Source organism: Salvia miltiorrhiza, chromosome 6, assembly GCF_028751815.1.
Source record: "Salvia miltiorrhiza cultivar Shanhuang (shh) chromosome 6, IMPLAD_Smil_shh, whole genome shotgun sequence".
Taxonomy (NCBI): Eukaryota; Viridiplantae; Streptophyta; class Magnoliopsida; order Lamiales; family Lamiaceae; genus Salvia; species Salvia miltiorrhiza.
The window spans coordinates 34,579,508-34,706,154 of NC_080392.1; the positions used below are offsets into that span (position 1 = coordinate 34,579,508).

The window sequence follows — 126,647 nt, forward strand, 5'->3', positions numbered from 1 at the left end:
GCGTCGAAAGCATGCCACGTCCAAATGCTTGCATACTCATCGGGACAGAAGAGGGAAAGAGTGACAGAGGGATCAGATACACGGAAGAGGGGAAAGGTGGGCGAGGTGCATGCCTTAGCAGAGGAACGCCAAGAGTTGGCGGATTTATTAAAAGACAGAGATAGCACAGAAAAAACCGCGCTGGTGTCCACCAGTGATGTTTGCAACATGATCGAATTGTTTCCAGGAAAAGAGGGTTTCCAGACAAAGATCGGGTCTGCCATAAGTGATCAGGTCAGAGAGGAACTCATTGGTTGTCTCCGAAGAAATGCAGACGTGTTTGCATTCAGTACCACCGACTTAAAGGGAATTGACAGGAAGTTGGCAGAGCATTGCCTCAACGTGGACCCTAAGGTGAAGCCGGTAAAGCAGAGAACAAGGAATTTTGGGGCAGAGAAGGACGCGGCAATAAGGGAACAGGTCTACGGATTGTTGGAAGCAGGGCACATTGTGGAAGTGCAATACCCGGAGTGGATTTCAAATGCGGTGATGGTACCCAAGAAAACAAACACCTGGAGGATGTGTGTGGATTTCAGAGATCTAAATGCTGCTTGCCCAAAGGACCATTATCCTCTGTCGAGGATCGATCAGCTGGTGGATACCACTTCAGGGTGTGCTTTATTGTCCATGATGGATGCATACCAGGGATATCATCAAGTCAGGATGAATAAGGGAGACATTGCCAAAACGGCATTTTCCGTCTGTTGCGGGGTGTATGGATGGAGAAGTATGCCTTTTGGCTTAAAAAATGCGGGAGCTACATATCAGCGGATGATGGAGAAAATTTTCAAAGAACAACTGGCCAAGAACATTTCGGTATACGTGGATGATATGCTTGTACGGAGTGTCAGAGCAGAGGATCATGTTTCTGATCTGGAGGAAATCTTCACGGTGGTCAGAGATCATCGGCTTATGCTGAATCCAGCGAAATGCACCTTTGGAGTCACAACAGGGAAGTTTTTGGGATATAAGGTCACGCCTGCAGGGATTGAGGTTAATGCAGAAAAGGTCAAAGCTATTATGGAAATGACACCGCCCAGAGGAATCAAGGAAGTACAAACTCTGAATGGGCGCATCACTGCTCTGAGCAGATTCATATCACGTTCGGCAGACCGCAGCATGCCGTTTTTCAAAGTACTGAGGAAGGGAACTAAGTTTCTGTGGACAGAGGAATGCAGAGCGGCATTTGAGGATCTTAAAGTGTATCTAGCCAAGCTACCGACTCTGACCAAGCCGGTCCCGGGGGAAACATTGTATCTGTATATAGCGGTGGGGGAGGATGCGATCAGCTCTGTGCTTATCAGAGAAGAGGGAAGTCACCAGAAGCCTATCTATTTTGTCAGCAGAATCATACAAAGGCCTGAGCAAAATTACACAGAAATTGAGAAGGCTGCTCTGACAGTCATGGTCACGGCCAGAAAGTTGAGGCCATATTTTCTTTTGCACCGAGTGGTAGTACGCACGTCTCTACCCTTCAAACAAGTTTTGGGGCGCCCGGATTTGTCGGGAAGAATGGTTAAATGGGCTGTGGAGTTAGGGGAGTATGATGTAGAGTATGAGCCGAGAACAGCGATCAAGGCGCAAGCGTTGGCAGACTTCATATAAGAAACAACTCGTCGTCCTGTACCAGAGTTTTGGGTGGCCTTTGTGGATGGATCCGTAACGAAAGAGGGATGTGGGATCGGGGTTTATATCACTTCACCGGGTTATGGAACATACCAGTTCGCCATCAAATTCACTTGCCGATTGTCCAACAATGAAGCGGAGTATGAGGCCGTGGTCAGAGGGGCTCATATCCTGTCAGAGCTCAAAGCCGAGTGTGTCATCATAAAGACAGACTCCCAATTGTTTGCCCAACAGTTTTCAGGGACTTATAGCATCAAGGATCAGCGGATGAGAGCGTACCATTCCAAAATCAGTGAAATGAAAGAAAAGTTTATGGAATTCAGGATCGAGCAAATTGCCAGAGAGGAAAATACGAAGGCGGACTTATTGGCGCGCATGGCTAGTGCGGTGGAACAATCTTGGAATGATGAAATTATTTTACTCTGTGATACCAGAGAGATGGAGACTTCACAGGTTTTCTCGGTAGAAATCAGGGACGATTGGCGAGCTCCGATTATACACTTTCTGAAGACAGGGGAACGGCTAAACAGAAAATCCAATCAGAGGGTTCGCTATGAGAATTACTGCTTAATCAACGATCAACTCTTCAAACGATCCTTTACTCAGCCCTTGCTAAAATGCTTATCTCCAGAAGAGGCTAATTTTGCTTTGAAAGAAATTCATGCAGGTTGTTGTGGTGGGCATACGGGATTTCGGGATCTTGTACGCAAAATTATCCGGGCCGGGTTCTACTGGCCTCACATCAACAAGGAAGCCAGAGAATTCGTCCGCAAGTGCGAAGCTTGCCAGAGACATGCTGGGCGAATCAATGTACCAGGGGAGCCTATGGGTGTTATGTACGCGGCATGTCCGTTTGACAAATGGGGCATTGATATAGTCGGGAAGTTGCCTACAGCACCGGGAGGAAAATGCTTTCTTATCGTGGCAGTAGATTATTTTTCTAAATGGGTTGAGGCTGAGGCTGTGGGCAAGATCGATGAAGTGACAGTGGAACGTTTCATTTGGAGGAACATCTGTTGCAGATTCGGGGTACCGAGAATCATTGTGTCTGACAATGGGACTCAGTTTACAGGGCAGAGGATAGCAGATTTCTGTGATCGAATGGACATCACTCAGCGTTTCGTCTCAGTGGCTCATCCACAAGCCAATGGCCAAGTAGAGTTAGCCAACAGAACAATCTGTGAAGGGATTAAAAAGAGGTTGAATCAGAGCAGAGGGAAATGGGTGGAAGAGTTAGACACCGTTCTCTGGGCCTACCGAACTAGCCCAAAGACAGCAACGGGCGAAGCACCTTTCACGCTGGTATACGGATCCAATGCAGTGATACCAGCGGAGGCCAGACTGGAATCATACCGCATCATCACCTATGATACGGAGCATAACGCCGATCTTCGAAGAACTGAGCTCGACCTTGTGGAAGCACAGCGGGAAGAAGCTCAAATCAGAGCAGCAAAGTATAAGAGTGTCATTAAAGCAGGGTACGACAAGAGGGTCAGAGCACGGAAGCTGGTTAAGGGCGATTTGGTACTAAAAAGAGCCGACGCATTAAAGGCAGTGGGCAAGTTTGAAGCAAATTGGGAAGGACCATTCATCATTACAGAAGTCTTGGGTGGCGGAGCGTACACATTGTTGGATTCAGACGGCAGAGCTCTCCCCAGGCCATGGAATATAAACACGCTCAAAAAGTTCTATGTATAACTGCTACTTAGCAGGAGTAATCACTTGTAGACCGGATACTCTTTTTCCCCACATGAGTTTTAACGAGGTCCGGGGCCATAATATCAATAAAACAGATATGTGGTTCTAGGGAATTCCCTGATGTTGTGTTCATTTATTTCAATTATTGCTTTCTTACATTACATATGCTATTTAACATGTTCATGCAGAGCATTGCACATGTCACCAGAGGGGGGAGTAGGGTGTATACCCGTAGTTCCCAATTTTCAAATTCAAAATACAAAACTGCTTTTTAGCAGGTCAAGGGAGAAACAAATACAAACTGCTTCTTAGCAGGTCAAAGGAAACAACAAACACAAAACCACTTTTCAGTAGGTCAAAAGGGAAAAGCAAACATCAGGGATCGGCGATTTTTCTTCCATGCGCCAACACTCCAGGTTCTTCCGCTCCGTTGGAACATCCCCACTTCTCAGATCTACTCCAGATCTACCCCATGCCTGCAGAATACCAAGAAAAACAACAAGTCAAAATGCCAAAAGGAAAGAATACGGAGGAAAAGACCAACCAACGTCCAGATCTCGGGAAACCGGTAATAATGCTCTCAAATACGGGAAGTCCGCTCCTTACAACCACAAAGCTAGAGATCTGCACTGGGAGCACAGAGGGAAAAGCAAAGCCTTCAAGGATGTGAATGTTCTGAAGGGAACTTCCCATACTTGAGTGCCTTATAACCAAGCTAGGGACGATACAGGGAAGGAGCTTTCTTCAGGAACCCTGGAGATAAAACCCTCAGGCGGGGGAGAGTCCTGCCTTTTCAGCCTCCAACACTGAGTACTTTCTTAGCAGGACTCACTCCCCCGACTGAGGGCGTTACAACCAAGATAAGAAGGCATCTTGAGCCAAAAAGACGGGAGATCTAGGGTTTGAGAGGAGAGCAGTTTGGGGCGGCGGAAAGGAAATAAGGGATTCTGAGCTAGGTCATGAAGGATGGAGGGGTATATATAGAGACGGTATTGGGCCTAAGAAAGGGGCCAAGGGGTAATGGGCTCACGCGAGTTTATGGGTCGGTGATGGAACAAGAAGTAATTGGGCCAACATGTTCATAACAGAGTATTGCACATGTCACCAGAGGGGGGAGTAGGGTGTATACCCGTAATCCCCAATTTTTAAATTCAAAAATGGTCTCGCAGCAGGTCAAGGGGAAAAGCAGAGGAATCATCCTGCAAATCAGAGGGAAGCACTCGTAAGCCGCAAAAGTTGGTTGTGCCATCCGGGCCTTCCATGCTCCGCGCAGAGGGAGGGAAGTTATCGTAAGCCGCGAAAGTTGGTTGTGCCATCCGGGCCTTCCATGCTCCGCGCAGAGGGTTACCACTTAATCGTAAGCCGCGAAAGTTGGTCGTGCCATCCGGGCCTTCCATGCTCCGCGCAGAGGTTGCACATAATCGTAAGCCACGAAAGTTGGTTGCACCCCCCCGGGTCCTCCATGCTCCGTGCAGAGGTTGCACTTAACCGTAAGCCACGGAAGTTGGTTGCACCCCCCGGGTTTTCCATGCTCCGTGCAGGGAGTTACTACTTAATCGTAAGCCGTGAAAGTTGGTCGTGTCATCCGGGCCTTCCATGCTCCGCGCAGAGGTTGCACATAATCGTAAGCCACGAAAGTTGGTTGCACCCCCCCGGGTCCTCCATGCTCCGTGCAGAGGTTGCACTTAACCGTAAGCCACGGAAGTTGGTTGCACCCCCCGGGTTTTCCATGCTCCATGCAGGAGGTTACTACTTAATCGTAAGCCGCGAAAGTTGGTCGTGCCATCCGGGCCTTCCATGCTCCGCGCAGAGGTTGCACATAATCGTAAGCTACGAAAGTTGGTTGCACCCCCCCGGGTCCTCCATGCTCCGTGCAGAGGTTGCACTTAACCGTAAGCCACGGAAGTTGGTCGCACCCCCCGGGTTTTCCATGCTCCGTGCAGGGGGTTACTATTTAATCGTAAGCCGCGAAAGTTGGTTGCACCCCCCGGGTCTTCCATGCTCCGCGCAGAGGGTTACTATTTAATCGTAAGCCGCGAAAGTTGGTCGTGCCATCCGGGCCTTCCATGCTCCGCGCAGAGGGTTACTATTTAATCGTAAGCCGCGAAAGTTGGTCGTGCCATCCGGGCCTTCCATGCTCCGCGCAGAGGGTTACCATTTAATCGTAAGCCGCGAAAGTTGGTCGTGCCATCCGGGCCTTCCATGCTCCGCGCAGAGGGTTACTATTTAATCGTAAGCCGCGAAAGTTGGTCGTGCCATCCGGGCCTTCCATGCTCCGCGCAGAGGGTTACTATTTAATCGTAAGCCGCGAAAGTTGGTTGCACCCCCCGGGTCTTCCATGCTCCGCGCAGAGGGTTACTATTTAATCGTAAGCCGCGAAAGTTGGTCGTGCCATCCGGGCCTTCCATGCTCCGCGCAGAGGGTTACTATTTAATCGTAAGCCGCGAAAGTTGGTCGTGCCATCCGGGCCTTCCATGCTCCGCGCAGAGGGTTACTATTTAATCGTAAGCCGCGAAAGTTGGTTGCACCCCCCGGGTCTTCCATGCTCCGCGCAGAGGGTTAATATTTAATCGTAAGCCGCGAAAGTTGGTTGCACCCCGCGGGTCCTCCATGCTCCGCGCAGAGGGTTACTATTTAATCGTAAGCCGCGAAAGTTGGTTGCACCCCCCGGGTCTTCCATGCTCCGCGCAGAGTGCTCAAGCTTGGATGGGAAGCAGCAAAGGAGTGCTTGGATGGGAAACAGGAAAGGAGCGCTTGGATGAAAAGTAATTACGAAATCTCTGGCAGAGAAGTCAACCAAATCCTCGTAAGAGGAGGCGGTGAGATCCCTATCAGAGAAATCAACCAAATCCTCGTAAGAGGAGGCGGCGAAATCTCTGGCAGAGAAGTCAACCAAATCCTCGCAAGAGAAGGCGGTGAAGTCCTTACTAGAAGAGTCAGCAAAATCCTCGCCAGAGGATTCGTCAAGATCCTCGCCAGAGGAATCACCAAAATCCTCACCAAAGGAGTCTGCCAAATCCTTGCCAGGGGAGTCTACTAAAGTCCTCGCCAGAGGAATCAGCGGAACCCCCAAAGCCGAAAGCAGAGAAATCTCGAATGAGAAAATCAAAGAAACATCGACAATAACCATGACGAGCCAAACCAAGCCAAATACAAATCCAACATGAACGAGCAACAAAACAACACAAAGAACAAAGAGAGAAAAGCAACGCAAGTAGGGAAGAAATTTCATAAAAACATGCCAAGGAGGCACAGCTGTACATCCAAAAACGAGAAGTAAGTACTAAGTTTGTACAAATTTAAGAGTTACAAAAATTTCCTTTGATAAAGTCAGGGGAGAAATGGGAAACATCAAGAGAGGGGAGCATAGGAATCTTCAGCAGGAGTAGAGGAAGCAGGAACAGAGGCAGAGGAGACCAGAGAAGGGGCACCACCCGTAGGGATCTGGCCAAAAGCAGCTCCCTCTGTAAACACTGGCAGCATGCCAGCTTCCTTCACCTCGGGGAGACGGACTCCCAAATCCAGCAGTTTCACAGCTTCTTGTACAAACGTTTTCTCATCTCGATACATGGTAAAAAGCTGATCCATTGCAGAAGAGGAGGAAGCGGAATCTTCAAAAACAGAGGCCGCCAAATCAGAGAGCAGAGGAGGCACCACGCCGTACTGAGAAAATTTTCGGGTGCTTTTGTTAGTGGGATCCCGCAGCCGGTTCACAAAGCCCGCCAGGGAAGCAGAGAAAGCAGGCATATACATTGGAGCGGAGGGCAATGAAGCAGACCCAACCCCAAAGGCGAAATAGGGAATGGCCCTCTCCAGCACTGGATACCACCATTCTAGTTTCCCCGGAGAATTCGCAGGGATCCCCATCAGCTTATTTATTTCCTCATCATTGAGGTTCTCCATCAAGGCATGCAGATCCAGGGTAGCGAGCTGTTCCGAGGTCGCCCCCGCCATCTCTAACGCCTTGGAGGCAGACTGCTGTATCACATAGGCAAAGAGGGGTCCGAAGTCCTCCAGGTACTCTTGAGTCTGCTTGAAGGCCGCCAAGGTGCCCTCCAGCATCAACCCCAGAAAGTGTTGACCCTGCGGAGACAAGAAATACTCCAGGCGTTGATCTCGAGCTCCCAAGACATAGGCACGGTTCTGCGCCTCCACGAGCATCTTCTTCCAACCACGCCGGGTCTCCTTGTAGGCTTCTTCATATCCCGCCTTAAACCTGGCCAGGTTTTCATGGCTTTCCTTGGTCGTCCTTGTCAGTTCAGAAACTAGGGAGGACTTCTCCACCTCTGCTTGGGACAACTGAGCCTTCAGCTCAGCAATCTCCGCTTCAGCCTTACTCAAACGCGCCACCACCCCGGCCACGTCGTCATCACGCTTAGCGATATCCGCTTGTTCCTTCTCTCTCTCTTTTTCTGACATGTCGTAGTCATGGATGCACTTAACAGCCCCCCACATCCGAGCCTCCACCTGCGAGAAAACAAAATGGGTTCCGACAGAACAATAAAAAGGTTAGTAACTTCGTTTTCTCTATAATAAAAGTATAAGAAGCAGGGTACCTGAAGAGCCAACTGGCACAGCTGAGTAGCTAAAGCCCCTCAGGTCAGCTTTTCCACTTTCTCCTGGTCCTTTGAGTGGACACGAGCTATCAAGGCATCAATCAACTCCTGCCCCGACAAACTCGAAATCGGCCCAGGAACAACATCCTCTGGTTCGTCAGCAGAGGGCACCACAGCTTTGCCCTTGCCCTTTCCCCCGGCAGAAGGGGGAACCTTAGAACCACCAGCAGACTTCTTCGCTGGCCCCTTGCCCTTTTCCATTGCAGACGAAAGGACCTTCGAACCACCAGCAGACTTCTTCGATGGTTCTTGAGACTTGCCGGCCTTCTTCAGGCTCTCTTGCTTCTCCTTCTCACCTACGGAAATCAGAGAACCTCTCTTCCTCTTCTTTGAAAGCTCGGTGAGGGTGACACCCGGGATCGAATCAGGCGAGGGAATTTCATCGGTAATGTCCACAATCTGGACATCTTCTTCACCGGCACCAGATTTATCACCAGTACTGGGGCGTCCACGCCTGTGAACAAGGCTACCCGCATCAACCTCCTCGGCATCAAATGTGCGGGAGACTCCCATATTTCCCTCTGGGACCTCTATCACAGGGGGAATGATGACCAGCTCGGCCCCAGCTGGTTGTTCTGAGGGAGCGGTTCGGGAAGCAGAATCCCCCGAGCCATGCTCCCCACTGGGAACAGGAGAAGCAACGATAGGCAAATTGTCCCCGCATTTCTTTCTCCAAGACATGTCTGCAAATCAAAATTCCACATCTTTAAAATCAGGGTAACAAAAGTTAATGTATTTTCTAATTCATATTCTTTACCTATTGATTTCTTGGGATATAGGGGAAACAGGCCATTGTATGCCAGAGCCGAATTGTTCTCAGCAAGGTATTTACAGTCTAAGGGCTGGGCTTTGTTCATAGCATTCAGATGGGCTATGACCCCCAAGTCAGAGATCGAGGGGGCTTCTAGGGAGGCTGGTCTATAAGTAGTCCGAGGATTATGCCATTCTAGTTCCCGAACATGATAATCACGCCAGGTGCCGAGAAGGGTGCGCACATAACAATAATAGCTCAAAAAGCCGCCATCAGAAGAATTTAGAGAGGAAAGAAAAGAAGTAGGATATCTTCGAAGACCCGCAAAGCTATACAAGGGATTGCCCTGCATACGAAGAGATTGGGTCTGACAGAACAGTTTGGCGGTGTCCTTAACACCGTGGGCTCGGCAAAGGATATGGAAGGCGTATAGTCTTCGGATGGCAGAGGGAGCGACTTGAAAAAAAGGGATACGAAAATGGTTGCAGACATCAACCAGAAGGGTAGGAGGAGGAAGCCTTAGGCCAGCGTCTATTTGGGCTTGCCAGATGACTATTACCCTGGGGTGGCGAAGGCTCTCGGGAGGTGTTGAACCTTTAGAGAAGGCCTCGAATTTTAAACCTTCGGGGTGTCGACATTTGCTCTCCAATTTCTTAACCGCCGCGACGCCAAGGAGGGATTCAGGAACACGCTTTGGGGGTTGGGGGGTCTTCTTACCCCTTTTCTTAGGCTGAGAAGAACTGGGGACAGTTTGAGAGTCATAAGAGGCAGAGGGGGAAGGGAAGTTATCAAGATCCTGGAGTTGGGGAGAGGAAGATGAAGAAGTTCGGGAAGAAGGAGAAGGCGAACGCGAGGGTTGAGGAGCGGAAGTGGAGGCCATCATCGGAAATGTCAATCCTAGGGTTTCTAGCACGCTCAGTCAGAGCACCAATAATTACACCACTACGCTACAACTAATCACAAGAATTGGGAGAGGAGGGTATGCGAATTACCTAGGTCAAATAAGGTTTGACTGTAAATACCGGAGCGGAAGGGTCGTTGAAGGTACGCCGGAACAGGAGGGAGAATCGCCGGAATTTGTAGATGAAGGAGTTCGAGAAAATCGGAGAAGAAGAATAGTGAAAAACGGGAGTTCGAATCGACTAAGTAAAAATGTACGCGGGCAACTACCAACATACGGGATGGACGACACGTGCCCTATGGAAATGAATCAACGGCTGAAAATCCCTACGGGGAGGCGAAAGGTTGCAAAGGTTAAAAAGTAACCTCGGGGTACGGGAAAAGCACTGTAGATCGGGCAGGCATTTAATGCAGGTGACATCATCCACGCGGGCGAATCCTCTGACTAGTTGCACTATGCTAGAGTGAACTAGCCAGACCAGGGGTGGGAGTAACAAAAACACCAAAGAGGATCAAGGAAAATAGCCTAGTGTTGGTCTTCACAATACTCCATTGGTTGAACGCGAAGAATATACGGTTCAACCAGACTAGAGGGGGGAGTGGTTGATGAGGAGTAATATGTGCAGAATAGGGAAAGGATACAGATCAGAGGAATCGACCTCATCAGTGGGACGAATATGACAAAATAAGTATACCCATCAGAGAAACCATCCTCACCAGAGGAGTCAAGCTGGTCAGAAGAATCATTCTTACCAGAGAAATTTCACCCACCAGAGAAGTCATCTTCGTCAGAGAAATCTACGCCACCAGAGAAATCACTCTTCGTCAGAGAAGTCTACGTCGCCAGAGAAGTCATCTTCGTCAGAGAAGTCATCTCCGTTGACGGAGTCACCAGAAATGCGGGAAACCTCCCGCGTAAAGACGGAATTCCTGATATGCCCTTCGATCACGCCAAATGCATGCGCTAGCACCGATTTTACTATTTTACCCTTCCATACACTCTATAAATAGAGCATGAGCTCGTGTCTTGTATTTACGCTATCATTCACTTTTGAATACAACAGTTATATTTTTCTCTCGTGCTCAATTCTCCGATCGTTACTTTGCTCTTTCCGATCATCCACACTAGGTATAGCTTACATTTTTCACTTGGTAGTTTAGGTGTTGGTTCCGTGAAATACCACACTCCCACAAGTTAGTATTTTGATCATTCTCCAATCTATCAAACTATGGACGAGATGATGTTTACAATTCAATTATAGTCTTTCAAACTCTATATGAAATGATGCTCATAAGTCAGTTATGGTCTTATGAGTATTTTGGCTCAAAACAATATGATGGTCACAAATTAGATGTGGTTTGTCATGTTCTAAACAAAATGATGTTCATAACTTGATTATGGCTTTTGAAACTTTAAATAAGATAATTCTTAGCACTCATCTCCAATCTTTCAAGTTCCAAATCAGTGATGCTTAGAACTCAGCTGTGGTCTATCAAACTATAGACGAGATGATGCTCACAAATCAGTTATGGCCTTTCAAGCTCCACACGAGATGATGCTCACAAGTCAGTTACGGTCTTTCAAGCTCCACACGAGATGATTCTCACAACTCTGTTATGGTCTTACGAGCTCCAAATGAGATGATGCTTACAAGTCAAGTTTTATCTTTTCAAGTTGCATATGAGATGATACTCATAAGCAAAATCTCATATAACAAGCTTCAGATAAGATAATGATTAAAGTTCGACGTACAAAAGTCAAATGTGATATTTCAAGCTATAGACAAGATAATGCTCAAAAGTTTTGTAAGATTCGAATGAGATGATGTTCATATATAAAATGTGATCTTAAATTTTGTCTATCAATTTATATAAATTACACTCCTATAAAATTAGTAAATCTTTCCTGTATACGATTAACAAAAAATACGATGTGTCAATCCTTCATTATATTTTATGTCAAATAAAGCTAAATCTTTTTCTTATTACTTTCCTAAAATCTCCAACCTCACATCAACTTTTTATGAAATTTTCATCAAATAAAAATTTATATAAAAATGCAATCTATTTTAACTTTCAACAAAAAAACTAACATATAAGGGTGCGTTTACTTTGATGGATGAATTTATCCATGAAAAAAGATGGATAATTTATGTCTTTAAATGTCTCATTTATTCTCCCACATTTTACACAAAAGATCAGTTCACTATTTTTCCTTCCTTATTTTCACTTCAAGGATGGATAATATAATCTCTCCATTTTCGGTGTGATAATGTTATCCATCTTTGAAGTGAAAATAATGAAGAAAAAATGATGCGCTTATCTTTTATGTAAAACGTGGGAAAAGAAAAGAGATATTTAAAGACATAAATTTTTGTTATCTATTCTTTTCCATTGATAAATTTATCCATCAAAGTAAACGTATTCTAACAAGCAAAAATGCTTGAACTGTACCAGCAATTTGTTTTGATCAAATAAAATTAAAATTTAAAAATAATTTATATAAAGATCATTTTATATGCTATAATAAAAAAATAATATACAATAATAATAAAAAATAATGTACAATAATAATTATAATATAAAGTGGTTTCCCGTCGAATTTCGACGGGTTACGCACTAGTTTTGTAAGAAGTGAAGCAAAAACAGAGCCATGTTTTCCACTTTCACTTATTGGGACGAACACAATCAAAATTGAGATTTCTTCTAATTGCTAGTATTGGCTCACTCTTATTAATTATTTTGATTAAACAGTTGACCTCACTCTTAATTACATAGAGGAGTTACTTTCACAAATGCCCCGAATAGACAACTCCATTTAATTTCTAATACATCGCAAATACTACAGCTTTTATGGATTGTTAATTTGGCTTGCAAGAAGCAGATTCCTCTTATCTATTGTTCCGTAAATAATCAGGAAACTGAAATTTTGAAACCCTAATATCATCACAAACTAGCAAACACACGAACGAAATCGCAAATTCGGAAAATACCAGAATAATGAGTGCAATAGACAAGTATGGAGGAGCGAATCGCCGGTCACACTACCTCAAAAATGGATGCCTGAAACAAATCGACAATTTCCTACGTCTTCCATGGTGAGTTGAGAGAATCGCCAAAGAAATGGATGCTAGATTTGGGGATGGAAATAGCGAGAAATCTGGGGGTTTTGTGGTAGGACAAAATTGTCAAATTGTAGATGTGTTAAGGGCAAAATTGGAAGATCAAGAAAATAGATATTATGGAAAAATTTTATCACATCTATAAGTCATGATAATATTATCATGATTTGGGATGAAAATGTGGGAAAAATGGCTGCTCAAGAAAATTTTCCCTCCCGCCCGAGGAAAGTTTACTAACAAAAAGAATACATAAAAAAAATGAAAAATGAGGGAAATTATTTGTTTTTCACCATTTTTCCACAAAGAGAACGGAGCCTTTGTTGAAAGTTCATACTCAAGAAAACCATGTGTGTTTTGATACATCACTTCTTTTCTATATATGAAAATGGAATTTCAATTTCAGCTCTATCCTTTTTTTATGAAGCTCGGACTATGGATTACGATTTATTTTCTCCACTACTTGCACTTTGTTTCAATTTCAACATTATCCATTGTTAATAGGTGAGTGATCGAGTAAAGCCGAATACTATCTTGTTCAAATTTGATTCGTTTATTATCGAATTGAATAATTTTCTGCTTAAGAATTCGTTCAAGCTTAAATTAATCAGCATAAACTCTTTAAATTGAAATTATTTTATTCATAATAACATAATATATTCATTCTTTTTAAGTAACAAAATTTGTCAGAGATTTGTAGAAATATAAATTGTATCTAATTAATAATTTTATATTTTTAAGTTAAATTATTTAACGAGTTTACTTATATAATCAATTTATTGAGATGAACACTGCGATTTCTTTACCCTCCTAATCATTAATCACACGACCTAAAAAAATTATTCAAACAAAAGATATCGATTTTTGATAAATTAAAAAATTACATCTTGTAAACCTTACATCCCAAAGGATTGAGGAGCAGGATTTTAAGTAAGAATTTCAGAGTGTTGTTGATCACTGAGAAGATTATTGGGAGGAGAGAGTGTCAATTCTTTCCCCAGTGGGAGAGGAAGCCCAGAATCCAAGTTCAAAAATTTCCACCACTGAAGCAAGCGGCTTTTTTCGAATCATGGCGGAGGCGCCGCAGCCGATGACCCATCAATTAATGTGGAATTCCGGCGAGGAGTCATCGTCATCGGCAGCTACGCTGCTGGTTCGGCATCTCCCGGAGGCCATTCCTCACGATACTCTTACCCGACTCTTTTCTCACTACGGCGCCTCTTCTGTCCGCCCCTTTTCTCATGGACGGTGGGTTGCCTTTCTGTGTATTCTCTTCAGCTTAGCATTCAATCTATTGGTGGTTGAATGCTTCTCGCTCTATTTTGTATCGCAATTTGAAATTGATGCTGTTTTCGCTCTTCTTCTCCTTTTATTTTAGTTTGCAAACTCTCTTTTGGGATTTTTATTTACTTTTCAACTCAAAACTGTGCATCATTCTTGTGCGTAGGGTGAAAAATTGCGCTTTTGTTGATTTCAAGGATGGAATGTCAGCATACCAAGCCCAGAAGCAGCTACATGGGTATTTCATAATTCATAATCATCTCATTAATTTCGGCTAGTGTGATTCATATCCCAAATTGTATTTATTGGTCTCAGGTTACGATTTCTTGGTAAAGTCATGTCTGTAGAGAGAGCTAGTAAAGTTGTTGAGGGGACTAAGCAACAAGATAATGAAAGAGAGGTTAGGAAGGATGCTTCCTCTATGGTGAAAGATGCTTCTGCTCCTAGCCATCACTATACCGGGAGTATTTCACATGCTAGCGAACCAATTGCACAAAAACTCGGTATCGAATATCCATTTCCACCCCACCTTGAGTATGTTTTACTCTCTGTGCTTTTGGGAGTTATGGTTTTTGTCCTTTTTCATATTGATTCTGCCGTTCTTTCTTCAACTTCTAGCTGAATTCTGTTTTCATATTTTAGGACTATATAGTCTGGCTTTGTTTGCATGCCTCTAATTTCTGGAAGGTGTTTGGTTTGCTTGAAGCAGTCTTTACTGAATATGCCATCCATGTCTTTGTAGCAGCCTACAGCCTACTGACTAGTTCAAACAACCAATTTCTGATACAGATATGCATATCCACCACCTGACGGTAACATCCTCACAAACATTGTAAATGCTCTTATTGCAGTTCCCCGATTTTACACTCAGGTCGGTGTAATTTTTTGCCTCTCTATCTCTCTCATGTACAGCACCAGATATTTATAACATCTTCTTTTCTATATATTCCGGAATACAGGTTTTACATTTGATGAACAAAATGAATATTCCCGCTCCATTCCGGAAGGCATTACCTACTCCACCTCTTCCAGAATTTCCATCAGCACCACCACCTCCTCCTCCACCACCCATGGAGTCTAACATGGAATATTTGTCTAGTAGTGAGTCAGAAATGGAGTCTTCAGATGAGGTGATCCTATGGCTATTGCTTTTACCTCGTATACTCATCTTCTTAGTACAGGGTCATAACTGAAAGTTCAACTCAAGGACATTGTCCTGTTATGAGGTCTCCTCTGTGTGAGTAGACTAGAGAGTGAATTTTGATTGAGAATCGATAGACAAGTATATGCATTATATAATTATTTTTAATAACTACATTTTGGTTTTAATGCATTTTTATGCTTTCTGAACTTGGGATGTCTGCTGACCTGTTCTCTGCCAACTTTTTACTATTTAGACTTCTTTAGGCAATGTTTTTAGCAGTCTGTGGTGTAACATGCAAATTATTTAATCCTTCACATATGGTTTAGGAAGTCGGACGAGAGGCTAGACCTAATCGAAAGCGTGCCAGGCGACAAGCAATTGTTGGACCTGCTGTTGACAAGGATGTGGCTCATGAGGCTGTTGGATTGAAAGAAGTTGCATTAGTTCCCAAGGAGAAGCCTATAATAAAAAAGAAAAACCCTGTGTTGCAGGTTGCAACTTGCAACCATTGATCTCTGGTATAATGTATTCGAGACTTATTCCCCTTTGCAAAGGCTTATATTGTAGTGGTTTTAACATGCTTGGCAGATAAGAATAACACAGAAGCAGAATCAACCTGAGCTACAGGAATATGACTCTGCAAAGGAGTTGCAAGAACCAATCCCTGAATCTTCTGCTCGGGAAACTTTTGCAACTTTAGAGGAACTAAATAGTGGAAAATTGCCTCCAGAGGAAATCTTGTCACTCCCAAAATTTAAGGTATTATATCCTTCATTACTTTCCTTCTACTGTCTTACTTCTCCAGAACCGTACAGGCCATCAAATCTATCTCTACGACGAATCCTAAAATCTTTTAGAAAAATGGCTACATGAATGCAATATGCAAAGGACTTTTTTATATAATCCTGCAAAAAGTCTGAACTGTTTGTGGAGACTGGAGGAATAAATAGGTTATATGTGCTTGTGCTTTGCCAGTATTACCAATAATTGTTCATTGGGTAGTTCAAATTGCACGTGAACGAGCACTTGCTTTCTCATACTTGACATCTATTGACTCCAATGAACAGAATTATACTGCTGGTGATCCTACTCCTGTGTTGTACATCAAGAACTTGGCCAAAGATGTGGTTGTTGATGACTTCTACTTTATATTTGGTTAGTTTAGTCTGTCTCCTTGCTCCTTTCATTATACTTCCGTAATAGCAGTGACACTATTCTGTGCTCAACAACTCTATCCATAAACGTGAGTCAATACATGTCTTTTCTCCTCAAGCAGTTACTGCAGTTTGAACTCACTCTGTTGCAGGATCATTTTTCGGGAGCGTTGATGCTGCCAAGTCCAATCTTATTGTGAAGTTAATGCAGGTGAGATATATTAGTGAATACATACAAATACAAGATCTCACTCTCCTATGCATTTACATGCATCTGAATTGAAAGTGGTGTTGTTTTAGGAAGGAAGAATGAGGGGCCAAGCTTTCATCACATTCCCAACAGTCGAGCTTGCTCGAAATGCTCTGGTATGTTTTCCCGGCATTGCTTCCTTTCTTCTGTGATTTGGTTTTACGCATACTGAGCCGTGACTGGGGGAAAGTGCAGAGCGCGGTAAATGGTTACGTATTTAAAGGAAAGGCAGTGGTGATTCAATTTGGGAGGAGTCCGGCCGCTGCTGCTAAACTCAGCTAGTGTTTGGGTTTGGTTTTTGTAGTTGATAGTTTGAATTTGGATTGAGCATAGCAGTTTTTGTTACTAGCTATGTATATATAGATTGATTGTCTGCAATGAACAGTATTTGATCTTCTCAATCTGCATTTTTATGTTTTGTTTTGGGATAATTGCCCCTAAATACATTACATTTCCTTATTTTCTAAAATTGCACGCTACCTTTAAAATCCGCCTCATAATACATAATCTTTTTTTTTTGAAATTGTACATGGTTAGCCAACCACCAAACGTGAAAATGACGTGGACGTTGGAAACGTCACATATACATCCCGAAAATAAAAATTAAAAATTAAAAATTAATTGATGTGGCAGTCATGTAGAAAATTACACTTTTTTACCCTATTAAATTCTAATTTTTCATATTTTAGGCCAAACCCACTTATTTCCCTAAATTTAAAATCCGCCACATCAGATTACACAATTCAATCATGGGAATTGCCTCTCCTCATCTTGTTCGTGTGCTGGAGTCGTGCCAAAGGAACGAGCCTCTGCAAATGAACTCTGATGTGCCGTCGAACCCAGATTAGGGCAGATTGAAGTGGAACGAGCCTCTCCCCGTCGCAGAATTGAAGTGTAATCTCAGTTAGAGAAGTTTAGGGCAATTTCCACAATTGAATTGTGTAATTTGATGTGGGCAGATTTTAAATTTAGGGAAACAAGTGGGTTTGATCTAAAATGTGAAAAATTAGAATTTAATAGGAACCAAAAAAGTGTAATTTCCTGCATGGCTGCCACATCAAATTTTTTTTTTCGGCGTGTATATGTGGCGTTTCTGGCGTCCACATCATTTTCACGTTTGGTGGTTGGCTGACCATGTGCAATTTCAAAAAAAAATGTTATGTATTATGAGGCGGATTTTAAAGGTAATGTGTAATTCCAGAAAATGGGGAAAGATAATGTATTTAGGGGCAATTACCCCTTTTGTTTTTGTTTCAAGGATGTGCCTTTTTTTTTTGAAAATTTAGAAAACGTAATATATTTACTTCAGTTTGTCAGTTCTATAAGGGGTGCATTTACTTTGAAGATAAATTTATCATGAGAAATAAGAGGAATAACAAAAATATTTCTTTTTTTTTCATATTTTATACAAAAGAGAAATTTGTTATTTTTCCGTTCTTATTTTCACTTTAATGAGCAAAAATGGAGGGATACTATTATCCCTCTTTGAAGTGAAAAAAGAAAGAAAAAATGGTGAACTTATTTTTTGTATAAAATATGAGAAAAAAATGAGATATTTAAATACATAATTTTTTATTTTTTTTTTAGACAAAATGCATAAATTTTTATTCTCCCTTCTTTTTCCATCATAAACTTATTCATCAAAGTAAACATACCCTTGTTGGGGATAGATTCAACAACTACGGATAAGGACGTCGGGGTCGTCCGGTACGATGGCCACTAGCAACCTGAAACACGAACAATGTTAGAGCCCTTCTTAGAGCACCGGTGGGAGTGTCGATGGAAGGGCCTCCGACGCTCAAGTCAGTAAACAATATTAAGAAATATCATATTGAAAGTAAAAGAAAGAGTAAATCGGGTTGATCTGGTCGACAAGGTTGAAGGGCGATTGAGCAATGAGCTGGGGCCGTCGGGTCGTCCCGGCTGATCTGGTCATCGGAAAACCTAAGGTTGAAAGCATGGAGACATAACAGTGCGAGTGGGGAAAGAAGGTGGAGATAACATGTTGAAGTGTGAATTATTGGATGCGTCTATTGACCTAATTGATCTTTATTTATATCGTGATAGCCTGACGGCTAGGGTTTTACTGACACGTCTTCCTCAATCCTAGTTATTCCGATATTTGTGAAGTCGATATCCCTAATTAGTTTCTGTCTTCTTCCTCAAATCGCTGCCCTCTCTAGAATTTGGGTCGATGAGCCTTAATGATCTTGCATTCGGAATTGACCTGATGACCTAGCATGTGGGCCAATTTAATTGAAATTAATTTGACCTTTTTAATTGAACTAGCTAATGGGCCACAAATATTTATTAAAATAGTTATACGAAATTTGCCCACTACAACCCTAACAAATAAAGTTAATCATATATAATATTTATTATTATTAATTCAATTATTATTAAGCAAAGTGATAATTTAGAGGGATTGACACAAAAATATATTTGTCAAGTGAAGTTAGTTTTCACTTGCCACTTTGCCAGCTAGTCGAGATCAAATAATTAACAATTAGCTTTATTTAAATTTTCAATTTTACTGAAATGGAAGATTTTTTGTTGGGCAAATGGTTTTTAATACCCACTTCTATAATACATCTATCAAATATACCCACCTATATAAAACATCTATGAAAAATACCCACTTCATAGTGAAATACCATTCCTACCCTTATACTATATCTCTCTTAATACTTTATCTTATACATTAATCCGCGCTTTCAAAATTGGTATCAGAGCGGGTTTTTATAGAGGAATTATATTATATTTAATTTATTTTATAATTAACCTATATGGGAGGAGACTCCATTAGAATTTGAATGGATTCGGACGAGTGTCCGAGATGTCTTGTATATAGGATATCTTTCCAATATTTGGAAAGAGAGACTAATCGCCTACTAGGCGAATTATGATGGTATTGGCGATCCCTTATGATCATATTACCGAGGACGAGGAGACTGTTCGTGAGAATATTACGAACGTCCAGGGATATCTTGATGCCCTACTGGAGAATGCCGAAGCCAAATCGGCAAACAGACGAGCCAGAGTCAACCTCATCAATTACATAATTGATGGAACCGAAGGACAAAGCAGGAGTAGCTTATCTAAGCTACCAAAAGATCGAGCCAAACTCTTCCGACAACGTCAACTTGCGGGAGATCCAGAGAACGGTGGAATACTATGGCATCAAGCTATACAATCTACCGGTGGAGATAAAGCAGATATCACTCAAACAAGAGGAAATCTTAAACCTCTTGCATGATATCCAGAAAATAGTGGAGGACATCGAACGACGAAAACCATGTTCCAGAAAAATTCGGAATAAATGGTCCAAAGACCCGACGTATCCACTACCACTTGATGCAGCACCCAAAGAGTTGCGGCCAGAGGACATAATCCGAATCGTGAAAGGGAAACAACATGAATAACCTTGATCGAATCGGATTAGAAGATCTACAAGAGTTAGCAGAATCATTTGCTAACTTAAATATGGTGGATCTAAAGATGAACCAAGAAGGAGAGGTGCCCAAAACGGAGCATCCACAAGCAGAGTCGTCTAAAAGAGATGGGGCTCAAGAAGATTCGAGCCAATATCAATGAACCAGACGACGCCGGCCTCAGATGCGGGATACTCCTGTAGGAAAGGCCACACTTGAACCAATCCATCCCTATGGATTGATTCTCAACCTCGATGAAGCCAGTTTCAAAGATTGGGAAGGTCTCATCGATGAATGGGCTTCAGCAATGAAGATCGTGATTGCCACGATAGAATATGACAAAGAAGAATTTGTCAAAATCTTCGAGGCAAGTTTTGCCGGAATGGCAAAACAATTCTGGGATAAAGCGGCAACAAATGAGAAGAATGAGTTGTTCACCAAAACATCAGTCTCTGAAATCCTTGAATTGGCCACCCAACAGATTAAGATCCATTTTCTTGGAATGGGTTTTTTCGAAGGATCAGCAGAGGAGAAGCGCAAAAAATATCGACAGGCACTTTACAATCTGAGATTGGCTGTGCTAGAGCTAAAAGCTCTCGATGAATTTCTGCGCATGTACGCCCTACATGTCCATATGGGGGTCGTTGATGATCAGACTGCCAAGGACCTCTTTTTCACAAAGTTTTCGAATCCATGGAGGGGGATGCTCATCAACGAGTACGTATCACCGGGAGAATATCCACTTGATAGTGCATCAAGAAGGATGTTATATGTCCACAGGAAGCTGTCCGAATGGTGCCAAAAGGCGGCGGACCAGAGAAATCTCAAGAAATTGAGAAGACTCAATAAAAGATCTCCATTGATGTGCGCCAACATTGATCTTCCAACAGAGATTGGAGCTGAGTTGCTGTATCAACGGAAGAGCAGAAAGAAACATAGGTACCAACCCTATGAAAGAAGATCAAGGAGAAGTTCTTGGAAGCCAAGAACTATGTGGACCAAACAGAAGGCACGCTCCTACAAATCAGGCCAACGGAGCAGACCATCAAGGAGCCGGTTCTCATCCCAAAAAGAATCTCGGCGAGAAAAACTTTCAGGCGTACCCAAGCCAAAACAAATGAAAGTTTCAAAGATTGCAACTGCTGGACGTGCGGTGCAAAGGGGCATATTTCTACCAATTGCCCAAATAACGAGAAAAGAGGGGTAAGAAAATTCAAATCCACACCGGATATCGAAGACGCTCTCTATCACCAGGAATTGATACCTGTGTATCAGTTTGAAGATATATCCTCTGACGAGAGTATATACGAATAGGAAGAAGTCTTTAGCTCTGAAGATTTGAATTTGACCGATGGATCAACCGGAGACGAGTCAGACTAAAGAAGAGAACGAGGTTTTCCACACTCAGAAGGAGGATCAGAAAGGATTTACCAGCCATTTTCTGATTCCACAAGAAGAGGTGGTGAAGAAGCTCGTGAAAAAACTCAAGAAGAAAACCGAGGAGGTACAAACATACCAAGGGTTTTCAAGCGGGAGAATGAATCAAGTTCTACACAGCTTGAGTCCATTCAAAAGGAGGCATCATGTCTATTTCGGCGTTACCAGTCGAGAATTGGCGCTTCCAATCGAGATTACAAGCAACCAGGTGGAGATCCAACTTGTTCCAGCTGAAGATATACGGCGGGATCTCACAAAAATGAAGCCAGAAGTCGCCAGTACGATGAAATGGATTCATATTGGAGCAATTCAGTTGGTAATCAAATCTGCCCTGTCACCTGGAACAGATATACCGATTGATGTTGCACTCTGCGACAAGAGGATCAGGGATGCAAAATATGCAATTCTGGGAGCTTTCTCAGGCAATCTTTATGCCAAGAAAATTATAACCGAGTTATATCCACAAATCGCTTATAATCTACAGGATTCATCCTTCAGCCGAGCTCTGACACTCTATCAGGACTACAAGAGGAAGGATCTTATGACGGGAGGAAATAGGCCATACTCGCTTACATATCAAGTATCGTATGCCCTATCGAATTCCCACCACACAGAATTATTTCTGGGAAAGGAATTTATTGAGATACCAGAAATATTCAAAGAAGTAGCCAAGGCAGTCAATCCGAACCGAGTGGAAATTCCCCAGATTAGGGAAATCGATATCGAAGTAGGAGACAAGCAGGTGCTAAACCACGATCAAAGTCTCAGATTGGGAGCACCAAGGCTATCATTCCACGGAAATAGGCTAACGTCAGGGCCTATAACAAGGAGTTTTTCTCATTCCTATGAGAGAAGAGCGATTCAGGAAACACCAGCTCCAGACATGAGAGTTAATAGGGGTGAGCAAAAAATCCGAAACCGAATAACCGAACCGATCCAAACCGAAAATTTAAAATATGGTTCGGTTTTTCGGTTCGGTTCTATTTTTTTTCATAAAATTTCGGTTTTTCGGTTCGGTTCGGTTCGGATTTTTTAAAACCGAACAAAACCGAAAAACCGAATTATATTTATAATATATATATAAATATATATATATATATATAATATTTTAATTATAATTTTATAATATCTAACTTCTAATATTTTTTAATTTTATAGTTTTTTTTTTTGGAATTTTTGGTTTTTTTTCCGAAAATTTCGGTTTTTTCGGTTTTTTTTCGAAAATTTCGGTTTTCTTCGGATTAATTCGGTTTTTTCGGTTCGGTTCGGTTTTAATTATAAAAATTTCGGTTAATTCGGTTCGGTTTGTTCGGTTAATTCGGTTCGGTTCGGTTTTTTTTTAAACCGAACTAAAATATGGTTTGGTTTGATTTTAGCAAAAACCGAACCATATAACCGAATGCTCACCCCTAAGAGTTAAGCTCAAATGTCCCGAAGGATGGAGAAGAGTTTCCACAAGATTTGATACAACCAACAAGAAAACACAGTTTTCTTGCGACACGTTGTATTATTTGGCGAATCCAGAGAGCAACCGATATATCGGAATACTGAAGGTCGGCGGTTTTGAAATCCAAGTCGAAGGCCAAGCCGGACAAGAAGCTGATGTCCTAATCTTAGGACGCAATTTCCTTGACAGATATACACCATGGTCATGGAAAGAAAGAGGAATGGAGATCACAATCGGCAACAAAAAAGTGATGATCCAATGACAAGTCCATTCTCGATTTACATCTCGGTAGGGATGTTATACGAGGAATTCAAAGCAGAATATTTTGCTGCTTACGTGGATTCAGGAGGAGGAATTTGCACAGCAAAACGAGGAGTTTTCCCAGAAGGAGTCGAAGAAAAACTACCTCGAATTGCAGGACGCGATTTCTCCAATAAGATTTTGCTCCTATCAAAAGGAGTAAAACAGACAGAAATATTGATCGGTCGAGCTGGACAAACACCTTGGTACAAGGTCAAGACTCCACCAATCTATTTCCATGATACCGGAGCAGATATATTATTCGAAAATAATTTTCTGCAAACCTTCAAGCGATACACACAAGACAATGAGGCAAGGAGGCTAGTGTTCACAACCAATTGTGACCACAAGATCATTGTGCAAAGGCTCGAAGGAGCTTTTAATCGCTCGATGCCATTAAAATTCCGCAGCAAGCGTGGTGATGATGGCAGACTCCGGAGACCACAAATGAAGGATCAACGGAGATTCAGTGATGTTCTGCTCAAATGCAGAATTGAGGGATTCCCAGACCTCTCCAAGGAGGAAATACAAATCCTCAAAGTCTCCTTGATATCACATAAAGATATTAAGGAAGAAGAACAGGTGTCCATAGCTGACGTCAAAAGGAGGATCCAGAAGTGTTACCACGAGAATCCTTTGGCATGGTGGGACAAGAACCAGCTCGAAGCTTCCTTGAAAGTTAAAACTGGAAAGGAGCATGAGTTCGTAAGGTTCAGACCTATCCTGATGAAACACTCAAGATCAACATGATATGAGGAGTATAATCAAGGAGCACCTTGATTTGAAGCTGATCGAACAAGGAAGATCACCCTACAGCAGTCCAGGATTTCTGGTGAGAAATCATGGGGAGATCAAGCGAGGAAAGCCAAGATTGGTCATTAATTACAAAGGGATTAATGATATTCTTGAGTTTGACGGATATTTCATCCCGAGCAGAGAACACCTTATCAACTGCATCAGACGTGCAAAGGTATTCTCAAAGTTCGATTGCAAATCAGGATTTTACCAGATTCGCATGGAGGAAGGGAGTAAGAAGTTTACACTCCACAAGGACATTATGTCTGGAATGTCATGCCAATGGGGTTAGCCAACGCGCCTCAGATATTCCAAAGAAAGATGGATAATCTCTTCAAGGATTATTCTTCGTTTATGTTTGTTTATATTGATGACATTCTTATTGCATCAAAGAACATTCATGAACATGTCAGACATCTGGAGATCTTTGCGGATGTTTGTCAACAAGAAGGATTAGTGCTGTCTGAAAATAAGGCAGTCATAGCCACCCAGAAGATGGAGTTTCTGGGGATTGAGATCGATGAATCTGGAATAATTCTACAATACCATATTGTGGAAAATGTCCAGAATTTCCCGGAGGATCTCAAGGAAAAGAAGCAGCTCCAAAACTTTCTCGGAGTTGTTAACTTTGCAGGAATGTTTATTAAGAATCTTGCAGAGCAAAGGAAAATCTTCAGTCCACTACTGAAGAAAGATGTTCCATTCATATGGAAGGATGAGCATCGGGAGGGTATGAAGAAGTTGAACGAGATTTGCAAAAATCTCCCAAAACTTTCAATACCACAAGACGAGGATGACCTGGTCCTCTACACCGACGCGAGTGATTTCTGGTGGGCAGCCGTGCTCACAAAGATCACCCCTTATGGAGAAGAACCATGCAGATACTGTAGCGGTCTCTTTTCCGACAGTGAAGCTGTGCGATGGCACATCAACGAGAAGGAGTTCTATGCAGTTAGAAAGGCGTTTAAAAAATGGTCGTTGTTTCTACTTGCAAAGAAATTTATTTTGAAAGTCAATAACAATAATGTTAAGGCTTTCTTAACCAAGAAAATAGAATCTAAACCTGAAAAGGCTAGATTACTTAGATGGCAAGCTTAATGTCAATATTATGATTTTGATATTGTCATTTTGAAATCTGATGAAAATGTCCTTGCAGATTTCTTAACAAGGGATGGAGCCAACTGAGGTTGACACCATCATGGATAACCAGAGGCAGCTCCTGGAAAACCTGGAGATGCTACAACAAGAATGGCAAGAGTACTTACTCCATGCCAAACAAGCGGGAAGGATACAATCGGATGATGAATCCAAAGTGTCTAACCGTATACGAGAATGTCTCAAAAAGATGATAAGTTTTAATGAGGCAACCCACAAGCCGCTCCTGCGCAGGATCATGGCCCCCATGATCGAAGCAGGCATTACCGTACCGGCCGGATTACCGGTAGCAGGGGATTCAAGTACCCCTAGCACAAGTTCTGAGGCTAAGGTGTCAAAACTGGATCCTCGAGAAAAAGATGTTGCTAAGGCTTCACTGCCCGAACCAATATGTCAACCCTCCACCTCTGGGGTAAAAGAGGGAGAGATCAGTCTTAGGCCAATGACAGGCAAATCTAAGATTGATATTAATATTATTGAAATATCTCATGTTTGGCAGATGTACCAGTCCAGATGGGAGAAGATCAATACCAGAAAAGGTATCAATCTGAGATACAGCCGAGTTGATGTTAAAGGAAAATATCCTCGTGTTTGGATGACCACCGGAGCCAATCCTCAGGAGGTCAAGGAATGGTATGAATTTGGGGCACTAGCCTCAGTTTATACTATATCACTAGCATTCAGCGAAATCAAGGGTCTACCAAGGTGGATCCAAGAAACAGTCTATGATGCTTGGTCGAACAATCCGTCTCTAAACAGAGGAGACGTTCTGGTGTTATATTTTCTCAGTGCAGCTCCAGAACTAGCAGGCTAAGGGAATCATGAAGCTTTTCATTTCATTAAGCTTCGGAGACCCGACACGGAGGCCTTAAACAGAATTAAGGCACCAGATCACCAGATCTCCATCGTCACCACTTTTACAGAGGATCAAATCTCCACAAGACGTGCATGGGGACTATGGGTCTGTCTCACGGAGATGGACAAAGTAAAGTACCAATTCAAGTTCTCTCATAATGCAGGACTTGGATCGTTCCTGTTAAATACTATGACAGGGAAAACCACGAGCTTCGCGAAGAAGGCCTTCGAAGAAAAAAGGCACTCTCTGGCGCAACAAGGTGGCGGGAAGCAAAGAAACCTGTCACAAGTTCTGCAACATGGCCCATCTAGGCCATTAGATAGATCATATCTGCGCGGAATGTCCCACGCAGAAGGAACCGGAGTTCGGAAAGGGCTTCTTCCCAAAGCCTAACAAGAAGAAGTTCCGGTCCGACGAATATGAGGAGCACAAGACTCCACATGAATGAGCACCGCGGGCACCAAAAAAGTAAAGGGCCCGACAAAGAAAATGGAGTCATGTGACTCAGGACAGGAGGACCACCCACTAAAAGAAAAACGACGAAAGTGGGTGGATAATAATGCGGACCAACTACCCACTGATCAAGGTGGGTAATTCTACAGGAGTTCCACTCATCAAAAGAAGACAAATGATGGTGGAAAAGTTGCAGGCCCCTCACAGCATTATCAGCTGAAGTATGGGACCAAGAAAGCACCACTCACCGAAAGCAGGAAACAAAGCTGAGTGGAAGAAAAAGTAGCTGGACCTCACCAACCATTATCACAAAAGATAAAAGGAAGGTGCAGCCCCATGTGAAGGCACTAACTGGTGTCGGCAATCATGGCCGACAAAAGAAGGTAGCCGTCACTATCTAAGTTAGCTGGCCACGAAGAAAGAATCCGAGGCCAACCACCAAGCAATTATAGAGGGTCTCAAACCTCTATATAAACCCGAGCTCTGGAGAGGAAGAGATCATCGAAAAATTCACAACTCTTTCACACACCACACTCTCTCTCTAGAAAATTATCTTTGTAATTTTAAATTTATGTTTTCAAAGTTTTTCATTTTTTAGTTTTAGTTTTTTTTAATTTTATGTATACAAGTATTAGCTACCAATGAGTAGCTAAACAAGTTTGTCTCCTCACTGATGGAGAATTTTATGAAATAAATTAAGTATTTTATAATTACTCTATAAACGTTTTGTTTTCGCTCAACTTTCCGGTTTAGTAGAAAATTTTCTTTTCATTTATCAACAAAGTATTAGACGTCGAAACACAGTGAAGGAGGAAGGTTGCAACCATCTCTTGCGAGTGCGTGGTTGGACGAAGCCTGGAGGGCAGAAGGTCCGTAAAACGCGACGAGAACTGACTCCTGAAGGTGACCATTCGGCGAAAGGTATAATGTTGATTTATGTTTTGAATTATTTTCGAAGTGTTACGGAAGCATGTTGGGCCTGATAAGTCTTCATAGACTATTTCTAATTTGAACATGGAATTGTATTATGATGAATATGTAGAGGATTTGTTAAATGGTAGTTTTGGCATTAATTATGAGTTGGATATGGTTGATATATGTTTTGTGAAAGTGGATATTTTTGATAGATAAGTTATGGAGGTGTGTATTTTAAATTTTGACCATTTTTTGTTTTCCAAGAAAAAAAGGAAATTGAAATTTTAGAAAGGCCTTAAACCGAAAAAACAATAAGAAAAATGAAACTAGAGATTGAACCGTCGCGGTGAGATATGGGCGTCGGAACTTCAACAGCGACGATTGCCGGCGAGAGAAAGAGAGATGAGAAATTATGAAATTGGATTATTGCAGTGGCTAAATAAAAATAGTGTGAGTGCACTGCAGGCGGCACTTGAGCGAGTCGAGCAATGGAACAAGCGAAAATGGTGGCCAAAGCTGTGCTCCGAAACTCCGACAATCCGCAGCTGGCATGGCTTCTCTTCAAGCGCACCCTCGCCAGCAATATTAAAGATTGCTCCTTTTCCCAGCACACACTCTCTCTCATCGTCCCCATTCTCATCCGCGCCCACATGTTCTCTCAAGTCGACTATCTCCACCGCCATCTCCTCCTCTTCCCCACGCCGCCGCATCATGCTTTGTATTCCTTCGTCAAGATGTTGGCCGAGGCTGGCCGTGTTCAGCAGGCCTTTTCTCAGTTTCAGTCTCTTCGGGCCCGTTTGGCCCGAGCACCGCCCTCCATTCTCCTCTACAATTTGTTAATTCGAGCTTCGATTAAACAAAATTGCCCTAATTACGTATCCTGGCTCTATAAAGATATAATCTTTTCCAAGGTCAAGCTCCAAACTTATACTTTTAATCTCTTGATTGGAACCTTGTGCGACGCGGGTCGTTTGGAGGATGCCCGCCACTTGTTTGATAGAATGCCGGATAGAGATTGTCAGCCTAATGAGTACACTTTCGGAATTTTGGCACGTGGGTATTGTCGAGATGGGCTCGTTGATAAAGGTTTGGAGCTTCTGGATTTGATGAAGACGATGGCTTTGGTCCCCACTGCAGTGATATACAATACGTTCATTTCAGGGTTTTGTAAAGAGGGTAAAGATGATGAAGCTGAGAGATTGGTGGAGAGGATGAAAGAGGATGGCTTGTCTCCAAATGTTGTTACCTTTAACACTAGGATATCTGCTCTCTGCAAAGCTGGGAAGATTTTGGAGGCGTCTAGGATATTCAGGGATATGCAGACGAGCGAGTTGGGATTGCCAATGCCTAATGCTGTGACATATAACTTGATGTTGGATGGCTTTTACAGGGAAGGGATGTCAGCAGAAGCAGAAGCTCTAGTTATATCTATGAAAAGAGATGCTATTTTCTCGAGCGTGGAGAGTTATAACATATGGCTGTTGGGTTTGGTGAGAACTAGCAAACTGTTTGAGGCTCAAGCAGTTCTTAAAGGGATGGTTAATGATGGAGTGCAACCAAATGCATACTCATACAACATTTTAATTAACGGCTTATGTAAAAATGGCATGCTTGCAGATGCAAGGAGAGTTGTTAGTTTGATGATAACTGGAGGAGTTTCCCCTGATGTAACTACTTATAGCGCGTTGCTCCAGGGGTATTGCAGGAAAGGAAGGAACGTTGAGGCCAATAAAATTCTAAATGAGATGATTAGAGCTGGATGTTCCCCAAATGCTTACACTTACAATATACTGCTACACAGCCTGTGGAGAGAAGGTAGAACAGCAGAAGCGGAGAGGTTAATGCAGAAGATGAATGAACGAGGCGATGGATTGGATACTGTGAGCTGCAATATTGTGATTGATGGTTTGTGTAGAAGTGGAAATGTTGATAAAGCAGTTGAAATTGCGAGTGAGATGTGGACTCATGGAAGTGCTGCTCTTGGTAACTTAGGAAACTCATACATAGGCCTAGTAGATGAAAATAGGAAGAAATGCTTGCCTGACTTGATTACATATTCGACAATCATAAAAGGATTGTGCAGGGATGGACGGCTAGAGGAAGCTAAAAAGAAGTTTACAGAGATGTTGGGGAGAAACTTGTATCCCGATTCAACTGTCTATGATATTTTCCTATATAACTTGTGTAAGAGAGGCAAGATATCATCTGCATTTCAGGTTCTCAAAGACATGGAGAGAAAAGGTTGCAACAAGACATTGCGCACTTACAATTGCCTAATATTTGGGCTTGGTGTTGCAAATCAAATATATGAGATGTTTGGCCAGTTGGATGAGATGAAGGAGAGAGGTGTTTCTCCAAATGTTAGCACTTACAATATTATTCTTAATTCTCTATGCGAGGGACAAAGAAGCGAAGAAGCTGCTTTCATTTTAGATGAGATGCTGCAGAAAGGAGTAACACCTAATTTGAATTCTTACAAATCGTTAATCAAAACCTTCTGCAGGACTGGGGAGTTCAGACCAGCACAAGATGTGTTTGAGATTGCAATCAGTGTGTGTGGTCACAAGGAAGTACTTTATACTTTGATGTTCAATGAGTTGCTTCTTGGAGGGGAAATCTTGGAAGCTAAGCAATTATTTGAGGCTGCAATAGAAAGATGCTTTGACTTGGGCAGTTTTTCTTACAAAGATCTCATTGACAAACTATGCGTCAATGAGAAGTTTGATCATGCTCATGATATTCTTAAGAAAATGGTGCAGCGTGGTTGTAGATTTGATCCTGCATTGTTCATGCCTGTGATTGATTATTTACTCAGCAAGGGAAATAAACATGAGGTTAATGAACTGACAGAAAGAATGCTTGCAATGGGTTCCAACGTTGAGGTTAAAACTATGGTTCACAAAGATGACAAACAGTTAAATCATGGCAGACAACATAAAGACAGTGGCAGTGATTGGCAAACTATTCTGCACAGGTATGAATGTCAAACTGGCATTGTAACTTCTTTGTATACTCTTCTCTGGAATTCCTGTTTATTGAAGTACTTGGCTCTTGGGGTGTCACTTACTGTTTTTCATATTTTCTATTTTCGCACGCATTTCACTTACTGTTTACATTCAGTATCTGTTACATTTTCTAGTGGCATCTCAACGTCATTTTTCTACCCGGTCTTTTTGACAGAGATGATGGAAGTACTATGGCGTTGAAAACTTTGAAGCGGGTGCAGAAAGGCTGGGGTCACAGTAACTTATCACTAGCCCAGAAGAATGGCTTCCTCGATGATTTGAATGCTCCTTTTTAAATGTCTTGATACTTGAGGTCCATTGTTATTTATCTCGGCTGAACCACAATCAAGCATAGAGATGATCACCATACATCTCTCCTCAATTGGCTCTGCTTGCGGCTCTAACCAGGTATAATCACAGTGGAGAATTATGAAACTTTACTTAGAGCGCTTAAAAACCGCAATCACCATGTGATGGTTATCTAATTTAAAGAGACAATCTTTCTCTGCAGTGCGTGTTAATAGTCAAAGACCATTGTCTGGAACAGGACAATCATTTTCAGGTGATAACCCACAATGGTGTTTTAAGGAAGATGATAAATGTCTCAAGTCTCAACAAATGCCTTGAGATTCATTTGAGGAAACATTTGCAAATTTTGATATTGTTCGGGCAAAGCTTGAGACGGAGCTGAGAGAGCCATCTATGCATCAAGCAAGCTTCATCGTCAGAAGATCTCCTTCGCCAGTATGTCAGTAGGAAGGTATACTCGTTGTTTGGAATGGAACCCCGCTGTTGTCCTTATCTGCTTGGAAGGTTCAGCACGATTACTATTCTTCTATCCTTTCCGTAGCTGTAAAAAAGTAAAGAGATGTTGACAGTTTGATGATGTTTCCTTCCAGTTGCATTTTTACCAGGATGGATCTAATTAGGAAAAAAAAGCAAGAATTCCTAATATATACCAGATTTTTGTTTCTATATTTGATAGCAAAGTTGGCCTATCTATCTCAGGCTCCCAGCAGCAGATTGTTACTTTGGTATTACTTTGTGTAGTATTTATTTTGTTCTGGATGAGAAAAAGAAAGAAGCATGGACTTGTATTTTATGCAGAAATAACATGGAAAGGAAAAACAACAGAATGTGCAGAGGCTTCAAATAAATCCTTGAGAAACTCTTTGTACATATTATGGTACACAAGTAACAATTGCACTGCTTAAGAAAGAAATATTGTACGAAGACACAGTCATGTCACTCTGAGATAGCGAATATCTAGCATCGCTATCTCACTTAACTAGTCTACAGAATACTAAGATGGCCATGAAATAGTTGCCATTCTGTATGCATTCCTACTATTACAGCCTGTTACACCCATTCTCGTTCGTTGTCTGACATTCTTATTCATGGTAAGAAAAACTTCAGAAGGGGCCATTACTACCAAATGAGCTTCCAAGACTAGGATGATAATAGGCTTGATTTAGAGAGAGTCTAATTGTTCTGCTCTTCAACGATGTGTGTATATCCTTACATTCTTCAAGATCAGCATCGCAGGTTAAGAGCACCCATTCAGAGTCATCATCCAGATATTTAAGATCAACTCTGCTGCCATTGTCTATGTTGAAACGCCTCAACACCTCTTGCTGCAACTCTCTGAATCCCCAGTGTGGTTGCAGAGTGAGACGAATCTTCTCCTCGCCCAAAGCAGCTTTTACTCTAAAATAGCCCACATCTTGAGCCTTGCTGCTAGTTTTTGGCACAGGTGGAGCCTCATTTGAGGCATGGTCACTGAAAATCTTCTGGCTGTATGATCGAACGAGAAGCTTTGTATCCTCTTGGCTTAACTGATGTAATTCTGCATCACTCCGTGCTCTTTTGAGCATCCCTTCATTCTGTTGTGCTGATAAGGCATCTCCGCTGCTTGAGCCGTTGACTGGGAGGGACGACTGCTTCACCCCAGTAGAACAGCAGTAACTCGAACTGGAACTGTGGCTGCCAGAGGAAGTAGTTGCAGGACTTAACAAAGTACCCTCGGGCTGATTGTTTCCTTGTTGCAGCTCACCACCCACTGTCGATGTTGGTAAGTGGCTCGTTTCTGGTGCATTTGGAGAGCTGAGCTCTGGAAAGTTGTTGTAGAACGAACTCAGCTGAATGGACCCCTCGGTGCCCTGGACTGAGTCTATCACAAGTTGAAGTTTCCTCAATGAATGGCCAACTTTCTTGATCTTCCGAGAAGGCCATCGAGTTATCCCATGCTGCCTGCATATCCTTTTCAAGGTGGTTGGGCACACTGCATCATTATAACAAACTTTAGTGAGATGGAACAGATATTTAAGATTATCGTGATGCATATTTATTAGAGATTGCTAGTAACTCATCACCTCCAATGTTCTTGGCAGCATCTTTTAGGCTCCCAGCAAAATATTGCCTGAGTACTTGCAAACTAATATTCTTCTCAGTCTTTGTTCTTCTCTTTTCTGTGCTTATTTTAGCACCAGCTGGAAGAGGTCCACTCGAAAAGAAGAAGCTTCCACTGCCATCTTTCGATCCAGAGTCCTGCTCCAGAAAAGCTGGCGCACCCGACTTATCCCACTGGGTCGTCACGTTGAACTCTCCCGGTTCCTCCTTCTCATAACCCGAAGCAACAGCAACTCTTTTGCCCTTGAGCTGGGGGTCCATCATTTGTGTAATCCAGGATGAAGGTGCTTCTTTCGAGTCTAACCTTGGCCGTTTTCCATCATCCGATCTGCCGGATAAAATACTGCATGTTTCTCTAGCTGATGTTTCCCGAGCCAACTCCTGATCTGTTACTACACGCAAGCTGTGGCAAGTTCGTTCCACTACAGATGATAATGAGTCGAGCATCTGTCTCTGATCTTCGGGTTCTCTGCAGTTTATGGGCAAGAAGAACTCGAGAACGAAATCAGCAGCCCCTGTGTACGTACTCCTGAGCCGTATTGCTACAGCAGCGTGCAACCTAAACACCCGGGCGTGATGCGCTAAGGGATATTCTGTTTTGCTAAACTCCGTGATGTCCGGCGAGAAACAAGGCTGATTTGTCAGGAAAGCTTTCCCGGCAATGCCTTCACCTTTGAGCAAGTGATACTCAGAGCAGGCCTCATGGAAGCCTGCAACCTCTTCTTCAGCAACGTAGCAGGCGGAGTCCAGTGTCGAAACACAATGTGTGTAGTTCTCATCCGAGTGCCGGCAACCCCCTTTGCCTTGTTGAACGCATGGAGCCCATGTCTGTGCCAACGGCAACCTATGTGTGTCGCATACGCATCTCAACACGTTCCTGATCTCCATCAGCACGGATTGGTACGACTCGTTGCAGTCCTGGTATGATCACTGATTCTGTATTAGGAATGCATTTTTTGTTTTTTAATTCATTTTTTCTGTTTATATATGGAAAAATAGTTCATCTAATACCTCTATATTGGGTGGACCTTGTTGCAATATATCTGAACTCTTCAAATCAACAGCCTGCAGTCAGAGAGAGCAAATTTATGATTCTGCATGGTAGATAGATAGAAGAGAGAATAGTAACACAAAGCAAAGCAATGCATCACCTCTAGAGCTTTGCAGACATTCTCAAGTTCGGGGCGATAATTGACCTTGAGACTGGTGGTGACGATTTCAACCACACCCAAGCACTTGCCGCTACCTCGTTCAAAAACTGGAAGCGCGAGTGATCCTCTGACATCACACTGCTGGGCATGATTCTTGCGCGGGTACTCCTCTCGTTTGAAGTACTGAACATCCGGAGTCCAATCAGGCAACTTCTTCAAGAAGACGCGACCGGGCAAGCCAGTGGACTCCTTGGAGTCCTCATCTGCTGCAAAGTGGTAATTCCGGGAAACGTCCCTATACTCTGCAAGGTTCTTGCAGTTTGGATTGAGCGAAAAGGGTTGGTTATTAGTTGTGAGGACTTGTTTGCCCCCTCTCTTGACAGGAACCCAGATTTGAACGAGGACATCGCTCTCCCTTATGGAATCCTTGAGGTGGTTGACAGCCTGCACCAGCTTCTTCCTCACCGAGACAGAGCGGGTCGGGTTCCTGCTTGGCGCCACCCACACCCTCTTGCTCACTTCAGTCTCTTCAAACAGGAAATCAGTGGATTGGCCCAGAGAAACCGAAGGGATGGAGGCTCCATTCCCGTCCATTCCTGGGAAGGTAAAAGGTGGGTTGGGTTTTTGTGTGGTCTCTGAACAAGGAAACAAGAAAGAAGGGTTCAAATCAGTTGCAGCAGGCTGCCAGAAGTTGGATTCATCACTAGTCTGTAACCAGAATCCATCATACAAGAGATCATCCATGGTAGAGAAATCAAGATTGGTGGTGGTGTCTCTGTCTTCCAACATGGTTTTAGGTTTGAAGGAAGCATCATCTCCCATGATCAGGAATCCTCAGACCTCCTCCATGCTTCCAGAACAATCCAGAAGAGGAACTTCCTCGTCCTCCAGAAACCGACTGTCACAAACATCATCAGTAAAAATTTCTTTGCAACTGCAAGCAGAAATGCATTTCAGAATTGCTTTGTGTTTTATTCATGAGTTAAAAGGAAGAAAAGATGTGTACTCACAGTGAGTGTGCGGCGCAGAGCAGAGCAACAGGAGAAGATGATGAATTAATGAATCTTTTTGGGGTTAATACTTAACAGTACAACCATAGGTTTGTGTGTTGGAGTATCCTCCAAAAAACTAACAGAAAACTCTGTTTCTTGAATTTGTTTGTAGCTCAAAAAATGACGCCAAAATGCAAATTGCAATGAGAGGTCGGCCGAATGTGGGGAAGAATCTCTTTTATGCAAACGCTACGCCTTTGGACCCCACGATTACGACTCTCTCTCTCTCTACGATTATTACCTCCATTCACATAAAATAAAATGTCTGAGTAGGATTCCAAATTTTTTCGCTAATTAGTTCATATGATTCCATGACTACTTGTAAATACTAGCAAATACCATAACTTTACGATATTATTGGAAAAAACATTGAAATATCATGTACTCCCTCCGTCCCAAAAGAAATGTTCTGTTTTCCTTTTTGGGCTGTTCCAAACGAAATGTCTTGTTTCCTTTTTTGGCAATACACACTCTCTCTATACTTAATATTTAAATAATTTCCACCAACTCACTTTATCTACTTTATACACATTTCTTAATCTCCGTGCCAAAAAAAAATAGAACATTTCATTTGGGACAGAGGGAGTACTAATTTACATAAATATTCAGAGTGATGTTATTGAAAGAAAATAAAAAGTTCAAAAATTGTGACATTTGTCTGTATTTTTTTTCTTTTTTTCTGAAAGCGGCTAAAAGTGGCTGAAAGAGGCTTGGCTGGACAATAGCTTCACATAATATTATTGCAAAAATAATAGTACTACATCCGTCCACAAAAAATAATCTCTTTTTGTTATTTTGGGAAGTTCACAAAAATTAATCTTTTTTCATTTTTGAAAACTTTTTATTACATGGTGGGTCCATTTTTCAACTCATGAATATAATTAATTATTATTATTAACACTACCTTTAAAGTGAGATTTTTTCTCCACTTACTATAAACTAAACCATTTTCATTAAAACACGTATTGTCCATTTCTAAGACTATTTTTGGTATTTTTGGTGGATGGAGGGAGTATTTGAAATATTTTGAATATGAAAAAGATTTTCTGGTGACTGAATGGAACAACGAAAAAGGAAGATTCTTATTTTTATTTTATATTTTTAATAAATTACATAAGTAAATAAAAAAATTTAAAGATCATGCTACGAATAACTCTAATCCAAAAGACATTAACTACTTATCGTTACAAATATTCTTATTTCTTAGTTTTTACTCTCAGCCTGTAATTAGGACCAAGTCACTACCGTTGACTTTGAGATTCTATTACAAAGTTTGAACTCACTCCCTTACTACTTCATCTGCTCATGCATACACTATACATACACAACACAATTTATCTTCTTCTTCCTCTCTCTCTCTCTCTTTCTAATTTTAATTTTATAGTATATATTATTGCTGGTGCTTAAAGTGTAAAGTAGTGATGTAAGCCTGCAACTTGCGACCCCCATATTCTTTAAATAGTATCTACATATCATTATCGGACACCATACATATACATATGAAAAGATTCTATATTTATTTATTTATTTATATTTGTTCATCCATCACCCATCCAAATTTGTGGTCCCCTCACTTCATCTTGGTCATCTAATCTAATTTACTTGCAAATTATTTAATACTCCCTCTATTTTATTAGTAGTGTCCCGTTATTTTTGGATACAGAGATTAAAAAGTGTGTAAAAAATAGATAAATTGAATTGGTGAAAATTATTTAATTATTAAATATAAAGAGAAAATATATTACCAAAAAAATAATGAGACATTACTATTAGCACGGCTCAAAAAGAAAAATAAGACACTAATATTGAGACGGAGGGAGTACTTCATTTACATGTATATATTTCTATTCACAAAATAGTTTGTAATTCTATACTCCTTCCATCTCACATTTAATAGTTTTCAACGAAATTTGAATTCAAAATCATGAAAGTACAAATACTTTATATATTAAATATAATATATTCCTAATTTTTATATTAAATAAGATTTTTATTTAAACTACTTTTTTCTTTGGAGAATATTTGATTGAACTTGTAACTCTTTAAAATAATGTATAAGTTGTTCAGAAGTTTTTGGTAAAATAAAAGGCTACAAAAATTAAGTCCAACACCTTATAAACTTCCTCCAAAATAAATTTCTCAACTCAAACTTATTTTTTAATAATCTTATAAGCAATAATCTTTTTACAAATATAATCCCGCTGTACTTTGTTATGTTCATCATATACCTTTCTAATTTTTTCTCTCTAATCATGATTTTCTCTCTCTAACTTATAAGCTTAATTAATTATTAATTCTAGTACTTTGATATCTTAAAACACAAAATCTCCTGTACAGGGTGTATAATACACTCGGATTGATCCGTACCCAAATCCTGACTCGCATGCTAATTCAAACCCGCATCCTGACCCAAATTGTGTAAATGAAACTATTCAGTTATACAAATGACACTGCTTATAATTGACACTATTCAATTATATAAATGACACTGTAACATTTTAAAATGTTATACTGTCATTTTCAATCTTATAGTGTTATTTAAAATATTATAATGTCATTTACAATCTTATAATGTCAATTACAGGAAGTGTCATTTATATTTTTTAATAGTGTCATTTACAATGTTATAGTGTAATTTATATAAGGGTTAAGGTGCAGATAGGCCCCTCAAGTGGAGGCCCTTAGAGCGTTTCAGTCCCCTTACTAACTGTGTGTGCAAATTAGCCTCCGAACTCAAAAAACGGTGCAGATCGGCCCCTCTGACTTAACATCGTTATGGGCCGTTAGTCAAGTGGGCGATCTGCACCGTTTTTTCGGAGTTCAGGGGCTAATCTACACCTTTTAACTTTTTAATTAATTCATCTCTCTCGCTCAAAATTTGATCGTCGTTGTCGCTGATTCAAGCTCCGGCGAGGCCGGCGGAGGGCGTCGCCCCTTTCTTTCTCTCTTGGGCCCTAAACCTCGGAGCTCGCTCGCCTAGCTTTTCTCAATAAGGAGTCGCCTCTTTCTCTCAAATCCGGCGAAATCCGGTGATAAAGGCCGACGATGCCCGTCGCCATCTACACTGTCGGCGCGCTGTTGAAGAAGGACGCTTTCAAATCAGAGACCATGGCCAACATGATCTCGATACGATCACCGCCTACAGCGAGGCGAAGTTCGATTCGTTGGGGGTGATTCTGCAATTGGAGGCGGTGACATTCGAGGGAGAATTCGAGTTTCCATTTCGATTATGTGATTTTCGGGAGCAATGATGCCGATTTGGAATTCCCGATTTGGGGCTTGGGAACTTGATTTCGTGATTTTCCTCATCTGATGGCGATTGACGCCGGAAAAGTTGGTCGGAGAAGATGAGATGTGATTTTTTTTTAATGAACGGTGTGCAGATTAGCCCCCAAACTCCAAAAAGAGAAAAGGTGCAGATTAGCCCCTGAACTCCAAAAAAACGGTGCAGATCGCCCCCTCTAACTAACGGCCCATAACGGTGTTAAGTCAGAGGGGGCGATCTGCACCATTTTTTTGAGTTCGAGGGCCAATCTGCACACATAGTTAGTAAGAGGACTGAAATGCTCTAAGGGCCTTCACTTGAGGGGCCTATCTGCACCTTAACCCTTTATATAATAGTGTCAATTACAGGCAATGTTATTTGTATAATCGAATAGTAGTGTCATTTACACGATTTGAGTGAGGATGCGGGTCAAGATTTAGGTATGGGTTAACTCGGCACCTCATGTTATAAACTCGTGAGATATCAAGTCTTATACGTATCTAATCCAGCTGCTTTTGAGTTGTTAGTTGTACGTAACCCTAATTACCCTTCCACTAATCTTGGCCCTTCCATTCTATTAATTATATGACCAAACTCAAAATATGACGCAAAAAATCCCCCAAATACTATAATGCTAATGAATCTGAATTCATCATTTTCTTGAGTTCCACCAATCATGTGGAATCTCTGTGTGGTTTAATTAGTTAATTTGGTTTTTAGGTTAAAACGGCTCTCAAAATCGTGGAGGGCCACTGCCTTTATTCACATTCTTGATCTACTCGCCGCATCTCATCTGCAAACTTGCCCTCAAATCCTAATTAATTAATCCTAACTATGCATAATGTTAATCTTGGTTAAAGAAAGATGATGTATCACAGAGAGAGAAGAACTCCTAATTAATTATTAGCATAGTGGAATCCTTGTGAGTCCAGTCCATGATTCCATTAATTCACCAACAAAATCAAATTAAAATTAATTACAGAGATCGAGATTAATTAGAGAGAGAGAGGGGGTGGGTTCTTGGGTGGTTGTGTCCAATCAGGTGTGCTTCAGCTAGTCCAGCAGGCCCACGCTTGTTGCCTGCGGGGAAACACCAAACCCTAATACGTCATTACTCACTAATTGTTAATTAACATTATTTTAATTATACAATCTGACTAATCCACCCCACCTTCACTATCACCAAGCACCATTTCGTCACCCACCTTTTTTTTAATAAATACACCACGAAACCACCCACGCAAAACATTACGGTATACTATAATAATTTCAAGTTTTTTTTTTCTCTCCTCCTTAAAATAGTGTCAAAAAAACATTAATTGTACTTGCTAAGAATATTTCCATAAAAGTTTGATTATCACTTTCTATAATTCTAAGTATCAACATATATATATGCTCAAGTTTAGGGCTATCTAATTGGTTATCGGGTTTTGGATAATCCGTTAACCGAACCGAAATTTCCGGGTTTGGGTATCCAATAACCGAATTTTTTGGGTATCGGTTCGATTTCGGGTATCATTTTTAGAAAAATTTCGGATATCGATTAACCTAATAACCGTAACGGGTTAACCGAAATAACCGAAAATTATTTAATAAATTATTTAATATATATATATATTATATATTTTAATTATTAATTCATTAATTTATTTATTTTTTATTTAAAAATCGAGTCTTAGCTAAAATAAAATTATGATATGTTTAAAGTTTAAGAATAAGCTTTAGTCTAGTGGATAAGTTGCTTTGTGTATTTTATAGAGACTAAGATTCAAATCTTCTATCAAACAAATTATTTGAATTTTAATTTTTTAAAATTGGTATTTCGGATACCCAAATAACCGAATCGGGTAACCGAAGCGGTTATTGGGTAACCGAACACCTAAAACGGTTCGGGAACGGTTAGTAAAATATGACAATTTCGGGTTCGGGTAATGAAAAATTTGGGTATGGGTAACCGCGCGAATTCGAACCGATCGACAGCCCTACTCAAGTTTAACCCCTTCGAGGAGGACATCAAAACGATGAATTTCTCTATATTTTTTTAGAATTTCAAGTCCAAGAATTCAATCTTCAACCATAATAAAAATCAAATTATTTAATTATAGTAGTAGCTTAGTTGAACAGCTCTTTCGATAGTAAATTATTCAATAATATATTAAAGTAAGAGGAAAAATAAAGCAAGAGGGCATCACGATTGATGGATACTAGAAATTAAAATCGAGTGGTATTGGAAAGTACGACACAAAAGTAAGCTTAGATAATTGGAAGATTAACAATTTTTTAAACAAGTTGGATTAGTCATTGATAATGATGCACACCATTACTAATTATTTAACGCCTCATTGTTTGACTACATCTTGGTTATGGTTAGTTTGCCCCTCCTTTTCATGTGCTTATGTCAGAATTCAGCTGTATGTATGTAAGTTAAACATTAATTATATTATTAACTATTACTAATTAAAATTAAAATGGTTAAGAAAACATGAATACATAGTGTAAATTTATAGGAATATATGTGGATAATAGATTCCAATTATGAGATTTGAAACACAACTTGTACCTCCACTTGGTATCTGGTATTGGATCCTTGTCAACAACAATCACCCAATTGTATATGCTTTCTGTTGTCATCAACGTTGTGGTTTCATTGGGCCAAACATTTGCAGCCTCTGTCTCAATGCAGAGGAAAATATTGATCATCTTTTTTGGGATTGCAACTTTGCTAAGCATTTATGGGGTTTTCTTTTCTCATGGTTTGAGATGGAGGTACCGTTTTTTCATGATATTGGCAGTATCATTATCTTTGCTATGAATTATAATGCAAGTGCGCAGGTGACAAGCCTTTGGCGTGTGGGTGTCGTTACAATTCTTTGGGGTCTCTGGTACTCTCGTAACCAATGGATTTTCCAAAATGTTGTGGCCTCACCTCATGCTATGATGAAGCTTCTTAAGATTTCCTTTTTGGAGGCTGCGAGCAATTTTAAATTAGGAAGCATGGCGAACTCGGTGTTTGAGCTCGGGATCCTTCGTCGCCTTGGTGTTGCAGGCAATCCGCGCCCTGCTCCGGTCACCATTGATGTTGGCTGGAATCTTCCTCCTCCTTCTTGGCTAAAAGCCAATATCGACGGGTCCATTCGGGGTAATCCTCCGGTGATGCATGCGGGAGGTGTGGTCAGAAATGCCTTTAATTCGGTGGTGGCGTCCTTTCACTTTTCGGCAGGGGCCGGTTTTGCCTTTGAGGCGGAACTTTTTGCTTTTATTATCATTCTTGAGAGGGCTGCTGCTCATCAATGGTATAACCTTTGGATTGAATCTGATTCGACATACGTCGTTAATGTCTTCAATAATCGTGAGGTTCCGGTCCCGTGGCGTTTCCAGAGCAGATGGCGGGCGGCGCTTCAAGGTGTGGAGCAGTACAACCTCCGTTGCTCTCATAACTACCGGGAAGGTAACCGCGTTGCTGATTACCTCGCTTCCTCTCTTTCGCAGGAAGGGTTTTGGCTTCATTCTATTCCTGAGATTGCTCAGCTGGTTTTCGATGATGTACATTCTTCCTTTGTTCGCATGGTGCGATAGCTTGTCCTGGGTGGGTTGTTCGGTGCTTGGTAGGAACCGGGGAGATTTGGGGGTGATGGTACGGCCGGAACTTGCGAAGTCTCCTCAACTCAGTTTCCACAGCACCGTGTTTCTTTCATGTTTTCTTTCTTTTTCTTTGTATCTAGACGGGTACTCTTTTTCCTCGTTCTGATGTTTTAATGAGGCCCAACCCTGGTCTTCTCTTTGGGTTTTTTTGGTTCCGCTTTCTATAATAAAATTTCAATTCAGCTGTTGTCATCATCTCCCACAATTTTAATTTTATTTTTATGATTCGTCATTTTCTAATAGTTGTAATTGTAGACTTTACTTATTTAGCTTTTCTCTTCGATTTCTTCTACTCTTCTGCATTAATATAATATAAGGCGTGTGTGAAATATCGGTTTTATACTAGCTGGGCCTTTTCTTATCGTACGTGTTCATATTCTGATTTATTTAATTTTAGCTCTCAAAATACATAGCGTGTATTAGTGATATGTAAATGTGTAAGTGGTGTAGATTAAGTTAGTCTACTATATATGTATGATCAATTTGGTAATAAATTTGATAATTTGTGTGAGAGAGAATCAGTGTATATGACCGGATTCCAAGTGATTATATGAATTTGCGTGTAAATACTAGATTAGCACTAGTCATTGATGCAAGATGATGGTGATCATCGTCACCAAAAATTGGATTAAACTAAAATCCAAGAATAGTAAACGTTTTAGGTGAGATAATCTGGATGTATTGAATTATACGTGGAGTTAATAAAGTCAAACCTCAATTATTTAGACGGTGGTGATGATGACGACGATAATGATAATATTCACTAATCGTTATATTAAACAAATATTCCCATATATAAAGTCAATTATTAGATACTTTGTAAGGATCATTGATACAGATCCAATATTGATAATCGCTTTGGTATATACGTTAAGATTCTTGGCCTAATTTTTTATGTGACAAAAATGGGCACCGATTATCCAGAGTCAATGAACCTTATCTGATGTGGATACAATCATACAAGTATCATCCAAATCATATACATATATATTTATGTGTGTGTGTGTAGCCATAAATAGTAGTACTACAGTATAATATTAATTAAAAATATAAAAAGGATGATGTTGAACGAGCCCTACACCGTAATTCCTTAGCATACACAGTTGTAGCATATATATAAGTCAGGATTCTAAAACTATTACAAAATATATACTATATTTGCATATATATTCATGAGATTTTAATACATAGGACTTGTGGCCTCCTCATACCTAGCTAGCTAAGTCAAATGAATAATAAAAACAATTAAACGATGTGCAAGGCAATAAGTCAACTAGCAATTATACTTCCAAAAAGAAGAAGAAAAGAAAACACAAAACACACACACGCACACGATACAAGTATTTTCTAGGAATTTGATTTTGGGCTGATGTTGACATGACATATTGACTGACAAGTTCCAATCTTCATTTTTATGAGATGAACATTCCACAGTAGAGGTGACAACACTACAATTTTGGTCCAAGAATTTGGAGCATTTAGACAGCTAAATCAACATAAATTTGTTTATTTGTAAGCATAATACTAATAGACAATGGAAAGTGCTATTCATGTAGCACAGAGCTAAATCTATTTGAAGTATCCCCAAATGCAAGTGTGCTCCTCATTGCACTTTCTGTACCAAGATATATACATACTACAGATCTACAAGCACATCAGTTTGTATTGGTATTACTAAAAGGGAGCAAACCTTGCTTTGTTTGGCAAATTTTCACTTGTGTAACTGCTCCGGTAGATTAGAGGGTGTACAGACATTCTTTCCATATTTACCCAAGACATCAACGAACCAGGCTCGTTGCATCTCTTTTGCTGAAGCACAAAAAGGAAATAAAATGTATATTAATGCTCTCTACCTTCAACCTAACTGGTTTTGAAAGACAGAGGGAACCAACAACTAAAACCTGCATATTGGATCTAATTAGATGACAGAAAAAGCACAAGCACAAAGAAGTTGCACTTCATATCCACAAAAAATGATGCGGAAAACATCTATGAGATCCTAGAAGGCATAGGAAGGCGGTCAAAGTACTCTGCTATCTTTTATTACTATGGTTTCAGTAGTATGTTATACAATATCATAGATGCTTATAGATTGATAATAGGGATGATGTTACCTGTTTCATTTTCATTTCTTGAAAATGAGTCCTCGGCACGCAGGGCCTCCTACATTAATCATATTTTTCTGTTTATACAAAGTCTGGGCCGCATGCAGTGTTACAGATTGGACAGCTTCATGTGTAACTTTTCAGATAAGCAGATAAATCATAGAACACAATTCCCTCAGGAGACTCCTTAAGCTAACTGCTATCTCATGTAAGGCCGCTGCCTCCTGATGAAAGGAGTGCCATAGTTTATTTCATACTATTTGTAGTTTGCAACTACCAACTTTATAGGGAAAAACTCAAATTGTGCCAAGATCATCTTTATTGTCCTTTTAGGTTTTGTCATCATTACTAATTTACTATTAATTAGAAAAGGAAAAGAACACTATTCTGTGAAAACTGTAATCAGTTGAACTGTCCATGTGGAAGCATGCAAGCAAAGTCTATATAGTCTAGGATTCATCAGAAAGAAGGGTGATATTCACTAGGTCAACAATTAACACCTACATCTAAGAAGAAGAAGAAACAAAAGTAAAATCAAGTTATACTAAAAGCAAAGTAAAAATTTCCATGTAACACATGATTACCTTCATCCAACGAAAGCTTAATTGATCGTTTCTCAAGTTCGACTGCATGTCTGCTTAGCTCAACAGATGAAAGCGATCGAAGCACTGAAAATTTGAACTAAGAGGTCAGTACTTTAAATATTAGAACATGTACAGATTGCAGATATTACAATATGCAGAGACATACTTTGAACATATTCGTATTGATCTGATTGATCCAACGTTTTCAACAAACTCTGCAAGTGGCTGTATTGTTCTTCCCAGATATTAACACTCGCCATTTTTGGATCTTCTGGAGAAGGTTTTATACAGTTAACATCACCGTGTTTAATATTCTCTGGTGATGATATATTACTAGAAACTCCAAGAGAAGGAGAAATTGAGCGTCTTGTAGATGAGAAACTCGGGGAAGAAGCCCTAGGAAGTGGTGCAGCATCTGATACACACATCACTGGCTCATTCTTCCCTGTGAGCTGTTGAGTTGTGTCATCCTGGTTAACAGATTTCTTAGTATCAGGATAATTGGCAGCATTAAGTTGAGTATCAGAAAGATTGCTCTTTGCTAACTCGAGTTCAGGTTTTCTGCGCACATAGACAATGTGCCCGCTTCCACCATTAATTTTTGGAGGGCTCCGTATGGGCCTTTTGGTTCCAGAAATCTTGACAGATTCACCAACACTTTCACTAGTCTCCACAGGGAACTGGCTTCCAATAGATTTAGACACGGCCATTGGGCTTTCATTACGGGAACCAAGCAGTTCTGTTCTCTTTGTGGCTATAGAGATGGAAAGTTGCTTATCAGGATTCGACAGACCAGATTCAGCATGAGCAAGCCCGTATTCAGTAAATGTAGAATCTTTTGTTTGTTGAACCATCAGAATCTCAATCTTATATATTAAATGAAATCCTGATATATGATGTCACAATGGAAAGAATTAGGAATAGGGAACTTGTATGAGAAAAAGAAATGACAAAAAACACCACCTAGACATATAGGATGCCAGTCATCAAAAGTTGGAACCAGTAACAGAATGTTGGTTCCCCTCAGCACATTCAGATATGGTGAAGATTTACAAACAAGAAAAGTTTGCGAATAATCTAGTTAAAGGAGTGAGGTTGGACACTACAACTAATTATTCTCCGCCACAAGATAAATATTAGGCATAGAAGCAATCAAAGTTATTGTCTTTCCACAAATCATATCTGCCTCATAGCACACGAGTTAAAAGGGCTCAGTGAAAATCACAAGGTGACAATGAGAAAGCATTCAGCCCTTGTTTTCTGAAATTCATTACAAAATCATTCATCTTTCTTCTTCCACGAAATTAAATGCCATTTCTGCTTAGTTTATCCACTAAAACCATTGTTCTTCTGTATGTCGCAGCCATCCCATCATTCATGATTCCAACCAATTGAACTAAAACTCCAGAACCATTCCATTTCAAGAGCTTAACCTAAAAAGGAAGACCTTACATGAGCTGATCAATTTGATCAAACCCTAATCAAACACAAAGTGATCAGAATCAAACTACGGCACTACCCTACCCACCACTCGTCCAACTCTTATCGTAGCCATTTAAACATCAACCCGAGCAGCAAAAGATAAGAATTCGAAGCACATGACGGAATGCGAAAGAAATAAAACTTAATTTGGAAGGGGAGGCGATGAAATTCTTACACCCAGGCGAAAATTCAGCAGCTGATCACAAAAATAGCACGCGGAGTAAGAGTTGCGCAAATGATTGGGAAATTTGAAGAGGCGAAGACGAGAATAAGATTGCAGATACTAGCGGTGCACAATCGTATTACTTGAGGCTGACGGCATAGCCCCTGCGTAGCCACAGATTCATCCGCGGACACACAAAAATACAGAGAGAGAGAGAGAGAGACTTTGGTAATAAACAAAAAAAAAAAAGCAGTTTGGCGGAGAAGTGTTGAATGCGCGCAATCTCTGCAGCGGTTTTCTCCACAGTTTCTTTCTTTCATCTCTTCAACTTCAGCTTTAAAACACGTTTTTTATTCATAATATTTCGTGTTGTTCCATTAAATCAAAATGCCTTGTTATTCACATCAAAATCAAAATTGTGTAGAATCGCGAGTTGCCAAATCATTTGTGGGAGGAGAAGAAAAAATTGACGACCAAAACGGCAACGTTTGGAGCAACACAATTGAGAAAGTAAAGCAGCACACAATACTTGTACAAACATAAACATAAAGTGCAATGTTATAAATGAAAAGAAGAGAAAGTGTTTAGAAGTAATACAAGATGTCAAGAGGAACATAATTCTTTAAGTATGTATGTACACAGGCACAAATCAATATTACTATGATGGTAGAAATCTCCCATGGCGACAGAGCATAAAAGCCCCAACACAAAAGTGAGTTGTATTTTTATTCTCACGCTCAATTGCTCATGTGGTCTCTCATGTAAATATGCCTGTAACCAAACTCGACTAGTTTCTTTTACTTTCCTTTGCGTCCAAAAAATTGTACACAATTTGTCCACACTATTGCCCGAGGTTTCCTAGGAGGCGTTCGACAGCTGCGTGCACGTTTCCTGAAGTGGCGCGGAGAGCTCTGATGTTCTCTTGAGTGTCGAAGAAGCCCATCTCTTGTAGCTGCGATAGCTGAGTTGCATACAGTTCTTCTGGGGGCACTGAGGAGCAACAAACAGTTACATTATCAGAGTGGCCCAGGTCGGGACAGGAGAAAAGAAAATAAGTAAATTCGGATCAAAGTTCAGAGAGTTCAACCGTCAGGGGCATTAGGAACAGCGAAGCCACCAGCTCCGAGCCCACCAAACATATTCATCAGCATGTCCAAACCCATATTGTTTTGTGGTCCTGCACCCATGAATAAAGAGACAAACAAGGTTGTGGCATCGGAACTTATATTGTACACAAGGAGAGATAAAGAAGTGATCACCGAGTTTAGATTAAACAAAAGTGTCCAATTACAGGATTAGGTTGCTTTCATACCTCTATTTTGATTAGTCTGGTCTCCTTCACTGCAAAAAGGGATTCAATAGGTTATAATAATGCCTTAAAAAGAAAAAGTTGTGTCCAGGTTAGGAAGGTAAACTGATGAATAAAGCTAATGATCAGGGAGGGTATTCAGAAGTTGGGCTGTGACGTAATTTTAGATAGCTTTAACCAGCTGATTAAGTTCACTTTCTTCAGATTCAGGAACAAAAACCATTAACAATAAAAACCAAGCAACACATCATCTTTTATTAGTGATTCCTTCAGAGTGGATGTCTTGTGTCAAAAGGGAAATAAAAAAATTTCTGACTCACGGGGTTGACTGCTGCCGAGTAAGTTGTTGCTGCAAAGCCATCATTTGCTGCAAATAAGGAAAAAGAGAATGGATTATCATCAGAGTTAAAAGAAGGATGTATTACTAAACAGCTTAGAATCAAAATTTATAGAAATAGAACAAATCCAAAGCATAATCTTCCAAAATCAAAGTATAGTGATTGGAATTGAACAATGAACTAGCACGCTAGCCACCATAAATAGTCAATTATCAAGGAGAAATGGAGGTTAGCCCACCACCCACTTAAGTTGAATAAAATTTTACAAAGGAAACAACCAAGATTATAGCTTATGAAATCCTGAACGCAACCAAATCATCAGTTTTTTGTTAATATGCTGACAGTAGTTAATAGCATTTTCATGTGATTGGGTCACCCTGGACTATACACCAATCACATGGCAAGTGTAAATTGACTCACCATGCAATTGGTATGGGCCAAAATGGTTTGAGCTAATACTCTACTTAATATAACTCATTGTCTTATTAGATATATTAAATTATAGGAGTACATATATTAGTGACACTGACAATTAATAAGCAAACACATTCGACTTTAATAATTTGATTTGGTATGCAAGAATATATATCCAAACCACCTTGCTGTGTATAAAGTTTACTGTTACCTTATTTTGTTTTAAGCAGAAATTAATCAAAATACGGCCACAGTTTCAAGCCAGACTTAACCATTTCAGTCATCAACTAGACCAAACACGACAAATCCATAAGAACAGAAACTCCTGAGATTTTCACTGTTCCATGATGCCATCAAGTACAAAAACGCCCACTTCTCATATTACATCAAAAAACCCAGACAAGAAAAAGCCATGCTACAGAGAACTTGAGCGCAAAAATAATGTGGATATACCTGCATCATATCAGATGAGGTCAACTGTCGAAGAAGTTCAGGGTTTTGCATCATTTCTCTTAATTGAGGGTTCATGTCAAGCATGCTGCGGAGTTGAGGGTTCAGGCCCATGAGCTGCAATAAAATTGTAATTCCAGTAAAAATAAACCCAGAATAAGATTACTCAATCAATGTGCTGCAACTATTGTAGTACTTGTTCCATGTACTGAGGGTTGGAAAGCAAGCTCTGCATCATCTGTGCCACAGCCGGATTTTGCAACAACTGACCGAATGCAGCAGGATCACCCATGCCTGTACGCTCTAAATCAGGAAGACCGAGTCCTCCCAGTCCGGTAATTGGAGGTGGCCTCACATCACCAGTTGGATTAGTTCTGGTAGTATTGGTTGTTTGAGAACCTCCTAAAACAACAGATTCAGAAACTCAGGTAGACACACATCAGTAATATATATTTATATGTGCAGATACTAATCAGTACAAGAAAATCAAGATACATACGCAAAAGAAGGGACTTTGATACCAAAAGAAGATATGATTAGTTAAATTAATCAAACAAGCAAATTGCAAAAGTGTTTTTTTAAGGGGAGGGGGTGTACAAAATAGATTAATAAGAAAATAAAGAACCTAAGGAGTTCTAGGGGTCAAGGATTCAGATAAGATGTATAAATAAATTACCCCCCCAGATTCTTGTTAAGTGTCATCTTGAAGCTTGAATCTTTTTGCAGATAAAATGAAGTTTTAGATATTGCTTACAACACCACTGTCAAATATTCAACCAAGGCTTTAACAAATTAAATAAGTCTGTCTTACCAGTATTGCTCCATGGATTGGGAAGTGGATTAACATTTGGAACAGCTGTTCCTGTTTCAGTTGCAGTTGTTGAATTAGCTCCCCCTCTAGTTTGTACACCCCCTTGGTTCCCCAGGAGAGCTGCAAATGGATTTGACCCAGCATCAGTTGCAGCATTACCACCAATGGTTGTTGCATTCAGGAAGGGTTCTTGGACATTTTCGTACATGCGCCTGAGCATGTTGAATCCCTCAGGAGACGATTCAATGTTGCTCATTGCCCTGTCAGTGTTCCGCATCATTTCACGCATTAGCTCAGGGTTCCTTGCCGCTTCTAATGTTTGCCGAAGGACACTAGGATCGTTCAGAATGTGAGCAAGTTCAGGGTTCCGATCAATTATCTCGCGCATTTGAGGGTTACTCATAATTAGGCTGCGCATAATCTCAGGGTTGTTCATTAAGCTCTGAATGGCAGGCATGTTCATTATGTCCCTCATCATGTTAGGATTCTGAGTTAGTTGTTGCTGCACCTGTTCAAACTCCGGAAGTCCAGCTCCAAATAATCCAGATGCCCCAGTCCCACCTAGTCCACCTAAGCCAAGTCCTGGAAACAAGGATGCACCTGTACCAGCCACCCCAGTGCCCCCGGGATTAGGGCCACCACCTTGTGTGGCAGCAGGAGTTGTGTTGGTGTTCCCAGCACCAGTAGGAACAGGAGCAGGAGAAGATGTAGCAGCTGGTGCAGAACCACGAACCATGTGAATAGTGTGATCTGCCTGCAAACCTATTCAAGAGTAGGAACAAGCCCATACTTAGATGGCAGTGGCCAAGATCCATCAAGTACTAAAATTCATGAAATTGAAAAGGCAATGGACTATTATTTATGACATGACACCCCCATCATACGTCATCATTTCAGCGAAACAATAAGAAGTCAGCCAATCCCAAAAGTTTGAACAACCATTAGTGAAAGTTGCATCATATGCAATATTTGAACATGCCTAAGATAGAGTTCAGAAGATTAGGATATATTGTTCCGGTGATGGTGTAGAGTATGAAGAAAGGAATTCACCAACATATATGTATGCAATTCACAAGTCAGTGACCCCATCCTCTTCATTCCACCACGTCATTCAAATTAGTAGAGAACTAAGGTGATGTGAAGATGCAGTGGAAGTACAAATCGGAAGTGACAAGATTATGACGAGATCTCATATTAAAATCATAGCACAGATGATGTGATAAGATTTCTGACATATGCATAGTGTCTCCATACCACCATGCCCCCATCCCTTACAATCTTTAAATGTGTGTTGATTTTCTGGAATTATAATAAGCCATGTGGAAAATGCTGCATCATTGAGAAGCTGGCAGGTGTCTCTAGAAATCCTAACTTACTACAGACTTTTGTTAGTTGTTATGCGAAAGAAAGCTAGAGCATTAGAGGCATTGGTCCAAAAAAGACTACAGGATCCGGGTACAAATATGAACATAATTGAGAGTGTATATTCCCCTCAAGGAATATTAGGTGAAACACTAAGGGCGTGTTTGGTTCTGTGTTTTACAACATATTAGTTAAGTTAATACAGAGTAGTAAAGAGTTTGGTATTCTATAACACTTATGCGGACGGCCCTGCGATATGTGAAGGCCTCGAGCTAAAAATCCGGATTACGCGGGATAATTAATATCGCCTCCCCCCTCGGATTACGCAGGATAATTAATACGGCCCTGAAATTGTGTCCATTTTTAAGCTTATCTAACCTAGAAATATGGATACCAAACGAAAATCATGATTAATTAACCATAATAGCAAACAACCAACCAATATTAGTAACACATATTTATCCACGCTAATATTCTAGTTTACTAACTATACTGACTAATCCCTTACCCAAAACCAAACACGTCCTAAGAATATGCTTATAAATTAATTTACAGTATGGGTATAACAGAGCTCCTCATGCCAATACAATCTTCCAGAGGTTCGTGTTTAAGTTTAACTAACAATATCCCTTATCTGAGTGCCTCTGATCAGGCTTCACCACAAAAATATGTAACATTAAGTGTTAAACACAATTCACAGAAAAATGGCTTCATGAAATCTCTTCCGTTGCTACACTTCCACGTGTTAATTTACCATCAACTAAGTTAGCAATACCTGATTATTTTCTACCATTATCTTACCCAATATACGGATTTTTCCTTTAAGCTCATTATTCTTTCAATAATTATAGTTGTTGTTTCCTTAATTACTCTACCAGATACAATTTCCTTTTCCAACAGTCTAAAGTATTGGAGAAAAAAAATCCTAAAGACGCATTCAGCATTCAATTGACAGAAGTTACCCGATCGAACATAAACAATAGTTTAGAAACTGAATCAACATAACAAACCGCACCAAAAACGAGAAATCACACAAAACCAATCATCCACATACTTGTTTAATCAAACATCAAACACATCAGACCGCCCAATAATATTAAATAAAACCTAGCAGAATTCAAAGGGGATTAGTATACCATAGCTGACTAGGGTTTGGTCGTCCTTCAAGATCCGGCCTTTGTAGATCAACCGCTGTTGTTCAGCTGGCACATCGCAATTCTGCGCCAAAACACCTTTGAATTCCGCCACCGTCGATTCGAGGCTCGTTTTCACCGAAAATTTAGAGCCGTTTGAGCATCGGATGTTTACGTTCACCTCCTCAATCGCCGCAACCCCCGCGCTGGAGTCCGCCTCCGCAGCCATTTTTTGCGGTTTAATTTATTTTCGTCGTCGATGAAATCAATCAAAAACCCTAACACTAAATCGAAACAAATCAGAGCCTAGAGTCCTGTCTTGTGTTGAAATGCAGGGAAGTAATTAATAGAGAAAGCGAAGTAAATAGGATTTGAGAATAAAATAAAATAAACAGATTATAAGGAGGAAAAAAAATGGGGAAATGGGGTGAAAATGGAGATTAGAGAAGTATAGGGGTCGAATTGGGAATTGTAAGATTCTAGAGGTGGAGAGTAAATCGCATTTTAATGAAGGCTAAAAGCGTTAGGTTTAGTTTTGACCTAGACCAATTATGCAAAAATTATAATGTAAAGTGCTGATTTGTAATTAGTTTTTTCAAGGATATACTTTGATTTTTGCACAAGAAAAGATAAATTATTAATTCTTTATCCAAATTTACAAATACCATTGGTTGAAAATGTTGTCAAATTGGAAAAGGAACAAACTTCAAAACAAGGGAAAGAATCTTTACATCATTTGTGCTTGTTAATGAGTTTATTGAAATCACTCGAAATTCAATTCTCGTATCTTCATTTTTTATTTTATTAGAATAATATAACAAAAGTAAAAGAAAATCAATTTCCAGTGCTTAAAGTACTTTTCTAAAAAAAGTTTGTATATTCTTGAATATTAAAAAAGAAGCAAGAAAATAAAAAATAAAAAAAGCTTTTCCGAGAAATCAATTGATGGATTGTTATGCGGTTGACTGAGAGAGGCTGAAGACCGGTATCTCGCCGCCGTGGCCGGAGGAGAAGAATTAAGCAGTCATGGAGAATCGGGAAATTCTGCGAGAGTGGTTTGATCGTGTTGACTCGCAGAAAACCGGAAATATAACTGCTGCTCAGCTCAAGGTTCAGTTTATTTTTCCCCCCTTGTTATTTGTGGATATAATGAAGCAATCAGCTATAATGGGGTAAGGATTTTGTGTTATTGGTTTATTGTTGATGATCAGAGTGCTTTGGCAGTCGGAAACCTTCAATTCCCTCTATCAGTTGTTCAGCAAATGATCAGGTGCGTGGGTAGCTCTAGTAAAGGAATTGGAAAAATTGCTAGGTTAGATTTTTGACATTGTGTGCTGTGCAATTTTAGGATGTATGATTTCGACAGTAATGGAACTATGAGCTTTGAAGGTGTGTTCTTCTCCCTTAATCTCCATCTAGCAATTTTACAACGTAAAATTGTATCCACGTTTAGTCGAGAATGGGCAATATCTTATCATTATTTTTTTTGTTTTCCAGAATTTTTTGAACTTAACAAGTTCCTTCTGAAGGTCAGTACGTTCTACTACATAACAAGTTCCTCTTTTTTCTTCCAAGCTTTTAGAACCCCAACTTGTGTGCTTTTCATGTTTCTTATCAGTTGTATGCTTTCACTGTGGGGAGTAAGCCTCCATGAGTGTGATTATATTCCATGCAAAAGAATAAAGAAAAGCTGTAACTTGATATATTAGTTGTTTGCAACTTCAGTAAGGTCTTTGGCCTTCCAGTCATTTACCCGTATTTGTGATTCTTAGTTGTGATTTATGTTAAAAAGCTGTGGAATCACATCATAACTGCATCGATGTTGTGATAATAATGAGGCCTTTTTTTGATTTTAAATATGCAAGGAAATCATTTCTCAGCTAACAAGAGAAAAGACTGATCTTATGCTCATTGCATAACTTGCCTCGTGTTTGCTTTGCTTGCAGGTGCAACAGGCATATTCAAGCTTGGAGAGGTGATTTGTTGTCACAGTTTGACTTAGACTATGCAGCCCTATCTAGTAGAATGACATGGTTTCAAATTGATCTGGAACGTTAGCTCTCGCGTAGAGTACATTTGGTTTGCTCAATTGCCCGGACTGGAATAGCTTTAGATGTATGCATGATCAATATTAACTTTGGATGCTTATTGCTTACCTCTGACAAATTTTAAATACTTTGCTTCTTTTTTAACCGCTTACTGAGTGAAACCTTTAAAATTGATTGATGCCCTTCTGCATTTCTTGTAGATGTAGAGAGCTACGATTAAATTTTTATTTTTCATTGACCTGATGTCGCTGGCTATGATTGGAATAATCTCTTCTTGATATATTGATTGTCGTATCAGATTATTTGAGGTTCTGATACGCTTCATGTTTGCATTTTCTATTTTCTATATGTTTTAAGCAATACTTGTAAACACATCACTGGGAGTCAGCACCTGAAAGTATGTGTCTTAATTAAGGAAAATCATACAACCTTGCATTTAATTGTTTGCCTCGGTTGTTGGTTGCGATTAATGTGGCTATAATAGACAAAAACTATGGTAATTTATGCTATTTTCTCTTCTCGTTGGAGTAGGGGGCGTGGATTTCTTGTTCCAGATGAAGCATACGAGGTATGTAAACATGAATTAGTTGTGAACTTTTAACTATTGCAATTTCAAGATGCTCATTGTTTTCCTTAAAGGACTTGTCAGTGCATTTTTGTTATACTATCTCTTGTAACTCCAGGCTTTGGTGAAAATTGGTTTTTCTCTCGACTCCCCTGCTTTTTACACTGTTTGTGAGGTAAAGATGCGAAGTAGAATAAACATATGCTTCAGTTTACATAACTTACAACAAGATGATAGAGACTAATATGTCCCGGCTCCGTATTCTTTCAGAGCTTTGATCAAACGAAGAGTGGCAAACTCAGACTTGATGATTTCATATCCATTTGTATATTTGTACAGTCGACCAGGTAAAGAAACTATGATATTGAAGAACAGAGCTGAGAAGCGCTGATCATTTCTTTCCTCATTTTGATTACATTAACCATTTGAATGGTTCAATTGAAGCCATTTCCTTCTTCTCTCTCTATTTCAACATGAAAACCATATTATTTCAATCAGATTCTCAATTATATGAAAGGTCATTGATTCGTGCTGTTTCACCCCGTCCTAAGTTGAAGTGTACATTTTAGATACTGCAAATGCTAGTTGCGGTGATGAGATTTTATATGTTTCCAGGAACCTGTTTAATTCGTTTGATACGAGCAAGCAAGGCAGGGTGACTCTCGATTTCAACCAATTCGTTTACTGCAGTAAGTATTGTAACTCTGTCTTACATCTTAATTTTCGTTTCCCTGCTCGTTCCCTCGAATTGGCTAGAAGATGATATCTTAATTTGCCTTTCATGATCAAAATCTTGAGCTCCTCTATAATGAAAATTTCAATACTTCCTTTTGGTTTCTGTCCAGCTTCAAATTGCAGAATATGATCATGAAGCCCCCCCACAATCTTCATCGTCTGGATTATGTGATGCAAACATATTGTTGAATTATGTGATGTAAAGATATGGATGTTTTTATTTTGTAAGAAACATATAAAAGGGTTGGCCACGGGGGATGTATTTGCGGTATGCATGGTGATGACGTATGAGCAGATCTACAGCATGGAACTAAATGGATCCACAACTAACTAATTGATTGTGAAATATTGAATTATGGATGATGAGCTAAGATGGGGCCTTTCTTCTTCATCTTTATCATAAATCATTCCACAAAAGATACTAATTTTCAGCAAAGGAAAAAAGATAAAGAAAACAAGCTGGGCCTACAACGGTTGGTGCAGTGGAGTGGGTGTGAGCCTGTAATCGAACACCACAAGCTCAAATCTCTCTCACCGTTGGTTCTTTTATAAAATCGAGTTCGTTGCTAGGATTTATCCTTGTGACGACGACTTAACTCGTCACAAGTGATAAAGAAATAAACAAGATCGGATGAGGCGAGGCGGGGCGGGGGAGAGAGTGCATGTGAAGACGCGTCATGTTTGTCCACACCCCAAAACGCGTGGCCCAACTGCCTTCAATTCCAACCATCACTACATTCCCTTCTGTTTTCTTCTTTCCTTTTTTTGATTTTTTTTTTCACCTGCGGAATAGGGAAAATAAATAAATAAATGAATAACCTGAAATTCCACCCTTAAATTCCGCAATCACGTAAAGCAAATAAAAATAATAAAGAAACAAAGAAAAATCTTGGAGCACTCCCCTGCACTAGTAAAGTGCTCAATCATGGCTTTTTTGCATTGGAAATTCTGCTAGCAAGTGGTTGGTGCTAGCTAGATATTCCTGCATTCTTTCTTAGAGAGAGAGAGAGAGAGTCTATGGAGTCCATGGAGGGGGAAGGAAATGGGGTTGAGGTAGTGGGAGAAATGGTGGAGACGATAGAGAAAGTGGGGAAGTATACTGATTTCAGAAGAACGCAGAGGAAAGAGTGTATGAACTTGGTGAGAAGGCTGAAGCTGCTGACGCCGCTGCTCGAAGAGATTAGGGAGCTTCATACCTCTGTTTCAGCAGACGCATTAAATCACTTGGTTGATTTGAACAAGGCCTTGTTGGCTTCAAAGAAGCTGCTCAAGACCTGCAACTCCGGCAGCAAGATTTTTCTTGTTAGGCCCCTCCATCTCTTCTCTTTTCTCTAGCTTACTCTCTCTCTCTCTCTCTTCTCTGATTGCTCTGTGTTTACTTGTTTTCAAGGCCCTGGAGAGCGACGCTGTGATGAGCAGATTTCATCAAGTCTACGACAAGATTAACCAGGCGCTCAACGGCGTACCTTATGAGAAGCTTGGCATCTCAGAAGAGGTTAAAGAGCAGGTACTTCCGCTCCTCTTCTTGTCACTTTAACTCAAGAAGAAAACACTTGCATATCTAGTAATGTAATCTATATGTATGGTTTTGTTTCAATCTGTGCTTATATACCGACATCCTCAGGTCGAGCTAATGCATATGCAACTTAAGCGAGCTAAAAGGAGGACAGAAACACAGGATATGGAGCTGGCAATGGACATGATGGTCGTTTTCACTAGAAACGACGAGCGAAATGCAGATGATGCTATAATAGAAAAACTAGCAAAGAAGCTGGAGCTGCATACCGCCGCAGAGCTCAAAGCAGAGAGTGTGGCCGTGAGGAAGCTCGTGAAGGCGAAGGGAAAGAATGCCACTCAGCAAGTTGTGGATCTTCTGGCAAAATTCAAGCAAATATCTGGAGTTGATGAAAATAGTGTTCTTGATGAGCCTGCATTAGTTAGATGCCTAGAAAAGAGCAAATCTTTGTTAATACCACATGAATTTCTCTGTCCAATCAGCTTGGAAATCATGGCAGATCCTGTTATAATTGCCACTGGACAGGTAATCTTCATGGTACATTTCTTTGAAAGAATTACCGATGTTTTTGCTTCATTTTCCTGCTGCCAATTTGTGCAGACCTACGAACGAGACAGCATACAGAAGTGGCTGAATTCGGGCCACAGAACATGCCCGAAGACGGGGCAGAAGTTGAATCACTCGACGGTTGCTCCGAACTTTGCCCTCCGCAATCTTATCCAACAATGGTGTGAGAAGAACAACTATGACTTGCCCAAGAAGGAAGTTTGTGATGACCCTGATATAGCGTCGTCTCCACTTGCCGAGGAGATATCTTCATTGATCCAGAGTCTGTATTCGTCATATGTGGACGTGCAGAGACATGCGATTATCAGGATTCGCATGCTGTCTAAAGAGTCTCCAGACAGTAGGATCTTGATTGCCAACAGTGGTGGGATTCCCCCGTTGGTTTGTCTCTTATCCTGCACGGATTCTGAAACACAGCAACACATCGTCACTGCTCTGTTGAACCTATCACTGGATGAGGCGAACAAACGGCTTATAGCTAGAGAAGGAGCCATACCTGCGATTATCCAAGTCTTGAGGAATGGAACAGAAGAGGCTAAGGAGAATTCTGCAGCGGCATTGTTCAGTTTGTCAATCCTTGAAGAGAACAAAGTTCTAGTCGGCTGCTCCAATGGAATCCCGCCTCTCGTAGATCTCCTGCAAAATGGGACGAACAGAGGGAAAAAGGATGCTGCAACTGCACTTTTTAGCTTGGTGCTAAATCAAGCTAATAGATCAAGAGCAGTCAAGGCAGGTTTAATACCACCACTGCTGCATCTGCTTGAAGACAAGACTTTGGATATGATTGATGAAGCCCTCTCGATTTTACTTCTCATCGCATCACACACTGAAGGAAGAAACGAGATTGGACGCCTGTCCTTTGTGCGGACGCTGGTAGAAATAGTACGAGATGGGACTCCAAAAAACAAGGAATGTGCCACAGCTGTGATACTCGAGCTAGGATCAAACAACTCATCTTGTCTGCTGGCAGCGCTGCAATACGGTGTTTACGACTATTTGATAGAGATTACAAGATCTGGAACAACAAGAGCACAGAGAAAAGCCAATTCACTGTTGCATCTGATGAAGAAGAATGAGCACATACCTCACATTCCCAGGAAATAGAGGTTCTTGTTAGTTTCATCCCTGTCGCAAGTGCCTTATTTTTTCGACACGAGCATGTCCTCTGAAAATGAAGTGTTGATGAATACAAGCAAATATTTTCAGGAGAAAGATGAAGCTCAGAAAAAAGGTTCATTTTTCACTTCAACAACGGATAATGTATACAAGTCATAGCATATTGCTTTACTAACTTTAACATTATTAGTTCTCAAATTGACATGCTAACGAGTTTATTGCAACTCCTAATAAATGGAAGATCAATAATGCCAGATGGAAGTCATCATCTATACTAATCTACGAAGTTCTGCGGTGTCGAGAGAAAACTGTCGGTGCTGTGAGAGAACAGAGGGGACTCGGATAGCCTTTATTCTTGAGATTAAGTCATTTCCCTCTCTCCTTCCATCTTCCTTAGCTGCATTCATGATCGTCTGCAAAATCTGCAGCGGATCGCCATGGCTGACTATTAGCACCGTGCACCTACCACAGAGAAAACATCATGCTCATGTTAATGATTCAAGGATACACAAATATTCAGAAATTTTCTTACTCTAAAAGAACTACTCCAAAAGACGCTGTAAGAGTAGAAAAGTGGGGATGAATACCCTTCGAACTCTGACTCCATCAGTGCCAACGCGCTCGTGAGCCTGGTGACAACATCAGCAACACTTTCTCCACCTTCCGGCTGCAAAAAGGGATCTTTTGCGTCCAAGGCCCAAATTTCAGAGTACTGCAGTTGAAAATAGATAAAGATGTTGTTTGTTTAACTCATTAGCTCCGTGCTAACTGTAAGAGAAACACACTAGTAATGAAATCAGCTTTGAGATTGCATTTATGAGTGTTACAACTAACCAAGTCAAATTTCTTACTTTATCATGAGACTTCAGCTCGAATGAAGAACCAAAGAAGCGCTCTCGTAAATCATGTATTGCCTGTACAACGAATAAATTAAATAACAGTAAGACCTTGAGGCATGGGAATATATGAAGGGAAACAAGAACTCCTACCACAAAATTCCTATATCCAGAAGGGAATACTTAGACAGTTACGCCCTACAACATAAGACCAATGTTAACCAGTCAAAAGGAAGAAGAGAAAAGAAGAAAATTGGCTTTTCTCCTACAATACACCTTTACACTATATTACAGCGAGTTACAGCTTAAGAATCAAACAAAATCAATCAGCTACTTCACAAGAGCAACTATATATCCACATAATGTGACGAACTTCAGTTTCGAGAATTTCCTGCAACCATGTTTTTCGCCTCAGGAAATTGGGGGCAAATGCCACACAGATCAGGTTCCTTCCCGGCAGTTGAAATGATAAATTACCTTGCACTGTGGGCCTTCAAGTGGAATATCTAAAACAGAAGCAACCACTTTTGCAGTGTGGGTAGTCCTAGAAAACGGTGAATAGCAGATGCGGACATTTTTCAGGTCAATGTTGTTTTCTCTCAGTGCCTGCATCGACAATTGAGGCGTTACAATTTGAAAAGGATCCATCATTCCACTTGAGTGAGTATATTGCATACAGATACAGTAACTGGCATGGAGGAATAATTAGCTGAGACTAAGAGATAAAATACTCAGCAGAAGTTCATAAACAGGTACTGTTTTGGGTAACACAATTCAAAATCAAAGAACTAGAGACAAGGTCACTAAATTACGAGGTGTTTCTTCAAGAATACACCTATACATTACATAGTAACCCTAAAACAAATATCAAAACATCGGTGATGTTACCTATTGCCTATTGGCAGATTATGCTGTTGTAGAGATGAACATAAATTATTCTAGCTTAATTTTACATCGTAGTCAACTAAAAACATGATCTAATAAACGCCAAAGAAGCAAAAAAGACTGCATCTCGACAATACTAATTAATTTTGTGATTATCACCACACAAAAAATGGAAAGGATTCTTCAATGAATAGATGAAGAAGATTTAATGCCTTGAGGAATAATTCTCCAGCTACACGAGCCTGATCAACTCCATCTGAAGCCAGTTGATACTCTTCAAGAACACCATTTTCCTGCCACACGCACACGTAATCAGATAAAATGAGAATCAGCAGAGCAGCATTCGATAAATACACGAATAATTAACGAACCAGAGATGAAACAATGAGACCCTTTTGATTTGGAATGCTTTTGCCGTGCCTAAGAATCCAATAGCTGTTCCTTAGAAACGATTCATACCCACTCCCCATCAGCGCGCACACACACACTCTCGCACTATAATTGCAGAGTCGTTACTCCACCAGTTGTTGGAGTTGAGCTGTGGATGCAGTTTTGGAGCATTAAATATTGTTCTTTTAAGCGTAGCATCACATCATGCTTGGAAAACTTTCTAGCTACTACTATGTTAATTGTTTAATTTTATTATTCGAGATAATTATAATTTTTCTTTATTTAAAAAAAATGCTCCAAATGAATCGAATCATCAATCTATTGATCGAATGAGAAACATCTTATCAATTGAGATTGTGTTTTATTATTGATTATAGGGTTAAATATCAATTTCACCCCTAACGTGTAGATCCTTATTACGTCTAACATCCTATGGGCAGGGGTGTGTCAACTAACGTGTAGATCCTTATTACGTCTAACATCTTATGGGCAGGGGTGTGTCAACTAAGCCCCTGAAGTACCTAATTTCCTCAAATTAGCCCATCTGTCTTAACGGAGAGTTAACACCGTTAACTATTTTTATTTTATTTTATTCGGTGGGCCCCACTGCGTCAGGCAATGGTGTTAAGGGAACGGAGATGGCGGCGGTCCTTGCGGGTTGTTCCCGCTTGACAGAGCGAGAGGGAGAAGCAAATGCAACGGTGCTGTTGTGGTCACCGCGGCGGCACGGTTACTACTGTTGTCGTCGGCGTGGCTGCTCACCGCGAGTAGAAGGAGGGGAGGCGAGATAGAGTCGGCAGCTGTGGCGGCCTTTCGCCGTCAACCGTCCAGCCGAGAGGAGAGAAATGAGGGGGTGGATTTAGAGATTTCAGAATTTGGGGATTTTCTTTTTTAGATAGAGAGAGACGCGAGAGTAAGGAGAGTGAGGCGCGGCGTTGGAGGAAGATGGAGGTGGTCGACGGCATCAGTAGCCGACGGATTTGAAAATGAGGCGGCTGCGAGGGAGATATGTGAGGGAGAGGGAGGACCGATGCATTTAGAGAGAGAGTGAGATGTTTGGTGGCGACCGGCTGCTGTGGGGGAGAAGGATGAAGGGGTGGATTAGGTTTCCGGCGTGTTTCAGGCGAGCTTGGAGAAGAAGAAGGTATGAGTCCCACTTCCAATAGAATAAAAAAATTAAAAAAATTAAAATAGTTAACGGTGTTAATTCTCCGTTAGGGCAGATGGGTTAATTGGAGGAAATTAGGTACTTCAGGGGCTTAGTTGATGTACCTCTGCCCATAGGATTTTAGACGTAATAAGAGCCAACACGTTAGGGGTGAAATCGATACTTAACTCTTGATTATAATTTATAAGTCTATTGCAAAATATCAATTTAATTTGTATATATTTTGAACCTTGAGAGATTGTTTTTATGACCGCTTAAAATTTACAATGCTACAATTACACAAAGTTTGTGGCAGTAATTGTTCTTTATTGAACTTACACTTGAAATGATTATCAATCACCATGAAACAAAATCTAATATACTTATTCTACACAGTAATAGTCCATCGTCATTTGACCACCAACATTATCGAAATCACGTCTGAAAAATTGTCAATAACAGTGTCAAGTTTGCGGCCAGTTTTCAGTAGTTCTAAAACAAAATTCATTCAATTGATATTTGAGCTTTGTCAGTTATGTTAAGGCAAAAAAAATTGACATTTACCCCACAAATTTGATTGAGTAACGAGGATGAATTTTGTCGGAAAAAGAGAGAAGAGTCATTGTTCATGTCAGTGCAACAATACCAATTTTTAGGCTATTCCAACTGTATCATATATAATATGATGGGCTACATACAGTTGAAAATATCATTCATTGTATTCTACATAAGACTTTGATTTCATGGTGATCTTACATCGCTATAAGTGTAATTTCGATAAATAACAATTATTGTCTCAACTATGACGTGATCGTGACATTTCAGGTATTGATCAAATCATAATTAGTCAATTTCTCAAAATTCATGACGTTAAAAAAGTGTAAATATTATTTTAAATCTCAAAATATTTTTCGCGTTATCAATTATATCATAAAACTCTCGAAAATATTATTTTAAACCTTGAACTATCGATTTTATATCAATTGTTCCCTCCATCCAATTTTCAGTTTCAAAAAATTGTGTGACTCGTCAAATGTTACAGTATATTTAAAATTATTGTTTTTTAACTTGCGTTTCACAATGACTTCGTTTTGTGTCTTACTAATTGAAAATTCTTGAAGAATAATTGTAATTTTTTCAATTCGTGATGTGCAAAATTACGTTGTTTTGTGTTATGTAAGTTAAAAAGAAAATAACTCTAAATAGACCTCGACATCAGGCGAGACACGTTGATTTTTTTAAAGCCAAAAAGTAGACATAAGGTACAATTGATACAAAATCGATAGTTCAAAATTTTAAAAACCATTTTCGATAATATTTAATACAATTAATAGTGCGGAAAAAATTGAGATTTACTCCCTCCGTCCACGATTTAATGTCTCACTTTGGTGTGGGCATGGAGACTAAGAAAGCTGAAAAATGTGATGTAGATAAAATATAAGGGTAGTTGACTAAAGTGATAAAGGTATTGTGAGTGGGTCCACTAGTGATAAAGTGTAGTAAATATAGAATATAAAAATGATAAAGGTGTTTTAAGGTGGGTTCATTATTGGCAAAACGTAGTAAATATAGAAAAAAGAAGAAGAGTAAAAAGTACAAAAAACAGAATATGGCTTTAATTTATGGACAAAATTGTAAAAGCAAGTAGGGCTTTAAACTGTGGATGGAGGGAGTAGTATTTATCTTGAAAAAAATTAAAATTAAGCTACAAACTTAAATTCCTGGAAAATTAAAACTATAAACTATAATTAATCCCTTTTTTAAACCATAATTAACCCTTTCCATTAACATCTTGAATTGAATTTGTACTCCATCCGTCCCACGAATATTGATACATTTGGTTTCGGCACAGGAATTAAGGAGTTGCAGATTAGTGGTTTAAGCGTGTAGTTAATAAAGTATAAAAGTAATAAAATAGGGGAGAGAAGGTAATAAAAGTGATAAAGTATGAGAGATTCGTGGAACGACCCAAAAAAAACTTATCAAAATTCATGGGAACGAGGGAGTACTTTTTTAGATAGGAATGAGAATTGGATTTGCAAGTGAATGTGTCACAAATTCTAAAGGGTTAAATAATTTTAATACCCACTTCCATAATATATCTATCAAATCTACCCACCATTATAAAACATCTATGAAAAATACCCACTTCATAGTGAAATATCATTCTTACCCTTATACTATATCTCTCTTTATACTTCATCTTATACATTAATCCGCGCTTCTAAATTGGTATCAGAGCGGGTTTTTATTGAGGAATTATATTATATTTAATTTAATTTATAATTAACCTATGTGGGAGGAGACTCCATTAAAAATTATGGATCCGGACGATTGTCCGAGATGTATGGTATACATGAATTCTCTCCAACATTTTGAGAGAGAAACCACTCGTCTACTAGACGAGCTAAACTGGAACAATCGAGTCCTCGTGACGAATATTCGACGAGGAGAAAATGTAGAAATTATTCGTGATATTATCACGAGTATCAGATCTTACCATGACCACCTACTGGAAATCGCCGAGACCAGAGCGGCGATTGAACAAACCAGAGTCGATATTCATCTATCTCACGACTGATGGAACAAAAGGACAAAGCTGGAGCTGTCTACTCAAAGTACCAGCCTATCATGCCAGATTCTTCCGTAAATATTTAATTACGGAAAATTCAAAAGACGGTGGAATACTATGGCAATAAGCTATATGATATACCACTGGAGATGAGCCGGATATCAATCAAACAAGAGGAAATCTTGATCCTCTTGCGAGATATCAAAGAAAAAGTAGAAAAGATCGAAAGGCGAAAACCGTGTTCCGAAAAAATTCAAAATTCATGGTCCAAAGATTAGACGTATCCTCTACCGCTTGATGCAGCACCCAAAAAGTTGCAGACAGAAGAAATAGCCCGATTCTTGAGAGGGAAAAATCATGAATAACCTCGAAAGAATCGGACTAGAAAATCTACAAGAGTTAGCTGAATCATTTGCTAATTTGAATATGGTAGATCTAAAAATGAACCAAGGAGGTTTCGAACCCAAGGTCGAAATTCCACCACAAGGAGATCCACCTACTACTTCTAGGAGGGCTGAAGTTCGTGACGAAGCAGGCAGCCTCCAACGGACCAGAAGACGTCGCAAACTACAGAAAACCCTTGTAGGAAAGGCCACACTCGAGTCAATCCATCCATATGGGTTAGTTCTCAATATTGACGAGGCAAGCTTCAAAAATTGGGAATCACTCATTGATGAATGGGCATCGGCAATGAAGATCGTGGTTGCCACAGTAGAATATGATATAAACAAATTTATCAAAATCTTTGAGGCAAGTTTTGCTGGAACGACAAAACAGTTTTGGGACAACATCAAAACCCACGAGAAGATTGAGTTGTTTGCCAAAGAATCTCCATGGGAAATTCTTGAAAAGGCAACAGAATATTTCAAAGTTCACTTTCTTGGAATGAGATTCTTTGAAGGTGCGGGAGAAGAAAAGTGAATCAAATACCAACAAGCACTCTATAGCTTGAGATTGGTTGTACTGGAGCCAAAAGCTCTCGATGAATTTCTACGCTTATATGCCTTATATACACATATGGGGCTGGTTGATGATCAGATCGCTATGGATCTCTTCTTTCTGAAGTTTCCAAGTCCATGGAGGGAAATGTTCATCAACGATTACAAGTCACCTGGAGCATTCCCTCTTGATAGTACATCAAGAAGACTGTCCTATGTCCATAAGAAGCTGTCAGAATGGTGCCAGCAGGTCCAGAGGAATCTCAAGAAATTGAGAAGAATCCAAAAAGGAACTCCTTTGATTTGCGACAATATTGACCTACCAACAGAAATTGGTGGGGAATTATTATATCAAAAAAGGAAAACGAAGAAAAATAGGTTCCAACCCTATGAAAGAGAATCAAGAACAAGGCGAGGTTCTTGGAAATCTAGAACTATGTGGTCTAAGAAAAAAGCCCGATCTTATAAGTCAGGCCAACGGAGCGGACCATCGAGGGGTGGGTTTTCATCTAAAAAATGAACCCCGACAAGAAAAACTTTCAGGCGAACCCAAGCCAAAACAAATGAAAGTTTCAAAGATTGCAATTGCTGGACGTGCGGGGCAAAGGGGCATATTTCTACCAACTGCCCCGACAACGAGAAAAGAGGGATGAAAGAGATTCGAATCCACACCAGATATCAAAAATGCCATCAACAATCAAGAACTGATGCATGTGTATTGGTTCGAAGATATATCTTCCGATGAGAGTATATATAAGCATGAATAAGTCTTTAGTCCTGAAGATTCGGATATGACTGATGGATCATCCGGAGACGAGTCGGACTAAGGAGGACGAGGTTATCCACTTTCAAAAGGATGATCAGGAGGGATATACCAGTCATTCCCTGATCCCGCAGGAAAAGGTGGTAGAAAAACTCGTGACAAAAATCAAGAACAAAACCATGGATATACAAACATTCCAAGGGTTTTCAAGAGGAAGATTGGATCAAGTTCTACAAAGCTTGAGTCCATTCAAAAGGAAGCATCATGTCTTCTTCGGCACAACGAGTCGGGAGTTGGCGCTTCCAATAGAAATAACGAACAACCAAGTAGAGATCCAATTAATTCCAGCCGAAGATGTGCAGAGGGATCTCTCAAAAATGAAGCTAGAAGTCGCTAGAACGATGAAATGGATTCATATTGGAGCAATCCAATTGGTAATCAAGTCAACACTTTCACCAGGGACAGATACACCAATCGATATTGCAATTTGTGACAAGAGGATTACAAATCCAAAAGATGCAGTGCTAGGAGCCTTCTCAGGCAATCTCTACGCCAAGAAGATTGTAACCGAATTATACCCACAAATCGCTTATAATCTTCAAGATTCAGCCTTCAGTCGAGCCCTGACACTCTACCAGGACTACAAGAGGAAAGATCTATTAACGGGAGAAAATAGGCAGTACTCGATTACATATCAAGTATCATATGCCCTATCAAATTCCCACCACACGGATTTATTTCTGGGGAAGAATTTTATTGAAGTCCCAGAAGTATTCAAAGAGGTAGCCAAAGCAATTAGCCCCGATCGAGTTGAAATTCCCAAAATAAGGGAAATTGACATCCAAGTGGAGATAAGCAGGTGCTGAAACATAATCAAAGTCTCAGATTGGGAGCGCCGAGGCTATCGTTCCAAGGAGATAGGCTGACCTCAAGGCCTTTAGAAAAAAAAATTCTCTCATTCCTACGAGAGAAAGGCGATCCAGGAAATACCAGCTCAAGGCATAAGAGTGAAACTCAAATGCCCCGAAGGATGGAGAAGTGTTTCCACCAAGTTTGATACAACCGAAAGAAAAAATCAGTTTCCTTGCAACACGTTGTACTATTTGGCAAATCCAGAAAGCAATCGATATATCGGACTTCTAGAGATTGAAGGCTTTGAGATCTAAGTCAAAGGCAAAGCCGGACAAGAAGCTGACGTCCTGATCTTAGGACGAAATTTCCTTGACAATTATCAACCATGGACAAGAAAAGCAAGCGGGGTGGAGATCACAATCACCGAAAAGAGGTTGCTGATCCAATGACGAGTCCATTCTCGATCTACATCTCTGTGGAGATGTTATACGAGAAGTTCAAAGAAGAATATTTTGCTGTTTATATTGATTTAGGAGCAGGAATCTGTACATCAAAACGAAGAGTCTTTCCAACAGAAGTGGAAGAAGAACTGCCTCGAATTGCTCAAAGAAGATTTTGCTCTTATCAAAGGGAGTAAAATAGACAGAAATATTGATCGGCGGAGTTGGACAAACACCTTGGTACAAGGTTAAGACTCCACCCATCTATTTTCATGATACATGAGCAGATATCCTGTTCGGAAATAATTTTCTGCAAACCTTCAAAACGTATACACAAGATAATGAAGCCAGAAGGTTTGTGCTCACAACCAATTGTGACTACAAAATCATTGTGTAAAGGCTCGAATGAGCTTTTAATCGCTCGATGCCAGTCAAATTCTGCAGCAAGCGTGGTGATGATGATGGCAGACTCCGGAGACCACAAATGAAGGATCAACGGAGATTCAGAGATGTTCTGCTTAAATGCAGAGTCGAGGGATTTCCAAATCTCTCCGAGGAAGAAACATAAATCCTCAAAGTGTCTTTAATATCACACAAAGATATTAGAGAAGAAGAACAAGTGTCCATAGCCGACGTCAAGAGGAGAATCCAGAAGTGTTATCACGATGATCCTTTAGCATGGTGGGACAAGAACCAGCTCAAAGCTACATTGAAAGTTAAAACTGGAAAGGAGCATGAGTTCGTAAGGTTCAGACCCATCCTGATGAACACTCAAGATCAGCAGGATATGAGGAGCATAATCAAAGAACACCTTGATTTAAAGTTGATCGAACCAGGAAACTCGCCTTACAGCAGTCCTGGATTTCTGGTGAGAAATCATGGGGAGATCAAACGAGAAAAACCAAGATTGGTCATTAATTACAAAGGGATTAATGACATTCTTGAGTTCGATGGATATTTCATCCTGAGCAGAGAATACCTTATCAACTGCATCAGAAGTGCAAAGGTATTCTCAAAGTTTGATTGCAAATCGGGGTTTTACCAGATTCGCATGGAGGAAGGGAGTAAGAAGTTCACGGCCTTCTCAACTCCACAAGGACATTATGTCTGGAATGTCATGTCAACGGGGCTAGCCAACGCACCTCAGATATTCCAAAGGAAGATGGATAATCTTTTTAAGGATTATTCTTCATTCATGTTTGTTTATATTGATGATATTCTTATTGCATCAAAAGACATTCATGAACATGCCAGGCATCTGGAAATCTTTGCGGAGGTTTGTCAACAAGAAGGATTTGTGTTGTCTGAAAAGAAGGCAGTCGTGGCAACCCAGGAGATGGAATTTCTGGGAATCGAGATCGATGAGTCTGGGATAATTCTACAAGATCATATTGTGGAAAAGGCCCAGAAATTCCCAAAATATCTCAAAGAGAAGAAGCAGCTCCAAAGCTTTATGAGAGTTGTTAACTTTGCAGGGATGTTCATCAGAAACCTTGCAGAGCATAGAAAAATATCCAGTCTTCTACTGAAGAAAGATGTTCCATTCGTATGGAAGGAAAAACATCGCGAGGGTATGAAAAAGCTAAAAGAGATTTGCAAAAATCTCCCAAAGCTTTCAATACCACAAGATGAGGACGAACTAGTTCTATACACCGACGCGAGTGATTTCTGGTGGGCAGCCGTGCTCACTAAAATCACCCCATATGGAGATGAACCATGCAGATACTGTAGCTGTCTCTTTTTCGATAGTGAGGCTGTGCGATGGCACATCAACGAGAAGGAGTTCTATGCAGTTAGAAAGGCGTTTAAAAAATGGCCGTTATTTCTACTTGCTAAAAAATTTGTCTTGAAAATCGATAACACTAACGTTAAAGCTTTCTTAACCAAGAAAATTGAATCTAAACCTGAAAATGCTAGATTACTAAGATGGCAGGCTGAATGTCAATATTATGATTTCGATATTGTCATTTTGAAATCTGATGATAATGTTCTTGCAGATTTCCTAACAAGGGATGGAGCCAACTGAGGTTGACGCCATCATTATAAACCAGAGGCAACTCCAGGATAACATGGAGATGCTACAACAGGAATGACAAGAGTGCGTACTCCATGCCAAACAAGCTGGAAGGATGCAGTCGGCTGATGAAGCCAAAGTCTCTGACCGTATACAAGAATGCCTTAAGAAGATGATAAATCTTCATAAAGCAACCCAAAGACCGCTCCTGCGCGGAATCATGGAACCTTTGATTAAAGCAGGCATTACCGTACCGGCCGGATTACCGGTAGCAGGGGATTCAAGTACCCCTTGCACAAGTCCTGAGGCTAAGGTTTCAAAACTGGATCCTCAAGGAAAAAATGTTGCTAAGGAATCACTTCCTAAACCAACATGTCAACCATCCACCTCTGGGAAAAAGAGGGAGAGATTAGTCTTAGGCTGGTGACTGGCAAATCTGAGGCTGATACTAATTTTGTTGAAATGTCTCCTTCTTGGCAGCTGTACCAGAGCAGATGGGAGAAACTCAACACGAGGAAGGGCATTAATCCGGGAAATTGCCAGGTTGATGTCGGAGAAAAATATCCGCGGGTATGGATGACCACCGGTGCCCATCCACAAGATGTTAAGGAATGGTATGAGTTTGGAGCTCTGGCTTTGGTCTATACCATATCACCAGCATTCACCAAAATTAAGGGTCTACCAAGATGGATCCAAGAAACGGTGTATGAAGCCTGGGCAAATAATGAGTCCCTCAAACGAGAGGATGTTTTGGAGCTATACTTTTTCAGTGCAGCACCAGAAATTACAGGGAAGGGGAACCATGAAGCTTTCCATTTCATAAAGCTTCGAAGACCCGACAACCAGGCCTTGAACCGAATCAAGGCCTCTGATTATCAATCCTCAATCGTCGCTACATACAATGAGGATCAAATCTCCACCAAACGAGCATGGGGATTATGGGTCTGTCTCACAGATATGGACAAAGTCAAGTCCAGATTTAAGTTCTTCCAAAATTCAAGTCTACGATTGTTCCTGTTAAACACTATGACCAGAACCACCACCAAATTTGCCGAAAAGGCCTTTGAAGAAAAAAGGCTAATACTTTGACAAAATAAGATCGCGGGGAGCAAGGAGACCCGTCGCAAGTTCTGTAACATGGCTCACTTGGGACATTGGAGCGAGCATATCTGCGCGGAATGTCCAACGCAGAAGGAACCGGAGTTCGAAAAGGGTTTCCTCCCGAAACCTGACCGAAGAAGATTCCGGTCTGATGAACTTGAGGAGCACAAAAATCCACGTGGACGAGCACCTCGGGCACCAAAAAAGTAAGATACCCGACAGAGAAAAGGGAGTCATGTGACTCACAACAGGAATCCCACTCACCAAAAAAAAAACGATAAAAATGAGTGGGTCATCATACAGGCGGACAACTCACCAAAAGCAGACGACATAAGTGAGTGGAGGATAAAAGAAGCCGGCCCCTACCAGCATTATCACAAGATAACAAAGAAAGGGTCCAGCCCCATGTGAGGGCACTAACAAGTGTCGGCAATCATGGCCGACAAAAGAAAATGGCTATCACATTCAACACAAGCTGGCCACTCAGAAAAAGAATCCAAGGCCAATCACCAAGAAAAATAGAGGGTATCAGACCTCTATATAAACCAAGCTCTGGAGAGGAAGAGATCATCGAAAATCATCACAACTTCACACAACACACACTCTCTCTAGAAATCTATCTCTGTAATATTTATTTTTTAGTTTTCAAAAAATTTAGTTTTAAAGTTTTAGTTCTTTTATTTTATGTACACAAGTATTAAGCTACTAATGAGTAGCTAAGCAAGTTGTCTCCTTTCAGAGAGAATTTTTATGAAATAAATTAAATCTTTTATAATTCCTCTTGAAACGCTTTGTTTTTGCTCAACTTTTCGGTTAGTAGAAAATTTTCTTTCATTTTCCAACAAAATATTATACGTCGGAACTTAGTGAATGAGGAAGGTTGCAACCATCCCTTGCGAGCGCGTGGTTGGACGGAGCCTTGGGGGCAGACGGGCCGTAAAACGCAACAAGTACTGACTCCTGAAGAAGACCATTCGACTACATGTATAATGTTGGTTTATGTTCAGATTAATTTTGAATTGTTACGGAAGCATGTTGGGCCGGATAAGTCTTCACCGACTATTTTCGATTTGAACATGAAATTGTATTATGATGAATTACTAGAGGATTTGTTAAAGGATGATTTTGTCATTAATTGTGAATTGGGTAGGTTTGATATATATTTTTAGGGCTGGGAATCGGGTCGGGTTCGGGTACCCTACCCGAAAAAATCGGGTACCCGAACCCGAAAATTGACCAAAACCCACACCCGATCCCGAACCCGATTCTGAAATCGGGTACCCTAATACCCGAGTCGGGTATCCGATTCGGGTATTCGGGTACCCGAAATACCCGATACTTTTTACAAAAGCAGCAGCAAATTCGATGACCAAATTCATACACCAAATCGGACCAAATTCATACACCAAATCGAATATTTCGATGACCAAATTCATACAGAAAAGCTGACCAAATTCGATGACCAAATTCATACACAAAATCAGACCAAATTCATACACAAAATCAGACCAAATTCGATGACCAAATTCGATAACACATACAGATCTGTATTTAAAAAAAAAAAAAAAGAATAAGAAGAAGAAGAAGAGGAAGAAGAAGAAGACGGGCGGCGAGGGGCGCCGCTGGGTCGGGGCGGGGCGGCGAGGGCTCACGTTATGCTCGTAGTTGGAGAAGGCTCGCGGCGGTCCGGCGGGTAGGTGGAGAAGGCTCGCGGCGAGAGAGAGAGTTGAATAGAGAGAGAATTGAGAATCTGAGAGAGAGAGTTGAATAGAGAGAGAATAGAGAGAGAATTGAGAATCTGAGAGAGAGAATTGAATAGGCGAGAGAATTGAGAGAGAGAGAATAGAGAGAGAGAGAGAGTTGAATAGTCAATTAACTTTAAATAATACTCCCTCCGTCCCATTAAAGTTGGCCATATTTGTTTCGGCACAGAGATTAAGAAATTGAGTGTTATATGTTTTAATAGAGTGTGACCTACAATTGTTGACCAAATTAGTGAGTAATTGTTGACTTAATTAAAGTAATTTTGGCATTTTTAGAAAGTGGCCTACAATTGTTGATCAAATTAGTGAGTGATTGTTGACTTAATTAAAGTAAACTTTTGCCATTTTTAGAAAGTGGCCAACTTTAGTGGGACACCCAAAATAGAAATGTGGCCAACTTTAATGGGACGGAAGGAGTATAATTGATTAAATAAAATATATATATAATAATAATAAAAAATTCGGGTATTCGGGTATACCCGATACCCGATCGGGTATACCCGATACCCGATTTTTAGACCACCCTAATACCCGAACCCGACCCGATACCCTAATTTTTCGGGTATCGGGTACCCTATACCCGATTTTTTCGGGTCGGGTAGTCGGGTACCCGATACCCGATACCCTATCTTCCCACCCCTATATATTTTATTAAAGTGGATATTTTTGATAGATAAGGTATAGAGGTGGGTATTTTAAATTTTGACCCAATTCTAAAACCCACCAAATAATAAGCCCAGTATTAAATATGATGGGCCTGCTAAACCCACAGTACAACTTGAGATGGAAGACGTACAACTTGTAACTCCCTAAGCAAAAAAAAGACACAAAATTCAGATCTCTCTCTCCCCTCTCTCTAATCGCTCCAAGCTGCGAAAATACAGAAAAATTACTCCGCAGAAATGGCGCTAAATCTCCGGCAGAAGCAAACCGGTAAATCTTCGCTCCGTTCATCTCTCCTACTATTTCAGAATTCAATTTGCTTAATCTCGTTTGCTGAATTTGGCAGAGTGCATCATTAAGATGCTGAATCTGAACCAGGCTGTCGGCACCGTCGGCGGAACGGCGAACGAGGAGGTCTACAAGATCCTGATCTACGACAGATTCTGCCAGGATATACTCTCTCCGTTGATCCACGTCAAGGATTTGCGGAAGCACGGAATCACGCTATATTTCCTCGTCGATAAGGATCGGAATCCCGTCCACGACGTCCCCGCCGTCTACTTCCTCCAGCCGACACATCAGAACGTGCAGCGCATCGTCGCCGACGCCTCCAGAGCGCTTTATGACTCCTTCCACCTCAACTTCTCCTCCTCCATACCCCGGCCGCTCCTCGAGGACCTCGCAACCGGTACTATTTTCCTCTCACATTTCTATTCGATTTTATTTCATAACTTCTATTAACTGTTGTTAGGTTAGTTGAAAATTTTTGTTAGAAAAATGTGAATTTTTGTCCTGTAAGATGATAGGTCTATGAATTAGATGATCTGATCTAATGCGGCTGAATGCGAATTCTGATTTTGGTTTCTCGTTCTGCTTATAGTGATAACTATCGCAGTTAATTTCAGTTTATATCTGCATTAAGGGATCTTCGTAGTTGGTAGGGTGGAAGTCCTAGTTCATATTGCTTGGATCCGAAGCAAGGCCTGATGTTTAGTTTGGCTTTCTACTTTTTTGGTTTAAGGAACAATGAATTCCGATTCGATTCAACGGATCTCCAAGGTGCATGATCAGTATCTGGAATTCGTGACTCTGGAAGATAACTTATTCTCACTTGCCAATAAGAATTGCTATGTTCAGTTGAATGATCCATCTGCTGGAGATAAAGAGATTGAGGAAATTATTGAAAAGATTGTTGGAGGATTATTCTGTGTTTTGGCGACCCTTGCAGTTGTGCCCATTATTAGGTGTCCCCGTGGAGGTCCAGCTGAGATGGTAGCTTCCTTGCTGGATCAGAGATTGCGCGACCATTTGCTGGCAAAGAACAATTTGTTTACTGAGGGTGGCAACTTCACCAGTTCATTTCAGAGACCGATTTTGTGTCTGTTTGACAGGAATTTTGAGCTATCCGTGGCTATACAACACGATTTTAGGTATAAGCCGCTTGTTCATGATGTGCTTGGTTTGAGGTTGAATAGATTGAATGTGAAAGTAGAGAAAGGAGGGATGAAATCGTATGAATTGGATCGCACTGACCCATTTTGGACAGCAAATGGGTCGCTGGAATTTCCAAGAGTTGCTGAGGAAATTGATGCACAGTTGAATAAGTACAAGAAAGATGTCGAAGAGGTGAATAGGCGGACTGGTGGTGATGAAGCTCAGTTTGATGGGACAGATCTAATTGGCAACACAAAACATCTCATGAATGCAGTTAATTCTCTGCCTGAATTGACTGAGAGGAAGCAAGTGATTGATAAGCATACTAACATTGCTACTGCGTTGTTGGGTGAGATCAAGGGGAGGACTCTTAATGAATTTGCTGAGAAGGAGAGCGAAATGATGGTCAGAGGTGGGATTGATCGTAACGAACTTCTTGCTGTGCTCAAGGGCAAAGGGGACAAGATGGACAAGTTACGATTTGCTATCATGTTTCTTATTTCAACAGAAACCATCCCATCTTCAGAAATTGAAGCGGTGGAAACAACGCTTAGGGAAGCTGAGGTTGATACTAGTGCATTTCAGTATGTGAAGAAGATAAAATCATTGAATGTCTCCCTAGCATCAGCTAACTCTGCAAGCAGGGGAAACATTGTTGATTGGGCAGAAAAACTCTACGGGCAGTCAATCGGTGCTGTAACTGCTGGTATGAAAAACTTGCTGTCCAACGATCATCAATTGGCACTAACCCGAACAGTTGATGCATTAATGGAGGGGAAACCTAACCCTGACATTGACTCGTATCTTGTGTTTGATCCCCGCGCCCCAAAGTCATCCATGGGCTCAAGCGGCAGCCACATGAAAGGACCGTTTAAAGAAGCTATAGCATTCATGGTTGGTGGTGGAAACTATGTGGAGTACATGAGCTTGCAAGAGCTCGTTCATCGCCAGCAACCTCCTAAGCATGTCATCTACGGAACCACCGAGATCCTCACAGGAGACGAGTTTGTGGAGCAGCTGGCAGTGCTAGGGCGGAAAATGGGTTTAGGAAGTGCTCCACCTATCACTGGCAGCTCAAATAGGTAAATGTGTTTGTACACCATACTTTTTTGCAGTGGTTGCTTCTTTAAATGGATATATATTGTGCATATATTTGAAGATATGCATTCGACTTGATGAATCCGTGGAAATTGCTGTGTTGTTTAAACCTGTGTATCAATGTTCAATTCTCATGATTAGGGTATCATGTTGTTTTTCCTAATTTGCTTCACAGTTGTTGCACATGGACTTCCATCTTGTACCAAATTATCCCTCTCTTTCATTTTTCTATTTTTTTTTAATTATATCCAAATGTTGAATTTCTAATTTGAGCCTTGTCAATCTCATGTTTTTCATTCGAATTGAAACACTTTGTTCAATACAATTGAATTTCGACTTTTTTTTAATCTTGAAATGAAATTACAAGTTATAACAATAATGTACGATACAATCATAATAATATTAAATTTGATCAAATGGCCATAACAAGAAGACAGACATGATAAACAGACCCAACAAAGACAACAAAAACTCAGTATCAAGTGATGTATTAAACACAAAAATTTGGGTATAATTGGGTGTATCGTACAACTGAGTTGACCCATACTCAGAATAGTCTCATTTACACGGTTAGAGTTAAGATGCAGGTTTAAAACATAGTACGAGTTAGGGTCTGAGTGCAGGTGCGCTTCGATTGTACAGTACGATACATTTCAACATACTATAGTAAAACCTCATCTCATATTAAATTAGTAAAGCTTAATAATTGACACATGAAAGTAAGAAAATATACAAAGACATTATTAATAATTTTAGGGTTAAATAGCTGAAAAATATACGAACTATCATGAAATTTGCATATTACACACCACCTTTAAAATTAACTCCAGAATACATCACTTTTTAATTTAGTTGTAAATTGCACACGGCGAAAATTCCGGTAGCTCTTAAGTTTGACCGGCGATGACGTGGACTGTATTAACATTACATGGCATTACTCGTGGCTTTTTTTACACGTGGGCAAAACAACGTCGTTTTGATATTTTGAATTTCCTATAAAAAAAAAGAAAAGGAAATCCTGAAATCCCAGAAAATTCCACCGCCTTCTTCTTGCTCTAGGCGGTCCGCCGCGCCGCCGTCACCATTTTCAGAATCCGGCGAGCCAACACCGGCCTCCCCTTCCGATTCAAAAGCTGAGTAACATGACTCTCTGATATCCTAACCAAGTTGCTTTCTCCTAAAAAATTGCAAAAATAAAAAAAATTGAATTCGAAACACAACCACAACTACAACCACCGCTTGGATCTGTCAGCAATCCACAATCACCGCCCCTTCTAAGATCTGCCCCTTCGAAACACCAAGGCGTCATCTCCTCGCCCCGTTAGGCTACACCGCTCCGCCCCTTCTCAGTTCCGATAGATAAGGGGCGCCGCTTCTTCCTCCGGTCACCACCGCGTCCTCTTCCTCAAAATCGTCGTCGCTGTCATTCTTCTGTTTCAGCAGGCACCGTCGTGGTGGGCAGTGCACTTCCAAGGACGGCTCCGTCCTCAGTGCACTTCGGATCTAGGGTTTCCGCAGCAAAAACTCCATTTTCTTGTTAAATCCGGCTCAAGACACCGCTCAAGACATAAGAGTCATCAGTCTCAAATCCGACTGCAAGACCAGCGCCGCCATGGAAGCCTTCGTCACCAAGCTCTTCGCCACCATCTCCACCGCCAAGGCCGCCTACGCCGAGCTCCAAATGGCCCAGTTCCCCTACAATGCTGACGCCATCCAGTGCGCCGACCTCAAAGCCCCGTGTGTCGTCGACCAGCTCAAAGCCCTCTCCGACCTCAAATACACTTACTTGAAGAAACAGATCGATTCCTCGCCGCGAAGAATTTACCCCTTTCCTCTTTTTTCCCTTTTTGTTTTTTTTCGTTTTGAATGCCGGTGAGTCCACGTCTGAAAATTCTAGGAGCCACGTCAACACCGATCAAGGTGGTGGTCAACGCGTGTACAATTTACAACTAAATTAAAAAATGATGTATTCTGGAGCTAATTTTAAAGGTGATATGTAATATGCAAATCACGGGATAATTCGTATATTTTATGGCCATTAACCCATAATTTTAATAGCCAATACACATGGTTTAACAATTGGTTTACGTAATTAAATTGAGGGAGATATAGATATTAATTGCATTGATCAATAATTCAATAATAGAATTATGCACACCACTTATAATAGAAAAAGATCACTTACCCCTTTGAGCTAGTCTCATGGCCATGATCAATGTTTGAATTAAAATTCCTAGAATTAATTTACTAGCCAAAACTCAAAAGGGGAAAATAGTAATAAAAGTGAAGTGCAGGGACCAGGCTGCAAAAAGCAAAAATAGTCTCCGGAAATTCCCGTTTCGTTATATTCCTTTTTATTTTACCCGCTCTTTCCTACTTCACTTTTCCATGAAACTCCATCTCCACCTCCGCCACCTCAATAACACGATCCAACCCTAATTCCACTCTCAATTTCCGATTTCCCCTCCATTCCGATCGATCAACATGTCCCGGCGCGCGCTCCCGATCGTCAGGGATCTCCTCTCCGCCCGATCCGCGACGGCGACGCGATCCGTCACCTACATGCCCCGCCCCGGCGACGGATCCCCCCGCCCCGTCACTCTGATCCCGGGCGACGGCGTCGGCCCGCTCGTCACCGGCGCGGTCGAACAGGTCATGGAGGCGATGCACGCTCCCGTGTATTTCGAGAAGTTCGACGTGCAAGGCGACATGAAGAGCGTGCCGCTGGAGGTGCTCGAATCGATTAAGAAGAATAAGGTGTGCCTGAAAGGAGGATTGCGGACTCCGGTGGGCGGAGGGGTCAACTCGCTGAATATGATTCTGAGGAAGGAGCTCGATCTCTATGCCTCGCTCGTCCACTGCTTTAATCTCCCCGGCCTCCCCACGCGGCACGACAACGTTGATATCGTCGTGATCCGGGAGAACACTGAGGGCGAGTATTCCGGTCTCGAGCATGAGGTTATTCCCGGTGTAGTTGAAAGCCTTAAGGTATTTATGCCCCTCGTATTTGTGTACGTGTGAGTGTGTGTTGGCTCTATCATCCGTGCACTTTTTTCAGTTGTGGAATTGTTTTTCTTTAAGATACACTAGTTCTTTGGAAGTGTTAGTATAAGCTATTCTTTTAGCTTAAAGGAATGCATGGAATAATGATGAAATTAGAGGACCTAATATTTATCATCATCATCATTATGTAATTCGCCAGAAGGAAAAAGTAGAGTAACTGGACGATCTTATAAGTTTTAGATGGTTGAGTTTCATAGTAGGAATTAGAATCGTGTAACTGATCATATAGTCTTGGGATCAATGTTGATCTTTAAGAATTGAAACTAAGTGACCATGTAAGGAAGACATGAAGCTCTGGTTTGAAACTTAGTTTAGACAACCTGTTCTTGGATTATGTTGTTTATAGCTGGAATAAAAAGTATTCAACCACAGAGGTCTGACAAGGTCATAAGTAACATTATAATGGTGTGAATAGCGCTGTTCTGTTTGATATAAGTCATACAAGAAGCTGGTCAGGGCATGGACAGTTATGCTTTCCTTTTATCATGGCTAGGGACTCCATCCTTTTATATGCAAAATATTTATTTTCCTTAAAACTTTTTTACTTGACCCTTTTGTCACCATCTAACCCCTATTGGATTGCTACACTGTCCTTGTGCATTATTACAACTTAGATTGTCCATTTTCTTCTTGATATATTGCAAATTGTTGGACTATGTGGGAAATGAGCTGGTATATCTATTTCTTACTTTGCCCATTGCTAGGTGATAACAAAGTTCTGTTCGGAACGAATTGCAAAATATGCTTTCGAGTATGCCTATCTCAACAACCGGAAGAAAGTGACAGCTGTACACAAAGCTAATATCATGAAACTTGCTGATGGTCTATTTTTAGAATCCTGTCGTGAAGTCGCTAGCCACTATCCTGGTATTCAGTACAATGAGATGATCGTGGATAACTGCTCAATGCAACTTGTTTCCAAGCCAGAGCAATTTGATGTGATGGTAAGTGAGTAAAGTAATTTGGTTCTGTTCCTTTTCCTCTGTGCTGCAAGTTGGGTGGAGGTGCATGTGGGTTTCCACAGTTGGCCTTAAAACGTATACCGCCTACAGCTCATCACTGAGAAAATTTACATATTTCAGGTAACTCCAAACCTTTATGGGAATCTGGTTGCAAATACGGCTGCTGGTATAGCAGGCGGTACCGGTTTCATGCCTGGAGGTATACTCGAACACTTTTTCCCATTTCAAATAAAAGGATTGCATCACATTCAAGCTCATGAGAACTTTATTCACCGAGAATTTGCTTTTCTGATAAGAATGTAGCTATGGTGGAGTCATAGTGTGTTTCTTCCACGCTGTTTAATATATGACAAATCTTGTGATTTCAGGTAATGTGGGCGCTGATCATGCGATTTTCGAGCAAGGTGCTTCTGCAGGTAATGTAGGTAATGACAAATTACTGGTGCAAAAGAAGGCTAACCCGGTGGCTCTGCTTCTTTCATCGGCTATGATGCTAAGACACCTGCAATTTCCTTCATTTGCGGACCGATTAGAGACTGCAGTGAAGCGCGTAATAGAAGAAGGTAAATATCGAACCAAAGATCTTGGAGGAGACAGTACCACCCAGGAAGTTGTGGATGCTGTCCTTGCAAATCTGGATTGACTGGCATTTCTTGTAGTTATTTTGATTTTCCTATTTCATAGTTGAGTTTCATTGTTCCAAGGCTAATAATGATAAGAGGATCTTCTTGATTGATAGGGCAAAAGTTGAAATTTTGCATTTGGTAGAGAGCCGTTTGATATCCCAATAATGAAATTTTCATTTAGTCCAACTTTGCTTATCATGAGAATTTTACTTTTGTTTCATTTGGTGAGCCCACAAATCGTGTTGATTTGTAAATCTAACATCATGTGATCTCTTGAATAATAGGAAGAAAGAAGAAAACCAATGGACTATATTTATCTTAACCATGTATTAATAGTCAAAAGATTATTTACTTATGCGTTCAAGAATAGACACTATACAGTTTCCAGAAAAGGGAAACTGTATCAAGAAAAAAAAAACTGCATCAAACTAATTGCAACATCTTGTGATTTAGAAGCAGTTCCTACTCGTGCGAGTTCTGACAACGTAGCGAACCTCATCCAAGCCTTCACCCTCGACTCTCCAAACAATGGGGTCGATGGAAGTAGTTCAATCAACGGGACCTCACCCGGGTTCAGGATGTCGTTCTGTCAAGTCCGACTCTTCTTCCATGGCTCCACGACTTGTAGAGGCTGCAGAATCCTCAAACATCCTTTCCTTGTCGAATTCTCATCATACGAGCTGAAAGTCGAACAAGATTTCAGAATTCACAACCAACAAACGACAGATTGTCATTGAAATTTTTGCTTCATTACTATTTTCCTTGTATACAAAACAAAAACCCTACCTTGACTTTGTTAAGATCAGTGTGAAGGAACCACCACGGGCCACTACGTTGTGATAATCTGAAAACAACGAAATACAAATAAATCAGATTCAAAACAATACTAGTAAAGATAACTGTTATACTCCGATTGACAAAAGAAGGTGCGCAATTACCTGATGAATCCGGCAGCCGTTCGTAGTGCCATTAAGAGAGTCAGACCGAACCAAACACCGGGAAGGCCAACCGCCCTAGGAGCATATAGCAAAACCATAGAAGATATTGCACCAGACAGCATCTACAAATTGAAAACTAGATATATCAATGCTTTATGTTGTGACTAAGAAGATCAAGGATTTAACAGATTCTTATCTACCATTGAGATTGCAGCGAAACGGAAATCTGAGACACCGTAATAGAGACCATCGAAGATAAAAGCTAGAGCATTTATAGGTTGGCTGGCACAGACAAACTGCAAAATTACATGAAACCAAGTTAGGAATATCATTCCTAGGTAATCGAAACAAAACTAACTTCTCGTGCATACTTACCAGAACGCCAGTTCTAACGACCCTCAAGACTTCGACATCCTTGGTGAATATTGGAGCCAACGAACTAAAAGAAAACCCCAGTATTACAGCCAAGGAAACACCAGTAACAAGACCAATCTGCAAAAACATAAGGGAATATGAATCGTGACTAAGAAGAACGATAACCTTGTTCAGAATAAAATGCAACAGAAAGAATCTCGACAAAGTACCTTCAATACGAACTGAGTGACATCCTTCACGTTAGCATAATCTTTTTTGGATATATAACTGGCAACCAAGGCCTGAGGAAAGCCAAAATTTGAGACCAAACTAAGTCGTATGAAGCATAGTATCAAACAATCCCATAAATCAATCTATCCAAAAACTATCAAGTATTTTCACGACGAGAAATCAATGATATAAAGTAAGTAAAACAACATAAGCCCATGAAAAGAAAATGCAAGAAGAAAAGAAAGAGAGGATCACCTGAGCTGCTGCTCCAAATGCATCAGTAAGTAGTGATACAGCAAGCCAAACTTGAGAGCAAATTTGATGAGCAGACATAGCTACGGGTCCCAGACGAGCCGCCATGGATGTACCAAGTGTCATCGTCAGAAGAACAGCAAGAGTCCTCCCAATTAGAAAACCACCTAACCCCCTAAGACTCGTCAGATATCATATACCGATAAACTCAAATACAAAATACAGAATACGAGTAATAATAGATGTTGGCAAGGAACTCCTATATTGTTGCCATAATCTTACTGTCTGTTTTGACATGGATGTACCAAGGTTCCTAAATCTTATGTATATAAACAGCAAAATAGCTCCAAAGGTAACTGGAGAAGAGACATGCTTATGGCCATTATAAGTAATTCTCATATATACAAAAAGAAACACGAATGACATTCCAGAGAAAGGAAGGAAGAGTACTCAAAGAAAATATAGTGACCTTGGCTTACCTGATTTCAGATAATTACCAAACTGCAATTCTCCAAGCTTTGGAGGCAATAATACTGCTCTCTTGTTGAGATTCCATATCATTGAGAAGGTGACAATGTATCTGCCACGATTACCGATTCATTAAAACAGAATGATCAAGTAAGACCAAGTCCTAGAACCTCAAATCAACGTAATAAAAGCCAGGGAGAAGCTTAAACGAATACATACTGAGAGATAACGGTGGAAATCGCAGCTCCATTGACACCCAACCGAAAATAATACATAAACAAAGGGAAGAGGAATATAGCCGTAAAATTTCCAAATCCTGCAGACCAAAGTTCCAATGTTTTTTAGCAGAAGACACATAACCGCGTGTAAGTATGATTTATCAGATGTAAATAGATAACATAAACAATATAAACAGCGATTGAATTGCTCAGTCAGGAATTCAACGAAAATGTAAGAAACATCTTTTTGTCATTCAGAGAAACCTTGTTTCTTTTTTTACCTAAACAGTATACAGGCGTCGTTGTATCCTTGAAGCCACGAAAAATGCCTTGAAGGGCCAAAGAAACAACAAAAGCAGGAGCACCTAGGGCCCTCAGGATAAGAAACCGCTGTGCAGGAGCACGCATTGGAGAAGCCTGCAACAACAATGTCAACAATAATGCGCAACTTTGGAGCTACCATGAACGGAAATGGTTCGCATGATTCACAATAAGGCAAACAGCAAAAGAAGCATACCGGTGATATGCCCATCAAACTGAGAAGAGGTCCAGACCCCAAAACAAGGGCCGTAGCTTCAAAGATGCCAATGCCAACAGCTAAAAACAAAGCTGTCGACACTGAAGATAGCTGCATCTTTGCTACTGCATAATTGGAACATCCAACATTGCTAAGGTTCTACATACATGACTATAAACAAAAATTATTTGTGCTTGATCATATCTACCTGAGGTAGAAGGTTTGCTTGCATTCTTTGCGATATCTTCGGCCACAAAAGAAGTAGCAACGCTGAGGAGGGGAATATTGAAAAGCTTCGAGATTATGTTGAAGAGTGATATGGAGACTCCAGCAGAACCCAACTCCACGGCACCTGAATAAGAGCAATGTGCAAGGGGCAAAGAAATGAAAATTAAAAATTTCAGAAAAACAATAAGAGGGAGAGACAAAGAAGAAAGGAAGGAAAGGAAAACAAAAAATCCGGTTTTCAATTTCAAGTTTATCATCGGCTAAGAAATAATGAAAATTTCTGATTTTCGCTACTAAGGACTTCATTCGTGAGAGGGTACAAGTTTTCAGCTTTTTGACTAGGTAAAATAATAAACAAAGAATACAACTACTATCTCCTGGAAAAATACTAACAGAAATTCATGAATAGATCCGAAACACCATAGGTAACTAACTGTAAGTCACTGAACCAAATCAAAGGATAATGACAACAAATGGAGAATTAAAATGCTTTCTAAATATGGGGATGTAATTAATTCTCTCCCTTCAGCAATCCACGCAAAAAGAAGAAATGAAGACTACAGCCTGCAAGTGAAGTAAAATGGTCGAACATCTCTTATGGTATGAGTTCCGCCTGCCCACTGATTGTTGATCATAAGATTTAAATAAGCCATAAGAAAGAGTTCATGTATATTATGGGGCTATACTACTCCTATAATCAACTTTCTATGTGATAAAATGCAAGCACCTCCAGGCGTATCAAAAGTAAATACAAAGACTAGATGAAGAAAATAGAACTAAAGTAATACTAGCAAAGTAAGCCAGAGTTCAAAAATTGATTTCAAAACAAAACTAGTCAATCTTACCCAAACGGCCAATATATGCAGTCTCCAACAGTTGCACGATTGGATCAATTGCCTGTCCACCAATTGCTGGTAAAGACAACATTACAAGCTCACGCCTAACATTGTTTGCACGGTTATCACTAGGAGCTGCACTCTCGCCACCAATTTCACTTATTTGAGAAGAAACGGCCCCATTTAATTTACTGCTAACAAGGACAATTCATCCGAGTTATAACTATTCAACGTGAGAAGCTACCTCGCTGGCGTAGAAAGATTACATCTGCACTACATGTAAGACATAGCACGCATATACTACAATCCACTAATGCTAACATGTCTTATATCTTACAGAAACAAGTCATTTAGTCGCAAACAAACACGTAGAGACTCTTGGTCTGATCCTGCAGCAGCACACCTATCTTCAAGAAAGAATCTTTTGACACAAAAAAAATTCATTTTACACTGCTCGAAACTACTTATTGCCCTCTCCATGATTTTTTTAGCTCAAACATCAAAATCACGCACAATGATCAAATACACAGCAGACACCCAACAATTAAACACAAAAGATCATGTTTTCATAATCAAACATGGCATTAAACAAAAAAGATAGTCATACTTAGGCCCTCCATTTTGGGATTCTTGTTTAAGAGCAACAGTATCCTCCACATCATCAGACTCCACACTGCAATCCGGACTTAACTGACAATTCAATCTTGGAAAAACTGCTGTCTTCCTCTGTCGAATAATTGGACATGGCAACAACAATTTTGCCCTGTCCAAACACAGAGGGAGTGCGGCGGCGCGGCCACCATCAAAGCTTCTCCTTTTCCCCAGCAAACACCGAAACCCTTTATAGTTTGGCGCGAGAGAACACAATCTGTTACTTTCGCAAGAAACCGCGGTGCCACCGGCGAGTTGCGCCGCCGCCATGTCCGCCCCTCTACACCTCCTTTCCCAATGCACTCGAATTCTTCTTCTGACAAAGAAAGAAAAAACAACATGAGAAAACAACTAATTCCTTATGTATCCCGAGTCTGTGATATTTCCGAAATCAAGAAAGATGACAAAAACAATAAAAGGCGGTTCTTTTTCTAATCTTTGTTATCCAATTAACTGCGGTGTAAGAAAAGAAAGGTTTGAGAGCATAGCAAGAAGAAAATATACAGACGCAGAATTCTTAAGATGGCTTAAATTATTCGATGGAGTCCGAGGTTTCTGCCCTACCACCACGCCGACAATTTTCCTATGACTATTGGTGATGGTACTGCTGTCGGAACACGGGCTAATATTGTCGATGCCACCTTCTTCATTTCAATCCCACTTTTTCTTTTTCTTTTTTCTAATAAAAATCTAATCTTGATCAGTCGGCCCACTATAAAATATTACTCTCTCCGTCCCACTCCAAATGTCACATTTTTTTTTTTGGATTATCTCATTCTAAATGTTTTATTTTCTTTTTTAGCAATACACTCTCTCTATACTTAATATTTAAACCATTTCTACCAACCCACTTTATTTATTTTATACACATTTCTTAATCTCCGCGCCCAAAAGAAAAAAGACATTTGAAGCGGGAGGGAATACTAGTATTATTTCCAAATCGATGGGGTATGAATAAATTTCTCCAAGACTCTAACCATACACATACGCTTCTCTCGTTTTTATGTACTAAAAAAAGAGAGGGTTTTATAGCATAGAAACAGAACATTTAAAACCTTTCACACGTGTTTTGATTAGTTCTATCCATATACCTAAATGATTATTGAAGTCCATACCTGAATAATATCAAGAAAATATTTTTCAAAAAAAATAATATCAAGAAAATAGGGACATTATATAGTAGTACTACAACATAACCAAACGAGGACAATCAGCCTCACATTACAAATTACTCAATTTCTTATTTCCTAATGTTTCCTGTCCAAATCAAATTTGCAATATACAAATCCGCGCAACTTATTTCTCCAACAACTGCACTGAAAATCCTCAAGAACGGCTCAGACAAGAAGCACACAAAGCATGAAAATCATGAGTCCATTCCATCTCCAACCTTGCCACAAGCTCGTTGCAGACGATCCGGGGCTTGGAGGAGCTGAAAGATCACAAAGAATTAATATGTTTGTTAGTAGAAATATGAATGATACGAGAATAGAATATGCTTCAAGATTGAACGCCTACCGGGGCAAGTTGACACCGTGTCCACCATTGTCTGTATCGTTCGATTGTAACCGGCGTAGGAACAGGTGGTGGCATTGCAACCGGAAGTTGTTGTGTTTCCAAGCAAGAAATTCGCTGAACCCTCGCATGGGATTAGAGGACACGATGAATTGATGCCAGCAGGTTCACATTGTAACCTGAGGCCAAATGTAGCAAGGAACAAGGTCAAGAATCAGACAAGCGGCTATGGAAAGTTTAGTGAGAGATCTCTTCTCCACTTACATAGTGTTCATTGCAGTATTACACTTGCACTTCACACAAGTATTAGCAGTGACCACGTAGGCATTGCTTGGAACGAGCAACGGGTAGTCCAACGAGCTGTTGGTTACCATCGAAGAACAAGCTGTATGAGAGGACACAGAGAGTCAGAAACTATACAGGAGATGCTTCATAATGCACATGACTAATTCAGTAGAGCTAAGGTGCCATCAAAATCCAGAAAGAAACCAGCATGATTCCAGCAGATAAGCAGCAATTCCATGAATTTTCATAAGGCGTTATCCCACAATAAGTTAAAGCTAGCAAATCTTGAAGGAGATAATGATGTTTGCATACTTATCACTGTAAAAAATCAATCTTTTCTTTGAGAGAAAACGACTATTTTGAGCAATATCATATCATATTCATGATAAAAGAAAATTGTAAGAGCAAAGAAAAAAGGAAATCTTTAAAACATCATTGACCAAAAACTGACAAACGAGTAGATAAAAATTCAATCTTTGCAATGCCTTTTTGTCAAACATGAACCCCACGTCCCACCAATAACAATTAAGTGATTCTTTCACATTCTGTGCGCAAAGTTTAGATTTTTAATGGATAAAGTCATAAAGATAGTTAATCCAACTGGCCAAGAGATTTAAAAAGTGCAGATTTTGGAAAAAGTAAACCCTCAATTAGGCAATAAATAAATTTAAATTAATCATTAAGTATGAAACTGATTATACCTCTTAAAGGAACATCAATAATGTCTTCAGCCTTGAGGTCTTGAGGGCCGGTGAGATTATTGAGCTGCATCAGCGTCTCCTGAGACACGTTATACTGCTGAGCAATCCCCTCAATGGAGCTCCCCGCCGCCACCTCGTGGCCGTAGTGAACCACCGCCGCCCCGTCGACGGCGTCGCAGCTGCAGGGCATCGGAATCGTCAGGTTCTGGCCCACCAAGATGACGTCAGGATTCTCGATGTTGTTGGCGGCCACTATCTCTGCGACGGTGACGATGTTGGAGAAGACGTCCGCCGCGATGTGGTAGAGCCCGTCGCCGGACACCACCGTGTAGACGGGGCGGCCGTTGGAGACGCCGGTGCCGTTGCGGCAGATGCAGGGGAAGGGGATCCTCACCGTCTGCTTCGCTTCGACGGGGGTTCTTCCGGTGGAGTTGAGGGTGAAGTTGTTGGCGCCGAGGATGGAGCGGAGGTGCGGCACCGTGAAGAGGGACTGGATGGCGCCGAGGGTGGTGCGGTTGGGGGACACGTAGTCGACCACGGCGTCGCAGGTGGCGCCGCCGGAGGTGCAGCGGAAGGTTTTCGCGGAGGCGGGGGAGATGGAGATGGAGATGAGGGTGATGATGAAGAGGAGTGGTGTTACTGTTAGCTTGGTGGGAGAGGCCATTTTTTTGTGGGATTGAACAAGTTGGAATGTTGGGGAGCTTCTTTAGAAGAGGTGGGAAATCGAGAATATTTACAGTGGTGGAGGATAGAGATGGGAGTGGAATGGTGGAGCCGCCGACGAAACTTCTGTTGTTTTGACTCCAAAAATTCCAATTTTTATGGTCAACAATATTGTCGCATTCACTATTTCTCTATTTGAACTCTGCACTTGTTACTTGTTAGTCATAGCTTAGAATTTATAATTAAAAATTGTAAAAATAACTTTATATTTTTATATGTTTTAGCCAATTGGAACTATTGATTGCGGTGAAGCATGCGATTTACGAAGGTGAGCTTCATGAGGCGATGTTTCTGGGGATTGACTTTTAGTTGGAAAATGATTTTGATTATGTGATGTTGTTTTCCAACTCTTTTTTTTTTTTTTTGATAAAATTACATTATTTTTTTTGGTCAGGAAAAAGAGGATGATATTATTGCTCGGTACCAGAGGTACCAAAGGGAGAGAAGTACAACATAAAAAAAACAGGAGAAAGAAAAACAGCAGGGACAGAAGGGAAGAACATCTGTAAGAGGGAACTCAAGATCTACCGAAAATATTTGGGTTCCTCAGCCATGAGTGGAAATCCGAGGACGGGATCTCCATCTTATAAACTTTTGTCCAGCTCCAAAGTCTCTGTTTAATATCAAACACCATTTTATCTTTATTCCAAGAGCCCTTGGTCGAAAATGCACTCATTTCTAATTTTCCATAAACTCCACCTAGTGGTTATTGTGGCCGAGAGTATTCGAACATGTGACCTCTTGGACAACAGGCAACCACCCCAACTACTAGGCCATCCCAAGGGGACTTTCCAACTTATTTTTCGTTATTCATGTTGTTTATGAAGGTTATGATGGAATTAATTGGTTGTGTAATGACACTTCTGATGTTATGCAGGCGGGACCTTCAAGATTATAATAGAATTATCTGAATGTAGGAGGGATCTTGAAGGTTATGATGGAATTAACTGACTCTATAATGACATTTACGATGCTACGTATGCAGAATCTCTATACCACACAAATGTGAAAAAACAATCGCATGCAGACGGGAAATAATTGGTGCACAAAATTGAACTCAAGAGCGGGACCACTCACAAATGAAAGTTTTTGGGTGTCTCAACTTTGTCACTTAAGCTATGCCTTATCGAATCTCTGATGCTATTTTAAAAGCCAAAAAAAAAGAGGTGGTGTTGGATTTTTGTCATGCTCGATTGAAAGTTAGTTGAGTTATTCATAATTTAGTTAATTTTGCTATTTTCTTTAGTTATATACTGATTTGAATGTTAAATTTTCTGAATTAACTTCTAGATTGTGATCTGCAATAAATTGAGCCTTTTTTTTTCTTCTCAAAGGGAATGTGTAGTGATGAAACAATTTTTTAAAACAAATTTACATGTATAATGTATTGAGGCGATTATTTACAAGATCAACTAATAGTTTAGATTTTATCTAGAAAGTATTAATTAAACCTAATTTTATAATTTTTTTGGCAACAATCCTGCATGCTCTTGAATGAATATATTTAAAGGAGGAATCTTGGTGAGTAACAGTATATATTTATGAATGTCAAGATTAAAAATATCATAACAAATACAATTTGGGAAGTAATGGTGGGAAAATGTGTAGTTAGTTCAAGTGAGTGCGAATGTGCGATCACTAGCTTTTAAGTTTTAACCATATTTATTAGTACTCCATCCCCATGAAGCAAGACCAAATTTCTTTTTTGGTCTGTTCCACGAAGCAAGACCAGTTTATAAAAATAGCAAAAAATTTAATCTTTATTCACCTTTTCACTTTTTCACCTATCACACTTAACACACAAAATATCAATTTCTTAATTCTCGTGTCGAAAAGAAATAGGCATTGCTTCATGGGATGGAGGGAGTATTAAAAGATACATTAACCTAATTTTTTTCATCAAATTGATTCATAAACTTAAGTGTGGGGGCCATCTTCGTCCAAAATATCATAATCGATATCATTTTTGTTTTATTCTCTTTGTCCATTGACTTTTGCTGATGATATATTATATTACTCCATATCGAGTGCAACATTAATATTTAATTTAAACATAATCATTCACGGGCTTGTACATAGTTTTTTTAAAACTAAAAGAGCGTACTTTATTACAAAAAATCAGAAATAACAATATCTAAAAGTCAATTAGGAAAATCGACCTTACAGATCATAACATTAGGGGTGAGCATCGGGTCCAACCCGCTCGGACCAAAGACCCGAAAATTTTATAAATACGGGCCGATCCAGACCGAAAAAATACTGAGGACCGGCCCTGGACCGAACCGGGACCTAAGATCGGGTTCGGTTCGATCCGGGACCAACCCAATTTCAATTTTCAACCTATTTTTTGGTGATGTAACGGAACAGCGGGAAACGAGGAGGCCGGTGCTGCGATATCAGGCGGCCACGGCTGCAGCAGCTCCACCTGATGCCCGAGGACACAGCTGCTCAGGACGATGCCCTCAACTACACCAAGCCCTCGACGTCTCCTTTTCTCATCCAAGAATAAATTATTTCGAAATCACCAGCCTCCAAAATTTCAAATATCCACAAATGAGATTAGGCACATGAACACTTACATCAAAACCACCAAGCCTTCCAAGTTCCAACCACACCCTCTAATATGTACGGCTTGAGAGTTGAGAGAGATTGCTGACTATTTGGGAGTTGAGAGAGAGGTTAGATGCCGTGGCTGGTAGGAGGAAAGAAGTTAGAGTTTTTCTGTAAAATATTAGAAATTAACTGAAATAAAAATAAAAATAAATATATATTTAATATGTACGGGTCGGTTCGGAGTGATGCCAAGGTTAAACCAGGATCGGCGGGCCGACCCTGAACTGGCCCGAAAGTCAACGGTCCGGGCCCGGACCGTTGACCGCGGGCCGGTTCAGGGTCCAGCCCGCCAAAAAGGACGATCTGGTTACGGTTCATGGAAGTGGCAGCCCGCGGCCCACCGGGCCCGGCGCGGCAGTCAAGAGGCAAGCAGGGCTGGCAGGGGCCAGGGGCCAGGGGCGCAGTGCAGGGTTGGGGGGGTGGGGGGGTGCAGGCGGCAGGCCTAGGCCTAGCTAGGCTTAGCCTAGCCTTGCTGCCTTGACCGGCCCTTCCTCTCTCTCAAATTCAAACATTTCCTTTTTTTTTTTCAAATTCAAAATTATAATTATAATTTTCCCCTACCCAATTTTATCTAATTCAAATTTTCCCCCACCCAATTTTAAACTTAGAATGGATAACACAATTAGAACGTTGTTTAATGACTATGAACAAAAATACATGCTTCGAAACCCCTCATACTCGTCTAGTGGTACTAGTTCACAAGGTCAACATTATGGCTCCTCCACCTTAGGAAGTGGTTTTGATCAAAACGAATGGGCTCAAGCCGCTTATTCATTTATGCATACACAAATGAGCTATACTATTAACGAGCTAGATATATATTTGTCTAGTACATTTGCTTGGAAAAATGTAGGTCAACAATTTGACGTCTTGAGATGGTGGTCCACGCACGAGAGGGAATATCCCATACTCACCACCATGGCTAAGGAGTTATTCGCGGTCCCGGCCCTCACGGTCTCTGTCGAGCAAGCATTTAGCGTTGGTGGGCTTGTCTTGGACGAAAGAAGAAGCAACATGGATCCTCGAAACATGGAGGCCACTAAGCCGAGTTGCGAGCTCAAGAGAACCAATGGGATCAAGCCGACGAGAGCCCAAACGATGAAATCACCGAGTCCGAACGATCCGAGACCGAGGAGGACTACGATTAGGTAAGTTAAGGTAGGAGAACTACATGGGCTTTGATTTTTCATTATTCAATGAAGATACGTAGGCCACTCAATTTTAATATCTATATAATATATAAAAGATGAGTTTTTTTGCCCTCTATTTTTTTTCTCTTTTTCTCTGTCTTCCTCCACCAATTTTTTCACTACTTTTTATTTTTTTATTTTAATTATTTTATAAACACAATCAAATTTGATTCATGAAAATATAATCAATATGTATCTTAAATTTAATATAGTACGAAAATCATCAAAGACGAATTTAAAATAAATAAGTTTGAAAAAGAATAGTACTTTTTATTTACGTTTGTGTATGAAAATATTTATTATGATGAATAATATTGTAATATGCATAATGCAAATTTTCATCTAATAATTATTAAATTTATTTAATAATTATAATTATTATTACACTTTGTATAAATTAAAATTTTATATTTTTAGTTTCAGAATTTTAATGATTAATTGATGTGAATTATTATATTTTATTTTTAAAACATACTCCCTCCGTCCACGAAATGAGTACCCATATTTCCTTTTTCGTCCGTCCACGAAATGAGTACCCATTTCTCTTTTTGGCTCTTTTTGGCAAGTGTACCTCACATATCTCTTTAATTAATACACTCAAAAAGTGGGACCCTTAAACTATTCACACTACACTCCATACATTTCTTAAAATTCGTGCCGTGCACAAATGGGTACTCATTTCGTGGACGGAGGGAGTACTATCTTTGTCCCCCAAAATTATGCATGGTTGAACCCGACATGAGTTTTAATAAAAATTTGTTTGTAGTAATGATAGTGGAGATAGGGTCCCACATCAAGGGTATTGTTAAGTACTCCCTCCGTCCACGAATTAAAGCCCCATTTGAGGGTGGGCACGAAGACTAAGAAAGCTGAAAAATGTGTTGTGGATGAAATATAAGGGTAGTTGACTAAAATGATAAAGTAGTTGACTAAAGTGTTAAAGGTGTTGTGTGGTGGGTCCACTAGTGATAAAGTGTAATAAATATAGAATATAAAAATGATAAAGTTGTTGTAAGGTGGGTCCATTAGTGGCAAAGAGTAGTAAATATAGGAAAAGAAGAAGAGTAAAAAGGTACATAAAGCACAATAGGGCTTTAATTGGTGGACAAAAATTTAAGTGCAAGTAGGTCTTTAATTCGTGGACGGAGGGAGTACTATATTATGAGTAAATAGTGTAAGTTAAAAGGGTAAAATTGTTAAAATTATATGTGGGGTAGTGTCCAAAAATAGGATATGCATAATTTTGGGCAACGTACCAAAAATGAAAAGTATGAATAATTTTGAGGGGCGGAAGGAATATTTTGTAAGCATTTGATTTTTTTATTATTTATATTTATTTAAATTTATCATTTAATTTCAATGTCTATCGTGCATCGCACGAGTGGGCAAAAGCTAGTTTATACTATTAAAATTGAGTTCAAGCCCTTAATTATTATTATTTTTTCCCCCTATTAGACAACTTCATTTTGGAAATTCAAATTAGTATAGTGAAAATGTATCAAATATCAATTAGTTATTTAGTTAGTATTAGTTGGTTTACTTATTCAATTTTCAAGATTATGTAATTTGTATCATTGTAATATTTTTTTGGTATAAATAATAAATTCAATAAAGAGCTCCATTTTTATGAATTCATTTGAATATTTCATTGTCATTTGTCAATGTGGGTTAAATATTTTTCTTTTATTGTATTTCAATTCAATTGTCATTTAAAAAAAAGATTACATAAAAAATAGAACAAACTAACTACTAAGTTAGTTTCCACACATAAAGAAATAAAAACTAACTAGTAGTAGTAAGTTAATTTTCAATTCAATTGGTATTTTTCCTTTATTATAAATTTCCACACATAAATAAATAAATAATAAGATTTATTTTGAATTTTTGATTGTCACTTGTAATTTGTAAGTTACTAAGTTATTATATTATTTAACATTTTAAGTTGAGTAAATTTGAAAATTATTTTACTTGAGTAATTACAACTTACAAGCTTTAAAAAACACAACATATATTTAAAAATTATATGACTATAGACTATAGTATATAAGTAATAAGATTAAGTTATTAAGTAATTTAAGACTTTAAGTTGAGTAATTTTAATATTTTAAGTTTTTTACATCATAATTTGTAAGACTATATATAGTATAAGTTGAGTAATTTTAACATTTTTCAACATTTGTAAAGTAAAAATTATGAAATTTAAACACAAATCATTTAATTTCATTAAAAATAATACAAAAAAAAAGTGAAAAACCGAGAACCGCCGGTTTTCGGCCCGGCCCGGAACCGGCGGTTTCGGGCCCGAAAACTAGCCCGCTCAAATCCAATAAGGGCCGGTTCAGGTTCTTGGTTCCGGCGGCCCGGAACCGGCGGGCCTCGGCCCGGTGGCAGCCCTAACGGGTTCGAGCGGGTTTAGACTGTGACCGATCCGAAATAATTTCGGTCCCTAAAAAAGGACCCGGCCCGGACCGAATGCTTGTTATGGGACGGGTCGGTCCGGGTCGGTTTAGAGGGTCCGGTCCGAGTTTGCTCACCCCTACATAACATCAGAGAAAAAAAAAGAATGTCGAGCAAGCTCATGGGCTGTTCGGTTTGCCTCACGATGTATATGCAAAAAGTCCACCACCACATATTGACGAGCATGAACAAACACTTCCCAGAAATCGTCACACAAAGAATCCGAACCTTGACTCCGATCAAACAAAACATGAGTAGCAAAAAACGAATCAGTATACACCACAACTGGACCAGTATCATTCTCCTCTTGTACATAATAGTTAATTGTTTAAATTCTCATTTGAAAATGGAACTGCCATTTTTAATTTGTTTTGGATATGATAGCGTGGACTGTGGAATCATAGTGAATGATTTCAACGGCTGCTCTCTTAATATTTTCGACTTTTCTAAATTTATGGAATAATAGTGCACGAAAAAACGGCAAAGACCAATATTCTGTAAAGAATAGTCTAAATTCAACTGGTATAACCCTCATTTAAATTTTCCAAGGCAATTGAATTGAATTGAACCGAATGTGGAAGTATTTTTTACTATCATATAGTATTTGAAATTTATATTCTATATTTAGTTCCAATACTATTTACTCATACGGTGGGATAAATAATAAATTAATCAATTGCCATAAAAATCATCAACTTTAGTAGTAGGTGAGCCTGAGTGAGTTTCACTTTATTATGCCATTTATTTATTTATCTATTTTTTGAGAGAGGAAATTTATTATGCCCAATGTAAAAATCCATTTAATGTTAAAGCCCTAAACAATTGGGCTTTCTCATTAACTCAGCTAGCCCAGCAGAATTAAGAACTACATGGGCTGCTTTAATGCGTTTACCTCCAAATTTAGATATTCAGTCTTATGAACACTACGATGAATTTGAAATTCATTAAAAATTAGTACACAGCGATGCACGGTGAAATCGAAATTAAATAATATTTTAAATAAATAAATATAAATATTAAATAGAATCAAAATATAATAAATACAAAATATAGTTTAAAAATAAAATATCAATTACTCAGTAAAATCCTGAATTTAAAAATGTAATTTTCAACTACGTATAAAGTATAATAATAATAATAATAATAATTATTATTATTATTATAGTTATTAAATAATGTTAAATTATTTGATAATGAAAGTTAATATGCACATTATTATTATAGAGTATTCCACATAATAATAAATAAAAAAATAGTTTTATACACAGACATAAATAAAAAAAATTGTAAAATTTTAATAAAGAGAGAGAAAATAAAATATTTTAAAATTTTAATAACCTATTCGTTTTAAATTCATTTTTGATGATTTTTATACTATATTAAAGATTTTATTACGAACTTGAACTTAAGATGCATATTGAATATTTTTTCATAAATCAAATTTGATGATATTTAGAAAAGAATTAAAATTATAAAAAAAAATAGTGAAAAAATTGATGGGAGAAGAGAGGGAAAAAATGGAGGAAAAAATGGGAGGAAAAAACTCTCTTTTATATATTATATAGATTTTTTTTTTTTTGAGATACAAGATTACATCATGAAATTGTATAATACATGGATGAATTAATCAAATGACAATCATGCTATTACAAATAAATAATCAAATAAGTACAACTCAATAAACCAATTAAAATACAACCCATATGCTTTTGGTGGGACTTGAACCAATGACCTCTCGAAAGAGAGAGTCTTTTGAATATATTATATAGATATAGATGAAATAAAATTAAAATATTTAAATCCATTAATTCTATTTGTTACCAAACAACATGAATGAGTATCACAATCCAAACACACATTTTTGTTTTTAACAATACCATTGTGTTGGCATGGTCTTGATCCAAACCTATTCTAATCACTATTTATCTATAATTATATTTTGATAGGGCCTATAATTTACGAATGCTTACTATAATGATTTAATCATAAGCAAATTCGGTTACACATACTTCCGACTAATTAAGTCCACCAAATTATCCATATTTTTCTCGATGGTTGCAATTATTATGGAGGTACATTAATATATTGGAGTCTTAAAATTTCAGTGTTTACATTATTTACATGTAAATAGTAACCTATTATATTAAGAGGCACTCTCCAGTGTAATCGATTGCACCGTGCAATTAGTTTCTGAATGACACTATTTCAACATACAAATGACACTTCAAGTGTCATTTGTATGTTGAAGTATTATCATTCGGAAATGTTCAAGTGTCATTTCCCGAATGAAGTAGTGTCATTCTGAAAACCAGTTGCACAGGAATATTTGTGTTATATTAATATATATGACGCTACTATGTTGTTGGTGTTTATGATAGTGACATACAATTATTTGGGAATTATTTGAAAAGGAAATAACAAGATTATTTTGCATAAAAAAAAAAAGAAATAACAAGATTATTCATCCGGGGGAAATTGCTTTCTAATTCGTACCACATAAATTAAATATTGAATAATTGGTAACCATTGTGCTTTTATGTTTTTTTTAGGCGGCTTTTATGTTAATTAATTAATTGTACTCATTCATACTCACGCGGCCATGTTAGAGTTTTATTATTAATTTTTAAATTGCTGTAGATTACAAAATGTGTCACGCTTAACACCAAAGCTATAGTGAAGGATTTATCGAAATTTCTGAGCACGTTGATAACTTTGAGATTTTGAGGCTAATGTTTCACGTAATATTCGTCTAAAAAATATTTAATGTAATATTATTTGAAGTGTACATAGTAATTACTAAAAAAATTGTTATTTTCACAACAAATAGTTGTCGTCTTGTAGTACACAGTAACTAATTAAGTCTCAAGCTCGATTCCTTTTGGATCGCCATTATAACTCTGCAATTTAAAATACTCGAAATATTAAATGCTACTAATATTTACAGAAGATAAATTAAGAAATAGTACTATGTATTATTCCAATGATGTCTGACCATAAGAATATAATTAATGACATCCAACGGTAGATTGAAATAAATTAATTATATTTGAAATACATGGGAACTGCCTTTTGTGAGAGTGCGAGCTCCCCGAATTTAATGATTCCATTCCATGTACTTCGAAAATAAAATGTCACTCATTTTAAATATAATTAATCCACCAAATTTGAGTGAATTCTTATTTTTTCTAACGAGTTTCGAATTTCTTATCAAAATTATAATCATGGAATCAATTTGTAGTTTTTTCTTAATGACATTTTCCAATCATAAAATTAATGACATGTAACTTATGTGTCATACTTATGTTGAATTGACTAAATTAAGATTAAATATCGTCGTTTTGAGACTAAATTAATTAGAGCATATAATGTCAAAATCCACCAAATTTGAACGAGTTCTTATTTTTTCCATGATTTTTGAATTTCTTGAGTTAATCTTGAAGCTCTTGCGCGAAAGTCTTAAAATCTGGATCATCTTCTCCACAATCCATTTCATTGTTTGATTTTTCCTTCATTTTGTTGTTATTGAGAAGCCCTAGTCCAACTCTACAATCCACAATCGTCCCACTATATCAACGCTATACAGTACGAGGACATGTATGAAATCGACGCTCTAAATTTTTATCTGTGTGCGAAATTCGAATCACAGATGGGAGCTCATGGCCACAAAGTATTCAAGCATCGGGATGAGAGCGAGAGCTTGATGATAAGCGTGAGGTAGACGTGGGAACTCCAGATTCGGAATTTAGAGTTTTTGAGAATTGCTCTTTAAGAACCCTAATTTGAAGAATACTCATCTTCAAAATTTGATTTAATCTCTGAAATTAAACCAAAACGAAGATGGTTAAGGGTTAATTAAATGAAGTCGTTTTACTCGCCGGACGACGTAGCTTACGTGTATTTGCCATGTAAGCATTAATTTGGGAGATTTTTCAATTTATGGGAAAATTACAAATCAGATCCAAGATTATGAATTTTTACGAAAAATTTGGAAGTCATGGGAAGAACAAGAATCGGTTCAAACTTGGTGGATTTTGACGCTATTTGTCATATATATATATAGGGTGTGGTTCTAGAGAGAACTACATTATTGTGAGAACATGAGAACCATCAAATCTAATGCATCCACTGTAAAAATTAATGCATTCGATTATAAAATTAATGCACTAAAAAAAAAAATAAAAATTGCTCCCTTCAGGATTCGAACTCAAGTGATACATTCATCCAACAAGAAGATGCATTCACCGTAGATCTTGACGATCAAATGATTGAAAATGGTTCTCCGTTCTTGCTTTATTTGGAGGTTCTTACTCCAATATATATATATATATATATATATATATATATATATATATATATATATATATAGGGGGCGCTCCAATGAGACCCCCTAATTTTAGTGAGATCTAGGACACGATCTGGTACATTTATTTTATCAATCCTATGGCTGATATTGTATCTGGAGGATGATTTTTTTTCGCATGGTTCGAATCCTGGAGGGAGCATAATATTTTAAATTTTTTTATTCATCGGTATATACTGCATTATTCATCAGTATATACAGCCCTGTTCATCAGTATACATGTCTTATTCATTACGAATTTTTTAAATTTTATTTTTCATCAGTATATACATCTTGTTCATTAGATATACGTTTTGTTCATTAGTATTATATGTCTTATTCATTGTACTCATGTTACACGAAAAATAGGGGGTCTCACTGGAGCGCGCCCCTATATATATATATATATATATATATATATATATATATATATATAATTCAAATTAATATACAATAATTCATTTTCAGTATATTTTGGCTGTGAACTATGATTGAATTCTTATCTATAACAAGAACAATGCGTCTTGAATAAATTCCACCGAACTTATTGGTACTTGGAAAACCAAATCCCAATTAATGCTTTTATTTTCTTGTAACACTATTTTACTCTTAGTTCTTATCTCAACACAATATTATGTAGTACTAATAATAGCAGATAAGACATTATTTAAAACTTCAACAATATGACTTTACATAGGGGAAATATTTTTTTCTTTTCTTTTTTGATACATAAAAATTCAACCATAATAATTAAAGTTCATCACTAAAGATATTTGAACATGCAAATTTTCGCAAAGTTTATTACTTCACAGTTTTTTCTTTTGCAAAAGGTACTTTATACATTAAATACACCTTTTAATCTAATTATGATAGCAGATAAAGTAAATAATAAAATTGAAGATATAAACACTGTCTCAATTAAAATAGCAAAATTTTATTTTTCTTTGTACATAGAAAACCAACCATAATATAAAGTTCCTCATCAAGGATATTTGAACATGCAAATTTTCACAAATTTCATTACTTCCATAAGCCTATTTGTTTTATTAAAAGGTACTTTATATAGAGTATATAGTGCTTTCGGTTTTAGCTTTTTAAATGCATTAAATATACTTTTATTTGAGGAATAAAAACAATTTGTGGGACGAAGGGATTTATCAATATTCTTGTTAAAATTATTGTGATCTAAATCAATATTACATATTTAAGAGATTATAAAAAATGGTTTGATTAGATCAGACAGATTCAAAACGAACATTCAAAGCGAGACATTTTCTGCAAGTAGCTCAACGTAACCCTGGGATTTCTGACATGATTAAATTAATCAATTTTTAATCCCACATTTTTTCGGCCAACTAATCCATTAAATAATTTAAATTTGAAGTTCGAACCAATAAATCATTTTTAATTATGATTTAATCAACTATAGCGACAGCTTATCAAACATAAGAAGTCAACAAATTAGACCTAATTAATTTACAAGAACTCCAGATAGTTTTTGGGGGCCCCTAATCTACAACCTGGATAATTAACAGCACCATTTAATTAATAACAACCTACCTAATATAATTTCTATTCGTAAAAAAAGGAAAGAAAATAACAAACTAACTGCCTGATTCAAAATCATCAAATTTCACTCTCTCAATAACGTCTGGGATAAGTTAAACCAAAAATAAAATAAAAATGAAGGGGGAAAAAAAAACATAATTGGAATATGTTAAAATTGAGATTAGATTCCAATTTTTGTCATTTTATTTGGATGGGCGGTAATTCATTTATTTCTTATTTATCTTCCCAAAACAGGGATTAATTGAGACTAATAATTAAAACATTTTGTTTGGTAGTACGCAAAAATGCAAAATGTTTTTAAAATGCCTTAGTAGATCGGTGAATCCTAAGCAGTTTAATACTCCATTAAGTATGATTAGTGAAGGTGAAGACGAAGTTTTATTTCGGAAATTAACGTAAACAAAAGCTGCAGGCCAGATAAGTGTGACTAGCCCAAGGGCGACATTATACTAAATAATTTCTCATTATAAATTTTAATTTCATCGATACTTTTTAATCATATAGATATCGCTTAATACAATTTATTCTTTTAAGTGTCTTTTAAATAGATGGAATGCAATTGTGTTTATTTTAATTTTCAAATTTATTTTACTTGTATTCGCTTCAAATTCTATGATTTTTTAAATACCAAATGTTTCAATGATATTGACATATATATTGGTTTCAGATATTTCCATTAAATGATAATAATGTAATTTTCATTTAGATTTGTCTGTTTATACATAATAATGACATATTATTACAATTGTGCTATCTGATCCCATCCAAATTCTGAACCCTATTTTTTATTTGTATTTAATACTTTTTTTTTCCAATTATAATGGTAGAAAGGGTCAACTTACAAATCATATAAAATACGTGATGGTTAATTTAACGACATCACCACTTTTAATTATCACTAATTCAAATATATAGTTGCATAATTAAAGGAACCAAATCCACTATTAAAACAAAATCCAACAACCTAAGGTCTTCTTCACAACCATTTCCTACCTATTAGTGAATTCAAATCATGTCATGACAACGTCGAATCATGGTTGAATCAAGTTTTTCACCAAAATATTGAACTTCAATTCACCACAACTTTAACATATTAATATATGTATTGCATTTGTGATTATCGTGTTATAGTATAATTAAGTGTAAAAAGAATATATTAGTATATCGTAAGGGCTTGGTCCGTCATTCGTTAAGAGTGAATATCAATGACTCAATATGTATTATACATATAATTGAGATTATGTATACCACTTTATAAATGGAAAACATAATTTGTAAATTTGATAATGAATTAAACTACCAAAATTATATTCTATTGCGATAATTTATTTAGAAAGCAGATAATTTAATACATCTAATCAAAAATGGTATTGTTACTCGACATATAAATTAAAGAAAATAATTTATATTCATGACTAAGATTTAGAAGCGACCAATCTAAACGCGGGTGGAGAATAAAATACACAAAAAGAGTGGGGCCAAATTGCAATGAAAAAAAAATACTATTGGGATGAAAAATTTAAAAAAAGAAGAAAACATTTGACATTGTCGTTGGTGCCGGTAATTTCAGTAGACAACCGAAACTCTTGCGATTTTTGGAGTTGTTGTTGCAGATCAGAAATCCTCCGCATTTCCTCACCACACCAGACCTCGTCAATCCCATCTCCTCACTCTTTCTCTCTCTAAACCACTACAACAACACCATTTCCGAATTCATTCTCTCTCCATCTCCGCGGAATGAGCATGATTAAGAAGAAAGCGCACAGAGACGAGCTGATCGGCCTCCAGATTCTACACGGCCTCGTATTCCGCCACCACAGCCGCCGCCGCCTCCACCGCCTCCTCCCTCTCTTCTCCGCCGTCTCCGGCTGTCTGCTCCTCCTCTTCGCCGTCGTCCTCTTCCTCTCGCCTCCCGTCTCCGACCAAACCGCCCACCGCCGCCTCACTCTCAGTACATCGGTATCTATCTTTGCTTCTTTCTCTATTTCCGCCAACACCTCAAATTTGTTTATTCATTGTTATTCTTTTTGAAGTTCAAAAACAAAGCCGGAATCCACATTAATGCCGAGAGAGAAAACGTTTTCCGCGTTCCGGTGAGTTTGTTGTTGATGGAGTATTTTGTTATTCTCTCTCCTCTTTCTCTCTCATCGAGTTTTGATGAAACTGTAGAGGAGTGGCGGAATCATAGATGACCGCGTGGTGTGGACTTCAAATCAGTCTAATTTCTTTTTCGGATGCAGCAATGCAAGCGAGAAATTTCGACGTACTCTCTCTCATAAATATCTCCATTTCTGCTCCTCGCTTTCCATTTAAGCTACTAATCAATGCCTTCTTTTCATTATTTTCCGGTTTAAATTGGAAACTTTTTCTATTTCTTTTCGTAATTAATTGCGCGTTGCAGCTGCAGAGATGAGCACTGAACCCCGCAGATATCTGTTGATCGCAACTAGCGGAGGCTTAAATCAGCAGAGAACAGGGGTAATTACTAATTAATTCATCCCAATTTTGAATTGCATTTCATATTTCAATTTGATATTAATACTTAATTTTGAATCAGCAGATAGTAGATGCTGTTGTATCAGCCTACATCTTGAACGCGACCCTCGTTGTTCCTAAGCTGGACCAGAAATCATTCTGGAAAGATGCAAGGTTTTGTTAAATCAAACATCATATACACATATATAGCTGTTACTATTGGGACTAATTAAGAGACAACGATGTTTGTTTGTGAAGCAACTTCTCCGAGATCTTCAATGTCGAGTGGTTCATCAAGTACCTGGCGAGAGACGTTAGAATCGTGCCACAGCTGCCAGAAACTGCAGGGAAGGTGATAACCACTCGTGCTCCGAGGAAGTGCAACAAGAAATGCTATGAGACGCGAATCCTCCCCATCTATCACAGGAAGCGCGTATGTGCTTGCTTGTTTCTTCACTTCACTTCACTTGATTGTGTTAACGCTGAATGTTTTCTTGTGTTTGGCTTACATCAGGTGCAGGCAGTGCAGCTCACAAAGTTTGATTACAGGCTCTCAAACCGGCTAGACATGGATCTGCAGAAGCTAAGATGCCGCGTTAACTACCATGCCTTGAGATTCACTGCCCCCATTCTTGACATGGGTGTGAAGCTCTCTCAAAGGATGAGAATGAAGATGAAAACCAACCATTATGTTGCCTTGCATTTGAGATTTGAACCTGATATGCTAGCTTTCTCCGGGTGCTACTATGGGGGCGGAGTGAAGGAGATGAAGGAGCTAGGCGCAATACGAAAGAGGTGGAAAACACTACATGTAAGTCTAGGTCTAATTAGTCTAGCCTGATTGAGGTTGCAAGAAATCTAACCTGCATTGGCCTTTACAGACAAAGAATCCTGAGAAGGAGAGGAGGCATGGGAAATGCCCTCTAACTCCTGAGGAAGTCGGGCTGATGCTGAGGGCGCTGGGCTATGGCAACGATGTTCACATATACGTAGCATCAGGAGAGGTATACGGAGGCGAAGAGACACTCGCCCCTCTCAAAGCCCTCTTCCCCAACATCCACACCAAAGAGACTCTTGCTACCAAGGAGGAGCTCGCTCAGTTCCAGCCCTATTCCTCGCGAATGGCTGCATTGGACTTCGTTGTCTGTGACGAGAGCGATGTTTTTGTCGCCAACAACAATGGGAACATGGCAAAGATACTTGCTGGGAAGAGGTACTAGTATCTATATAAGTTTTAGTATTTGAGATATGGAGTGAAGAAATTGATATTGTACTTGTAGGAGATATTCTGGTCACAAGCCAACAATAAGGCCTAATGCGAAGAAGCTCTACCGGCTGTTCAATGATCGACACAACATGACATGGCACGACTTCGCCTCGCAGATTCGGGCGTTCCAAGTTGGATTCATGGGAGAGCCTAATGAGGTGAAGCCAGGGCGGGGCGAGTTCCACGAGCACCCTTTGCCCTGCATATGTCAGAGGCGCGGGCCAAGAAACGAGGAGGATGGAAGCAATGAAGCGAATGATGAAGACGAGGAGCAAGATCTGTCTGAAACAGAATACGCAGAGGAAGATAGAGTGGTGCCTAGCAGTAACAGAAGAGATTCTTCTGTGTTGAGAAGTGATCGGCAGCCAGAATTAGATGATATGCTGTCGGATTAGATGGTGTAGTGTAGATATATATGTATACATAGATAGCATTTGGATCAACAACAAATTTTGGCCTCGATTCGACACAGTGGAATAAAGCATGCATCAACAACGTTGTACATAGATCATTTTTTGGGAAAGAATGAAGAGATTTCTTTTTCTCTTAGCTGATTTTTTTTTTCTTTTCCTGTCATTTTGGAGTTGATTGAATTGTGATAATTAATTTACATGGCTTCTAACTTGGCGAATTGCTATTGGAATTGGTTATACGTATTTAATGTAGCTGTAAATGTCTAATAATATTGTGAAAGGATTGAATTTTAAATTGAATTATTACACGATTAATGGTAATATTATTATGGTAAGTGCAATTTTTTTTTTGAGGAAATGGTAAGTGCATTTATTATTTGCGTATTTTTATAAGAATGTAGTATATTGTATACCTTTTCTCTTTGCTATAACTAATGGGCTATATATGAATTTGACTCTATTAAAATTTTAATTTTAGCCTTATCTGTAGGGGTGAGCATTCGGTTATATGGTTCGGTTTTTGATAAAACCAAACCAAACCATATTTTAGTTCGGTTTAAAAAAAAAACCGAACCGAACTGAATTAACCGAACAAACCGAATCGAATTAACCGAAATTTTTATAATTAAAACCGAACCAAACCGAAAAACCGAATTAATCCGAAGAAAACCGAAATTTTTGAAAAAAAACTGAAAAAACCGAAATTTTCGAAAAAAAACCGAAAATTCCAAAAAAAAAAACTATAAAATTAAAAAAAATATTAGAAGTTAGATATTATAAAATTATAATTAAAATATTATATATATATATATATTATAAATATAATTCGGTTTTTCGGTTTTGTTCGGTTTTAAAAAATCCGAACCGAACCGAACCGAAAAACCGAAATTTTATGAAATAAAAAACCGAACCGAACCGAAAAACCGAACCATATTTTAAAATTCCAATTTGGATCGGTTCGGTTATTCGGTTTCGGATTTTTTGCTCACCCCTACTTATCTGAATAGATACAAGCTGGATTATAAAATTTAGAAATATAATACGACAATAATTAATCGAGTCAGAGCCGAAGCCAAGCTCTAAAATTGAAATTAAATTGAATGGGAAATAGTAAGTTTATATATTTTTTTTGCGAATTAAAATATATTGTTTGAATTTATAAAGGGAAAATGATGGGGTACATAATAAGGAGTTAATATTTTTTGAAATATTCCAGAAATTGTTTTCATACTTCCGTTTTCAAAGGTCGAAAAACAGTACTAGTACTAGTAAAAATAAAATAATTCGATATTTATTTTTTATTTTCCTGATAATAGCATTAGGGCACATTCCCCTTTCGCAAGCTATCTCCTTCCATTGTCCGCAACACATAAAATGCCATAAAACCCTAATTCAAACCCTCCACTCTTATTTCTTCTCCATCCATATCAAATTGAATCTGCAAATATTGTAGATTTTAAAGAATCTCATGGCCACCAGAAAGCTCGCCAGAGATTTGTTCTTGTCAAGGCATCTTGTTCTTCGTCGACAACTATTATTACCTCAACAGGTGTGTGCCCTTCTGTGTGTTCGTTGTTTTCTTTCGGTCGCAATTGGTTTATTGAATTGCTGATCTTTCATGTAGGTTTCGAGGCCTCCAAATGCGTACCTGTTTAGACGCGAGTTCGGCGTTTTTAATGAGTTCTCCAAGAAGATCAAAGGGGAAGTTGAAAAGTAAGTTATGCCCATGAAATGAATTTTTCTCCCCACTCTCGATACTTCGAATTGCTTCTTGACATGTTGGTTTAATGCGATTTTTGTATCGTTGTGGTATTGTGATATTGCTGTCTTGTATCAGTTTCTTTATGTTGTCTTCTAAATGTAGAAGACGCTGTTTTATTTAACATTTCAGTTATACTGTAATTAAATTTATTTTTTCCCTTGTGGGAGTGGGATTGCCCCTGGGTGCTAAATTCTTTTATAGGTTTATTATTATTGAACAACTTGTTGAACTTCACAAGCTGCATGACATTGCTTAGCATTTTGGGCTTAGTTTTTATCTAGTTATGGTCTTCCTTACTTGTAAGCTTCCAGTGTCTTTAACACTTCTGTGTTCGTTATGCCTTTTTTTTTTAATCTGCTGACAACTTGGTTCTTGGCTGTAGAAATCCGGACCTGCAGAAATCGCTGAAGGAAATGAAAGAGAAAGCGGAAGAACTCAAAGGAGTCACAGAGAGTCTGCAAATGAGGTAGTGTTACTACATATTTGCCTACTTTGGTTGTTGAGTTTTTAATTTTGCTATATAGAGGCTGAGACATACCGTTGTATGTCAAGGCTGGCAGAAACTTCCACTGGGGGCTGAGATGGTGAAATGGCGAAATGCAGAACGAAGCAGACTACTGAGCAGCTGTTGAAGCACGCAGGTGGTGTCTTGACGGAGGCTGAAGTGAAGGCGAAAAAGGTACAAATATTACTATGGCTGTTCAGCAGCAGCACATCCCAAAGTATCATCAGCAAGCATGGAAATTGACTTCTTCAAACCATTTCTGGGGTGTGCAAATATCATTGCCTTTTTTCAGAGAATGGGCATGCTGAAGTAAAAATTGGAACCTCTGTATTTCTTGTGTTTGGTTATTCTTGTTAGATGGCTGCTACTTGCAGGGGCTGATTATTTCTAGCCCTTTGTTTTCAGTTTGATTCTTGGGTTCTTCATTAAGAAAGCTCATTACTACTTTACCCATCCAAAATAGCTGATAGGGAGTAGCATAAGAAATGTAATTATGTGTATGTTTTCATCTGTTTGTGTGTTATTGCACGTGGCTAGGCACTAGAAGGGGTTAATAGCTTATCAGTTAATCTTGTTTTCAAGGTCTTAAGCCATATAATAAGATTTGGTCACCAGTTTTTTGTCTGCGTGATAGTATTTTTCTCTCGTAAAAAATTGGTGACTGCAAGTATTATTGAGAGAAATTCTCTAAGTGGAAAGGTTCAAGTACTTCTTTTGTGTTGAGAGGGTAGTAGCATAGTTGATATTCATCTTCTATAGCTCATGCCATAACTGATTGACTAAGAAACTCTGCACATTTTATATGCATATTTTGCTGATAGTGACACTTCTATTCGCTTCCTTTCATGAAGGTTTATGCTGATGTAGAAGAAAAAATTTCAACTGCAAAAGAGGAGGTCTGTGAATTTATTTCCATGGATAAGATAAATGGCATTGTATTTTCTACGAATTAATTTAACAAATGATCATATATACAAACCCATTAATTTCTTATTCAGGTAAAAGAAAAACTTGATTTTGGAAAACAAAAGCCTACAGGAGAGGATGGAACTGCCGCTAGTGGAAACACAAGCAACAAGGATGGAAGCAATGCTTCGTCTGGTGAAGAAAAGCAACATCAGTCTGAATCTGGGGATGGCGCCGAATCACTATTTAACAGGGTCAAGTCTGGTGTTTCCTCAATGTCTCCTAAGATGTCATCAGCATTCCACAAGTTAAAAGAAGCAAAACCTGTTGACTTGGTGAAGAAGGGCTATGACATTGTGAAGGATGAACTAAAAGGCAATCCGAATAGGAGAAAGCGTCTCGGATATGATGCTTCTTCGGCTGCAACTCCGTCGGCAAAAATTGAAAAAAGTACACGGACCGATATTGTTGTGGTCCCTACAAAGCAGTCTGCATGGAGTAAGAAATGGGATGCATTCAAGAATAAGGTTATTTGCCATGCTCAATAATTTTTGCTAATATCATTCACTTGTGGTTTTCCATAGCCTAATAAACTTTCTAATTCCTCAGATGCAAGGCAATCCTGTTTTTAAGCGTGTCAGTGGGTTTAGCGAACCTGTCATTGAGAAGAGCCAGGAGGTATTTTTCAACTTGAAATACTTGAAAACTTTGTAACTTTTTATATTTTAGTTGCTTGTTGTCGATGCTCAAAGCATGAGTTTTCCTAGTTTACTAGAATTTTGGTATTTATGGATATTAATATTGATTAATTTGTATTACTTGTTTTTGAATCCTGTTGCTTGATTTGCAGATTGCTGAAGATATGCGGGAGAGATGGGAGACTAGTGATCATCCAGTAGTTCACAAAATCCAAGAGTACGTTGCTGTCATGTTTGTAGTATTTGTTGCAATATCAGCCATTGGAAAACTGACAATCCTCATTGACATATTTCAGTATTAGTGAAACTGTTCTTGGAGAATCAGATGCTGCCATGTCGTTCAAAGAGATTCGGCGTCGGGATCCGTAAGATTACATTCCTCATTTTGTGTTTTTGCGAGAGAAAAAAAAAATTATTACTGAAAATGTATTCTTCTGTTAGGACTTTTTCTTTACCAGAGTTTGTGACTGAGGTTCAAGAAGCAGTCAGACCAGTTCTCAATGCTTATTTCAAGGTAAGTCTTGAAGTTGATCAAGATTATAGGGTCGACCGTCATGTTTCAGTTGTTGATGTGTCTTGAGAGTTTCTGTGTTTCCTGTTACACCTTCGTTGCTCCTGTGTGCACATAGAATTAATTGTATATTGATTGGGGTGCTTATAATATTTCATTACAATCTCGTTTGGACATTTTGTTGTCAGTCTTCTCTACCATGATGAACATTTGAACAATATATTCTCATTTACCATTATGTATTTTGTGTGCATTGATATTCAGGGGGATGCAAAAGTATTGGAAAAGTATTGTAGCTCCCATGTAATTGAGAGGTGTAAAGCAGAGCATAAAGCTCTGCAAACCCAGGGAATTTTTTTTGATAACAAGGTGAAACACATTCTCAATCACTGAGTTCCTCTTTCTCGAGTTGCCAGAAGTAGGTTCTTTTCTTGTTTAACGAATCCTTACTGCATACAGATCTTACACGTGTCAGACGCTGAAGTTCGTGAGACCAAAATGATGGGAGAGACTCCCATAATTATTGTTGCAGTAAGAACTCGTTTTCTTGCTGGAACCCCTATAAAAATCATTCACTCTTGTGATCTTATTTTCTTATTAATGGATAACCATTTCATGCATGAGCTCCCTCTGGACTACAATGCTATGATTCTAATTACACACTCGTTTCCATATGGTCACAGTTCCAGACGCAGCAGGTCTACTGTGTTCGTGATAGACAAGGCGCAATAACAGAAGGTGGCCAGGTAAGCTCTGCACTTTTCATATTTTGATGTATTGCAAATGTTAATTGTTGTGACGCTTATTGGATTAGGAGATTGCTTATTCAGTATTTTGATATCGTTGACATTTGTTGTAAATCCAGGATACGATCCATACCGTGTATTATGCTTGGGCTATGCAGCAGTTAGACCCAGAAGAAGCTGGTGAGGGTGCTCCTTACTCCACTTGGAAGCTTAGAGAAATGCAGCAACTAGGCGTCCGGGCCCTCATCTGATTCTTTCTTCGCCCTCGTCAAGAGACCTTCTTCTCTGCTCGTGCTCAGCTCTTGAGGTGGCGTCTGTCAACTGAGATGAAGAAAGCACCAGGGTAGAAATTCGTTGTATAACGAGCCGATGAATTTTGCATCGGCGGTTTTGCTCTCTTATAGCACAAATGGTGAGGCGGTTTAATAAGCTTGTAGGGATTTCAAAACATCATGAAAAAGATGGATGGATAATCTTTTGAGGCCGATTGCTGTGTCTCATTTGAGTAGATTTTTGTTGGACTGTATTTGTTATTCAGCTATAGCAATGTCGTTATCGGCCTTGATTATTCTTGCAATTTGACAATATAGTAAACACATGTTATAAATCCTCTATGCCGTTTTATATTCTGCATCTTTGGGAACAGGAGAAAACCTTTAACTACGATAAAAGTAGTAGTAATAATAATTAAATATATATACAAATATTATTGTGTTATATAAAAATTATATAGTAAAATTATAATAACAGTAAATAAGGGTTAATTGCATGTAATATTATGAACTTTGTTCGAAATTCATTTTTCCCAATGATCTTTAAAAATTTCATTTTTTATCAAATATTTTGACGTTTGTTCAATTTTCCCACGATTTTTGTTCCCCTCAAATCGGAACCGACATGGTGTTGATGTGGCTCGTCGGCACACGCCATACTTGTAGCCTTCCGGTGAATTAAACGTTGCGTTTCGGTTTGGTGATTAAATCTGTAGAATTAAACATTAAAAACCTTAGTTTTACGTCCTCTTTCTAAATTAACCGTTCCCTTCAATTTCACCCCCAACAATTTTCTTCTTCCTCCTTTCTTCTTTCTCCATTTTTCCTTTTCTTCTTTCTCGTTTTCTTCTTCTTCAATTTACAAGATGTCTTCTTCTTCCTTCTCTTTTGGTTCAAATTCTAATTTCATTCTTTGCAGGTGTAAATAAGTAGCAAAGGTTGAAAAAATGAGAAGGATGTTCAAAAATTTAAATAAATTCATAAAAAGGAGAAAATGGCTTACATGTCAGCCATGGTGGACGACTCTAATTTCGATTAACCCACCGACCTCCCGTCTTAGTGGCGGCGGAGCGTTGTCCAGCGGCGTGGCGATTCGTGAGCGCTTCTCACCGACGCCAGCAATCGGCAGAGCAATGCCACTGCGGCGTAGGATGAAATTCCAAAAAATAGGATGTGCGATTCTAGTTTGGAAGTCGCAATGTGCGACTCTGATTTGGAAGCCTTCGAGAAGAAGATTAATTATGAAGGAATATGATGAAATTCTATTTTGTAAGAAACGAGGGTAAAAAATGAAGAATTTAAAGGGTGAAAATTTATTTATTTTTTATTTTTTTCTCATAATAAATTCACAACCAAATAAAATGCAGCCTAAAATAAAAATGTTTTCATCGAATTAATATAGTTTAAATTTCCGGTAAATTGACTCACGTGACGAAGCACGTGTACCAACGGTAAGCGCACGTTAGCAAGTGGCAGCTGAGGTGGACTCGAGCTCAACCGTAATCCAAACTTGCCGACGTGGCATCTTTCACATCTGTTGTTCTTCTTCCTTCCCCTTTCTCTCTCTCATCTCTCCTTTTCTCTCTCTCTGTAGATACCATCAAACCAGACGCAAAGTCAGTTGAGAGAGTCACTTTCATGGCCTCAACTCTCCAAGCTCAGCTATCCGCCCCTCTCAAGCACAACCTCCGCTCACACGCCTCACTTTCATGGCGCCGCAATTTATCATCCGACGCCATTGCCTCCACCTCCTCTTCTACTCTCATCACTAAAGGTAAATGTTCAATATCAAACCTAATTCCACACCGGTGCCTCAATTACTGCCAAATTTTCCCTAATTCGATATGCTCAGGTAGGGGCAACGCGGCGGTGATAACTTGCAACGCCCAGGCTGCGCCAGCGGCGGTCAATTTGGCACCCGGAACGCCGGTCCGGCCCACGAGCATACTGGTGGTGGGCGCCACGGGCACATTGGGCAGGCAGATTGTGAGGAGAGCACTTGATGAAGGCTATGATGTTCGCTGCCTCGTCCGCCCTCGCCCTGCCCCTGCCGATTTTCTCCGCGATTGGGGCGCAACCGTCGTCAATGTAATCCCAATTCATTCTCTGCACCTCCTTCTTCTTGCTTCCATTGTTCATTTTTATATATTGCACAGAGATTAGGTTTATTGTGTGATATGTTGTGCGATAGAAGTGTGTTTGCTCCATGTAGTTTTGAATTAGACTTGAAAATAAGGGAAGAAAATGGTGAAAAGAAGAAACAAAGAAAAAGGTTAGGTTTGTTGGATATTGAGTAGGGTTTTGTGAGCAGGCAGATTTGAGCAAACCTGAAAGCATACCAGCAACACTGGTTGGCGTACATACGGTTATTGACTGCGCTACAGGACGTCCGGAGGAGCCCATAAACACTGTGAGATGCCTCCCAACTTTATATAGTAGAATGGATGCATGTCTGCTTGTGATCTCTAATTTAGTTAAACCTTGCTCCTTTTAGGTAGATTGGGAAGGAAAAGTTGCTCTTATTCAATGTGCAAAGGCCATGGGAATCCAGAAATTTGTCTTCTTTTCCATCCACAACTGTGACAAGCATCCCGAGGTTCCACTTATGGAGATCAAGTATTGCACCGAGAAGTTTCTCCGTGATTCTGGCTTAAACCACATAGTTATACGACTTTGCGGTTTCATGCAGGTGGATGCCTGCCTTCTCTTTTATAGTAATTGATTTTCTTTCTCCTGCATAGTTGTTGCAATGCAAGTTGATTGAGTTAGGGAAATGAATGAGATCTATGTTTCACACTTGAACTCATGTACTTGTTTGAGATGGGTTTTGAAATTCTTGTTTGTTTATTTAGTTGCAACACTTTGAGACCAGACTATGATTTACTTACGGTGTGAATGGTGGTTCCGCCTGTGTCAGGGCTTGATCGGACAGTATGCAGTACCCATACTCGAAGAGAAATCTGTTTGGGGCACTGATGCGCCTACGAGAATAGCATACATGGATACCCAAGTAACTATTGTAGCAAATTAGTCTTGATATACGAATCATTAGAGTTTTAACGACCATTGTATTTTCACCAGGATATTGCTCGTCTAACATTTATAGCTCTGCGCAACGAGAGCATCAATGGGAAACTTCTTACATTTGCTGGACCTCGTGCGTGGACAACCCAAGAGGTAGACACCATATTATAAATCCATTAAGGTTTAAGGAAGCACATTTTAAACTGCTATCAATGGATTTGAACCTGTTGGTCTCAGGTGATAACCTTGTGTGAGAGGCTTGCTGGTCAAGATGCAAACGTTACCACTGTGCCAGTCTCGGTTCTGAGGTTTACTCGTCAGTTAACTCGTCTATTTGAATGGACCAGTGATGTTGCTGATAGATTGGCATTCTCAGAGGTACGAGCTTTCCTTGTTCGTGCCTGTTGCTTCACACGAATTCACCATGCTCGTACGAACGCCTCATGTCTTGGATGGCTTGTGTAGGTTCTGACCAGTGATACTGTCTTCTCTGCCCCGATGAGCGACACGTACCAACTTCTTGGAGTGGATGCAAAGGACATTAGTTCACTAGAGAAATATCTCCAGGATTACTTCACCAACATTTTGAAGAAGTTGAAAGACATCAAAGCACAGTCCAAGCAAACTGACATCTTCTTTTGACACAGTGAGACCACTGTAAAAGATAAGATTTCTTGTTTTCATATATGAGCAGTTGTATCATATTTTTGTATTCACATAGAAATACATCATTTCTGAAGCAGTTACCAAAGTTATCTATCCCATTAAGTAAATAGTTTTCTAGCCATGACTTCCTGCCTCTCCTCCTTACCGGTTAACTCGTCGTGCTTCAATCTCGTATTTTATTTAATCCTGCCGAAACATGGCGTTATTGGTTTAATGAAACGTGAGATTGGAATAAGATGTGAGATAGAGAAAATGAGAAATCATATTTGCTTCTTTAAACACACTCCATTGCTCCTTTGTTAATGAAATTCTATTGTTGTATTGGGCTATATTAATGAGATACATTTTCTCTTGGCATTGGGCCTACCTTGTCAAATGGGCTTCACTTGTAAAAGAGATATTCCTCCAAATCCTCTTTACTGCAAATCAATATTTCATTAAAGAAATTATAAATCAATATCGACTCTTGATTTTTTATGATCTACGAATATAATTAGTTTGAATTTTCAAAGATGGGTTCAGCCATATAAGTAAGAAGAAGGATCAGTGTAGTAGTGATTCAGTATTAATTGTAACCACAGACTCTTTAACTATAGGGATTTTATCTGACTGTTTTCGTTAACAATATATTATCACAATTGAATCCACTCATATTTGAGATGATAAAGATATTTGGTTAATGTCAGTATCATACCAGAAAAATGTTTTCTTTTTGGAAAATATTTTCCATTTCCTTTTATTTTCACGGATAAACCGCATATTCTCTTTTCCACAAAATAAGTACATTTCCTAACTATTTCGAGGGCTTTTTAACATAAGAAAAGAAAATTCAAGCATTTCATTTTCTTAATTTGTATTTCACAGTCACTTTAATAAACAGTGTTATCATGATAAAATTAGCTTTTTGCAAGGAAAAGACTAAGACGAGTAAAATTAGTAGCGAAAGCCAAAAGTAATCTAAAAATTAAAATCGGGTCAAAAGTCTGGAGTGGGTGGGCCTACACAACTGGACCCTTACAATGATTTGGCCCATAAATACTATCCACAAATTGAGAGAATAATTAAATAAATAATAAAGATGATTTATAATCAAACAATAGTTACCATATAATTAGATAAATAATGACTAAAGTAAAAATAAACACTAAAACGTAATGATAACTATAACATTTAATTATGTAACAATGATGAAACATTAAATAAACTTAAAAATAACATTCGAATTTGTAAAATTTAATTACTTTCTCTTTATTAGAGAGTAGATGTGTAATTTCATGAAGGCAAATATAATGAAGATTATTTCACAAGTATGCGGAGTGGATGGCCAACCCCTTTTATCTTAATAGAAGCAAGAAAAGTAAATCAATAATTGCTAGTTTGCGATAATATTTTTGTTTTCCTATCTACTAATTAAAAAAATCAATAGTCGTGTTTCATGATTCATGACAAAACAACCCATTCTATTAATCTATATTCATTTTTATTCCAAAGAGTGCATGTCATATGTTACATCGGTGATATATCAACTCGCAAGAGTGATAATAATGTCACATTTAATCTACAAATCCAATTGAGGAAAGTGGTTGGAGGAGAGAAAGACATTAATATTATGATGGCATGAAATTGGCTCAAATCCTATACAAAGGGCCAAAATAAATTTTCTATATTTTCAATTAATATTATAGCTATGATTTCAGCAACTCGAATCAGCATTTTAGCTGGAATATTTAAATGGAATATATATATTAGTTCATTTAATTCTATGAGATTAGGATTTAGGAGTAATATACATTTACAATAATTACAGTATCTTTTTCCCCCTCCCACCAAAAAAGGAAAAAAGAAAAATCTTTATTGTTTTCATTGATATTTTTGTCGTGTGTGTGGAAAGGAGATATTGATGGGACTACTTGTTGTAATTTCTTTTATTTTCCCTTTTTCTAAATTTTCATTATACACATATAGACATATATAATAGGAATTGAATCAGTCGATACTCCTTTTTCTTAAACGATGGGAGGAATGGACAAATTATTCTAAGTTGTGTCATTTTCTGTCAAATGTCTTATCCTTCCAATACTCACTACGCATTAAGTTTTATTTCTTTTTTTTTTCATAATATATGGAAATTATTGAGTGAATTTTATTATGCCTTGTAGAAGTGCAATTATCCTCTCTCGGCCAAACACTGCGCCCTCAAATTTCAAGAAAATATTTATGATTGTAGGGTACCCCTTAACCACAACCAACTTTATTATTTTCAAAATTATACTTTAATTACCTATTTGAACTATCAAACTTTCAACAATTACGTTCTAAGCCTTGAGTTTCGATAATAAAATCCATATAACATGCCAGAAGCTGAATACGACGTTGTTTTGATACCAAAAATGAATTAATATTAAATTCTTAGAAGCGATTTTGATGCCAAAACAATATCATTTTAATTATAACACATTATCTATTTCTTTCGACATATCACGTTACGATTTTCACTTAAGTGTTAGATTAAGTAAGTATTCAATTATATTATGGGGGTGGGTTTGGCGTTTTGCCTCCATCAAGTGTTGTGCAATTAGAATTATGAAGTTGGAATCACGTTGTTGGGCTAATTAATGAACCACTTAACTTTAATCGTCACGTTATGTTGTTTGTTGGGTGCATCAAGTAACTAATGATAATTGCTTCAATTCTTTATAATTCAATCTCTATACACTAACGTTGTTCAATTTTATATCTCTAATTGGGCTAATACAACACATGTTATTGAATTTTAACTAACGTCCTTAGCCCACAAATAATATAATTAACCAAACAAATAAACATTATATAAGTTGGATCGTGTTCCACAACAATAAATATTAGACCGGGATACATTAGTAAATAATAGAATAAAAAGACTAGTAGATATGAAAAAAACTCCCACACATTTCAAGAAATGCATATTTATATGTTTGAAAAAGATAGTACAGTAAAAAAAATTGGTTCATTCAATTTTTAGTGTTGATGTTTAGACGGTTAGTTTTAGGTCGCGTCACGTTTTTTCCCTAATCTAATTTCTCTTCACGTAAGACTCAAATTTGAACAGAAAATATATGAAAATAATAAGAATACACATTTCACAGAGGGTAGCGCTATTTGAATAAAATTTATTCAGACAAAAAAAAAAAGTTAAATATTTTTAAAAATTAATTTACATAATTTTTTTTGTTAAAATTAAAAAAATACTTCATTCGTCCCACGAATCTTGACACGTATTCATTTTTGGCCGTCCCACGAATCTTGACACATTTCCAAATAAGGTACTATTATCTTCTACTCTCCTACTTTATCACTTTTATTACATTCTCTCTCCTACTTTATCACTTTTATACTTTATTAACTATATACTTAAAATACTAATCTACAACTCTTTAATTTCCGTGTCGAAATTAAACGTGTCAATATTCGTGGGACGGAGGGAGTAGTTTGTTTTATTGCTTTTTTTAACACTTTAGTATTTTTGTAATTTTTTAACTATATTTTTTTGTAGTTTTTGTATTTTAAAAATAATAAAAATTAAAAAAGTTACTAAAAATTAGTACAAAAAAACTATAATGTGGAGAAAACAATAAAACTAATTAAATTATTTTTAATTTTAAATTAAAAATTTTAAATAAATTATTTGTAAAAATATTTAATTATATTTTGTCTGGACATATTTTGTCTAAATAATATTATTGTTTCACAAAATCGATGAAATTATATAGTCCTCACTCCGTCCCAATAATAATGTCTCAAATTTCTAGTTTGAGTGTTTCATTTATAATGTCACAATTAAAAAAGGAAATAATTACTTTATCTAAGTATTATTTTTATCTCTCTCTTCATTTACTTTATCTCTTTTTTTCTTTATCTACATTTTTCTCAATTTTGGTGTTCTATTGTTTTGGTACATTATTATTCGGAGGGAGTATTGATAAATAAACATGACTATTCCTATGTACATGTGATGTCTTGGGGTAACCAAATCCGTACAAAACTACACGCAACACTATGGTACTAATCATAATTATTTATTTTTTTACCGTATTAATTTCACATGCATTATTTGTACCATGATTTGCCTAGAAATAAATATCTAAATATAGGACGTAGAAAAACAATAAAATCAGTACTAATTGATTCTGGCCTAGCTAAGTAGTTGTATTGTCTCGGATGCATTATTTGTGATTGTGGTAATTAAAGGCGATAAAGAATAATTTATATATCATCATTATTTAATTATAATGGGTAATGAGAAATTGGAAATTAAAAAAAAAAAAACCGACGTGGCATGGCATATAGTTGTAATTTTGAGAGTGGGGTCCAGCCATGCAAAAGAGTTTCAAATCCTTAAAATAATTGATAGAAAAGATTGCACCCATCTCTTGGTGTTGCACTAGTGGAAGTGGTATGAAAAATTGACACAGTATACCTTTATTTGTAAATTCTAGTGAGAGATGAAATAAGGTGAAACTTTTGATCAACAGAGATTTGGTGATGATCAGAATCTTCTCTCTCTCTCTCTCTCATGTTCACCAACAATGCATATTCTCGCATATCCCATTTACCCTTTTTGTGAAAAAAAATTCAATTGGTGGTTGGAAATAAATCAGGATTATATTTGGCATTTCATTATTATAATTCGCATAATTAAAAGAAGCTTTGGGGTTTCGTATTCGATTTATTCTAAATTATCACTCACTTTATGCCATCAGAGCTATAATAATCCAAATTAAAAGATTACATAATTCAACTTAATTCATTATATATACATACATATACACTGCAATTTGATTTGTGAACTCCCACCTTTCGATATAAATGAAATCACATGAATAAAAATGTAGAAATTCAAACACATCAGAGAAAAGGTCGAGAAATCCATAGATTTATATATGTGTGTATATATTATTCCTAGAAAACCACAAACAAAAAATAAAGTAGTATTCTTCCCCACATGTTTTATCTTTTGAGAAAAAGTGACACATAACATGCAAGTAAAACAAAGAGGAAAAAAAAGATGAAAGAGAAGAGATCTCGCAACTAACAACCCCCAGAATTAATACAAAGTGTGTGTGTGTGTATATATATATATATATAAGTGTGTGTGTGTCTGTAAAAATATATAATAGTAATATATAAATAAATAAAAACTCGTATATTGGAAACAAGCCAAAATGGCGATTTGTTCCCGGGAAACATGGATGGGAAATTCTGCAGTACAATTGGAATAAAGGGCAAATTTTAAAGTGTTTTCAAACTCCAACTCCATCACTTTATAAAATAAAATATGTTAAAAATAATGTTAAATCGTGATGATTTAGTTGATGAAGCCACGATCTCATTATTAAAAAAATATAATCGGCCCAACTTTTATTATGGGTAAATATCACTTTATACTTCAAACTATTTTCGCAGTATTAATTATATCTTGAATTATCAAAAATATTTTTTTAATTCTTGAATTATTAATTTTGTATTAATTGTATTCTTCATCGATTTTTTCACAATTTAAATTTTCAATTAATAAGACATATAATGACGTTGTTTTGTACAATGTAAGTTTAAAAAAAGATAATTTTTAATACATCATCGCATTCGGCGAGCCACATCAAACTTTTGGAGCCAAAAAAATTGACAAATGATACAAAATTGATAGTTCAAAGTTTTAAAAAATATTTTTGATAATTCTAAATATAATTAATAATACATAAATAATTTAAGATTTAGAGTGATATTTACTCTATTATTAATAAAGTGTAAGAGCATCTCCAATGCATGGTGTTTTTGGGGGTGTCTTAGATGGTGGTCCCCACCTAAGACACACCCCTCTCCAATGCATTGAGTCTTAGAGAGTGTCTTAGATCTCCATTTCCACAAAACACATATTTCTACACTTTTATTTTTAAATTCTCAATTTCATTGAAATTAAACATTACAATAATTAAAATAAAATTAAAGACATAATTAAAAAATTACATAATTTTAATAATAAAAAAATTACAATAATTAAAATTAACAATAAATATTACTAATTTAAATACAATACAATGAATTAAATAACAATAATTAAAAATTGGGCTAAAAATTAAAAGGTATTAAAAAAGTCAAATCAATTACCTACCCACCCACCCCACCCCACTCTTTCTTCTTCTTCTTCCCCCATCTCTGTAAATTTTTCGTTTTTTTTTTAAATTCTTCTTCCCCCATCTCTCCTCTCTTCTGTAATTATTTGTTTTTTTTTTTAATTTCCGCGCGTCTCCCACACGCGATCATCTTTTCTCTCCTTCGCCCTGGGTCTCCGCTAAGCCTCGGCTTCGAACCACCTTGGTTCTCCAATGCAGCGCAGCAATGGAAGGCCCGGATCGACGTCTCCTTCGATCCGGGCATTGGAGATGCTCTAATGTCACAAAGACTCCTGTGAGTGTGGACGTCCTCAATATATGTGTCAATTATTAAAGTGTTAATTATATTATGAAGAAAATTGATGATATTTATTCTTTAACCTAATTAAAAGGTGACAATTATCCTTAAAAAAACATCCGTTATACTAAAAAAAAATATGGCAATGTTAGCTATGTTTTATTAAAAAGTGACAATTATCCTTTAAAAATACTACGTATCCGTTATACTAAAAAAATGGCAATGTTAGATATGTTTGCATTGTGCAAGGCGTAAGTTCATGTGATGATTAAAAAATGACAATTATCCTTAAAAAAGTACTTCATCCGTCTGCGATATCGTTTTCACATTTGTCATTTCGGTCCATCCGTGATATCATTTCCACTTTCATTTATAGAAATAGGGTCCACAAACTTTCACTCACAACAATAGTAAGCCCAAACTCCACTCACTACTATCTACTATTATCAAATATTTTTTTAAAACATGAGTCATCCACAATGTGGAAACGATATCGCGGACGCAGATAGTATTCATTGTATTGAAAAAAAAGTGCTAATATCATATATATCATCGTGCAAGACATACGTCCTCACATGAGTCTATCTTGCGTATTTTCACTTTCAATTATATTGAAATCCCCCCCCCCCCCCCCCCCCTCTCGCAAAACGAACCAATCGATATAACTACAGTTCCAAAATCAAATTTGTACAAGTACATAGCCCTAAACACTTACTCTTTTCCTACTTATTATCTGTGTCTTAATTATGTATTTTTTAGTACAATGAATCACATGGGCACAGTCAAAATGGACCCCCTTGGACTTGCACCCACTAATTTGTAAAACCTGTTTTTCATGCAACAAAATTTCACAACTTTTAGAGAGAGAGAGAGAGATGGAAATTATATAAAAAAGTGAGAATTTTTGTAGTACAAAAGATGAGTAGTTCAGCAGCCACTGCACTCCCTTTTAAAATTTCAATTTTAGAATTTCATTTGGCAAAGTGTGAGAAAGGGAACCCCAAAAGTTGCTAAGTTTAGAAGTGCTGCAAATACCCACCAACTATATCTAAAGTGTGTGTGTGTGTGTCAATATATATATAAATCCCTATGTATATATAGTTGACTCTATTTTCTTTTTTAATAATCCTCAATCTTAACGAATTACTTTGGATGAAGAGTGAATAAGGAATTTAAGAGAAGTGACATCAATATATAATTATTGGGATCACAATCAAATCCAAAGCACCTGCTGTCAGCTTCGAACTTGCCTTCTGCATGTGATCTTCAATTCATTCTCTCTCTCCCCCTCTCATATATATATATATATATATATATATATATATATATAAAGGTAATGGGCTAAATTAGCCCTTCTTATATAAAAAAAGGAAAAAGTGTCCATCCAAATAAAAAAATTAGCCTTTTTAATATAAATGTACAATTATACCTTTAATACTGTTACGCGCTTTTTTCGCAAAAGTATGTAAAAATATAAGTGTGTAATTGCAAAAAAAAAAATGTATAACAGTGTAAGTACACTGTTACACACTTTTTCAAAAATCGTGTAATAATCGCGAAAATTGTGTAATAACATAAAAGTGTGATTGCAAAAAAGTGTGTAACAGTGTAAAATACATTGTTACAGACTTTTTCGCTTCTAAAAAGTGTGTAATAGTGTATTTTACACTATTACACACTAAGAGCGTGTTTGATATTGGCTAATACACTGTATTAGCTAATTTAGTACAGATCAGTCTAGTGTTTGGTATTATTTAGTAATAATGCGGATGACCCGGTTTAATCCCACGACCCAATATTATTAATTCAGATTTCTTAGGATTAATAATACCACCTCCCCCCTAGGATCAACTTAAACCAAGATATTTTGTATTTAGCCATGATAGCAAACACCAACTCAGTATTAATAATCTGTCATTATCCACGCTAAATATCCTGGTTACAAATTATCCTACATAATCCTTTACTGAAAACCAAACGAGCCCTAAAAGAGTATTTTAGTCAGAAATGCTATTATTTCCATATTTTTATTTGCATGGCTAGAATTTTTTATGATTAAAAGGTTTTGGCTACATTAGGGTTGCCTCATATATATATATATATATATATATAGTATATATTACTTCCTCCATCCCATCGAGAGTGATGTGTATTATTTTTTGGAACGTCCCAACAAAAGTGAGTCATTTCTTTTTTTTTTATAAAAATTAAGAAATTTAAGAGCTTAAGATGCTGACGGTTCTAGGTGGGGGAAGAAGACGACGATTCTAGGTGGGGGAATTCTCATTGAAGAAGATGAAGGTTTCGTTCAAAGAGAGAACATTAATTTTGAATGTAAAAAGAATTTTAATTAAATTTATTCAAACTTTTAAATTAAAATAAAATTAATTAAAATATTAATAAATATAACATCAAAAATTTTAAAACTCGCTAATTAAATATATCTAATAATTTATTCACAAAATTAAAAATATACTCAAACAATTAAACACTACTCTCCTAAATTTTTTGAGCAATTTTGTGCTCAAAAGAAACGTCTCGCTTGTAAACCGAAGATTAGATGAGAAAAGGACTCATATTCATATCTAGCCAAAAATATGAAAGCGAAATAGGAGTAATTGATAGGATATATATATATATATATACACAAACAATGAGTATAAATTGAGGGCACTAATTATATTATTATACTACATATATTGTTGAACAAAATTATTATTCTTGTTGAACGTAGGCTGCATGTGTAGTTTGGAAATGAAAAGATTCGAAAATGGATATTTAGTTCTGCAACTCGATACCTTAAATTAATTTTCTTGTAAATTTTATTCTAGTTTTACTGATGAAAATGTTGGTTATTGTCAGAAAACCATGTGGCAAACTCCTGTGCCGCCATCAACTAAATAGTGATCATCGCTTTTTTCTTTTCATTAAATAAGATTTTAAAGTGTTTTTTTTTTCTTTTCTTAAATAGAGTATATGATTAAAACTTTACGAGGAGATGCCATTCCAGTTGCTGCGTCGCACCAAACACAAATCTAAAAAGAAAAAGGGAAAAGGTGCAAATGCACCCTTATAGTGGTAGCCCCTATAGCGTATAGCTTCCCTTACTCACTGTGTGTGCAAATAGGCCCTCGAAGTATTAAAAACAGCTCAATTACACCATTTTGACCAAACGGCGTTTTCCATCGTTAGTCAACATTTTTTTAATTAAAATGTGGGGCCCACCTTTACAACTGCCTCATCTCCGGCACCTTCTTCCCGTGGAGCACCGCCGTCGCGCGCCGCCTCAACATCCCCAGCATCGTCTTACGCAGGGACGGATCTAAAGGCCAGGCACCCCAGGCCGTCGCCCGGTCAAATTTTTTTTTTGTTACCTATAAATGTATGATTTTAATTTTTTTTTACCTATATATGTTAATCTCGCCCGGTCATAATTATGACATTTCAAATAATTATTCAAGATTCAACTCGTTTTCTTTATTAAAACTTTATTAGAATCATCCGGTGAAATCTGGCCCGGTCATTATTAAATTTCTAGATCCGTCCCTGGTCTTACGGTACCGGATCTGGTCAGCCACCGCCACCTCGAATTTTGGCAAGCATCGCCGTCCGACATGAGTCCAGACTCCTATCGCCGCTCTTCCTCTCACATATCCGAATTGGATCTCTCTCAGTTTCTGGCGAAATTCTCTCAAAGCCGATCGGTCACAAAGGGCAAGAAGAGAATATATGGGTTCTTCGAATTTTTTTTCCAGCAAAGGGCATATTTCTCAAATAAAAATTCTAATAGGCCTAGAGATTCAATGGGCTGCTCTCGATTCTAAGGGGAAATATTGAATCTCGATATCACATTCTCTTTCTGGGTTGTCTAAGAAAAATATTGAATCTCTCAATTTTTGGGCAGAAGAGGCGAATCCCTCCCCCCCCCCCAAAAAAAAAAAAAAATGGGTTCTCCAATCTCACTGTCTGATTGGCCGGAGAAAATCCTCTGGATCGAGCTTCACCATTTTCGCTACACTTGAATTTTTTGACTCCAAAAGTGGGGGATCGAGTAATCTCCCTGATTTTCTGAAAGGCGGTGGCTCCCTGGTATATGCAGTTTGTTCATCCGTTTCGATCTGGAATAAGGGCTTCTGCGAATTCCTCTTCTTTTTTCCGGCGAGCGTGAGGGTTAGACGCGGCATTCGATTAAAACTCAAGAGGTTACCTCCAGCTTCATGTGGGATTTGAGTTTCTGAAAATTAAGATTTCAAATTTGGCTTGGCAGCGGTAATAGTGAGATTCAATAGTGAGATTCGAAGGGGAAATTCGAGAGGTGACAACGGAGAGGATGATCGGCTGCGGTGGTCCATGGGAAGAAGGCGCTGGAGATGAGGCAGTTGTAAAGGTGGGCCCCACATTTTAATTAAAAAAAATGTTGACGAACGGTGAAAAACGCCATTTGGTCAAAAGGGTGTAATTGAGCTGTTTTTAATACTTCGGGGGCCTATTTGCACACACAGTGAGTAAAGGGTGCATCTGTACCTTTTCCCAAAGAAAAATATAGCCTCTTTTTTATTATTTTGTTTTATTTTATTTTAAAACTAGTTAATGTTATGTATAGTCAAACCTTAAACCACTCAATTCAACAATCCAACTCTATATATATAGTGCCATTCTATTAATGGAAAATTAATAAAATGATGCATCTCGATCCTAATTATCTTTGCAGACGACCAACCAGATAAAGAATCTAATAATGGAATCATTTTATTTCTTTGTCTCCCACCATAATTCTATCAAAAACCTAACTATCTCGCGCTTTATGTTTAACCACTTAATTTAACAAACTTTTCTTTTGCATTTTTATAAATTATACATATAAATAAATAAAATTTAAAGACCGCACTATAATGAACTCGAATTTAGGACCTCAAAGTTTGGACATTATAACCACCTACCACTAGGCCTACACGTACATGGTTGACTTAAGCTGCTAATCAACTTCTATAATATTTGACTTCAAGATTTAGATTTAATTACCACTCATTAATGATTAATTCAAAAAAATTACCACTCATTAATGATAGCGGCCTAGATAAGAGAGGAAGTAGAGGAAGTGTGATTAATTCATGTTTTTTAGTATTTAATTTGTTGATATATAGAGTGACTTAATTTTCTCAATATTTTACGAATCGAGATATTTTATGTATATTTGATTGTCGAAGGAGGAATGACTTATGCTCATTAATAATTTGATTTTTGACTGATATTGGAAATTCTTGCCTAATCAATGAAACAAATAGAAGTGATTGGTTGCTTCAATTTAAATTGTTAAAGCAAAACCAAAATTTGAGAGTATGTAGTTACGTGCACATGACAGGTAATATTTTAGTCCCTTATTTTAACCCTTTTGTCACATGCAGACACAACTGGGGCTAGAATGTGAATATTCCAAATCAGAGCACTTCCACAATAAATAATTGAAATGCTCTTTTTTTGAAGAGGACAATGCCAGCCGTAGTGGGATTCCAATCATACCACCTCAAGAAACCTTTTTTCTTTTTTCTTTTTTCTTTTAAAAAAAAAAACAAAAAAACAAAAAAAACAGAAATCTTCTTTTTTTCTTCTGTTTTTTTTTTCTATTTTTTAATAAACAAAACCCTGTTTTCACTTTTTGTACGTTGGAAAGTTTTATTATTATATTACTATCATTTCTAGTTCCTATTATCATTTTCTAATCTCACTTAATTATATTTATTTATAAATAATAGATGCAAACAAAAAAGTACCCCTGAGAGACAACTAGTGGGTGGGCTGGATCACGAAAATATTGTCACCTTACAATGTACTACAAAATATTGAGGCCCAATAATATATAAGAAATTAAGTAATATATTAATATAAGTTCTATATATGTATATAGAGAAATGTTGTACTACATATTTTATGTGAACACTATTCTTATTTTTTAATACATTTATTTTTATTTTAATATCTCATAAATTATCATTAAGATCATTATTTTTATAAATTATATAAAAATCAAAGCTATATTTGTTCATTTTCCCTTTAACTTCAAATAATTAATAAAAAGAATAAATCGAGCTTTGATTTTTATGTATTTTATAATACTAATAGTCTAAATAATAATTTATTAGGTATTATTCACAATCAAAATAAATGCACAGAACAAAAAGAATAATGATACTATGAGCTAGATGTGAGCAATGCTATCTTATTACATAAGATATGTATCATAACATTTCATTGTGTATATAAATCATAAAATAACAAATTTGAATCTTTTTTGGATATAGATTTTGATCTAGATTTTGGTCAGTTTTACAAAATTTGACCTTTAAATGGGTCAAACGATTCAAAGCATTTAATTGGTTAAAATTATCAAATGATTCAATTCTATTTAGATATTAATTTTGAAACGTAAACACAACAATGTGTTCTAAATATATGATGTGTATTGTGAAATTCGCCAACATATATAATATTCACATTACGGATAATTTGATGAATCTAATTGTATAGATAGTGAGATGAATTTAAATATAATAAGTTTTGAATATGTCCAACAATAAGATTGTATATAATGTTTAGGATAGCAAGTGAATCCAAATTTGAATATCTATAGACGTTGATGAATGGAGAAAATTTGCAAGATTGAACATTCTTTTAAAAACTAAAGCTGCTATTAAAAGTATAGAAATATGGAAATGGAAGTCTCCATTGACCATTCA

At 38.5% G+C, this 126,647-nt stretch overlaps 16 protein-coding genes across 33 annotated transcripts; 10 read left to right on the top strand and 6 right to left on the bottom strand.

The window, feature by feature from the left end:
* Nucleotides 1-13,544: 13,544 nt before the first annotated feature.
* On the top strand, nucleotides 13,545-16,979 carry LOC130989193 (U11/U12 small nuclear ribonucleoprotein 65 kDa protein). The gene is made up of 11 exons (XM_057913131.1): nucleotides 13,545-13,997; nucleotides 14,197-14,268; nucleotides 14,346-14,564; nucleotides 14,820-14,901; nucleotides 14,990-15,160; nucleotides 15,501-15,665; nucleotides 15,763-15,933; nucleotides 16,242-16,329; nucleotides 16,481-16,539; nucleotides 16,629-16,694; nucleotides 16,774-16,979. Exons 1-11 carry the CDS (start codon nucleotides 13,819-13,821, stop codon nucleotides 16,858-16,860), a joined length of 1,359 nt encoding a protein of 452 aa, XP_057769114.1. The 5' UTR covers nucleotides 13,545-13,818; the 3' UTR covers nucleotides 16,861-16,979.
* Nucleotides 16,980-27,651: 10,672 nt separating this feature from the next.
* Nucleotides 27,652-31,374, top strand: LOC130989194 (pentatricopeptide repeat-containing protein At2g17140). Of its 2 annotated transcripts, XM_057913133.1 has the most exons (3): nucleotides 27,652-30,341; nucleotides 30,548-30,780; nucleotides 30,884-31,374. In XM_057913133.1, exons 1-2 carry the CDS (start codon nucleotides 27,856-27,858, stop codon nucleotides 30,666-30,668), a joined length of 2,607 nt encoding a protein of 868 aa, XP_057769116.1. In that variant the 5' UTR covers nucleotides 27,652-27,855; the 3' UTR covers nucleotides 30,669-30,780; nucleotides 30,884-31,374. The 2 variants fall into 2 exon arrangements, with proteins under 2 accessions (XP_057769116.1, XP_057769115.1); XM_057913132.1 differs by having other exon boundaries at nucleotides 27,652-30,780.
* A 136-nt stretch (nucleotides 31,375-31,510) lies between these two features.
* On the bottom strand, nucleotides 31,511-35,252 carry LOC130989195 (protein NLP2-like). 4 transcript variants are annotated; one of them, XM_057913136.1, is made up of 6 exons: nucleotides 34,943-35,215; nucleotides 34,663-34,830; nucleotides 33,933-34,567; nucleotides 33,793-33,846; nucleotides 32,745-33,699; nucleotides 31,511-32,653 (listed from the first exon to the last, which is right to left on the bottom strand). In XM_057913136.1, exons 3-6 carry the CDS (start codon nucleotides 34,524-34,526, stop codon nucleotides 31,785-31,787), a joined length of 2,472 nt encoding a protein of 823 aa, XP_057769119.1. In that variant the 5' UTR covers nucleotides 34,527-34,567; nucleotides 34,663-34,830; nucleotides 34,943-35,215; the 3' UTR covers nucleotides 31,511-31,784. The 4 variants fall into 4 exon arrangements, with proteins under 4 accessions (XP_057769119.1, XP_057769120.1, XP_057769118.1 ...); XM_057913137.1 differs by having other exon boundaries at nucleotides 34,663-34,866; XM_057913135.1 differs by having other exon boundaries at nucleotides 33,933-34,866; nucleotides 34,943-35,252.
* Nucleotides 35,253-43,276: 8,024 nt separating this feature from the next.
* LOC130989199 (uncharacterized) lies at nucleotides 43,277-46,635 on the bottom strand. 4 transcript variants are annotated; one of them, XM_057913143.1, is made up of 5 exons: nucleotides 46,238-46,549; nucleotides 44,747-45,466; nucleotides 44,581-44,664; nucleotides 44,006-44,054; nucleotides 43,277-43,700 (listed from the first exon to the last, which is right to left on the bottom strand). In XM_057913143.1, the coding sequence occupies exons 2-4, from the start codon at nucleotides 45,432-45,434 to the stop codon at nucleotides 44,017-44,019; spliced, it is 810 nt and encodes a 269-aa protein (XP_057769126.1). In that variant the 5' UTR covers nucleotides 45,435-45,466; nucleotides 46,238-46,549; the 3' UTR covers nucleotides 43,277-43,700; nucleotides 44,006-44,016. The 4 variants fall into 4 exon arrangements, with proteins under 4 accessions (XP_057769126.1, XP_057769124.1, XP_057769125.1 ...); XM_057913141.1 differs by lacking the exon at nucleotides 44,006-44,054 and having other exon boundaries at nucleotides 46,238-46,635; XM_057913142.1 differs by lacking the exon at nucleotides 44,006-44,054 and having other exon boundaries at nucleotides 44,747-46,013; nucleotides 46,238-46,546.
* A 130-nt stretch (nucleotides 46,636-46,765) lies between these two features.
* On the bottom strand, nucleotides 46,766-52,417 carry LOC130989198 (ubiquitin domain-containing protein DSK2b-like). The gene is made up of 8 exons (XM_057913140.1): nucleotides 52,046-52,417; nucleotides 49,548-50,309; nucleotides 48,933-49,138; nucleotides 48,740-48,853; nucleotides 47,855-47,901; nucleotides 47,538-47,566; nucleotides 47,313-47,402; nucleotides 46,766-47,215 (listed from the first exon to the last, which is right to left on the bottom strand). Exons 1-8 carry the CDS (start codon nucleotides 52,269-52,271, stop codon nucleotides 47,067-47,069), a joined length of 1,623 nt encoding a protein of 540 aa, XP_057769123.1. The 5' UTR covers nucleotides 52,272-52,417; the 3' UTR covers nucleotides 46,766-47,066.
* A 218-nt stretch (nucleotides 52,418-52,635) lies between these two features.
* Nucleotides 52,636-55,761, top strand: LOC130989201 (uncharacterized). 2 transcript variants are annotated; one of them, XM_057913148.1, is made up of 10 exons: nucleotides 52,636-53,152; nucleotides 53,254-53,312; nucleotides 53,391-53,431; nucleotides 53,540-53,571; nucleotides 53,989-54,017; nucleotides 54,622-54,658; nucleotides 54,774-54,830; nucleotides 54,926-55,002; nucleotides 55,271-55,344; nucleotides 55,501-55,661. In XM_057913148.1, the coding sequence occupies exons 1-10, from the start codon at nucleotides 53,069-53,071 to the stop codon at nucleotides 55,518-55,520; spliced, it is 510 nt and encodes a 169-aa protein (XP_057769131.1). In that variant the 5' UTR covers nucleotides 52,636-53,068; the 3' UTR covers nucleotides 55,521-55,661. The 2 variants fall into 2 exon arrangements, with proteins under 2 accessions (XP_057769131.1, XP_057769130.1); XM_057913147.1 differs by having other exon boundaries at nucleotides 55,271-55,761.
* A 401-nt stretch (nucleotides 55,762-56,162) lies between these two features.
* Nucleotides 56,163-58,685, top strand: LOC130989196 (U-box domain-containing protein 15-like). Of its 2 annotated transcripts, XM_057913139.1 has the most exons (4): nucleotides 56,163-56,692; nucleotides 56,781-56,897; nucleotides 57,015-57,431; nucleotides 57,507-58,685. In XM_057913139.1, the coding sequence occupies exons 1-4, from the start codon at nucleotides 56,408-56,410 to the stop codon at nucleotides 58,575-58,577; spliced, it is 1,890 nt and encodes a 629-aa protein (XP_057769122.1). In that variant the 5' UTR covers nucleotides 56,163-56,407; the 3' UTR covers nucleotides 58,578-58,685. The 2 variants fall into 2 exon arrangements, with proteins under 2 accessions (XP_057769122.1, XP_057769121.1); XM_057913138.1 differs by having other exon boundaries at nucleotides 57,015-58,685.
* Nucleotides 58,686-58,693: 8 nt separating this feature from the next.
* LOC130989200 (uncharacterized) lies at nucleotides 58,694-60,930 on the bottom strand. The gene is made up of 6 exons (XM_057913146.1): nucleotides 60,682-60,930; nucleotides 60,523-60,603; nucleotides 59,903-60,031; nucleotides 59,441-59,503; nucleotides 59,177-59,301; nucleotides 58,694-59,051 (listed from the first exon to the last, which is right to left on the bottom strand). The coding sequence occupies exons 1-6, from the start codon at nucleotides 60,778-60,780 to the stop codon at nucleotides 58,859-58,861; spliced, it is 690 nt and encodes a 229-aa protein (XP_057769129.1). The 5' UTR covers nucleotides 60,781-60,930; the 3' UTR covers nucleotides 58,694-58,858.
* A 5,225-nt stretch (nucleotides 60,931-66,155) lies between these two features.
* Nucleotides 66,156-66,986, top strand: LOC130990802 (uncharacterized). Its single transcript, XM_057915036.1, has one exon. The coding sequence runs from the start codon at nucleotides 66,156-66,158 to the stop codon at nucleotides 66,984-66,986; it is 831 nt and encodes a 276-aa protein (XP_057771019.1).
* Nucleotides 66,987-73,062: 6,076 nt separating this feature from the next.
* LOC130989202 (SEC1 family transport protein SLY1) lies at nucleotides 73,063-75,752 on the top strand. The gene is made up of 3 exons (XM_057913149.1): nucleotides 73,063-73,223; nucleotides 73,300-73,641; nucleotides 73,975-75,752. The coding sequence occupies exons 1-3, from the start codon at nucleotides 73,193-73,195 to the stop codon at nucleotides 75,471-75,473; spliced, it is 1,872 nt and encodes a 623-aa protein (XP_057769132.1). The 5' UTR covers nucleotides 73,063-73,192; the 3' UTR covers nucleotides 75,474-75,752.
* A 2,098-nt stretch (nucleotides 75,753-77,850) lies between these two features.
* LOC130989204 (isocitrate dehydrogenase [NAD] regulatory subunit 1, mitochondrial-like) lies at nucleotides 77,851-80,322 on the top strand. 2 transcript variants are annotated; one of them, XM_057913155.1, is made up of 4 exons: nucleotides 77,851-78,473; nucleotides 79,253-79,492; nucleotides 79,631-79,709; nucleotides 79,879-80,322. In XM_057913155.1, the coding sequence occupies exons 1-4, from the start codon at nucleotides 77,970-77,972 to the stop codon at nucleotides 80,151-80,153; spliced, it is 1,098 nt and encodes a 365-aa protein (XP_057769138.1). In that variant the 5' UTR covers nucleotides 77,851-77,969; the 3' UTR covers nucleotides 80,154-80,322. The 2 variants fall into 2 exon arrangements, with proteins under 2 accessions (XP_057769138.1, XP_057769139.1); XM_057913156.1 differs by having other exon boundaries at nucleotides 79,265-79,492.
* A 105-nt stretch (nucleotides 80,323-80,427) lies between these two features.
* On the bottom strand, nucleotides 80,428-85,550 carry LOC130989203 (protein DETOXIFICATION 45, chloroplastic). Of its 4 annotated transcripts, none has more exons than XM_057913154.1 (15): nucleotides 85,394-85,550; nucleotides 84,786-85,145; nucleotides 84,188-84,369; nucleotides 83,323-83,466; nucleotides 83,115-83,239; nucleotides 82,879-83,014; nucleotides 82,599-82,695; nucleotides 82,391-82,491; nucleotides 81,915-82,078; nucleotides 81,659-81,730; nucleotides 81,450-81,566; nucleotides 81,275-81,370; nucleotides 81,075-81,196; nucleotides 80,923-80,980; nucleotides 80,428-80,816 (listed from the first exon to the last, which is right to left on the bottom strand). In XM_057913154.1, the coding sequence occupies exons 2-15, from the start codon at nucleotides 85,097-85,099 to the stop codon at nucleotides 80,808-80,810; spliced, it is 1,737 nt and encodes a 578-aa protein (XP_057769137.1). In that variant the 5' UTR covers nucleotides 85,100-85,145; nucleotides 85,394-85,550; the 3' UTR covers nucleotides 80,428-80,807. The 4 variants fall into 4 exon arrangements, with proteins under 4 accessions (XP_057769137.1, XP_057769134.1, XP_057769135.1 ...); XM_057913151.1 differs by having other exon boundaries at nucleotides 85,334-85,516; XM_057913152.1 differs by having other exon boundaries at nucleotides 85,338-85,508.
* A 399-nt stretch (nucleotides 85,551-85,949) lies between these two features.
* LOC130989205 (lysM domain-containing GPI-anchored protein 2) lies at nucleotides 85,950-87,994 on the bottom strand. The gene is made up of 4 exons (XM_057913157.1): nucleotides 87,331-87,994; nucleotides 86,609-86,729; nucleotides 86,348-86,523; nucleotides 85,950-86,261 (listed from the first exon to the last, which is right to left on the bottom strand). The coding sequence occupies exons 1-4, from the start codon at nucleotides 87,992-87,994 to the stop codon at nucleotides 86,167-86,169; spliced, it is 1,056 nt and encodes a 351-aa protein (XP_057769140.1). The 3' UTR covers nucleotides 85,950-86,166.
* A 13,761-nt stretch (nucleotides 87,995-101,755) lies between these two features.
* Nucleotides 101,756-104,512, top strand: LOC130989206 (O-fucosyltransferase 6). 4 transcript variants are annotated; one of them, XM_057913161.1, is made up of 9 exons: nucleotides 101,757-102,180; nucleotides 102,255-102,314; nucleotides 102,391-102,484; nucleotides 102,629-102,699; nucleotides 102,782-102,870; nucleotides 102,955-103,129; nucleotides 103,211-103,507; nucleotides 103,578-103,909; nucleotides 103,977-104,512. In XM_057913161.1, the coding sequence occupies exons 1-9, from the start codon at nucleotides 101,959-101,961 to the stop codon at nucleotides 104,356-104,358; spliced, it is 1,722 nt and encodes a 573-aa protein (XP_057769144.1). In that variant the 5' UTR covers nucleotides 101,757-101,958; the 3' UTR covers nucleotides 104,359-104,512. The 4 variants fall into 4 exon arrangements, with proteins under 4 accessions (XP_057769141.1, XP_057769142.1, XP_057769144.1 ...); XM_057913160.1 differs by having other exon boundaries at nucleotides 101,758-102,180; nucleotides 102,623-102,699; XM_057913158.1 differs by having other exon boundaries at nucleotides 101,756-102,180; nucleotides 102,623-102,699; nucleotides 102,955-103,507.
* A 1,105-nt stretch (nucleotides 104,513-105,617) lies between these two features.
* LOC130989208 (mitochondrial import inner membrane translocase subunit TIM44-2) lies at nucleotides 105,618-110,128 on the top strand. 2 transcript variants are annotated; one of them, XM_057913162.1, is made up of 14 exons: nucleotides 105,618-105,925; nucleotides 106,001-106,089; nucleotides 106,521-106,604; nucleotides 106,742-106,817; nucleotides 107,495-107,539; nucleotides 107,642-108,076; nucleotides 108,159-108,227; nucleotides 108,400-108,464; nucleotides 108,544-108,612; nucleotides 108,689-108,761; nucleotides 109,023-109,127; nucleotides 109,218-109,289; nucleotides 109,442-109,504; nucleotides 109,624-110,128. In XM_057913162.1, the coding sequence occupies exons 1-14, from the start codon at nucleotides 105,845-105,847 to the stop codon at nucleotides 109,753-109,755; spliced, it is 1,458 nt and encodes a 485-aa protein (XP_057769145.1). In that variant the 5' UTR covers nucleotides 105,618-105,844; the 3' UTR covers nucleotides 109,756-110,128. The 2 variants fall into 2 exon arrangements, with proteins under 2 accessions (XP_057769145.1, XP_057769146.1); XM_057913163.1 differs by lacking the exon at nucleotides 105,618-105,925 and having other exon boundaries at nucleotides 106,033-106,089; nucleotides 106,691-106,817.
* A 978-nt stretch (nucleotides 110,129-111,106) lies between these two features.
* On the top strand, nucleotides 111,107-113,587 carry LOC130989209 (protein HIGH CHLOROPHYLL FLUORESCENCE PHENOTYPE 244, chloroplastic). The gene is made up of 8 exons (XM_057913164.1): nucleotides 111,107-111,550; nucleotides 111,629-111,864; nucleotides 112,088-112,186; nucleotides 112,271-112,465; nucleotides 112,694-112,786; nucleotides 112,858-112,953; nucleotides 113,038-113,178; nucleotides 113,266-113,587. The coding sequence occupies exons 1-8, from the start codon at nucleotides 111,415-111,417 to the stop codon at nucleotides 113,440-113,442; spliced, it is 1,173 nt and encodes a 390-aa protein (XP_057769147.1). The 5' UTR covers nucleotides 111,107-111,414; the 3' UTR covers nucleotides 113,443-113,587.
* Nucleotides 113,588-126,647: the final 13,060 nt, after the last annotated feature.

Excerpts from the sequence above, each read along its gene's own strand:
- LOC130989204 (XM_057913155.1), top strand. The coding sequence starts at position 77,970 with ATGTCCCGGCGCGCGCTCCCGATCGTCAGGGATCTCCTCTCCGCCCGA. Across the intron at positions 79,493-79,630 it reads CAGAGCAATTTGATGTGATG|GTAACTCCAAACCTTTATGG; the intron begins GTAAGTGAGTAA and ends TACATATTTCAG. Across the intron at positions 79,710-79,878 it reads TACCGGTTTCATGCCTGGAG|GTAATGTGGGCGCTGATCAT; the intron begins GTATACTCGAAC and ends TTGTGATTTCAG.
- LOC130989200 (XM_057913146.1), bottom strand. The coding sequence starts at position 60,780 with ATGGGGAGTGGGTATGAATCGTTTCTAAGGAACAGCTATTGGATTCTT. Across the intron at positions 60,032-60,522 it reads CTGGAGAATTATTCCTCAAG|GCACTGAGAGAAAACAACAT; the intron begins GCATTAAATCTT and ends TTGTCGATGCAG. Across the intron at positions 59,302-59,440 it reads AGCTGAAGTCTCATGATAAA|TACTCTGAAATTTGGGCCTT; the intron begins GTAAGAAATTTG and ends TTTCAACTGCAG.
- LOC130990802 (XM_057915036.1), top strand. The coding sequence starts at position 66,156 with ATGGATCATCCGGAGACGAGTCGGACTAAGGAGGACGAGGTTATCCAC.
- LOC130989203 (XM_057913154.1), bottom strand. The coding sequence starts at position 85,099 with ATGGCGGCGGCGCAACTCGCCGGTGGCACCGCGGTTTCTTGCGAAAGT. Across the intron at positions 83,015-83,114 it reads GTTTGATGGGCATATCACCG|GCTTCTCCAATGCGTGCTCC; the intron begins GTATGCTTCTTT and ends TTGTTGTTGCAG. Across the intron at positions 82,079-82,390 it reads TGGTAATTATCTGAAATCAG|GTGGTTTTCTAATTGGGAGG; the intron begins GTAAGCCAAGGT and ends TTAGGGGGTTAG.
- LOC130989195 (XM_057913135.1), bottom strand. The coding sequence starts at position 34,754 with ATGGGAGATGATGCTTCCTTCAAACCTAAAACCATGTTGGAAGACAGA. Across the intron at positions 33,847-33,932 it reads ATGTCTGCAAAGCTCTAGAG|GCTGTTGATTTGAAGAGTTC; the intron begins GTGATGCATTGC and ends CTCTGACTGCAG. Across the intron at positions 33,700-33,792 it reads AAGGTCCACCCAATATAGAG|GACTGCAACGAGTCGTACCA; the intron begins GTATTAGATGAA and ends TGATCATACCAG.
- LOC130989202 (XM_057913149.1), top strand. The coding sequence starts at position 73,193 with ATGGCGCTAAATCTCCGGCAGAAGCAAACCG. Across the intron at positions 73,224-73,299 it reads TCTCCGGCAGAAGCAAACCG|AGTGCATCATTAAGATGCTG; the intron begins GTAAATCTTCGC and ends TGAATTTGGCAG. Across the intron at positions 73,642-73,974 it reads CCTCGAGGACCTCGCAACCG|GAACAATGAATTCCGATTCG; the intron begins GTACTATTTTCC and ends TTTTGGTTTAAG.
- LOC130989198 (XM_057913140.1), bottom strand. The coding sequence starts at position 52,271 with ATGGCTGCGGAGGCGGACTCCAGCGCGGGGGTTGCGGCGATTGAGGAG. Across the intron at positions 49,139-49,547 it reads CAATCCATGGAGCAATACTG|GAGGTTCTCAAACAACCAAT; the intron begins GTAAGACAGACT and ends CTGTTGTTTTAG. Across the intron at positions 47,567-47,854 it reads ACTCGGCAGCAGTCAACCCC|TGAAGGAGACCAGACTAATC; the intron begins GTGAGTCAGAAA and ends CCCTTTTTGCAG.
- LOC130989201 (XM_057913147.1), top strand. The coding sequence starts at position 53,069 with ATGGAGAATCGGGAAATTCTGCGAGAGTGGTTTGATCGTGTTGACTCG. Across the intron at positions 54,018-54,621 it reads GCATATTCAAGCTTGGAGAG|GGGGCGTGGATTTCTTGTTC; the intron begins GTGATTTGTTGT and ends TCGTTGGAGTAG. Across the intron at positions 54,831-54,925 it reads CTTTTTACACTGTTTGTGAG|AGCTTTGATCAAACGAAGAG; the intron begins GTAAAGATGCGA and ends GTATTCTTTCAG.
- LOC130989208 (XM_057913162.1), top strand. The coding sequence starts at position 105,845 with ATGGCCACCAGAAAGCTCGCCAGAGATTTGTTCTTGTCAAGGCATCTT. Across the intron at positions 108,613-108,688 it reads GAGATTCGGCGTCGGGATCC|GACTTTTTCTTTACCAGAGT; the intron begins GTAAGATTACAT and ends TTCTTCTGTTAG. Across the intron at positions 109,505-109,623 it reads CAATAACAGAAGGTGGCCAG|GATACGATCCATACCGTGTA; the intron begins GTAAGCTCTGCA and ends TTGTAAATCCAG.
- LOC130989194 (XM_057913132.1), top strand. The coding sequence starts at position 27,856 with ATGGAACAAGCGAAAATGGTGGCCAAAGCTGTGCTCCGAAACTCCGAC.
- LOC130989196 (XM_057913138.1), top strand. The coding sequence starts at position 56,408 with ATGGAGTCCATGGAGGGGGAAGGAAATGGGGTTGAGGTAGTGGGAGAA. Across the intron at positions 56,693-56,780 it reads CCGGCAGCAAGATTTTTCTT|GCCCTGGAGAGCGACGCTGT; the intron begins GTTAGGCCCCTC and ends CTTGTTTTCAAG. Across the intron at positions 56,898-57,014 it reads CAGAAGAGGTTAAAGAGCAG|GTCGAGCTAATGCATATGCA; the intron begins GTACTTCCGCTC and ends CGACATCCTCAG.
- LOC130989205 (XM_057913157.1), bottom strand. The coding sequence starts at position 87,994 with ATGGCCTCTCCCACCAAGCTAACAGTAACACCACTCCTCTTCATCATC. Across the intron at positions 86,730-87,330 it reads TATTGATGTTCCTTTAAGAG|CTTGTTCTTCGATGGTAACC; the intron begins GTATAATCAGTT and ends CCTCTCATACAG. Across the intron at positions 86,262-86,347 it reads CACGGTGTCAACTTGCCCCG|CTCCTCCAAGCCCCGGATCG; the intron begins GTAGGCGTTCAA and ends GTGATCTTTCAG.
- LOC130989206 (XM_057913158.1), top strand. The coding sequence starts at position 101,959 with ATGAGCATGATTAAGAAGAAAGCGCACAGAGACGAGCTGATCGGCCTC. Across the intron at positions 102,315-102,390 it reads AAAACGTTTTCCGCGTTCCG|AGGAGTGGCGGAATCATAGA; the intron begins GTGAGTTTGTTG and ends ATGAAACTGTAG. Across the intron at positions 103,508-103,577 it reads AGAGGTGGAAAACACTACAT|ACAAAGAATCCTGAGAAGGA; the intron begins GTAAGTCTAGGT and ends TGGCCTTTACAG.
- LOC130989193 (XM_057913131.1), top strand. The coding sequence starts at position 13,819 with ATGGCGGAGGCGCCGCAGCCGATGACCCATCAATTAATGTGGAATTCC. Across the intron at positions 14,269-14,345 it reads GCCCAGAAGCAGCTACATGG|GTTACGATTTCTTGGTAAAG; the intron begins GTATTTCATAAT and ends TATTGGTCTCAG. Across the intron at positions 15,666-15,762 it reads AGAAAAACCCTGTGTTGCAG|ATAAGAATAACACAGAAGCA; the intron begins GTTGCAACTTGC and ends CATGCTTGGCAG.
- LOC130989199 (XM_057913141.1), bottom strand. The coding sequence starts at position 45,434 with ATGGTTCAACAAACAAAAGATTCTACATTTACTGAATACGGGCTTGCT. Across the intron at positions 44,665-44,746 it reads TCAATACGAATATGTTCAAA|TGCTTCGATCGCTTTCATCT; the intron begins GTATGTCTCTGC and ends TCAAATTTTCAG. Across the intron at positions 43,701-44,580 it reads TAAGCTTTCGTTGGATGAAG|CAAAAGAGATGCAACGAGCC; the intron begins GTAATCATGTGT and ends TTTGTGCTTCAG.
- LOC130989209 (XM_057913164.1), top strand. The coding sequence starts at position 111,415 with ATGGCCTCAACTCTCCAAGCTCAGCTATCCGCCCCTCTCAAGCACAAC. Across the intron at positions 111,865-112,087 it reads GGGGCGCAACCGTCGTCAAT|GCAGATTTGAGCAAACCTGA; the intron begins GTAATCCCAATT and ends TTTTGTGAGCAG. Across the intron at positions 112,466-112,693 it reads GACTTTGCGGTTTCATGCAG|GGCTTGATCGGACAGTATGC; the intron begins GTGGATGCCTGC and ends CGCCTGTGTCAG.